Here is a 132,932-nt window from a genome sequence, read left to right as displayed (position 1 = left end):
TAGTCCTTTTTAAAAAATGAAAATTAGTGTTTATTGAATATAGGCCCTGTGCATTTTACATACTTTCTTTCATTTAGTCTTACAACAACCCTATGAAACAGGTGCTTTTTAAAAAAACTGAAATAAAATTCACATACCATAAAATTCACTATTTTAAAGTGTATAATTAAGTGGTTTTTAGTGTATTCACAAGGTTATGAAACCATTAATACTATCTAATTCTGGAACATTTTCATCGCCCTAAAAAGAAATCTCATATTTATTAGCAGTCACTCTCCATTTATTCTTCTGTCAGCTCTTAAAAAAATCACTCGTCTGCCTCTAGAGATTTGTCTATTCTAGACATTTGATATAAAAGGAATCATACAATATATGCCCTTTTAGATTAGCTTTTTTCATTTAGCACAATGTTTTCAAGGTTCATCCATGTTGTAGCATGTATTAATATTTCACTCCTCTTTATGGCTGAAAAACATATCATTGTGTCGACATCTCACATTTTGTCTATCCATTCACCAGTTCATTGACGATAGGGTTGTTTCCACTTTTTGGCTATTTTAAATAATGCTATTATCAGCATTCATGTACAAGTTTTTGTGTGAACATACGTTTTCATTTCTCTTGGATATATGTCTAGGAGTAAAATTTCTGGGTCATATGGTAATTCTATGTTTAACATTTTGAGGAACTGCCAAACTTGTTTTCCAAGTGGCTGCACCATTTTATATTCCCACCAGCAATGTCTGAGGGTTCCAACTTCTTTACATCCCTGCCAAGTCTTGTTACTGTTATTCTTTTTTATTATAGCCATCTTAGTATATATGAAGTGATATTTCATTGTGGTTTTGATTTTCATTTCCATAATGACTAACGATGTTGAGCATCTTTTCATATGTTTATTGGTCATTTCTATCTCTTCTTGGGAGAGAGGTCCATTCAAATCCTATGTCCATTTTTAAAACTTAGATTATTTTATTGTCATGTTTTAGGAGTTTTGTAAATATTCTGACTGCTAGACTCTTATCAGATATATGATTTGCAAATATTCTCTTTGATTCTGTGGGTGTTTTTGCACTTTCTTGATAGTGTCCTTTGATGCACAAAGTTTTTAATTTTGATGAAGTTCAATTAGTCTATTTTTTTCTTAAGCTGCTTGTGTTTTTGGTGTCATTTCTAAGAAACCATTGCCAAATCTGAAGTCATACAGATTTGCCCCTATATTTTCTTCTAGGAGTTTTATAGTTTTAGTTATTATATTTAGGTATTCGTCCACTTTTTGTTAATTTTTATACATTATGTGAGGAAAGGGTCCAACTTCATTCTCTCGCATCTGATAGTGAGGTGTTGAAAAGACTATTCTTTCTCCCGTTTAATTGTGTTGGCACCCTCCTGTCAGTATTAATCATTGTCATCTTCTTTTTAAACAGACTTTCATGGGCTTTCTCATACCACTTCCAAGTCTTCTCTTGTTTTTTGACATTTCTGAAATCTCATTGCTTGCACAAAACAATTCTTATACCAAGTAAGCAAGTTAGGAAATATCACCATACTCATATCCCCTTATAACAATCAATTTTCCTTTCAGATTTGTGTCAGCTTGTCAAAGAGTTAAAGGCAAACTTCTAGAAAATGATGTAATAGGTATAAATAAAAAATTTAAAAGATACCTATATTTTGTGGAGCATTTACATAATATTATTTAAATTGTATATGAGTATAGGGAAAATGGCCACATCAAAGATGTGTTCTGTTGAGGTTTCCTCTCTGTATAAAGATGCTCAACCTCAAAGGCAGATAAAGTTTGAATACTGCTCATTACACAAACATTTATTGAGTACCTGCCACATAGTCTAGGCATTGCAGTAGCATCACTGGTGCTAGAAGAACTAGCAGAGCTCCTCTCCTCAAGGGGCTTATTGAAGAATGGAGAAAGATCAGTAAACGTGATTACATTCACACTCTATAGTAGAGGCGTAAGTGTTATAGGAGAACAGGGAACAACTAATTTTGCTTTAGGGAGTTACTTGGAAGGTCACATTTAAATATGTCTTGAAAAGAAAATAAATAAAACTCTTCTAAGAAGACAAGAGGGAAGGGCAAGTGATTGTCCAGCCTACAGGATGACCTATATAAGTCAGAGAAGCGTAAGAGAAGAGCATGATGTAGGAGGAAAGTATCAGCTGTGACTAGACGCTAGAATGGAGATGCGGAATATGCTGGCCACTAAAGACTGAGAGGCAGGTTGAGGCCAAATTACACACTGGGCTAAAGAGTATGGACTCAATCCTCTAGGCCACAGGAAATCATAGAGCATTTTGAAGTAGGAGACGATGCTGTGCTTATCATAATTTATAAGTATTGCAATGACTTGCTCTCAGCTCTGAACTGCTATTATACTATGAAAGACAGTATAACACAATAGTCAAAAACTTAGACGCTAGAGACACAAATGCTAGTTCAAATTCAGTCGTCCCGATTATATAGTTACATAATTTTAAGTAGGTTATATAATCTCTGTGGGGCTCTGTTTCCTCACTTGGAAACCTCACAGATTCGTTGTGAGAATTAAATGAGATAAAATAGGTAATATCTTTAGCACCTATTAATTCCTGGTATATATTACATGCTCAGTAAATGATAGTCAAATAAAATATCTCTGAAGCTGTCTTGTCTTCCCACTGTGTCAAATATAGTGAGTTGTTCTTCAATCAATATTTTGGAATGACAGAGATGGGTTTAAGGGGTCAGTCCAGTAGCATTTGAAAATACAGGTCTACAGCTTAAGAGTGAGTTTGGGCATTGTAGCTATTGGCTATGAATCAGGATATCACACAAATATAAATAGGAAATGAAGCTCTGACAGTTGTAGAGCTTCAATAGAGAGAGCAGAAAATAGAGAATATTGCTCAGAAAGAATATTAATAGGAAAGCAACTTTTAATGGAGCAGTTTTTCATAGTTTAGGAGCACATAATCTTTGTAAAAATTATGAAAACTCTGCACCCTTTTCCAAGGAGAATATGCATATATATAGAATGTCTTCTATGTGGTGTTAGGGGTTTATGAACACCATAAGCTCATCCCAAAACACCTGATTTAAGAAGTGAGGAAATAACAAAGAATAAAAAGTATTTTGAGACTTGGAAGGAGAACGTAAGGGAAAAAATCCATACTGGAATACGTAGAAGCTTAGATTGTATCTGTGGTGACTGTTTAAGAACCTAGGATCTTTGCTGGTGATATGGAAGGAAATCAAGAACAATAATTGCTCAGGGTTTGGATGGAGACCCTTATTTATCCATGTAACCAAGTTCAAACCAAATATCTGGCAACTTAAACCGGGCAAGGAAAAGCCTCTTGCAGTGTTGACAACTTTATGGTCAAACATGTCATGCATTTCCTCCAAGTACACTAGTCAAATATGGAGAGTAGACGTCAGGCAAAGTATATTGTATCCATATCATTTTTCAAATGCATGTTTCTCGTCACCATTAAAATGGCAATCCCATAGAATACCCAGAGAATGATGTTTTCTAATTCTCAAGTTTATGGGAAAATCCTATTTAGACATAATGGTTTATGCAGATACAGTGGTAGAAAACTTTTCTGAAACTTGGTATGTTTCTTTCTTTCTTTCTAATTAAAAAAAAATGTTTTCCATGTTTATAGGCTCAATCTCTTTACCTCCTTTTAGAATAAATGGAAAGAAAGGTTAAAATGTCCTTAGAGTTATACTTGTAAGTAGGTCCTATTGATGGAGTGAGGGTATTCTTATTGACTGATTGGATTCTGCTCATCTCCTTGGGCCAGAATGCTTTGGTAATTAACCAGTTTAATCCACACATTATCTTTTCAAAAATAAATACATTAAGAAAATAAAGTTAATTGAGAAATAAACTAATAAAAATAAAATAAAACTTTATTATAATTAATCTCCGCTATTGTTTGCTCACTGGAAACTCCGTACCTATATCATATCACTCCAACCCCACTTGGAATTGTTTTACAGGACCACATTTTAATGTTACACCATGAACTTTTACTGAGGAACAGTTTTAGAAATAAACATGTTACTGCAGATGCCTCTGTATTTTTCTGAAAAACTGATATTTTTTTTTATTCCATAGCTTAAAAATTATTCCCAGAACTCCAAACTAGGAAGAAAAGAAGATTTCTCTCTCCTTTTGAATTACATGATTCCTCAAATTACATGAGTCATTTTTCAAATTAATACAAAAACAGTCATACAGACTGTGGTCAGTCTAAAGCCTGTGCCTTATCCCAACATGGAAAACAGGTGAAGGCAGAGCTGCTCTGGTTGACTCAGGGCTAAGAGGCCCACCCAGGTCCTGGCTACCTGTCTTTAACCTTCCTTAGGGTGTGCCAATCTGAGAGTAATTGTTCGAACAATGAATGTGAAGTAAATCGTGTTTCTCTTTTTCCTTTTTGATGTAGGAGGCTCAGAAGTAAGGTTTTTGTCTTTTCTTATGCATTTCCTTGTGTAGGGTCTCCTAATATAGCATTCCCTTCTCCTCTTTGTTTTCTGTAATAATTTCAAGTTAGCGTATCTGTACTTCAAGTGGAAGCAGCCTCAAATCCATTAAGTTGATTGTATAAACACTAATCAGTCAGGCAATCATTTGTTCTCTCAATTTGATGGAAATAGACTCTCTGTTACAGTTTCCGCAACAGTTCAAGCTTCCCCATCTACCACAGCAGCATTCCATAAAGCACATGCTCAGAGGCAATGAGGGAATGACATAGGGCCAAGAGACCTCTGTTCATTTCCAATAGTCTTGGTTGAACTCTGGGATCAAAAATGAAAATATAAAACTGTGATGGATTATATAGTTAGAATAAAAAATTGTGAATTCTGAATTTGTGGAACAAAAATGAATCGGTAATTGTATGTCTTTAAAAAATATACACCTTGAGAAAAACATTTGCCCACACCAGTTACTACACCCAAAACCAACAGATGACACATATATCCTGAAGCTAATAAAACTGATGACAGATATATCTATTTAAGACTATGGATTGTGACTCCCAGACAGCTGGAGAATGATTTACTGGAACAGTTGCTAAATACAGTAGCTGCCTTTTCCATATCAACATTATAACACTTGGCAATAGCTGTGTCCATAGTGAAGCATGAGCTCAGGAAACTGGCAATGTCAGTTTCCAAAGCTAGATTTGTAAAGGTGCCTAAGTGATGTGAGATTGAACAAATGCCAACCTGAAAATTCATCTGTGTGACAACTAACTCTGGAACTTTCCAATGCTCTTTAAACACATCTGTAAATTTGCAATAGTATTGATTTGAAGGGAGAAAAAATAAAATATAAAAAAAATAAATCTCTTCAGCCTTAACAAATGTTCAATTCAACAATTTTTTTGTTGAGAACCCAACGTTTGCTAGACACCATATTAAGCGGTTCAAGGTTTACAAGCAGGACATTCAGATAATGTGTAGACCTTCCATGGGAAGAATAAGAAAGAAGAATAAGGAGAAAAAGTAAGCAAGAAGGCCAGAATGTAGGCATTTATTTTAGCCTTGTTCCTCATTCTGTACCTACTGTGTTGCTACTGCCCTTGGCACACATCTAAGGACCGTACCAGTGGTCCTTCTCTCACCTTCAACCCTCCTCTCTTAAAGCTAGCTTATCTAAGCACCTGTTAGAGCAGAGGTACTAAATTCTGACCTTTTTGCCTATTTTAGGAAGTAGTAGAATTAGTAGGCAACGTGCTTAAGACTTAAAAGGCAGATCGCCCTTGTAAATAGTATAGGTGTGTCTGAGGAACCATTCATTATTCCCTGGCTTCCTGCTTGTGGGATGTGGCAAACAGGAAAGCACTCTTAACCAATTAAAATTCAAGAACTAAAATTCAAGACCCTCAGGTCCCTCAAATTAGATTTATCGCGATCCTTGACGCAACATCACTTTCATCATTGGCCCATGCAATTAGCTAGCGGAACACAGTATTATCATGCCTACGTCAGATCAACGGTGTCACACGTGAATTTAGACTTTGTGTAACCAACTGTCTTTGTTCGCTTGGGACTGTCCCATTAGCACTGAAAGTCCTGTGTCCGGTGAAATAGTCTCTGGCAAACCAGGAAGGCTGGTCACCCAAAATCTTCCCCGAAATTGCCTCAAATAGTTCATTTTTCTTTGTTTAAGCTTAGGCAGAGCCTGCAGCTAACATTTAATCACTAGTATTACCAGGTTCTCAGTATGTGCCAATTCTATTCTAACTATTTGAGGAAGATACTGTTATTAACCACATTTTACTAATGAAGAAACTGGGCACCGAGAATTGAAGTACCCAGCCCACATCTCACAACTAAGATAGATTCCAGTGTCCACCTCCTTAAGCACTTTGCACTAGGGCCGGGAAACAAATTAAATAATGCATCAGTGTATTCCTTCACGTGCCTACTCTTCTTCGCTGGCAAAACAAATGAACATGTGTGCTATGGATTGCGTTGTTAGACTGAACTCTAACAGTGCATTTTCAATGCTAACACAGAGTGATTCGCAAAAGTAACATTCTAAAGAATATGACCATATTCAAACTGCCATTATTTGTATAATATAGCCCTTTTCAAAATTATAATAAATAGTATTTTTGTCAGCTACTTCACAGAGCAAGGAAGTACAAAGTTATTGGCAACACAATATTCTGGGTTTTAAGGTTAATCTTTACTCTGCTTGTTTTAGGAGCTGGGGCTATAGAAGGAATCAGAACATTTCCGTGATATTGGGACTAGTTTGTTTCAGATTCTTAGCTTGAATCTCCTTTGCCTTTGCTCTGAGGAAAGACTATTAGACAATTATCGTTTTAACTCTAAATGTATTTATGCACATGCAGAGATGGTTGGTCATCGTACTTCTTCATGGGATGATTCAGTTAATGCCCATCTCTCTGAGGAGACTGGGAGCTCCCTCAGGGCAAGGATCCTATTTGTTGTGCTCAGTACTTTATTATCAGTGTCTGACACATGGTCTGGTTTAGAGTGGGCACCCAATAAATATTTGTTGAATAAAAGAATGCCTGAGGAATTTAATAAAGGGACAAACATTTAGGAGCTTTATAGCACTGAGTCAGAAGTGAAAAATACGGCTGCTGAGAATTAAGAAAAAGAGGGATTTTAAGTTGTAGAAATGAAAATGAACACAGTCAAATGGTGTTGTAACATAAAATTAATGTTATTTTATTATTGCAGTTAATGTTTATTGAGTGCTTACCATGTGCCAAATACTGTACTATGTTCTTTTAAAAAATTTAATCCTCATAACAAATCTATGAAGCAAGTATTATTATTGGCCACAATTTTACATATGAGGAAATGAGCCTTTGAGAAGTTAAGCAATGTTATTATGGTCTCACTGCCAACAGGTAGTGGAACTGAGATGGTAATATTAATACCATGTGCTTCCACAGAACTCTGTACTTCCCTTATCATAACACTCCTCAAACTTCTTTGTATTTGCTTGTTTAGTATCTGTCTTCCCCAGTCTATGAAGGCAGACTCTGTCTCTATCATATTTAACATTTTATTCTCAGAACCAAAGTACCTGGCATCCAGCAGTAGTTGCTCCACAATATTTGTCAAATGATTGAATGCCTAAGTTGAAGAATCAGTAAACTTATGAAACAACAGGACTTAAAAATTATAGAGAAAAATAATAGATTACTAACATTCTTCAAGGGTTACAATACAGATGCCTGTTCCCTGAGATGATTGCCTACACTTGGCTTTTAAAAAAGATGGCAGCTATAAAGTCCATAGAATGAGACGTGTATTTGGCACAGAAGCTAGCCTCTCTCGGTAGAGCAGCCAAGTGCTATGTTGTTGGAAGCTGTGCTGTGTCAAAGGAAGTGTGACTCTTAGGCAAAACCTAGAAATGACAACTGGAGATTATGAATTAATAGTTGTTATGAGTGAGGATAACCTTGGCATCACGACCTCGTTAGATAAACTGTCATTGCAAGGAGATGTTGTTCTCCACCCTCTTTGTTCCTGGGGGAGTTGCTCCCAACCCAAATAAGAACAAACAAAGGATAGGCTGGTTTCAGCTGTAGTGACACCACTCTTTTGTAACAGAGAAGCTGGGAGGATGGTGTTTAATTTAGAATGAAGTCAGGCTAAAGGCAGGTGAGGACTAGCAGTTCCATCAAGTGGAACTACTTAATATACTCAAGAACAGTTAATATGCTTAATCAAGTGAAAACTGGCACTGAGGTTTTCTTGCACAGACCATTTATCAGTAGGTTTGTCTGGAATAAGATTAAGCAGGGGATGATGGTAGATGGATGGATGGATGGATGGGTGGATGGATTCAAGTGATGAAAGCAGGCATAAAAGTGAATGCATTCACTAAGAGAACACAGAATAAATAATCAAAACTGGGGGCCAACCCCATGGCCGAGTGGTTAAATTCACACGCTCTGCTTTAGTGGCCTAGGGTTTGCTAGTTTGGATCCCAGGCGTGGATCTATGCACCACTCATCAAGCCATACTCTGGTGGCATCCCACATGGAGGAACCAGAATGACTTGCAACCAGAATACACAACTATGTCCTGGAGCTTTGGGGAGAAGAAAAAAAAAAGAGGAAGATTGGCAACAGATGTTAGCTCAGGGCCAATCTTCCTTGCCAAGTAAAGGAATGAGCTATGAGCATGAAGAAAGTCAGTAGGGGAGCTGCCCCCACAAGCAAAAAAAAAAAATCAAAACAATTTCATAATTTTTCAAATATACTTTTAAAGCAGGAGCAAAAATGACTATGTTTGAAGTGTAAAAACTCAGAAATTTGTAGCTTTATTTTTAAAAAATGATGTATTGGAAAGGGGCACAGTTTAGTCAGTGGAATGATGAGTTTGGTCTTAGATATGTTAAGTCAGAATATGGCAAGAGATCTAAGAGAATAGCTGGAATTACAAGATAAGAATGCTCATTAGATATCAAGACTGGAGCCCAAGATTTGGGGATCATCAACATGGACATGGTCATTAAGGACATCAACATAGAGAAATTTGTCAAGAGAGAAGAGTGACAAAACCAGTGAGTCTTAGGAATGCCCACAGAAAAGGGACAAGAGGATGAAGTGTACTCAGAGAGGTGGTCAGGAAATTTGCTGTTTAGTATTGTAAAATTCAAATATTAAAAGAATTTCAAGAAGGGCAACAGTCAAACTTGTTTAATATGACAAAGAAATCAAGGAGAAGATGAAGAAAAGGCACTTGAATTTGTCTAGAAGGAAAGTTCCTGATACACAGAATATCGGTTTATGGAAAGCAGCCAAAAAGCAAATTAAGAGGTGAGAGGTAAAGTAAAGGGAGGTGGTAAGCATGCACTAGTCATTTATGGACTTTGGGCATAAAAGGAAGGAAAGAAGTATAATGGCGGGAAATGTTAGGGGCATTAGGCTAACAAAATAAAAAGGCACTGATATAATAAAGAAGAATCTAATCTTCCTGAATTCTAAGCTACTCCCTCATAGTAAATTAGTAGCCTTGGGAGGCTCATTAACTCCGCGGGGGCACTAGGGTATTGTTCCACGCATTGTAGTTGCAGCGCCTGACAAAGCATAGAGGCTATTATTCATAGCTTTAGGAAAAGCACTTCCTGTCACACTGGAGAGACTCCCGAGGAAATAAAGATACCATTATCAGAAACAGAAGCAGCAGTGTCAGCTTTTCTAGAAGGAAGATATATTTGAAGGTAACTGTCAAATCCTTTAGCAAAAAGTTAATTTGCCATTATCAGATTTTAAACCACTGAGCCACTCCTGTATCATCTTTATGTCTTAGTTTCTTTTACAAAAGGAGCTTAGAGTTGATGATTTATAAGAAAACTTCTAGCTTTCAAAATTTATGTTCTCTGATTCTTTTCCTTCTCAGACACCATCACCTGTAAAGAAAGGTAGGGAGTCCATAAGATAAAATGCAATGATGTAATTAAGAATGAAGAGAGGAAACTTCACTCTTTGTTTTCTCTTTCTCTTTCTCTCCATTTTCCTTCATTTTGCCCACTTTGCTTTAAAAACTGCATCTTGAAAACTTCATGTATTATAGTATCTAATCAACGCTAAAAAGTATGAAAGTTTCTACAAAGCAGTCGTTGACTTTTCATATATTTTATCTATCACGTAGTTCCTAGGATTCTTGTAAATAGTATTATTATCAGCCACAATATCAGAAGAATAGTAATAATGAAACTTACCATCACAATGTTAATTTCTTTGACCTAATTACATTTTGAAATCGGAATGTATATTATTGAAATAGATTTTCTCATCTGTAGGCTTCTGACTTTCAGATTTACTTGGAAGAGTGTGAGAATTCTACTGCCTTCCATATCCTATATTGTACAAACTTTTAATGGTGCGTATTGTAAATGTTAGAGGCTAAAATATGGAAGGTTTCAATTCAATTCAGCAAACATTGTTGAAGGCCTATTATTGTGAGATTTTGGAGACAGAGTGGAGTCAGGGTAGCTACCTAATAATATCTAATATATTACATCTATATAATATCTATATATCTACATAAATATCTAATGTGGGAGGGAAATGATCACATTTGTAATAAATATCATCCAAAGGCTAATTTACAACTTAAAATGTGCTTTCACTATCATCCTCATTTGACCTTGACAGCTACCCTGTAAGGTAGGTATACATACATCTTAGTTTCCTATTTTACAGATGATGAAATCAAGGAAAAGAGAGGGAAAGTGACCTAGGCTAAGTTGAAGTTAGTGAATGAGGGACTGAAACCTGAGTCTTTTCATTCAAAATATCAAGCCCTTTCCACCACCCTATATGGTAGCAGCAGGATGCAGGAAATGTTTGGACACTTGTAGTTAGAGTAGGTATAGTGGGTGTGAAGTTGGGGGTTGGGGGCATTATTGCAGGAGACAATACTAGAAAGCAAGGTAGAACCACTTATTAGAGAAGTTTAAATCTCAACCATAGGAGGTTAAGTGTTATTACTTATAGATCAGGAGCTAATGCAGGATTTTGAGTTGGGGAAAGACAAGGTCAGATCTGTGTTTTAAGAGAAGAGCCTGACAGCTGGAGGTAGGCTGGTGAGAGGAATAAGAGAATGGAACCCAGGGTATAGCTCTTACTACTTGTTCTGGGAGGGGGACTAGGAGAGCTGTGACCAGTATAGAGGCAGTGGGATTGGAAGGCAGGGGGATGACTTTAGACATAGTTTCTCTGTCAGGAGGCAAGTCCAGCTTTGGGTATATAGGGATGCTGTCAGGCCTAGATTCAGGCCACATGTCATAATACTCACTCTCCAGTCTCTAAAAGAAACATTTAATCTTTCAAAAAATTTACTCTGCAAGGTAGGGGACTTAAAGATCACTTTATATTCATAGAATCTACCTGATAATGTCAAGTAGTCAACTCATTCAACAAGCTTTAGTGAGACTGCATTCCTAATTTTTTCTTCCTGACAATTTTCCAAAACTCTCCCTATACCAGGTCAGGATATGAAATTAGCCTGTTTGTTTGATTTCTTTAATTTCAATTTCATCCAGTTTACTGGTTCCTTCAAAGAAGTGATATTTGAGAGTCCACATCCATTTGATGCCCTCTATCTATGTCAGTACATCTCAAATACCACTTAGTTCCATTCAAGAGTTTGTAATAAGAATGTACATTGCACTACACATAATAACCCCATTGTGTCTCCCACACTATAACCAATATCCATAGCTGACTAGATTGTGAACCACCAAATATAGATTTTCCTTAAATACCTGAATTAGAATTACTTAAATCTCCATTGGCTGAATGAAAGAAATTAGCACCCCCACCCGGATACCCTACTCATAATTAGCCCTCCCACTCCTAAGGGTGCATTTGTATGTACTAAAAAAGAGATCCTTGAGCCAGCCCTGATGGCCTAGCAGTTAAAGTTCAGTGCTCTCTGCCTTAGTGGCCCAGGTTCAGTTCCTGGGCAGGAAACTATGCCACTCATCTGTAAGTAGCCATGCTGTGGCAGCAGCTCACATGGAAGAATTGGAAGGACCTAAAACTAGAATATACAACTATGTACTGCGCTTGGGGGAGGAAAAAAAAAAAGAGGAAGATTGACAACAGATGTTAGCTCAGGGCGAATCTTTCCTGAAAAAAAAAAAGAGAGAGATCCTTCATCTTCTCTCACCTTGGCCTCTTTGACAGTGAAATTATACTTTACTGGTCACAGCTGTTCTCAGCTAGTGTCTGTCACTAGCTGATTAATAATTTTGAATGGTATTCTTTTGGCTCTCTGTCAAGATGGCCAGACAGGCCTTTTCCTGATTCTCTATACCTGAGCCTGGACTGTAATGTTGAACAAGAAGGCTCAGAAATAATGGGAGAGAAAAATGTATAATTTATACTGTTGCTTCTAAACATAGCCATGCTCAGATATCCGTCAGGTTCAGACTCCCCCGCAGAGACAGCTCACCCGGCCTTCTCAGGAAGGCCTCAGATGAGTTTCACTAGCCATGGGGCAAATTCAAACTGCCACATGTTAAGAATGGGAACTGGGGCAGAAAGTGTAAATTTCTCTTTCTTTCGAGAAGTTTGGCTTTCACCCTATGACTTATAGAGTCATATTTGTTTGTCGTGTGCTGAAGCGTGCCTCACCCTGACAGTTTTCTCAGTCACTTCAGAAAACTTTGTAAGCGAAAACCCAGACTGAGACCAACGAACAAGCAAAAGTTTCTCAAACTGAAAGGGAATTGAGGGGGAGAATTTTCTCCTTTCTTGACTCTAGAGAAGGTGGCCCCAGAGAGCTGTGTCATTAAGTATCATAAACTCCTTTTGTTTAGTTTTGTTCTTTGGGGAAGTGTCGGTGTACTCGTTTTCTATTGCTGCTGTAGCCAATTGCCACAACCTTAATGGTTTAGACAACGCAAATTTCTTATAGTTCTCCAGGTTGGAAGTCCAACACAAGTTTCCTGGGCTAAAAATCAAGGTGTCAGCAGGGCTGCATTCCTTTCTGGAGGGTTTAGGGGAGGACTTATTTCCTTGCCTTTTCCGGCTTCTAGAGGATGCTCACATTCTTTGGTTTCCACCCCCTTCCTCCATCATTAAAACCAGCAACGGTGAGTCAAATCCTTTATAAATTGTGTCTTTCTGGATCTTCTTCATCACCACATCTCTCTTTCTGACCACAGCCAGGAAAGGTTCTCTGCTAAGGACTGGAATTAGACTGGGCCTACCTAAGTGATCCAAAGTAATCTACTTTGAAGTCAGCTGAGAACAGACCTTAATTCCATCTGCAACCTTAATTCCCATCTGCCATGTAACATAACATGTTCATAGGTTCCAAGAACTAGAAAAAGGACATCCTTTGGAGGCTCTTGTTCTGTGTACTATGGTTGGTTAAGGATACGGAGCCAAGAATCAGGAAGACATAGGTTATAAGACATAAGTTATAGTGAAAAACTGGACCGAAAAAAAAAAAAAGGCAACAGTTTCTTGAGACTCTAAGTCAAGAGGAAAGTTGATAAATGTTAAAGAAAAGAGAAGAGGGCAAAATATTTTCTCCCAAATGAGAGCATGTTTGTTTATTTTTCAGTATTTTTTAAAACTACGGTTCGAGAAGGAAAAATGTGCCTTAATTGTCCACAGCTTGCTGGTGCTTTTGTGTGTGAGATAGGGCAGTCCAGACTGGCTTGTTCCTGTCTCCATGCCTGTCTGCTAAAGAGATGCTCTGTTGGGTGAGTAAAGGCTGGCCTTGGCAAGTTGTGGGCCAGGTTATCAGCATTACTTGTTCTTGGGTGGGGCACGTTGCTCTCCAACATTATGTGTGGTGGAATGTTTCCCAAAGTCACTTCCACCATTTAGGTTGAAGATCTTTCCACTCCCTGTTGTTCACGGGTGTGAAGTCTAGATCTGAAGCTGTGGGGATTTGTATGTGGTAGACCAATGCCATGGACACAGGCGCTGCCTTCTGGGGACAGCTCCAAAACATGATGGCAGTTATGTCTGAGTAACTGGGCAGCAGGAGAAGACCCTTGTGGAGCACTAGAGTTGTGAGGGCTGAAGCTGTACCTCAGACTTGGACCTTGGTGTGGTGGTCGGGGCTGGGTCCTCTGTTCTGCCTGTTATCTTGAGTGCTGGCCTGAACACCTATTCGAGTTTGCCATGAAGGGGATTCCACCTCGTCATGCTTGGCAGGCCTGAACTCAAAATGTCCCATCTGAGGTGATACTATATGCGCCCAGATGAATCAAAACTGAAGCTAGCCCTAGCACTGGAGAAGGATCCTGGAAGCCCCTGGGCCTCCACCAGTAGGTGGCTTGATTGTGAAGAGATTACTGCTTCCAGGAAAAGGAACAAGACAATCAAAGCAGGAAGCAGCTATATACCAATCAGTAACGAAATATTTATAATCTAACAACTGATATGGGCATATCAGCTGAATAGCAGCCCTGATTTTGTCATAAACAAAGCAGTGGGCAGGTTTTTCTTTTCAATTCTCAAAACCCAAAAGGTACTTTCATACTCCTCCCCTAGGCAAATAGCAGCTTCTCAGTCTATATTTACCCTTCTAAAGGATTCTACTCTTGTGTTTCTAAAAGAATTTTCTGTTCTTATCTCATGAAGAATTAGCCCTTTTCTCAGTAAAGAGAAAAAACATACACAATTTTCAGCAGGTTATGCCTTTGGTTTACCTCCTTCTATATCATGTTCATCAAAATATTTCATGAGAGGGGTATCGAACTCATGATGTATTTACCTGTTGATTCCAAGCTTTTTAAATCTTCTAAAGATTGTAGCTTGAAGCAGTAGCATGGGGTAAAATTAATATCAAATTTTCCCAACTTCTATTTTAATTTCTATGACCATCTCCAGCAGATTTATTCATGCTAAACTGACTGATATTCCCAAAGAGACTCCCTCAAGGTTAAATAATATCTTGCAACTAAGCTTGATCTTCTTACAAAACAAAAAATCTGATAACAGTAACATTTATATGTTCATTAATAGCTATCATCATATCTGCTGGTTGATAAAATAGGATAACATTGTGAGAATCAGTGACAAATTCCTAGAAGCTGTAAGAAACACTTAGGGAAAAGATTGAGGAAAAGAAGAGCAGGCTAAAAGTATTGAAGCACAAATAAGATGACTTTCCTGTAGTCCCTGGAAGTCAGTATTCATTCAATAGATTTTTACTGAAGCTGCTGAGGCAGGTATCACAGTATATACTGGAAACACAAATAGGACAGGCAGAGATTCTTATAAAGATATGAGGTTTACTGATGAGCAATTGCTGATATAGTAATAAAAAATGGCAGGAATGGAAAGGTTTAGCAGAGGAAATGACTAGTCAAGATTTTGTGGGTTTAAGTATATAATATTTGTATTTGCACAGAACCATTTTATACCTACATCCTCTTCCTAACGATACATAATCTTATGCAAAGGCTGGTGTATCAGTCATTAAGATTGAAATGTCTAGACTAGACTGAAATTCTCAAGGTTTTTGGCAGAATGACTCACTTGGGTATGAAACCACATACACACAAAACAATCACACTCTGGAGTCCAAGGTGATAGTCTGGCATTTCTCGACATTTACAACCTTAGAAGTGAGTAACCACAGAATGGCAAGTTGCTATACATGGTAATCTGATAAAACAGTCAAGGAAGATGCACAGAAATTAAAGTGAGATTATGTCTATACCTTCTAGTTCAAACATCCTTTCCCACTGATATGACTTGCACTTGTAGTCAAAACAGTGGCTACCACTTTTTAAATGATTAAATCACACAGTTGAAGTTTTGGTTCACTTACTCTGAAGCTTGCAGGGTATAACCTCAAATTTAAATTTTTTCCTTTGCCAAAAATGTATCTATAGTTCAAGAGTTTAAAAACAACTAGAGTAGAACCACCAAGTCTCCTAAAAGGAGTTCAGAAAAACTGAAACATTCATTGCTATAAATCTTCACGGAGCTAGTCTCACACTCAAAAACTCAATAGGTAAATATAATCAAACACCATCAGGAAAATGAAAGGCATCCTCCTTAAGTCTGCAGACAACAGGAAGCAGTGTTCTGCGAAGAGGTAGGGTATCAATTGCAAATGGTGGAACGAGTACCTTGAAAGGCAAATATTTGGGTTAAAATCACTATTGTGAACTGAAGTGCCATAAAGAAAATAAACACAATGCATCTTAAAGGGACATTTAAATCTAGTACATTTGGTTTGAAACTTCCACAAACTCAATTAGGTTTTATGTTTAAGATGTAGAAATTAATATGAACAACTTAAGTAAAAGTAAACACTGTTTTTAAGACCATCAGAAAACCGTGGAATGTATCATTATTTACCCAGAAAGAAAAATATAGAAACATGGAAAAAATAATGAAAACAAAGAGCATTTTAGGACAGTGGAAATATTCTGATATTATAGTGATGGTTTATGTCATTATACTTCTGTCCAAACCCATAGAATGTACAACCCCAAAAGTAAACCCTGAGATAAACTTTGGACTTTGGGTGATTATGATATGTCAACGTAGGTTTATCCTTGGTAAGAACTGTAACATTCTGGTGGGTGATGTTGATAAAGGGGGAAGCTATGCATGTGTGGGGTCAGGGTTATACGGGAAATCTCTGTACCTCTTTGCAATTTTTTTGTAAACCTGAAACTGCTCTAAAAATATAAAGTCTTTAAAAAAATAGGGCATTAGAAGTTTGGAAATCAAACAAACTTCAATTTTCTCTTAAGGAGAGTTTCACAGAGCACAGAAGTATAACCTGTTAGAGAAAGACTAGCGTCATATGAGACTAAATATAATGGATATACTACTTTGAGAAATGTAATGAGCTTATGTTTTTGCATTTCCTTGTGAATGGTCATTTCCTTAGACAAATTGTGGAATTTGGGGGAGATTCAGAGAGTCGCAGTAGAAAGGCAAAGAAAAAGACATTCTCAAAGGCAATATGCAGACAGACAATAGTCTTGAAAGCCGGACTTTGCGAGGATTTTCTAAATTCCTTTATTTCTCCCTTTAAAACTTCTAGAAGCTGGCCTAGCAAGATTGATCATACAGTTTTTTGAAAAAAGTTTCTAGTCAGAAAGAAAGAGGAAGAAGGAAAATCTTACCCTTTGGTCTCAAGGGTTGCTGAAAAGAGAAAGGGAGGGGCAGGTAGAGGAAGACAGAGACACACTTATTCCAGATCTCCCCTTTCCAGGCTGCAGGCCCAATGGGGAAAGATGTGTGACATGAGATGAGGTGCCCTCAAAGGCTCTCATGTCAATCTGGGCCCGACATAGCAGATTAAATTGGTGGTGGAGACTGATTAGGCAGAGAGAAGACCTGAGTTTGGTTTCCTCCTCCATCTGCTTCCTGTGTGTCACAGATAGGACCTACAAGTGCCTGTGTGACCTGAGGGGGATGTGTGGAAGTCAGCTGAAAGTTAGGCTGGGGGCTGCTTCAGGGAGCTCAGAAAGCAAGGCTCAGTAGCTGTGTAGTCAAGTGCCTGTGGAGCTTATGATGGGGCTGAGTCAGCAGGAAGATGACTGTGCTCTAATCAAGTCCAGGGTGTCCAGACCCCCTTCCACCAGCTCATGCTTCCACAGCAGATGCCTGAACACTACTCAGATGCTCCAGGAGTCCTTCCATTGCCACTTGGCTCCGGCAGCAGACCAGGCCAGCCACTTCACAACAGAGGCCAGAGAGGCTCCAGAGGCAACCCCTTCCCACAGCCTGTACAATGTCAAAAAAGTGGCACACTTCAAATTGGCAAAAACTATTTTGGAAAAGGGTGAAGAAGATACAGCTCATTTTACCAGAGATTAATATTATAGTGGATTTGGTTTTCGATGGGACCAAATTTTCAATTTTTCTTTTTTTTCCTCCCTTGTAGGTGCATATCATGTAGATGATCTGATTATTACAGAGAAATAAAGAAGTTACATTTTCTTTTCCAGTCTGAGTGAGGATGTGAGTAAATTTGCAACTCCATTATGTACATCTTGTCATTATTTACTTTTTCAGAGATTTCGAATCTTTTCCTGGAGACCCAGGTTATCTTTGCCCATTTTCCAAATAAGAGTCTCTCTCTTTCCTTATCTCCCATGATACTTACCTCTTTTGTCTTATCCTATCTATCTAGGACGTCTCTTTATCCACAGATATTTAAACTTAGCTACTTCTCAAGGCTTAATTTTGGCACCACATATTGATTCATTCTGCCTGATGTTTTGATTCATGGGAAATAATTTGATATATAGCATGGAAGAAACTATTTTATAAATAGTTGTATTATGAGTGATTTATTCTGTTGCCCATAATTTTGCATTGGATACTTGTTTTACCATTGTCCTTAAAGGAGTTTACGTGTATAAAATTGATCTATATTGACTATATCTAGCAGCCGTCAGCTGTCAGGACATTGCACAATGCTTTGTATACCATAGGTATTTGTTAGAAAGTTGAACTTCTTTGGTCATGATGAGTAGACCAAGGAGACATATGAGAGAAGTCAAGAAAATATTTTTGTTTTTACAACAAAAAGAAACAAAAGCAAATGGCTAGCAACTAATTTCAAAGTAAAGCCATAAGAAATGCATGTTTCTTTATCCATTCGTCCCTTGATGGGCACCTAGGTTGCTTCCAAGTCTTGGTTATTGTGTATAATGCCACAATGAACATAGGGGTGCAAGTATCTTTATGCCTTTGTGTTTTCAAGTTCTTTGGATAAATACTCAGCAATTGAATAGCTGGATCATATGGTAGATCTATCCTTAATTTTCTGAGGATACTCCAAACTGCTTTCCATAGTGGCTGCACCAGTTTGCACTGCCATCAGCAGTGTACAAGGGTTCCCTTCTCTCCACACCCTCTCCAACATTTGTTGTTTCCTGTCTTGTTAATTATAGCCATTCTGACCGGAGTGAGGTGATACCTCATTGTAGTTTTGATGTGGTATTTATACACGATGGACTACTACTCAGCCATAAGAAATGACGAAATCCAGCCATTTGTGACAACATGGATGGACCTTGAGGGTATTATGCTGAGTGAAATCAGTCAGAGGGAGAAAGTCAAACACCATGTGATCTCACTCATAAGTAGAAGATAAAAACGACAAAAAAAAACAACAAAACACATAGCATTGGAGATTGGACTGGTGGTTACCATTGGGGAAGGGGGGAGGGGGGAGGGCAAAAGAGGTGATTAGGGTCACATGTGAGGGGATGCACTATAATTAGTGTTCGGGTGGTGAACATGATGTAATGTATCCAGAATTTGAAATATGATGTACATCCGAAAAAAATAAAAATTAAAAAATAAATAAATAAGTAAAATAAAAACCAAACCAAAAGAAAACACAATATTAAAACTTGACTCACTCATAAACAAAAACGGTGGCTGAATGTTTTAATTTGCATTTTTTTGTTTCACCTTTTCTATTTTAGAATAAAATTTTAGCAGAAAAGCAAAAAAAAAAAAAAAAATCCAAAAACAGCAACAACAACAACAAAAAGAAATGCATGTTTCTTAAAGAAAGATAATGGACAAATAAAGAAATATCTGTCCAACCACTCCAGTGTTATATGACCTCATGAAGTAGCCAGGTCCAATTTTAAGTTTCTGTGTCTACTTTCTTTCTTCCAAATGGATGTCATATTTGAGAAAAAAATTACAATGAAACAACAGCTTGCAAAGCCCACTGAAAATCAGTTTTAATGAATTCAAATCAATGAGTTTCAACAGAACCAGCATTGACTGGGCACGTACTATATTATTGATAAATACAAAGAGGAAAAAAGCATGAAAGTTCCAGTCCTCAAGGAACTTTCAGTTTAGCAGGGGGAGCTAGGCAGAAACTAAGACTACATAGAGGTACACAAATGGGGAAAATTTTATTTTTAGGCAGCGGGGAAGGCTTCTATAAGAAAATGGCCAGTGAGTTGGACTTTGCAGATGGGCAGACATTGGGAAATATTCCGAGCAGAGAGAATCATATGTGCAAAGGCATTTCTACAGAGTTTATTTCCTGCCTCTTTCCTTTTATGAATAAAAATTAACTGTAATATTAAATTAATCCTTTTAACTGTAATACAAACGTATCAACATTGCTTACCAACATATGTGTGTTTGTAGTAAAATACAATCCCAGCACAAAGTCAAAGAAAATTTCCATCGTTATAGCATTTTTCTTCATTGAGGTAAAATTTAACATATAATTTAACGTTTAAAATTGTACCATTTGGTGGCACTTAGTGCATTCACAATGTTGTGCAACCATCACCTCTCTTTCTTTTTTCAAAACTATTATAGCATTTTAAAAGATTAAAATTATCTGAATGATCATATACAATTTAAACTCTATCATTCTATCTTTACCAATGATAATTGGCCCGTGGTAGAGAAAGAACAAATTTATTTGTCAGAAACGAAAGTAGTCTGTATTTTAGGACTCCATACCTTCAAATAGTTTCACATAATTCAACAATTCAATTTTCAGTTTTTAATAATGTTTTTAGACAATGTGTCCATTTGGTTAGGTTACAAAGTACACATTCAGAATTCTTATCCCTAGCATACATATATAATAGAATATTATTCAGCCTTAAAAAGGAAGGAAATCCTGCACATACTACAACATGGATGAACCTTGAGGACATTATGCTAAATGAAATAAGCCAATCACAAAAGGACAAATATTGTCTAATTCCACTTATATGAGGTACCTAGAGTAGTTAAATTCATAGAAACAGAGTAGAAGGCTGGGAGGAGAGAAGAAGGGGAGTTTTTGTTTAATGGGTACCAAGTTTCATCTTGGGAAGATGAAAAAGTTCTAGAGATGCATAATGATGATGCTTGTACAATAATATGAATGTATTTAATGCCAATGAATTGCCCACTTTAAGTGTACAATTTCTACCATTTTTAAAGTGGTTGAAATGGCAAATTTTATGTTATGCATATTCTATGATAATTTTTTTAAAAATTAAAAAAAAATCCTATCCAAATCATCAGAGATAAGTTGCCCCACTAAGGTGCACTGAATAAACATTCCCACCATCATGAGAAAACACTAGAGTAAATGTCTTTATTGTGCTGTAAACATATCATCTTCATGGTTATATTTACAGCTCCAGGTCATTCCAAGTGCAGAAAAATCTGTGAAATTGATCTACCAGCAGAAACACAGTATCTTTGTGATGAGGGTTAGCTCACTGGGGAAAGTCAACTTCTGTTAAGAGAGTTAAGCCTTCCATTTACTGGGGCCTCCAGTTTTAAAACCGCGCTCATGAGCAAAATAGATCAGCACCTCCTAACCCACTGTATCTTTGCCAGTGTGAAAACACCTGAATGATAGTCTTTTAAGAAAGAACATTTCTTGCAAAGCCTTTTAACTATAGAAAATGATTCTGAATATGTGCCACTTCTGAGGCGGAAAACAAAACTCTTTTTGCTTTTAAAAACAAAAGCCAAAACAAATATTTATGTGGTAGATATGTTACATATATTATCTTACTGACTACTGTTTCTGTTGGGTTATGGTTATTGGACTACAATTACTCTAAGGAAACATGCTATAAATTTGGGCATTTAAAAATGTAGCTGGGCATCTGGAGAAATAACTAATTTAGAAGATATCTATCAGTAATTCAAGAAACTGAGGACATATAATAAGATAAAATGCTATACAGGCCTTTAAACATTATGTTTATATTAAAACTGTTCCAAGGCAAAATTATTTTTGTGAGTTATTTTTATTTACAACATGAATATTATCAAACATGTGGCATATTACAGGTACACAAATTACCTGAGTCATGAATATTTGTTTTAAACGTGTATATACTTTAAAGTTAATTTTAAATGTCTTTTTAGAACTTTGGGAGGATGGTATCTTGAGCATAAGTCCAATTGAAAACTGTCTCAAAATAAAAAGAAATGTAAGAATAGATGAGAGTTTTGTCATTGGTGGTCATGGCAGTGAAAATTGGGGAAGAAAGTATCAGGAGAAGCTCTGCGGTTGATAAATTTTACTTTGTAGATTTCTGCTTATTCTTGGGCTTCCCAGGGCCCTTGCACGTGGATGCTGTTCTGCATTGTTCTACACTGGCAGAGAGGACCTAAGTGGAATACTTCTGAGCTGGCCCTTAGCCTACCTTTGCCTTTCCAAATTAGGCTTCTACCAAAATTTTCCTTTTCCTATAAGGCCACACCAGTTTCTTAGGAAGAGATTGTGGATTGGTCTTTTACGCCTTCCGTTAGTCTGACTCCTCCTGAATTATTTATAGAAGCTTCATCAAGGGAAACCTGAGTTGTTTCCCTGGACAGAAGGTATTATTGTTTGATCCTGAGGTAGGAACGTGGAATATCATTGTTCCCTTACCTTTGACTCTCTCTAAGGAAATAAGCTTAGGGTTCTCCGTTCTTTTACGAAAAAAAAAAAAATCATCCTCCACCCTGCATTTTGCCCCTTGCAATTATGCCATTTCTTTGTTTTTCTACAAAGTCAGGCTAACTGGAAAGACTGCCTCTGGTTGCTCCTTGCCTAGTCCCAACATGCTGTTGAAATCTACCAGTCCACGTCACCTGTGATCTGTTAATTTCTAAAGTAAATGGAGACTTTGGGAGGCTTATCTTACCTGATGTCTTGGCATCATCTGATGGTCCTGTGGGCAAATCTTTCCTTCTTGAACTCTCTCCTCCCTTGGCTTCTTTGACACCATGCTCTGCTTTTGTCCTTTATTTTCCCTTCCGTTCGTGGAGTTCTCTTCTACCTATCCCATAAATGTTGGTGTACTCAATGTTTCTTTCCTCATCTATCTTTACTCTTCCACGTAGTGAGTTTTTCCTTCTCACTCACATAGCTTCTTCTAGTACCAATGTGCGTTTGACACAAATCTGCATCTTTAGCCCAGGTTTTTCCCCTGTACCACCACGTCCACACATTCAAGTGCTTCCTGGGCATCTCCAGTTGGAAGTCTCACAAGCACCTCACATTCAAACTATTTAAATATGAACTACTCTTCTCTTTTCCCACATCTTCTTTCCTACCTCACACTCTAAGTTGGGAATTAGGAATTACTATAAATGAGCTAAAGTATAAAGTATAAAGTTTTTTATAACTAATATGAAAATTTTTGTCTTGAGCGTGCAGTTTGTACAATTAACAAACCAAAAATGTCCTTAATAAACTCATATTTCTCAGCTATGAATTTCATATGCAGATAAAATAAGACCTTCAAATTTCATTTGACATTCTGCCTGCAAGCTCCAGATTAGGATAATTGATTTATATGTTTTTCTAAGCACTAAGCATTTTGCATTTCAATGAGACTATGATAGGAAATAATTCAATAAATATGGTCTATGCATGAGCTTTGTCTATCTGTGTGTTGACAATAAACTGAAGTCATGGTTGGGTGCTGACACATAGCCATTGGTAGAAATTTTAGATATAAATCAGTCCCAGGAAAAGATTTTTATGCCTGAATTTTAAGTAGCAGAGCTTTATGTTTGGGAAGTATTTTGCTGAACAGGAGTAGTACCAAAGACAGCCAGGAGAAATGGTGATTGTTGACTACTGATGTGACAGTGTTGAACATTTGTCATGACTATTTTGTGTTTTGTATGTTTTTTTTCCATATATTAGGCAATGTTTTCCAGGAAGTGAACAGCATAGCAGTAGATGTTTTGACCTGTGGAAAGCATCACTTAATTCTGTAAAGTGTTAAGTGAAAGTTTTAAACCATGAGTTGACCTTTGGCCTGTGAAGCTGAATAAATTGTTCAAATCTTACCCCTAAATGTCTCATTACACAGCCTGAGCTGGCACTGGAAAGGTAAGATCAGATTTATAAACAACTCAAGACAGATCACTGGCAAATTAATGTGAAAATCTCACATCGTTATATTATCATTTTATTTTGCATTTGTGTTTTGAAAGCTGTCTTTAGGCTCTGAACTTCTGTGGTCTGGTTATAAACAGTGGATATGTTCAGCATGGAATGTTGGAAAAATTCTCACCAAACAAGTGTAGCAGTTTTATTCAGAATTAGCTAAAGGGCATAACACTGTAAAAGAGAAAATGAACCACTAGTGCTGTCATCAAAAATGAGGAAATGGCTCTAGGCAGTAGCTGAAGAGTCCTTTTGAACTTGAGAAATTCACTGATTTGGCAGTGAGGAGAATCTTGTTTGTCCTGCTGGTTCTAAAGAACTATTTATCCTCAAATAATTCCAGTAAGTAAGGCGCAAGGAAAAAATCATCGATCTCATTTTTTCTAAATCTCTCTCCTCACATTATTATATTTTACATCACATCCAAAATATGGCCTTAGTTTTTTATATGGATCTTGATACGTGCTATATCTTTCCATTTTAGAGTACTTCTTTAACAATACTGCAAATGGAACAAGTACATACTATAAAGTTAAAGTTGTTTTGAAAAATAATATATTTTCATTGTCATAAGAAATTAAGCCATGGAAATTTTATCATAGTCTCAATGCTCTTATTTTAATGTGTTCCCATCTGCAGTGTATGGGCTGTTGCACATCCTCACCAGCATGCAATATTGTCAGTAATTTTTAATTTAGCCCTGTTAACAGTGTGTAGTGATAACTCATCGTGCTTTTGATTTGCATTTCCCCAATGGCTAATGATGTTGAACATCTTTTCATGTGTTTGTTTTCTGAATGTCCTCTTTGCTGAAGGGTCTGATAGTTTTTTAATTTTTTTACCTTGTTTTAGTTGAGTTGTTGTCTTTTTGTGGTATTTTGAGAGTTCCTTTTTTATTCCAGTGCAAGTTCCTTGTCAAATATGTGATTTCCAAAACAGTTTCTTTCAGTTGGTAGCTTGTCTTTTCATTCTCTGAGAAAACTGATTTTTGCAAAAGATTCAAAGGCAATGTAGTGGAGAAAGGATAATCTTTTCAAAAAATAGTCTTGGAATAAATGGATATCCACATGCAAAAAAATGAACTTTAATTCACATTTTACCCCCCACACAAAAGTTAACTCAAAATATATCATAGACCTAAATGCTAAATTGAAAACTATAAAATGTCTTGAAGACAACATTGGACAAAGTCTGTGTCATTTTGCATTAGGCAAAGATTTCTTAGATGAAACACCAAAAGCATACTCCATAAAAGAAAAAGATTGGTAAACTGGACTTTATCAAAATTTTAAAAGCCTGCTCTTCTGAAGACAGACACTATTTAGAAAATGGAAATACAAGAAGTTGAAAAGAAGAGGACAAACCATCAAATGAGTCTATAAACAGTGGCTAATGCAATAAGAGAACCCGGGAGAGTGTGGTGTCCTGGAAGCCAAGTAAAGAAATCGAGTCAAGGGGGAAGGAGAGATCCACTGGGTCAAAGGTGCTGATGGGGAGTGATTATTTTATTTTGAATCAAGGAGTTAAGAGGGACAAATGTCCCCAGACTCTACAAGCTCTGGTCACAGTTGTCTTGCTAGTCATGACTCAGCCATTCCACCAAGGTAGGAGTTACAGTAGCAGCATTGGCTCATAATCTGGTGAGATTGTCTTAAACTGGTGCCGTATGCTTCATATTTGGCATACAAGGGATTGAATTCAGGCTACGTGCACTTAAACTTCAGCCACTGTTATATCTGCATTCATTCATTCACTCCTTCAATATTTATTGAGATCCTTTTCTGTGCTCCACACTGAGCACATACTGACACTGGGTATACTAGCGATTTAAAACAGCCCTAGTATCTGATAATATGGAACTTATAGAATGGAGGAGATGACAAGCATAAATCAAATAGTCACACTGGGTGAAACTATGATGTTTCTCTCCAGTGCATAATAACAACGACAAGTTCATTATTGATCCCAGTATTATGAAGCATTATTAATCATAGTATTATGCAGACTATGTTTGGAATCACTCTGTTGCCATCAATGGCATGTTTGCTATCAATTAGCACCTCATACTGTGAATCCAACCCTGGGTGTGGATGGGCCCTGGGTGTTTTAACTCATCTTTATGTTTCTAACTGAGGTTTCTTTATCCTTCTCCAAATTGAAGTTGCCATCTATCTTAACTCCTTTCTTAGTCTCCAAATAGCTCTTCTCTTTTTATTTGATTGCTGTTTGGAATAAACAAGCCAAACGTAAATGTGAGGACTAGAAAAACATTAATGATGATTAACAAGAATGAACCTGAAACATATGTGGAATTCATGCAATACAAATGTTCGCAGGTTTTGCCACTTCTGGGAAATTGCCAATTAAAAAGACTGGCAGCAGAGGTGGAAAATAAAGAAACATTTGAACAAAAATAACATTCTATTTCTGCAAGTATATCTTCATCTAGATAGATTTTTTATTACTAGAAATGGCCTATTTTTACTATGAGCAACTTTTACAGATGAAAGAGAATATAACATAGCGGTTAAGAGCACAGATTCTGGAACTAAACTACTTGGGTTCCCAGTTTGTCTACCTACCACTTGTGCTAACACGAGCAAGTTCACCTCTCTATGCCTGTTTTCTTATCTACACAGAACACATATTTGTGCGTTAAAGGTTATTATGAATATTAAGTGAATTAATACATATGGAGCATTAGAAGAGTTGCTGGCACATAGTAAGTTGATTAGAGACAGAGAAAGAAAGAGAGAAAGAGACAGAGAGAGCAAGGCTCTGGAGTTAGTTTGGAGTTAGACTAAGCGTGGTTTCACTGTTTAGTACTCATACTACCTTGGGTAGTTCAAGTAACCTCTCCATGCCTATTTGCAAAAGAGGAGTCTTAATAATAGTATTTATTCCTCACAGAGTTGCCAGGAAATAGCGCATGTGAAGCAGTTAGTATGTGGAATTAATATTAGCTCCTCTTTTATGACTGGTGGTGGTGTGTTTCTAAAAACATAGATGTAAACCCTTTAAATGGAACACAGTCAGGAGGCCAACCCCATGGCCGAGTGGTTAAGTTTGTGTGCTCAGCTTTGGCAGCCCAGGGTTTCGCTAGTTAAGATCCAGGGTGCAGACCTAGCACTGCTCATCAGGCCATGCTGGGGCAGTGTCCCACACAGCAGAACTAGAAGGATCTACAACTAGAATATACAACTATATACTGGCGGGCTTTGGGAAGAAGCAAAAAAAAAAGATTGGCAACAGATGTTATCTCAGGGCAAATCTTTAAAAGAAAAATAAAATGAAAGACAAATTATTTACAATATACTCAAAAACTAAAATAAGAAAAAAAAATGAGGGAAGAAAAATGCAACATAAATTTGCCTGGATTCTAGCAATTCTAAGCGAGTTTGATAACTCAGAGAATTTCCCACAGATAGTACCTTAAATGCAATAAGAGCATAGAACATAAATGTTAACCAAATGATTTTAATGTTACCAGAGTATGTGAATGGCTTGTCATTAACTGATGGTCTATCCCTTGATTTGCTTGCTATAAATAAGACAGATTTGTCACTGAAAGGATGCTCAAGATTTCACCACTTTTGATGGAGTGGCTATATGCACTAAATGCATACCAACAGGATATCCAGATGGTTGTTTAGTGACCCAAAGAGGAATAGCCATAAGTATGCAGGTAGAAAAAAGATACAGTTTTTTTTGATGCTCTGGGGTGAGCTTGTAAGAGAAATGTCGATAGCTGAGAAACCACTGCAAGCTACATACCAGCTGGCGGACGTCCACAGGAAAAGAGAAAAGACTGAGGCCACTGAGCATTTACAGGACTGGGTTACAAGTAGCTACAGGCCCCATGAACAACAGCCACAACAACAATCAAAGGACAATCTACATGCATAAAGCGTTCAGAAAGGACTGTTATGACCATGTTAGTCTTTCCTGCGACATCTATGCATATAGATGAAAGCCATCATCCACAGTACCACGTTCTCAACTGACACAGCACTACCTTCATGGAGAGACCTAAACATTTTTTAACCAAAATAATTGAACTGCTTCACCTATGTAAACCCAATTTCATTACGTCAGGGGAGGGAATATAGGCTTTTTCACATTTTATTTTTTGTGGTGAGTTTTTAAAATATACTATGAAACTATCAAATTGGGGGGAAGAGTAGATAGGCCAAGATTTTATTTTAATTATAAAGTTGTTTTTTTGAAAAGAAAAACTCTATTGGTAAGTTGACAATAGAAAAATATGAGGAAGTGTTAAAATAAGGAAGTTGAGACTTTTTAATCCACACTTACAAGTTTCCTGAGATACCACAGCAACCTTTCTCCTCAAAACAAGGTTAATTTAACCATGATAAGAGGAGGTGATTGTGCCTAAGATAATTTGCTTTCACACTGAAAATTCCCCCGAAGATAGAGAAGATCATATTCTCTGACTTGGACCAAGTGAGACCAGAAACTGTACTTGGAATGTTTTGTTGTTGGTTTTTTTTGGTGAGGGAGATTGTCTCCAAGCTAACGTCTGTGCCTATTTTCCTCTATTTTGTACCTGGGATGCCGCCACAGCAGGGCTGGACGAGTGGTGTGTAGGTCCACGCCTGGGATCTGAACCCACAAACCCCACGTCGGGCCACCAAAGCGGAGCATGTGAACTTAACCACTATGCCACTCAGCCGGCCCCTGGATTTTGATCTTCAGTCATCGTCTTGACTAAAGTTTAAGTGAGCAAAGAATAAAAATAGATATAAGTATACAATTTTTAATAACAATTCTTACAGATCTCTTTGGATTTCATTGTTAGAGCTTTATTATTTGCCAGCTGATAGCTATTACCTCTCATCCAAAATATACTCTTACAATGAAGAGTAAATTTGTCTTTTGTTTTGTTTTTGTTTTTAATGACCATTAAAGGTTACAAATGAAACCAGATACTTGTGCATAATTCTTACAAGATAGCCCAAAACCATACAGGAAAGGGTTAAGTAGAGAGTTGAGCAATTGTCTCGTTAAAATCAGTAAATATAGTCGCAATCTACTTATTTTGGGGTCACTCAGGACCCCAAAAATTCTTTACAGGCATGGTGAATTACTTGCAAAAATATTCTCTTTCTTCATTTAGGGACAGTGTCACATCAACAATGCCTGTGTTGCATTTACTTTATAAATTTTTTAATGATGTACAATGATTAGTGAGTTCTAAGTGGGAAATAACCAGACCAATGTGGCTTTATAGCTAAGGTTAAAAAAGTGAGTATCTAATTCAAATAAAATATGAAAGTTTCTGGACTTTCACAAACTTTTGAACTCCCTGCAGCTTGCAAAATTTAGTTAAATTTTAATTGAAGTGTAAATATTATTTATCTTAGAATGAAAAGGAGAATTAATCGAAGTCTTTTAAAGCAGGCAGAAAGAATTTTATGTAATGTTTTGTTAGATATATATCAATAGGGAACAAATACTGTTCTGCCTGATAACTTCATATATCCCAAGCTTTCTACTTCCTAATAATGGCATTATTCAGTGGTCTAACAGGTAGTTCTTAAAACTCAGTGGTGAAAAGGTCATGGTGCTAACAAGATTAGATTCATAGCTAATCATCTTCAAAAATGTGTATGAAAAGTAAGAGAAACAGAAAGTCTGTGCACTGCAAAAATAGAGTTTTAGCTCTCTAAAACCCTGGGGGCTGAAAGGTAATAATCGAAACATCAAAAAATAAACTGTCTGCAAAATTGGGTTTTGTGTGAAACACTTACCTTATACATTAGCAGAATTCTGTGTTAAGGTGGTATAAGAGAGGATATGAGTGTGCACAAATATTTTTGTTAGAAACAGCATAACCTCCCAGAGATATGAGTCCCACGGTTGAATTTCACACCATCTAACCAATTTTTCCTTTCCCAGGCACTCAGAAATAGTTCCTATCAGTCCAACAGACGTCTTTACCAATTTAGGGCTGTGTATTTGACCAGGACTACGGGAAGGAAACGTTAATCCTAAAAGAAAAAAAATCACTGAAATGATACTGGACTGTGAAATGGTACTGGACTTTGAGAATAATTAGAAACAGCCTTTTTATTAAGCCTAGACATAAAAATAATAACGACGTGAGCCTGCTTAGTGGCACACATTTGAATTCAATTCTGATCTTGAGTGACTTTTGTACTTCTCTTTCTCAAAGGAGTGTCAAGTCTTTTTGGAAGAATAGAGACCATTAAATGTATAATGCTCGCTTTAGATAGCAGGTTAAGGATCCACATTCATAGGAATGAAATATCAAGCACTATTTAATCTGTAGTCATCTCGTGTGATTGTTCTAGTCTACAAGGTTTTCTATTTCCAGGGAATAAATATTCTCTCTCCCCTGAGTATCCAGGGAATAAAAGGGTAACTAATCTGTGGCTTGTTATATAATTAAAGAAAATGAAAGTTGTAACATTAGCAAAGACTGAAAAAGTACGTTTAGAATTGATTCAAAATAAGAAGATTATATATCAAAACCTGTGCTGTGTAATGAAAGCTCTACTCAAAGGAAAATTTGTCATCTTAAATGTATCTGTTAGAAAACTAGAAAGATTTAAAATAAAAGTAAGCAATCAATCCAACCATGTAATAGGAGAACAAAAATAAATCCAAAAAAGGAATTAAGACAAATTGTTATAATTAATGAATAAAGCAAATTGAAATAGTTGATGAATTGATGATTCAAAAAATAAAAACTAATTCAGTGAAAGAGCATGAAATGGGTCAACCTCTGAAAATTATGATTTAGAAAAAATAAGGCACAGATTAAAAAATAAGGCTATATCTGCAGAAGATTAAAAAATTACTAAAATTGGCAAAAGAAGACCTGGAAAATCTAAAAAACACAAAAACTAGTAACAGACTTTGAAATGGTAATGAAATAATGACTTGCCCTCCAGCCCTCACCAAAGACTCCAAGTCCAGATGATATTCTGAGTAAGGATTAACAAACCCTTGAAACAGGAAATGTCTGTCTTAAACAGACTGATTATGGATACAAAGTAATAAATGGTAACACACTGAATCCAGTAATTTACTGTAAAAATAATACAGCGTGACCAAGTAGGGATTTATCTTGGGAATGTAAAAATGGCGCAACATTAGACATCTTTCAGTGGAATGCACTATATTCATATATTAAAGAAGGAAAAAATATTTGATCATCTCACTTGACTTTGAAAAAGTATTCTAAAAGGGTTCCAAATGTTTATAACAATTTTTAAAAAGTTTTTTGTAAAATAAAAAAATATAAAATAATTTCCTTGACTTTATAAAAGAATTTACCAAGGCATTGTCCTTAATGATGAGATATTAGAAGCAGGTCCACATCGACAAGAAGACAATTGTCCAACCTTTGCCTTAAGGTCCCAGCCATAGTCATAAAACAAGGGAAACAGCTCAAATATTAGAAAGGAAGTTACAAAACTGTTACAGTTTTCAGATAACAAAAGGATTTATCTGAAAACCACAATGGAACAAATTTTAAAACCAGTAAGGGAATTTAATCAAGATGGCCAAATATAAGCTCACCAGATAATAATCTATACCTTTTAGTCTCATCAGGAAGCTAATTAGAAAATAAAAATAGAACAAGAGGTCTATTTGTAACAGAAATAATCACATCAAATACTTAGGATTAATCCTAACAAGACTTCACTGGAGGGCCTAAAAGAAAACCTAAATAATAGGAAAAAAATACTTTGTTCATCAATGAGAAGGTTCAGTATTTTAAAGATGTCTGTTCTCTCCAAAATAATCTGTACATGAAATTTAGTATAATACTAATAAAAAAATAAAACAATGTTTTATGGAAATTTAAAGCCTGTCCTAAAATCCATAAAGAAGAGAGAATCTGTAAAAATAACGAAGATAAATCTATAAAAGAAAACCAAGAAAGAATAGCCTTGCCTACTACATATCAAACATATTATAGATTCATAGTAGTAAAAATAGTGTAGAAGTTAGACAGGAATCGAAACTAGATCAATGGAATAGGAGTGTAAAAATAGATGAAAGCATATATACTTATTTAATATGATAAAAGTGGCATTTTAAACAAAGGGGTAAGGTGTACTTTTTTTTTAATATCTACTTTTCTTTTAGGAAGATTGGCCCTGAGCTATCATCTGTTGCCAATCTTCCTCCTTTTTTTTTTTCTCCCCAAAGCCCAGTGCAGGGTTATGTACCCTAATTGTAGGTCATTCTAGTTCTTGTATGTGGGATGCCACCACAGCATGGCCTGATGAGTGGTGTGTAGGTCCATGCCCAGGATCCAAACCGACGACCCTTGGGCCACCAAAGCAGAGCACGTGAACTTAACCACTCAGTCATGGGGCCGGCTCCTGCATACATTTTTTAATACAAGTTCTTAGGAGAATCATTTACTTATTTAAAAAGATATAGTTTGTTCATATCTCATATTCATCGAGACAAATTTCAGTTGGTTATAATCTAAGCATAAATAGAATACTATAAAAGTATTACACTAAATTATAGTATAATTTCTTTTTGATAATGGGATCAAGAATGTGTTCTTAATAAAAAATTTCCCACAGCAAAGAAGTGAACTCAATGTCTATGTATACAAGGACTCATAATCTGTGGTATAGAATATAATGCAACAGTTTAAAGGAAAGAGGCATTGATAAGGAAAACATCAGGTTTTTGGTATCATGATAGTTATATTATGATATAATTTCTATAAAAGAGAAAGATGAAAACAACACTATATGTTTTCTCTGTAATTATTGATTTTTACAAATGCATAGAAAACAATCTAAAGTACCCAAATTAACCTGATATCTAATGGCAATGGTTGGCTGTGTAGAGGGGGACTAGAATTTAGGGTTATTGTCAAAGGTACATTGGCCTTGTATATAATATTTAAATTTTAAATAAGAAGAATATATAAAAATATATGGGTCTTCCTCACCAAAAAAAAGGAGAAGAAAAAAAAAGTATCAGTACCTATAGTTGTGAAAAAAAGTTTAAAAAACTGGATAAATTATAGGTAGATAGATAGTGAGGTAAATAAACATTGTGGGGAAAACCTGATTAATGTATTTTACAATTGCCACAAAGGAAATGACAAACATGAAAAAGATAAAATGTTATTAGAAATAAAACAGCTGTGTGGTTTGACAACTATGGGAAAGAATGAGCTTGTTTTACCAATTCAATTAAATCCCACAGAATCAAGCAGTTTTAATCTATTCTATGTTTTAGTAAAATGAAATACTATCAAAATATTTCAAAGGATAAGTTATTTCATTTAGAAATAGTTAAATGAAATAAGCATAATTTATACTGCAAATCAAAATATTTAAACCATGCTATTTCTGTGATATCGCCCAAGGCAAACTTTATCCAAATGTTCTTCTTTGAAGCTTAAATGCATAATATTAATCCATGGTTCATTTTAAGTATTTTAGTGCCTAAATAAGTTCTAGGAATTTCTCTGCTCAAAAATAGCCAGTGTTGACCATACAGGATTCAAAAGCAGTATGAACCCAAGGTCACTGAAATGGCCCTAAGAAAATAATCTTCCTGAAAATAAACACATAGACCAATCTTGTGCACATTTTTAGAACTACATGCTCTTTCTCCTTTTCTAACTGGCGGATCATTGGAAGCATATTTTAGCTCTACCAGGAAGCCTATTTTGACCTCTCCACTCCCTAAAAAGATAGAAATAAGGAAAAATAAGTGACTCTGACTCAGACCTTAAATTTTATTAAAATGAATGCCAGTAAAGACTTTTTAAAAGATAGGTAATACTTCTGGGTTTAGTGAGAAGAGTCTTCTTAAACATTGCTATTGGGAGAGCAATTTAACAATGTGGGCCAAGAACCTTGATAAATATTCAAATGATTGATCTTAGTGGATATATGTCTGGGGATTTATCCTAAAAAAATAGCAACTGGAAAAAGATGAAAATATCCTAGGATGTTCATTACAGCATCATTTATCAGAGGCAAACTAAAAGTCCAGCAATAGAGACTGCTGGTTACATAAACTATAATACATCTGTATGACACACTATTATTCATTCAAGAAGATATTTTTGAAGGTGAATTCATTTACATGGGATGATGCTTACGTTTAGTGAAAAAGACAAGATACAGAATTGTAATTACGATAATGAATGCACACACAAGCATATATACATACATATGTATAAATATCTCTGTGTGTCTACTTACCTACTTACTATCTACCTATACTTGAAAGGGAAGAAACAATTGCCAAGGGACTCCTGAGACAAAATAATATACTTTAATTTTTGCTACGTCAATGCCTCAGCCTAATTTGGTTCTTTGACCCTAAGCACGGCAAAAGCAAAAGTCTCTTTATTGTGTAAAGTGAAAAATAAGAGAACAATTAACAATAGCCCAATTGCCTCTCCCTCTAATTTCCCATCTTCAGCTCCCAGGGGGAGATTCTTTAAATCAGTATACTCTTCTTGGAGTAGATATGGATGGGCTGCTCTTGTTCAAAGACTTGGCTGCTACTGGGCCTTTATTTTCCATGTCTTTTCTTATTCTTAGGATTGAAGTGAGGAAGATGTGCGCGCTCTGAACCCCTGAAGCATGAGCCTCACTCCGTCCAACAGAAGGTGGTGCTGAGGTCTGTGAGTTCAGTATTGCCTCAAAAGGCAGGTTGTAACCTGTAAGCTCCTCAGTCTGAGAGTTGGAGAGGGAGGAGAAGGATCAGGAAGAGGAGGAAATTACGATGCTGACAGTTAACGAAAAAGCTGAATCTCAAATGATGAGAATGAGCAAGGTATTCACTGCTGTAGCCTTGTCATCCACTGGGGCTCAGCTGGGGCCAGGGCCAGAAGCATTACCACCAACTCCATTGCCACCACTGTCACCATCCACCCCAGCTTCTGTCCATCAAAACAAGGCTAATTTCTTGATAGTCACTCTCCCTCAAGGTTATTACTTTCAAAGTGGAATAGGACTGTATCTCTTGTGGGCACAATTGATTAGGGAGATAAGATTTGGCAATATTTGAAATCAAACATTTCTCTGGCTGTATTGTTGTAACTACTACAACGTTTGCTTCTAGTCAATTGTAACTTTTAATCCAAAACATGGTTATTACTGTGTAAACTCTGAATATTGGCATGACCTCTGCTTCTGCTTCTCTTTTTTCTAAGCTGAGTTGGCTACTTACTTTGTTTAACCTCATTTCATAAAGGTTAGATAACCACAAACAGAACTTTAAAAACAAAATCTGCTTTAGGCCTTGACCAACATATTAGGAACATTTACATTTAAGTTTTTGGATTGTGAGTAAATTTTATTTCATTTAAAATTTGTATTTTCCAAATTTTTTTGTAATGAGTATTACTTTTATACTGAAAAGAAAGAAAGAGACATGAATCTTGGATAATGTTTGACCTTTGTCCAAGCTATTTTAATGACATTTGAATCAAATCAACTTTACCGATAGGAACAAAAAATATATGTAAGATGAGCAAAGAAAAAAAAAGGACTTTGGTAATTTACCTCTCTATGCTTAATGTTTCTGTATTCTGTTTTTCATAATATAGTGTCATCAAATTCTGTGTCTTCTTCTGGTCTTTCAGGTTTCTACTTAAACCTTCCCAAATGATCCTATCTAATATCATTCCTCCACCTTTCCACGTATCTAGTAGGTCATATCATCCTGTACATTTCTTCCATAACTCTCACCATAAAATCTGTAAAAATTTTATTTGTTTTATTGTTTATTTTCCATCTCCTTACACCTGTAGGTAAGCTCCATGGGGAGGACATGAGCTGTGTGTCCTTTTTCTAGAATATTGCCTGGCATAGGGGAGTACTCAACTGAGATTTATAGACTCACTGATTAAATAAATAATATATCATTTTTACAGCTTTGCTAGGTTTTTTTTTTTCACAACCAGCCATCGGAATAGCTCACTGTATGTTGCCCTGTTTTGGGGGTGATTGATTCATACTCCAGTGATATCAAATAACTATTAGCTTTGCTTTTATTCCACACATGAACCAACAATACTTTTCCTGAAAATGAATAAAAAATAAGTTTGGATCATGTTGTTTTCACATAATTTTAAAATCCGCATGCAACAGTATTTTAGACTCCAGCTAGAATGGAACTGAAAGTACTGAAATTCCATGAGAAAAGCTATTCCTGTAAAATGTCCAATCTGATTTTACAAACTAAGTATGTTCAGAAAGGTTGTGGAGAATGTAAAAGAGATTTTAGATGCTAAGGCCATGAATATCTCAGAACTAGTCTCAAAAATTGATCCCAAAATTCACTATTTCTGCCTTTCTTACTATACAAAATGTATTGCACATTTTATTTTAAAATAAATGATCAAAGTAGTGATGAAAACAAACCATTATACATTGCGCTTACGATGCGCCAGGCACTGTTTAAATGCTTTCTGTATATTAACTCATCTAATCTTCTGCACAACCCTATGAGATAGTGATTATTATCATCTTAATTTACAGATGCAGAAACTGAGGCACCGCGTGAGCACATTAGATAGCAAAAAGCCTCCACAGCAGCTTCTCTGCTTCCTTCATTAAGTGCGCTGCTTCAGTTTACAAAGTAATTGTTTCTCCTCTCCAAAGCGATTGTTGACTGGTCCAGGGTCATGCAGCTTGGCAGAGCCAGGATCTGAGCACAATCTGTCAGCAGAGGTTTTCTTCTAACTCTGTCTGCTCTAATGCTTCTCCAAAATATCTGTAACAGATGAGAAGTCTTAGATGAGCTGTCTGTTATTTACACGCGGCACCTGTGGTGTAGGTGTGAAGGACATTGGAATTGGATTCAGCAGTCTTAGGATAAAAATCTTAGCTCTGTTCCTGAACCTGCTACAAACAGTAGGTTCAGTTTCCTGTAGCTTGTTTCCTTAGCTTTAAAATGGAGATACAAATCCTCCATTGTTGTGTTTTTGTGAGCATTCACTGATTAAATGGGTAACATGTGCTGCATAATTCTGGAAACCTTAAAAAATTTTGTGAGTACTTTCTCCATGCATTGTGGCTGCCTGTTTACAGACCTGTTTATTCCCTCTATAAATAATGAAGCTCATGAAATTATTTAAGGAAATAATGGACATCAAATATTCGGTATTGCTGATCTAAAGCAGGAAATCAAGATTCTTCCCAAGTCTTTTACATTCAAATATTCAATTCAACAAATTTTTCAAGTGTGGTCGGGAACCAAACACTGAACAGCTCTGCAGAGAGTAATGGGAGGAAAAGCTATGGTCATTGTTCTCACAAATCTTGGACCACAAAGGAGATAGGACACCAAAACCAAAGCGGGTCATGATATGCTCTGTGAGAGGAAAAAAAAAAGCTCTGTGAATTCAGAGGAGGAGGAAGCACTTTTGGGTGGGGGAGATTAGGAAAGAAGACTTTCAATACATGGATGTTAGCAGAAAACAGGAGCAAAGTATGCAAAGAAATTAGGTTCTATCTGATTCAGTTGCAGACATTCATTGAACATCTACTCTTTTCAAGTCATTGTGCTAACTGGGGAATCAAGGAGAGGAAGACAGTTCCCGAACTCAGAGCTTAGAGTTTGGGGAAGACGGTGTAAGTTAATTCTCTCTCCACAGTAGCACAATGCCAGAAGAACACACACAAACTAATAACTATACTCCACAGAGATGTAGTAAAAAAGGAAGTAGGTATAATGTCCTACATGAATATTGATGAGGAAGCATTTAATTCTATGAGAGACAGAGAAGGTCCAGGCAGTGCTACAAAATGAAAGGAATAGTTGAGCAGAGCCTCAAATGAAGCTGAAATAGACAGTTTCTAAGTGGATAAGAGGAAAAGAAACAGATAGTTCAAGCAAAACACACATGACCATGGATTTTGGATGTTTCTCTTGTCACGTTTTTAGAAAATCACAAAACTGAGGACGTGGTGGGGTGGAGGGGTAACTCTTAATTCTCCCATTTTTCTTTCAGAATATAGCTCGTCTCTCCTTTTGCTTTCAAAAACATTTTGTAATTACTTGGCTTGACATCAGGATCTTCTACTTGGGCACAGATCTCAGAAAGCTAAACTGTCTCAGTTTCACATGTCAATCTCTGCTCCCTGCTAGAGAATGTCCCAGAAGGTTGTGATGGGGGTGGGTTGGGAGAATGATGTATTTGAGTGAAGTAGGAGCAGGTTTGAAGTGGTTGTAGGTGATAATAGGGGAAAATGATGAATTAAAGTTTTAAAAAGTTTATATTGTGAAAAATTTCAAACCCATAGTGCATAGAACAGCATAACTCCTTCCTTTTGTCCCCCTAAATATTATTTTAAAATAAATTTGAGACTGCATGTCATTCATCCATAAGTATTTTAACATATATCTCTAAAGGCAAAAGGACTCATTATAAAAAAAAATGCAGTTAACATACCTACAAAATTTAGCAATATTAACTAACTTTTGAACATTTTGAGCCTGAGGAGCTTATAAAACATCAAAACATCTAGTTTTGATGCTCTGAGGAGACCTTAGGGCTAGAGATGAAGGAACTTGGTGTCATCAACACGTGGGAAATGTCAAGGATTAGGAAATAGGTGACATCACCCAGGAGTCAAAAAAGAAGGGAAAAAATAGAAGAAGGTGTTAGGGACAAAATTTGAATAAAGGCTATAGACACTATGAATTTGAAGAACTTGAAGATCTGTGAGGGCTGCAGGAATGAAGAAGTCTCTCCTTTTGTGAATAGAATGAGACTTAAGCTAAGCCTTGAAGGAGGACAGTTCTTAAGTGGATGGTGGAAATGGTGGTGGTAATTCATCTGAGGGAAACGGTGTGATTACATGAAGCTTGACTGGTACAGAGGCTCACCTCACAGGAAGGAAGGAAGCGGTAGGAAATGAGGTTGTCTAGGTAGGGGAGACTACAATAAACATGTGCAAGTCCAGAATTTGCATTTCATTCACTGTTTCAATAAGTATTTGTTGAACATGTACAATATACCAGAGACCATATTAGGAGCCAGGACTACAAAGACTTATGAGATTAGACTTCTGCTCTCAAGTAGATTTAGGTCTAGTGCGGGAGGCAGATAAGCAAAACTATCACACTTATTATAAATCATCCAATAAGCATTTATTGAACATATTCTATGGGTCAGTCACCATGATGTGTGCTGCAAACACAATAAGTAAGTCATGGTCCTCAAGAAACCATTGAACCATTAATGAGTTTTGACTGGGAAGCTGACAAAAGAAAAAGCATTTTTAGGGGAGGTTATTTTTCTCTCTGCACCAACAATGGAGTAAAGGATAATCTGAGTCAAGAAGACAGAGTGGTGAATCTTAAAAGAAGGTAGCAGCAAGAAGAATGGAGATAAAGGTATTATACAAGAGATGTACTAGTGGAAAAAAATAGTAGGAGAAACTGAGTAACTGATGTCCAGAAGTCTCAGATGAGGTGGTGGAGGCAGTATATGTGTGTGTTTCAGGTGTGAGCCATATCAGTTCTCTTTTTAGTTGTCTGAAAATTTTCTCTGTGACTAACATTAAACTGTATACAGATGAGCTTTCCCTGAGGCTAAGAAAATTTTAGTTTAAATGTGGTAATGTCCTGAAACATCTTGCTGGGGACATCAAGTTCCTTAGAAGGAGAACTTCCCAGTTCTTTGCTTTGATGTGCCGATCTGGATCTGTTCCCCTCAAATGTGAGTGTTGTCTTAATAAAGAAAACACAGTGCCTTTTGGATATCAATATTAAGGTTCACTTGGAGCATTCAGAATGTTTCTTAAATGATTGACCAAAGTAAACTCTTATGCTCTCTGTGTGTTCACTTGGAGTCAGAAAACATTGCACAGATGAAAAACAATCAGTAAATTATTTCCAAGGATTGGAAACAGAAATCCTCAGATGATTCACTGATGATTCAGATTTCTGTGTATCGCTTCTACTCTACTTGTTGCCAAGGGAACTTGGGGCCTACTTCCTACCACACTATGGCTATAAAAAGTACCAGCAAAAGCCACAGGAGAGTAACTTCTGTACTCTTATTAAAAATGTCTGACAGACTAAATGTCAGTTACACAAAAGAGATTTAAATTTTATCTGTGAAGGTCATATCCATGAGACACTGAGATGCCACGTTGTTATTCTATTTATCTATCAACTGCTTTTGTTCCGCTGCTTTCCTCATACAGAGCATTTTCTACAAAGAACATAAGATGCAAACAGAAGCTGTATTTTTCTCCATAAAATCCACACCATTGGACCAATGCGCTTTTGCAGTAATAGCCATGGCCTGTGAAATCTGTGTTAACTTCAGCCAGGGTTAGAACCCACAGTCATGCTGCCAGCTTCTCTGGGTCATTAAGAAAAGGACATGAGACAAGAAGAGGGAGGTAGGTTGACCACCATGAGTGGTTCCCGCACATCTTCACTCTTGTAGCCACAGTGTGTTGATCTTTCCCTGGCAATCATCTTTATCAAACAACATAAAAATATAACAGAGTCAAATATTCATAAAAGAAAACCAGTCATGGATATATGCTTCCATTACATATATAATCTAAATTTTGTCCTTTAATATGTGCTTTGAGTTAAATTCTTATCTGGAAATAGGGAATGAAGGCTGCCTTTATGGATAGGAAGACATATATAGAACATAAGTTAACAGCACAGAAAGCACACTCTGTGCTTACAGAGGGTGGGATCTCCCATCCACTCAGAAGGCCTGGTAGGACAAGACAATTGAAAGCATTCCAGGACTAATATTTTTTTCATTTGGCTTTGATTCTTTGGGAAAATTTGTAAAGAAAGGAAGTTTCCTCTTTTAAGATGGACACATTTTTCTCTTTACGTTTCCATAAGACAAGAGAGAAGCTACCAGCTATTCTTACATGAGCCCTGTCTAAGAAGTATGAGATGCCTAATAAGTTTTTATGCTTAAAGTTATATAACATTAGAGCCCTTCTGCTCTTTGAAGGGGTATCATGATCGAATGAGGTTATAAATTTAAATTTATTAAGTGAATGTTAAGTATTACTTGTAATAAACAGTGATTCCTATAATAAACAGGAATAAACAGTGAAAATGCAAACCTGATCACATCATCCCTTCCCACCTTAAGATCTATCATGTTTCCTATTCTTACAGAATAAAATCCAACCTCCTTTTCATAGGATTCAAAGTCCTTTAAGGCCTCATCTCACACCCCTTTGTACTTAGGCAATCCAGAGCTCCTTATAGCTCCCAACTCCTATTATTGCTCCACACCTCTGGGACTTGGCACATGGACCTCGCTAGGCCTGGAATGTCTTCATTCTCTTCCTATGTAGTTGATTCCTATTTATTCTCAATACTTACTTCGAATATCACCTACTCTGCTGAGCCTTTCCTGATTCAACTGCCTGTCAAAAGCAATTCTTATGCAGGACCTCTGACTTTGTTTATATTTATAATATTACATTTGCAATACGATATGTTAACTATTTGTTCATGTGTGTGTGTAATTTTTCTTCTATTATACTGCATAATTCTTGGGAGCCAGATCTATATAATTATTTTTTTAATCTTTGTCTTTCCAGCACTTTGCACAGTATCTAGTATACATTAAGCTGTTTGTAACTTTTTGTTGAAATCTTTTCCATTTTGCAAACCTTATGATTACAGTTAGAGGAAAATTTGTTTAAAATAAATGCATCACTAGAAAATGTTAGTGATACATTAAATAGACATTGCATATCTGTGCCTTAGTTCTCTTCTACAAGGCATTCTGTGTCCAAAATTCCTTCTTGGATAAATAAGGGAAGGGTCAAAATGTCACAAGTCAGATGGATGTTAATGAAAGGAGTATTTGTTCAACGAAGAAGAATGACAATAAGGTCTTCCCAATCTCTGATGTTGCTACTAGCTGGTGGAAAAATTAAGACATGGTTTTTCTGATTGTCCCAAGGACTCTCAATGGGACCAACATAAAAGTCTGCTTTAATATCTGATTCAAAGCTATGGAAGCTTTGCAACAGGCCTGTCAACCAAGAAGTGTGAGAGACGAGCTCATTCCATCAAATTCACTGTTTTTTTTTTCTCAGGGTCCTCACATGTCATGGGCCCAAGTATATCAGAAGCCCCCATCCCTGGGAATGAAGGATGAAGGCGAACTGACAGGAGTAGATGTAGGAGAGGAGTTTTATTTTTAAACAAGATTTAACATACTCTACTTCTTCTGTAAGATCCTAGGTATCAGTAGTGCATGGCTTGCTGTAAAGGAAACTAGAACCAATGCTGGGCACTGAGACTTTTCATCAGCAACTGGGACCTTGCCCGGCAAAAGCTGTTGTAGCACTGTGTTGAGGTTAGTGGAGCTAAACCTGGAGTCACATCCACTAAAATGAGAGATGCCAGGACATGCTGAGAAAGCTACTACAGAAATAGCGTAATTGAGCCACATGTTAGAGTAGGGTTAGGAAATGAAGAGAAACCAGGCTGAGATGTAATTAAGGAGTAGAGGAGATCTTTGAACAAGCATCTGGAATATCAACTAGGCTTTGAGTCAAGTATGGACAGGTAATCTTAGTATAAAGTGCTTTTTAAACAGTGGGAAAATACTATCCATTGCCCCTATGGGGGTGAAAATATTCTTCAGAAAGAGGAAAGAGTAGAGAACTTGTTTGTTCCAGGGTATCTAAAACCTCAGGGGAGTTACAATTTGGAATTACTGCCCACTTCCCTCATGGTGGCACTCCTGGTCCAACTCCATGGAGCCTGTGTTTTCCCAAGATAGAGGCTTACAGAAAGTACAAAGTGAGTGTGAGAAATGCAGGGCAGATTTCAAGAAATGTGTCAGGCAATCTGAGTACATGACAATGTCCACTGACCTGTGCGGTGTTTCCCTTGTCTTTGATAAATGGACTTTTGTTTTTCACCAGAGTATATTTCTCTGTTGGATGTTGTCATCTGGATGTTTGTGCATTTGGCAGTCAGGACTCTCAAGAATTCTTACAAGGGATAGTCAAAGACCTTGGCTGACATCCAATTCTGGAACAAGATGGCATACACTCACTTTTCCCTGCTTCTCAGTGGTGTCTTCCTCCAGAAGAACATCCAGTGAAAGTAGGTAGCCCAAGGAAGTACCTTCCACCCCAAAGAGGGCACCAGAAGGGACTGAGCAATAACCCTACCAGAATCAGAAGAATGAAGCCAACCAGAATCACATTGCAAGGGATCAGAAAACTAAACTGTCATTGGAACTAAAGCCAACAAAAGTAGGCCAGAACCTATCAGCTCAACCTAAACATGGCAACTCTGTGAAAACAGAAAATATAAATAGGATCAGGGGTCTCTTGATAACCAAAATGCCCAGGATACAATAGAAAATCATTCATCATACCAAGAACTAGGAAAATCATAACCTGAGTGGGAAAAGACAATCAACTGATGCCAATAATAAGATAAATTAGATGTTGGTGTGTCTGACAGTGATTTTAAAGCAACTGTCATAAAGTGCTTCAAAAATCAATTACAAATCCTCTTGAAACAAATGAAAAAATAGAATACCTAGCAAAAAAGTAGAAATTATGATAAGCTATGACAAGCTATGGATTGCGAAAAAGCCATGGATTTTATGGATTTGCAAACCATCTATCTGATAAGGTGTTAATATCCAAAATACATAAAGAACTCATGCAACTCAATAGCAAAAAAAACCCCAAATAATCAATTAAAAAATGGGCAAAGGACCTGAATAGACGTTTTTCCAAAGAAGATATATGAATGGCCAACAGTTACATGAAAAGGTGCTCAACATAACTAATCAGAAGGGGAATGGAAATAAAAACCACAATGAGATATCACCTCACACCTTTTAGAATGTCTGTTATCAAACAGACAAGAGATAACAAATGTGGGCAAGGATGTGGCAAAAAGAGTACACTTGTGCACTGTTGGTGGGATTATAAATTGGTACAGCCACTGTGGAAAAGAGTATGGAGGGTCTTCAAAAAGTTAAAAATAGAACTATCATATGATCCAGTGATCCCACTCTTGTAATATATCTGAAGGAAGTGAAAACACTATGTCGAACAGATATCCACACCCCCAAATTCATAGCAGCGTTATTTACAATAGCCAAGAGGTGGAAACAACCTAAGTGTCCATGGACAGATGAACGGACAAAGAAGTTGTGGTGTACATATATATATATATATATATATATACACACACACACACACACACACACACACATACATACAGTGGAATATTATTCAACCATAAAAAAGAAGAAGACCCTGCCATTTGTGACAACATGGATGGACTTTGAGGGCATCATGCTAAGTAATATGTCAGACAGAGAAAGACAAATATCATATGATCTCACTTGTATGTGGAATCTAAAAAAGAGAGAGAAAAGAAAAAAACAAACTCAAAGAAAAAGAGATTAGATTTGTGGCTCCCAGAGGTGTGGGGAGGGAGGCATGCAAATTGGATGAAGATGGTCAAAAGTTACAAACCTCGGAAAAAAAGAAAAGTTATGGAAAAGACTTGTGCAAGCTTGTGTAGCACCATTTCCAGGCCAACTTCCATGACTCTTGTGTTTCAACTCATCATAATTATTACACATGGGATTAATAGTTGTGGATTGGAATAGACCCTGGGACAAATAAGGATATGTAGTGGCTCTTAAATTTCTTTAGCTACAGTCAGTGTTTCACACCCCTCTCTATTTTCCCAATTTGCTTCAGTAAATTAAACTCTTTAGGAAAGATAAGATTGTAGTATTCTAAGAAATAAAAATAACATTTATTCATGCCCTGTTCTGCGATTATCCAACTGAATTTGACTTATTGTCAAAATTGTTTCATAAGAAGGTCCTGGTTGAAGTATCTTCGAGCCTATATCTAGTTTCAAGATAGATGGTCTTACTGAGGCCACCTATACTGAATAGAAACTGAAGTCACAGCTAGTGATCAAAATCACCTTTAGAATTCAGAAACCCTACGTTGAATAGCCCTGCCCTCAGCTCCCAATTCAGCGTGCACTAAGTGAAGTGAATTTTATTCTTAGAACATTTTAAAATTCACATCTGTTATACAGCAAGCAGTCAAAACTGTCAGGCAGACACCCAAGAATGGTAGCAGGGTCTCCAAGCACTGGCAAAGGCATCTCGCCCGGAAAGATCCTGGGAATAAGGCATTCAACCAAATGTAGTTGTAACTGACCACGGTGAAAAGGGGAAATAATACTACCTGTATGTTGGTTTGTCAAGTCAAGAAAGCTCAACCAGAGGGCTAAAGCAGCTTGAGACCCAACGGAGTGGTGGGGGAGGGGTCCCAAACAATGGCCATAAACGTTGCTGCTCTCTGAAGCCGATTTGTGGCCTGACTTAAAGGGCCAAAGTGGGAAGACAACTAAGAGGGTAAGACAACAAACAATTATCCCAAACAGGTCTTTGAATCGTAGCCTTGGTAGTGAAGAGCTGAAACGTTCATCTATGGATAACTGAGTTGTAACGATTTTATGTCGTTTCCCATCAGTGGAAGAAATACTTCCATTGCGTTTTCAGGTTGTTGCTGAAATGATGTGTTATGACATAAGATTCAAACTCAAATGTACCAAAGGTCAAACCTGTTCAATCTGCCCAAAGGAAACATCATAATGAAATTCCTAGAGAGGTTTAATATGTCAAATATAATTATCTCAGTCAGTCGTTCAACATTTTTGAGCACATTTCTTTGTACAAAGTTCAGCATAAGTCCTTTAAATCTGTATTTTCCATCAGACTATTTTATTGGTATAAGTTTTATCTTTGAATAAAAGCAGGAGTACAATTCTCAAAGATCACAGTAGTTCTCGTACGAATCATTTTGGTTCATAGATTTCTATGTCAAGTCATAAAATGTCCCTTCATTCTAATCTTATAAACATTTTCTATCTCTTGTCAGAAATATTTTGACATATGACCAAAGATAAATAACCCTGCATCAAGGATAAATATGATTGACCATATAATCAAGGATAAACAAACATAAACTATTTTGTATTATAATTAAATGATTTTCAAATGGAAACATAAATCTAAAGATAAATGAATAAATCTCCAAATTAGTAAAGATAATATGGCATATAGCTATCAAACTTAATTCTTTTTTCACACATTATGAGGAAAATAAAATCTCCAATGATAAACACTGTCTTATATTATTCCAAGATCAACTGCTTTAAAAATATTTAATGTCTGCAGTAGTTAGATGAGTTAACATACTGTCTAATGTTGTTATTTAGACCAAAGACTTAAGCAAATGTCCAGTATGTGAAATGAATAAGGAAATACTTGCTTTAATTTACACATGATATTTTTGAGTGAGACATTTCTTTTTCTTTGAAACAGTGTATGTTTAAAATGGCCAGAGATTGCATTTGAATTCATGTTCCTAATGAAGCTCTTTAAGCTTTTATTTCCTTCGGAATGCTCTACATTAAGCTACTTTGTTTTAAGTTCAATGTGAGGAAACCTCTTATTTGTTCTTTTACCGTAAAAGGACTTTGGTAAACAATTTTGTTTCTTATCCTGGCCTACAATCATACATGTTCACCGGGCAAGATAAAGTCTCTGAGGTTTTCATCTAAAGATGACTTTCAAAGACTGCAAACTGTACTGTGCCTAGTGCGTCACATAACATTGGTAAATGGTAGATGAGCAATTTACTTTGATAGTTTCATTTATAAGCCTTTTTTCCGCTTTTATTCTTTCATGTTTTTACTGTCTTCATTACCCTACTATGCAGCCTATTGGTAGCTGAAGAATACCAATAGCAAATGTTATTTCATTTAGTGGATTTTCCAGTTTCAAAGGAAACTTACATTTTAGCATAATTTGAAAATGACTCTGAGGAGATTCATTTCTGATATTTGAAGACAGCTGTTTGTGAAATTTGAAAACTCAAATATTACTACTTTTTTCTTTTGGTGAGGAAGATTTGCCCTGAGCTAACATCTGTTGCCAATCTTCCTCCACTTTGTATGTGGGATGCCACCACAGCATGGCTTGATAAGCGGTGTGTAGGTCTGTGCCTGGGATCCAAACCTGTGCCGCAAACCCCAGGCTGCCAACATGGAGTGCATGAATCTAACCACTATGCACCAGGCCAGCCCAGAAATCTTAATTTTTCAATCAGTAAATATTCTTTCAGTGATGTCTTACAAGTGGTAAACATTCAATAAAAAACGGTTTAATGAATAAATGAATGGTATAGTCCTAAATACACAAGAATACTAAAGTTCTTAAAATTATTTTTAGTCATACATCCATAATTCTTTACAAATCCATTTCTAGACAATATTATCTTCCTCTTGGATCATTAGTACTGTCTTTAGTGGAAAGAGAGTGAGCCTTGTGATCTTGCAGGACTGAGTTCATATGCCTCTACTGGCTGTGTGACATTGAGCAAGTTGCTTAGCCTCTCTGAATCTGTTTTTTTTTTTTTAAAGAATTGGACACAAAATATATAAATTATATATAAAATATATAAAGAACACATTCAACGTAACTGTTTAATAAACTCTAGCCATTATTGTTATTATTATTATTGTTATTATTAAATTGTTAAAGCTACTTTTTGAAGCTATTTGAAAGAGGGTTTCTTGAGCCACTTTATTTTCATGTATATTTGTATATTCTCATACAATATTATCCAAGTACCATAGAGATATGAAAATGAATGGATGGATGTGAATAACTCATATTGAATAAAAATAACTATGCTAGACAGAGGAAAGTTTATTAGTTTTAAGACCAAAGTGTTCTAATTTTTTCTACTATTTGTTATTGATTTCTAATTTTACTCCATTATAGTCAGAAAATATAGACAAGGTGATATTGTGCTTTTTGGAATGTATTAAAGCTTTCTTTGTAGCTTATTCCAGTTTTTGTGAATGTCTCATGCATGCTACTGTGTGCTACTAGAAAAATATGTCCTTCAGGAACTGTCGTTAAATTCTTTGGAAATTAAAAAATAATATTGAGAGGTGGTGACCTCTTTGGGTTGTAACCTACTAGTTCCTGGAGAAATGGCCCACAGGAAAGAAGGAGAAGTAGAGATATGTGTTAGGCTTCCTCTGTCTGCCTTTCTTGTTTCCGTCAGCTCCTGACTCTCTCTGGCCACAGTACTGATGCTATCTCTTGGACAATAGGTGGCTTTGGAGCATGCTGCTATTTTCTCTCATAGTAAGAGAATATAAAGAATTCAAAATCTCCTCTGCCAGCCCATTTCCCACAGTGGTAGCTGGCTCGCTTGTACTCCAGGCTGCCTGTCACAAAGCCACTTCTGCCCTTTATCCACCCAGAGTTTCTCAGTTTTTGTGTGAGTTCACTGGACCGTCTCTTCTTCCTCTCACTCTTACGCAGCGTCTACAGTGCTGAGTTTGGGGAGGAAACCAGCATCTTCTGTAATTCAGCTATCTTGTCAGGAATGGGAAGTCTCAAAATTCACATGGGGTAACTTTATCCCAGGGCTGTGCTCGTGCATGCAAGGGTCCTATGTGAAAATTGCTCTGGAGAGTTTTGATTTATACATCCTGTCTGATATTGGGGGGATCATTCATCTTTCTGTTAAAATAAAACACCTATTGACTCTCAGGACGCAGAACGTGAATTTTAAAGATGTTTCAAATAATCACTGAAAATTCTTGGAAAAGAAAACACCTATTCTGTTGCTGGATACAAGTCTCTTCCTAGGGTGAGGAAAGATTTTTTAAAAAATCAAGAAACATTCAGTTGAATAATTTGCTGGCACAGTGTCTGTGCCGTATGTATATGGCATATATATATAGTTATTTTTTAAGTGCATGTTAAAACACTTTCTGTGTTAAAACAGGTTTCTGGGGTTAACTTTGACCTGGGAGTGGGGGAAGTGGCAGGCAGGGTTAGGGTAATATGCAGAGGACTAGCTACTTGATGGTAGAACGCATGCCATTAGTTCAATGGATGTGCATCTTTGACCACTCCAACTGTTTTGATGATGCAAGAACATGGTAGCATAAAGTACCTCACCCTCATGCCGAAGAGATCTGCCAGAGGGATAAAAGAAGCACTGACCAAATCTTAATTGTTTTATCTTCTCTGTTTCTTATGTAATCACTTTCCACATTTTCTATGTTATGTGTTCACATATGAGTTCAGCCTTCCTTTTTGGAGAAAGAACAGAGCTGGCTAATTGGTTAGATACAAAGGGGTAAATTTCCTTCTTGTCTTTACCAATGTGAAATAGGCATTCCTAGTAGCATAGGCAACTTCACTCAAAATAAAACCATAAAAGAGATAAAAGGCTTAGAAAATGACCATCCTCTGTCATCCAGTACATATTTTGTCTGATACATGTCCTATAAATCTACATGACATAAAAAAATTACAAGTCTGCAAAACCACAAAGCCTACAGAGGATGACAAGTTAGCAGAGTTACTAGGAAAACAGCCTTGATGACATCTGGATCTCTTTCACATACACTGCAACACATCGGGAGCACAGCAGGCAGACGAAAATTTCCTCTCTGTCTACTTTATTTTAAAATCATTATATTTTATGAGGATTAAAATAAATATAATAAAAAATAATGAACACAATAATAGGTCACATTGAAAATACTCAAAAACTTTTATGTAAACACTCTGATGGCATCTACATTTTCAGAGTCCAAAGACTGAGAGGGAATTTAATACAACTCAGTAGTAATACTAATAGACCATAAAATAACTGCACTAAAGCATTCCCATTTGTCTTCACGGTTTGTGTTCTGATAGCAGTGGTTTCTGAAAAAGGCATTCAGCTGAGAAGTCCACAGATTTGCAAAGCTCATGAGTCTGGAGGAATTATTGGCATTAAATAAGTACAAAAATGATGCTTTGCAAATCAAGTACAAATGTTAAAGCTTAATGCATATATGTACATCCATAGATACAGAATCATTTTTATAGTTTTGTAACCCTATCGAGCACAGTATCTTGACACACATTATTTTCACATAAGACATTATGAATAGTCATCCTTTTAAATCATGAATTTTAAAAACGCAAATCATGGATATGCTTACTTTTATTTATCCAAGCCATCATTATTGGACATTTAAATTGTTTTTTTAAATTTTATGATTATATACAGTCTTTGGTCAATTTTTGATAAACAAAGACTTGGGCATATGTCCCATGATTCCTATTGGTCACATTCCTGGCAGTGGAAATGCTGGGTCAAAGACTGAAGGCTTTTGAAGCATTTTGCCAAAATCTCCTCCAGAATGGTCATATCAACAAATGCTCTCATCAGCAGTGCATAAGTATGCACTTATAAAGTGTCCCTGATAAATGCCTACATGTTTTGTATTATCATCTAGATAATCTCATATATATCTTTATAGAAAGAACTTCTTTGGCTGCTAATCAAAATGCTACTATAATGACATCTGCAGAGGTCAATAATCAAATTAATCATGTAACCTCAAAAACACATGTACTAACTGTGCAGAATGCTATCAAAACTCTAAGAAAGTCTGCAGTTATTATTCTCTTTCTCTCGGAGGATAAACTCTGGATAAAGATTGAAAGCTAGCTGCTTTGTAAAGTTGTTTTCACATCTGATTATCTAAAATATGCAGACGTAACAAGTCATCGTATCAGATTAACACATGCAATAAATTGAATGTCAAGCGAAAGTGAGAATTCAGAGGAAAACAAAAAGTCCCCAGGGCCAAGATATAAGTACTGTCTTGGCAAAACCATATGTCTAGATGTGACAGATGTGATACAGACCTTTTTAAAATCTTAAGTGCAGGTTCCTTCTGGCTCTATGCTGTCAAAATCATAGGAAATCAATTTTTCTCAAGTGATTTGGCTTCAGAGATATTCAGATTCTTTCCTGGTAGAATAATCTAGTACCTTTCAATCTTTGGTATAATAGAAGGAGCCCAAGAAGAGAGGTCAGATAACCTGACTTTTTTATATCCCAGCTCTACTACACAGACTATATGACTTGGGGGAGTGGGGACATTTTTATAACAATAGCTAACTTTCTTTGAGCACTCTCTATTTCAGGCCTTGTGCTAGCATGTGTGTGTGTGTGTGTGTGTGTATGTGTTCTCATTTAATCATATAATAACTGTACTGTGGATCATATTCTGTATCCCACTCTTTTAGAAGTTGATAACACTGAGGCTGAGAGTTCATAGGCTTTGCCCAGCATGACTGAGCGAGTGATAGAGACCCACTGTCTGTTTGCCTCTAGAACCCAAGGGCTTAACTGCCACTCTGTAAGTCGCTCATGTGAAAAACATAGTATTTAGGTAATTAGACTAGATGTTTTCTAAATTCCCCTCTAAACTAAAATTCTCTTTTCTATTACTTCCTACTTTAAATAAAATAAAATAAAATGGCATTATTCCTGTGTTCACAAAATCGATAAGGGCTGAAGGTGTCATTTGAACCCCCCCAATCACAGTCATACTACTTTTAAAAGTTAACAGCATTATTGAGATACATATTATTATATATTCATATAAAGTATACAATGAAGTAGTTTTTAGTATATTCACAGAGTTGTGCAACCAGCACCACAATAGATTTAGAACATTTTTATCACCCCAAGAAACCCATTAGTGGTAACTACCCAATTCCCCTCAAGTCCCTATTTGAAACCCAGCCCTAGGCAACCACTATTTATTTTTTGTCTCCATGGATTTGCCCATTTTGGAAATTTCATATAAGTGGAATCATGCAATGTACGGCCTTTGGTGATTGCCTTCTTTCACTTAGCATAATGTTTTCAAGTTTCATCCATGTTGTAGACTATATCAGTACTCTTTCCTTTTATGGTTGAATAATATTTCATAGTATGGATATACCACATTTTGTTTATCCATTCAGCAGTTGATGGATAATTGGCTTGTTCCTATTTTTTGGCTTTTTTGAATACTGCTAAGAGTATTTGTGTACATGTTTTTATGTGAATATATGTTTTCATTTCTCTTGGCCATATATCTAGAAGTCCTGAGTTTTGGCAGTCTTGTTGTCTTCCTTGATCTTCAATTTTTTCATGTCCACTTATTCACTTTGTTTCCCATAGCACTTATAATCTAATTGTAATTTCTTTGAGTTTAAGGACCATGTGTTATATATATATATGTATATACATGCCCCATCCTCAATATCTGGCAGACTACTGAGCCTGTAGTAGGTACTTAATAAATACTTCATTGATTGGTGGTTGATCAACAGAATTGAAGGCATCAAAGGGGTAAAGGAAATAAGACAGGAGTAATTATAGAGATAAAAGTTGTAAATTTCATCTTACATTGATGTATCTTAACCAATAGTTTTGAAAATGCCTAAGCAATTAATTAATATTTGGAAAACAATTCAAATTGATATTCTATTGTCATTTCTAAATCACTATATTCAAATATATTCCTATGTTTGTAACATTTGCTGTTGTGGGAATTCCTTTATAAAACCTTTAATGTCTAAAATCCTTTCAAGATATAGAGTCAACTTCCTTCATGCACACTCTTGTTTTAGCATAGTGTATACAATTAATTACAATTTTTTCCAATTCTATCCTCTCTTGTGAGTTGGTAATTACATAACCAATGGAATATATTTACTAATTATTCAATATAACAGTAGACCAAACAAACTATCTATATGCATCTGTCCAAATTAAAAGGAACTAATTGTAAAACATTGTGCCTCTTTATTCATTGCAAACACATTGCTCTTCTAGATACTATATTCATGTTCTAATTCAGAGAATTTGAGAAGTAGAAAAAAGAAAAAGCAGGCTTCCGCCTGACCTACAAACAAGAAACCTTAAAAAAAACCTTCTGGTTTTCCTCCATTAAATGAATATTAAGTTAATCTAATCTAAGACTCATTTTTTAGTTAAGGTTTGCAAGCAAGTCTCTAAAAATGCAAATTATATAATAGACTCTTGGAGTTTTCCTGTTCTTTTCCTTCATCTTATTAATCATGCAAGAAACATCATATACGTCTTTCAGAACATTGAATTTTAGTGGACATGTTCCTGAGTAAAGAAAACAAAGCTCCACATAAGCATGAACAAGATCATTATGAAAATAATTTGGAAAGGAGTGTGAGGAATTAAGTCTCCTCTTTTCTTCTTTGAACTGGATGGCTGTCAAATTGAAACATTGACTTTCATTTTTATGTAGTTTTTTAAAAATGTGAAAGTATGCAAAAGTGCAGTTCTGTAAAATTCTCTATCTAAAAGCATACTACAGAAAAATAACACATATATAAATACGTGTACCTATATAGAATGAAGACCTGAAGCCTCAGTCTACTTATTCAGTCACTTCCTTTTTGTACTTATATTTTGCTTTTTAACAATATTCTAGATCTGCAGAAGCCAAATGAGGAAATTATGATGAAATATTTGACCTACATCGGGAAATGTCAATTAAAATAAGGTCAGTGATCTAAATATTTGTTAGGAAACTATTTTTAAGACTTGAATTTGCATGTATCTCACATTTCTTTGGCTATTAATTTAATTACCCTTTCTACTAGCTTAACTGTATCAAGTAACATTGCCATCAGTGCATGGCAAGTAGCTGATGAAGATCTTGTCCAGGGTAACTGAACCTTTAGACAGTAGACATTATAGTGGAATTTAGGGAAGATTAAACTCTTTGTACCCCACCAAAAGCAATAATTAAAATGAGTGGAATCTGCTTATATAAACAGCTATCATTTCTTCTGCAAGAAGGAATTTTGCCCTTTACCAGTATCAAAAAGGCTAAACTAAGAAAGAAGTGAGTTTTTACCACTTCTCTCATATTTTTTCCAGGAAGAACTCCTGAAAGAACAATTCAAAGGAAGTTGTTTTCTGAGAAAGTGTCTAGCAATCACAATACACTCTAGCCATTGCCAAAACCCTGGCAACTTCAGGAAGAACCAGTTCAATACTTTTTCTGGTTTTTGTCTGTTTAAGTATCTAGTCAAGGTTAGGATTCTTATTTATCATCTTCCTTTAGCATTTCTACCCCAAACTTCAGATTTCAGAAGACTAGTAAATCTACTCCAATTTATAAAGGCAAACCTCAATTTTTATCCAAAAACTAAAGAGGCATAGCATTAAAAAGTAAAAGGAACTTTTGGTTGCTGTGTTTTGAAGTAGAAGACTCCCTTACAACTTAAATGATCATCAGTAGAAACTAGTTGTCTGAAAACGTGAACATGTGAAAATCATGAACTATTTCATTCCAGATTTTATGAGGACTATAAGTTGTGGGACATCGACTCTAAATGCTATGAGAGAGAAGAGGAAAGAATATCAAATCAAATCTGAAGTATAGATTATTCAGTGATGAGAAAGAGTACACAATGGGTTATAGATCCCCTGAATTCTGTTCATCAACTGTATTTATTTCATCCTCAGAAACACTTTGGGTGGTAGAAACCAAGGCTCAGAGAAGTTTTATGGTTTCCTTGAGAACCAAGACTGGTTCATTGAAAAGTCATGGTAGTGCCTGAGTCCCCAACTTTTAGGTCAGTGTTTTTTCCTCTTATTTTTCCAAGAATGTATTAAAACATATTAACAGATAAGTCATAGAAAATTATACAAATGGCTCTCAGGCATATGAAGAGACGTTTGATTTCGAACACAGCAAAAGAAATGCGCTGAGTTATCATTTCTCAACCATCAGACTGGCAAAACCAAAAATATAACAACAGACTCTGTGGGTGAGATTGTAGGGAAATAGGTACTCTCTCTCATACATTGTTGCTAGGATTCGAATATGGCACAAATCCTGTGGAGGAGACTTGGGCAAATCTAACCAAAGTACACATCCATTTACACTTTGAACCAGCAATCCCACTTCCAGGAATCTAGCTTATAAACACACCCACACAAGTCCCAATAACATACAAACAAAGTTTTTCATTTTGGTATTATTAGTATAGAAAAATTAGAAATAACTCAAGTATTAACAACATGGAGTTGCCTGGATTAATTATGGTGCTTCATACAAGAGAGTAATATGCAGCAGTAAAAGACAGTGAGGACTATGTTTATGTACTGACGTGGAGAGATCCTTGGGATATAATCTTTAATTAAAAAAAAAACAAGATACAGAATAGTATATATAATATACTATCTTTTATTCAAGAAATGGGGAAATATTTATTTTGTAAAAAAACCATATTGGAAGCATGAACAAAAAGCTAATAGAAATGGTTAATTTGAGAGAGCAGGGATGGGGAGAGAAAAAGGTCAGGAGAGGTATCTAGGTATACATTTTTAAAATATAGTTTTGACTTTCATACCATATAAATGCATTGCCCTTATTTTTTTAAAGGAAGAAAAAAAATAAATCCTTAAAACTGGAAACATACTTAGCAAATATGTATATAACTCTATATAAACTGGTAATAATCACAAAGAAAGGTTTTTTAAAGTAAGTTTAGAACATAGATCTTTGCACATCTTTAGGGATTCATTCTATGGGGAAAAAAAGAATCACAAAGACATTTTAAACTTTCTTTAGTAATTTTATCATTAATAGTGTTTTTTAACTACTTTATTTATACAGTATTATAAAGCTTTATCATCAATGTCCAACCAAGGCAATAGAAATAATCTTTTGTAAATGAAATGTAAGTTAGGGAATAAATTACATAGGTAATGGAAGAATTGAGAAGCCAAGAGGAGGTGATAAAGCAACTCAGATTTTACAGACAGCAGGAAGCCACTCCAACTTTAGACTAGAGGGACAAAAAAGAAGAGATGAAGTTCTAGAGTCCAGAGGACCAGATCACCTGTTGGTAGCTAGAACCAAAGTGGGCCTGTCCTGGGGACCTCAAGCCACAGAGGAGAAGCAGCCACATCCAGAGACATCTCCCAAGATGAGGAGAAAAGGGTAGAAGTACTCAGGCTTGTCCCTTCCCCCCACCCCCAGTCTCCCACCAGTGACTACTACTGTCCAGCATGGGAGCCTACAAAGGTGACGGAGTAGGAGAAACATATGGAACAGATCTGAGGGCAAACAGGCTCAGGACCAGCACAGGAGCTAATATATGTTATTAACTTCATTAGAAATCAAGATTTTCAGTGTTAGGAAAAAAGAAGTACCATTATAAAATCAAAGAAGTTATGTAAAATGGCTCCTTTATTAATATTGAATACAAAATCTGAATATAAACATGATTTTTAAAACACATTTATTTTCTTGCTTTGTCCAATGGCCTACATATAATTTCACTCCAATGTCAATGAACACACTTAGACTAACATTTTGGTTTCTAATATCCTCCCTCAGTAAAAGAAATCAGAGCTCTGAGGAGAAATGGTTGATTCTTGATCTTGGACACAAAAGGTACTGACTGAGCCTGGGATATTTTGAGCTCAAGATATGGAGAAAAAACAGAAACCCTTGTGCACCGTTGGTGGGAATGTAAACTGGTGTAGTCACTATGGGAAACAGCATAGAGAGTCCTCAAAAAATTAAAAATAGAACTATCATATGACCCGGTAAGCTCACTTACGGGTATATATCTGAAGGATATAAAGTCAGTATCTCGAAGAGTTATCTGCATCTCCATGCTCATTGCAGCATTATTCACAATAGTCAAGACATGAAAACAACCTAAATGTCCATAGATGGATGAGTGGATAAAGAAAATGTGGTTATAATATAATACTATTTAGACATAAAAAGGAAGAAAATCCTGCCATTTGTGATAACATTGATGGACCTTGAGGGCATTATGATAAGTGAGATAAGTTAGACAGAGAAATATAAATACTGTATGATCTCTTTTATATGTGGAACCTGAAAATGTTGAACTCACAGAAATGGAGAGTAGACTGATGGTTACCAGAGGCTGGGGGGTGAGGAAAATGAGTAGATATTGGTCAAAGGGGACAAAATTTCAGTCATAACATGAATAAGTTCTGGGGATCTACGTACAGCATGGTGACTATAGTTAACAATACTGTATTGTATACTTGAAATTGAGTAGATCTTATGTGTTCTCACCATGTACACACAAAAGGTAACTATGTGAGGGGGTGGATGTGTTAACTAACCTTACTGTGGTAATCATCTCAAAGTATATACATATATCAAATCATCACATCGTATACCTTAAACTTACAGAATGTTATTTGTCAATTATGTCTCAATAAAATTGGAAAAAATAAAGTTAAATATTTAACAAAAAAAGATAGCTTTCAAAATTGAATGCAGTCATCTTAAAAGCAGACAACAGCTTGAAAGGTTTCCCATTAGCAACGTTTCAACATATTGAACATCAAAAAGAATAATTTTTGTAGTTGATTTAAAAGTGATTTTATAAAAATCCTCCAATGCACAACTAAACTAACAAAAGGGGGGGGGGGGAATCCAGAAGAATGCGTTTGTTATCATTTGTGTTAGATATTAAACCAAATATTAGGAGATAGACTGTCTCCTACTGGGGTGTAATTCGACACACAGGCACAATGCACTCTAGTCCAAAATGGCTAATTTACATCTTATCAATCTTTGATTGAAATTCCAATTCATAAGAAATTTCAGGATTAGAATTAAAATGCTAAGAAGATACCATGAGATAAATCCAGAGATTTGTTCTCTTCAATGAGTGACATAAAAGCACTCTAGATTGTTCTAGACTACATGAGGCTTAAGGGGCATGACAGTCAGATGCAATGCATAGTCCTAGATTGGATTCTGGTTTTGGACAAAGCAGGGAAAAATTGGAGATATTTGATTATGGCTGGGTGTAAAATGAAATTAAGAAATTATTATTAGTTTTGTTATGTATAAAAATGGTTATTTTGGCTATGTAGAAAAATTTTTGTTTTTAAGAGCTGAATACTGAAGTAATGAGGGGTTTATTATGGTGTCTGCATCCTTTTAAAATACATATGTGTAAAAAATATATTTTTAAAGAATGACTTAGCATGTTCCTTCATGATCTGGCTCCACCTTACTTCTCTAATTTCACTCAGCCATATGGTGAAATAATAACGATCACCTATATCTTTACTATTTTAAAAATAGCTCCCTTTGACTCTTTCAGGATAAGTTAACTTATTTTAACATATGACAAAAGTATTGCTTCAGAGAAGAATTTTTTTAACCTGAAATTCTTGAACGGACCTTAGGATGTTTAAGAAGCATGTGTGTGTGTGTGTGTGTGCCTAGGAATATGTATTTATCTAGCATGAGTTTTATGGCTTTCATCAGGTTGTCAAACGGGCATGTGACTCAAAAATATTAAGAATGTCAAGAGATTTGCCAGTTTTACTTGTATAACTCACTATACTGTAGCCTTTAAAAGAACAATGCTTAACTACTCTAAAGATCTTTAAGATAATTGAATCAAATTAAAGTATCGTATGTGAAGCTCGTGGTTTCCTTATTGAACTTTTGGCCTCTGGACAGATATTTCCATTTATATTTTTCCATTGCATGCTGAAGTAAGTAACTCCTGAGGGTGATTCTTTGATGTACATTCACATGTGTTATAAACTGTGTCAAGGTTTTAGACAATGAAGGATGACAGTTGACTAAAGGTCTTGTCTTTGAGGTTTAAGAAAAGAAGGATTATTTAATCCTAAACCATTATCTGCATCATTTATCTGGCATTAAAGCCTGACATTTACTTGGTTTTGGATTAAGGTAAACTTCCACGAACATGCTAAAGGCTGGACCAGCAGAGGTGGCTCCTGTATGGATAGGACTATGTTGAGGGGAAGAAAGAACATATGTGCAGGGCTGGCCCCATAGGCACACAACCTGAGCAGTTGCTCAGGGTTCCATACTTAAAAGGGACTGGTGCTTGGGTTAATGCTTGGCTGTCACTGCCTTGAAATTCTTAACCATTTTTGAACAAGGGGCCCCACATTTTTATTTTACTCTGGGCCCCACATATTATGTAGCCAATCTTGCACATGTGGCTTGGCCCTGGGCTTATCTGTGGAACTGGCTATAGCTCTGTTCGACTTGTTTCTTGCTCAGCTATTGCTACCCCCAGTTTCCTTCCTGCAGATAAGGCGTAGGGTAGGGCTGTTCCACTTACTGCCACAGTACTACGAAAGCCATGAGCAAACATCTATCAGGATTGGAGAATGTGAGGCAGGGTAGGGAGGAAGACCTCAATTGGGCAGAAAAAGTCCATCTAAATGCTAAATCATTATTGTCATGGTAATTTTATTCAATTTCTATAACTTCCATTGACAATGCTCCTTCTTTAAATTTTTAGCAATTCCATCCTTCTATTGACTCTGACATCTCTATGTTAGAAGGCACTTCATCTGTTGATGGAAATAATCTCAGGGCTCCTCTATACCCTAAAACTAAAAATGATGCTAAATGGTGCTGAATCCAGCAATTCTTATATTTTTTCTCTAAAAATTTAAAAGCACTGTTTTTCAAAATTCAGTTGAAGACCAATAGGGGTAACATTTTGATAAGGCAACATTTAAATGCTTGTTTGTACCAACACCGTTATGCATTTTTTGGTCACAAATTTGCAGTTTACCCAACCTGCTTTGTAGAGTCGTGCTGTGCACAGCCTGCTCAAGGGAGCTCAGAGGCACCCAAAGACTCTAGCATGTCTATGGACATTCACTAGCCTCTTATCTGATCCTAGTCTTGTGATAGATTCTAGAGTTTTTAGGAGGGGAAGTGCTCATGTAAGTGGGGTAGACTTTGTTTTTTATTTTTTTTCAAGGTGAACAAACAGTAGCAATAGCAATAATAACAATGATAACATAATTATATATGGCAATAATTATGATATTATTATTACACCCATAATGATTAACTATAATATAGGAGGTACTGTGTTAAACACTTGGTGTGCTCCATTTCATTCAACGCCTCCAGCAACCTGAGAAATAAGTACTGAATTATCCACTATTTATAAAAGAGAAAACAGAAACTTAGCAAAGTAAAGCGAATTGCCCAAGGTTATGGACATAGTAAATGATAGAGCAGAAATTTGAACTCGGGCCAGAGGAATCCAGAGGCCATGCTCTGACGCGCTGTGGCGCCCTTATTCAACAGAGAAACTGTCATTAAGAATAGGGAAGTTCTGGCTATTTCATCTCTGTCTGCTAAGTGGATGACACAAACAAAAACAATCATTCATTGAAAGTGAGTCTACTCTTTTTATGTTCTAACTCTCATTCCTAAACTCAACTATTGCTTTTTATACACAATTTTAGCTTCGGGAATTTCATGGTCAGCAGACAGTCACTCCCCGGGTAGGAATTCAGAGGCTCATAAATTGTGGACCCTTGTTATTGGCTGTCGTGAAAGGGAGAAGAACTGAGGAAGTAGGCAGCAGATAAGGCTAGGAAATCTAGTCTCTTTCTGAGAAAATGATGTGCTGTTTCTTATTTACCTTAAAGCATCATCACACTGTCCTCCACTGTTCGACTATGCATGGAGTTTTAAATGATATTTAAGAACAGTCCAAATACCTATCTTACTATCTTTGTGTTTAATTATCTGGTTGTTTCACTTTTTACAGCTGATTTAAGAAAGCACTAAACACGCCAGAATTGAAAACCACACAAGCACCATCTTCTGTATAAACAATGAAAGATATTAAAGTACTACACAATGAAAAAAAGTTCAATCATTTATTCAGCTGCCATCTGAAATTCTCTAATACAGGATTCTCTTTCTAAGATTTCGGTTCATCCAGATGACAGCAGTAAGAGTAATTTTAAGGAAATTTCCTAGGAAGAAATTCTGATTTTAAAATTTTGCTGTATAATTTCCAGGTACACTTGCCTGATGCATATGGAGACTGAAGTAGCAGTAATTTTCCAGCTTCTCGTTCTACTAGTTACCAACCAGCTCTACGAGCAAAAACATCTGGGAAGCCAGATACCATTGGTAGAACAGGTTTTGTTTCTTTTTATTTCCAGAAGTGCTCTAAAATTCATGCTCCGAAAATCGCCAGAGGAAAAGAATACGGGTTTGTAGGTACGTATTAGCAGAGCGAGCAAACTTTATACCTTTTCATGCTAGCAAGACGCAGATAATTCTCAGACAGCAGAATTAGCTTCTGAAAAGCCAATGAGAAAAAGAAAAATGATGTCAGTTGAATCTCATTTCCCCATAGAAAATATTAACAAAGGCTTTTGTTACTGACAAAATTTTCAAAAATTAATAGCAAACAATATCTCTATACTAATGTATTCTTAAAAATTATGTCTACCAAAGGCAGAACAATATAGTAACCAGTGAATATATCTTATTTATGTTTATGGCGTATTAGCAATGCATTGGTGATTAGAGTTTCATGACAGGCTTCTTGAGACTCCTTTTTGCACACATTTAGAAACATTTCATAATTTTTGAGAAAATTTCTGACGTTTGTCTTGCTGCTTGTTTTCAGTGAAAATCTCTCTTTCACAAGAAAAGGCATTAGAGATAAATTTCTTGATTTTCCCCTGTGTTTGATCTCCATACAACTGACATCCTTGTTTACGTGATGGCTTCAGCAAGGGTAAGTGGCTGCACATATAAGCAGAACTGCTGTAAATAAAAAACCATATGCATAATACCAGGTTGACATTACCAATTTTGATGCTGAAATACTTTTAAATTAGTTACTGCTTAAACGACATTGGATTCAAATTTAGTAACTTTAGGAGAACTTGAAATATTGGTATGATTAGATCCTATAATTGCTATATTCTTCACGCTCTAAATTTGTTAGGACCTGTGATGCACACTGATTCTGTGAGAGCCCTGGAAGTTTATGAGAAGGAGGGGGATGGATGGGGAGTCCCAAGAAGGGAGTCTCCAAAGGCAGCAGGATTATGTATTCCCTCTTGATCCTTATTAATCCTCCCAGTTTAGGAACACCCTTTTTACTGCTCAAGCCGGGAACCCTTTCCTTCACCTTACCTACCACAAACCAATCAATCATAGGGTCCTGGACACCGTTGATTCCTCGATATTTCTCTATCAGCCCTTTCATCTTCATCCAATGACTAACACTCTCTGTTTCTAAGCCTTATGATTTCTTGCCTGAATTATTTCAAACACCCCCCTAACTCTTTCCTGACCTCGAGCTTTTCACTTTATAGTTTATTCTCTATTTCCTTACCAAGATGAACTTTTTAAAGTATACCTTTTATCATACCTCTTTAATAATTCTTCTTTGCTTTCAAATTCCTTAGTAAGGAATCTAGTAACCCCTATAAATGTGTTGCACCACAAACAGCCGTAAGAAATCCATGCTCTCAATGTAACGTTTACAGTTTTCTTAGCATGCCAGATTCCCTCTCATGTCATGCCAAGAAATAGAATGTCCTTGTATCCCACTGTCATCTTATCATTTCTTGTCTCCACACTTCCACTCTCCTCAGGCTCAGCTCAGGCATCACCTCCTCTATAATATCTGTCCCTGAGTTAGGTGTTCCTTCATGTCTGTCCTCATGTTGCTTCCTGCTCTATTATCGCTTATTTTCCTATCTGTACAGACTTCTAGAAGTGAAGAAACTAGAATTTTCTTGACTATGTCTTGTTTACTTTGTTGTATACCAGAACCTAGCACAAATACCTGGAGCATACAAAAAGTCCAACACATATTTGCTGAATAAAGACATGAATTCATGACTTCAGCTGTTGGTCCCTACTTCTGGTTCCTAAGCTCTATGGAAAGGAGGAGGTACAGCAGGAGCGGTGGGGGCAAAGAGAAGGAATCCATTGTGTGGCAGGCACTTGTAGGTGCTATTCATATATTCTCCCTAGGCCTCACAACACTATGTGAGGTAGGTATTATGATTCTGAGTACAGGAGGAAGAAACTCAAGTCCAGAGACATTAAGCTACCTGACCAAGGTCACAGAGCTGGGATTCAAATTTGATTTATATGTCTCAAAAGCCCACATCCTTTCCACAACTTATGCTGCCTTAACAATTTGTTTTCCCCAATAGACAGAAAAATATGTTTCACAATTAAAGCTGAAACTATCCTGAACCAGCATTTTTTCCCTAAGTAGTGTGTAACAAAGCTTTGCCAGATTGTTTGAATGATGGTTGCCATGAGAGAGCCAGAGAAGCATAGGAAATAATGTAATCAATCTGACATTTGTAGTTAGACTGAGTTAGATTAGATCAGCCAGTAAGTGCCTTTGAAATGCTGTTTTATAGTTTTTAATGACTTATTACATGTAATTAACAGGTAAGAGATAGTTTACAGAGTTTTTTTCTAATTTGTTAGATATAAAGGTAATTTGCATTTTCCATCAATGGTCAGTTTTTCCTTTGTTAGTTATCATATAGCATTGATGTAAGAACTTGGTCATTTCAAAGGAAGCTGTGTATTTGGATAAGACCTTAAGAACATAGATCAAGTTGAATAAAGAAAGGAAATTTTGTCTTACCTTTTATTACTGTATGTTTATATTGTAGTAAGTAGATAAAAAGAGTAGAGTATTTCGCTATTGCATTAGACCAATGATTGATTCAGACCAGAATTCTGATGCCAAGAGAATTTCTACTTGATGGGCTGTGGCACATAGAGAGAGGGGCATTACTGCCCACACTGAAAAATATTTTAATGATTACCTGGACCTCAGAGCTACTCAGGCTCTAGCCATTGGTAAATTGCCAAAATCCTTTAAAATATAACATACATCATTCAATTTTTTGTGTTAGTCATAAAAAGATGGAAAACAGAAAAGCACAAATAAGAACATCAAAGTTACGTAATTGCATCACTTAGAGCAAACATCTTTTATGATTTGTGTTCCTCCGGGTTTTTTCTTTCCATATACTTTTCCAAAATATGTCTTTTCTAAAAAAACCATAATGCCCTATCTAGGTCAGTTAATTTTCATTTGGCAATAGACCATGGTTATTACCATAGCTTTCAATATCCTCCTACAACACTATTTTAACGAATAGTATTTCATCATATGAATTTGTCATTATTTACTTAACCAGTTCAGAATTATTGAGCATTTGGATTCTTTCAATTATTTTGTATTTTTTTAATGCTAAAAAAATTCCCTAGGATGCATCTTTGAGCATATCTGTCAACATTTTCTTAGCTTACTATCTAGAACTTTTGTGGACTGTTCATTATTTCTGGCTTACAATGAATCTTGTGCTAAGCTTCCTAAGTACACACTATCAGAGTTACACATTATTTGATGTGTGTATTTAATAGCATGTCTTTTCTTCTTAGTATTTTAGAGATCTAGTCCCTAGAATAGTTAGTTATGAGTTAGAGATTTCAGCCACATGTACTTTTGCTTTGATAGTTTCAAGTTCTAAGGTAGCATAATTAGAACAATACCTGGACATGGTAGACCCCCAATAAATATTTGTTGATGTATTAATTAGAGTAAAAGAAAGTGGCAACTAACAATAAAATAAACTCTTTCAAGGATGTCATGGTCATCACAGGTCCATTCATTAATTCTTTTGTTTACCACATATTTTGTGAGAATCTGTACTGTCACCAATTCTTTGATTAAAATTATGTAGTTTAGTGGGGGGCAAATAAGCTGGTACGGTATGATATGATAATTTTTACAATTGGAGTATAAAAGATGCTATCAGAGAAATTTGCCATCAGGGAAACACAAATTCAAACAATAATGAGATATCACTACACACGGAAAAGAATATCTAAAATAAAAGGAGGGACTATATTGGAGAGGATTATAACAAATGGAGCTCTTCTACACCATTGGTGGGAATGTAAACTGGTTTTTAAACATTTGAAAATTTGTTTGCCAGTATCTACTAAAGCTGAATGTTTGCATAACCTTTGAACTGGCAGTTCTCCTGGAAATACAGCCAATAGAAATTTATACACGTGACCAAACAACATGCACAAGAATGTTCTCATGAGCACTAGTCATGACAGCTAAAAGTGGAAACAATGCTAATGTCCTTCAAGAGCACAAAGAAACATAAAATGTGTATATTTCACAATGGAATATCAGATGACAATAAAAAGGAATAAACTACTGCTATGTGCAAAACTATGGATGGCTCTTAAAAATAGAGTTGCTAGATAAAATACAGTCAAATATTGCTTAACTATAGAAACATTGTTAAATGAAAAATACGATTAGATAGACCAGTTAAATATTCCTTGGGACACACTTATACAAAAGAATTATCAGTAATGTGAACTTAACTGGGTGTCATGTATTTTTATTTCCTATATCTGGCAACTCTACCTCTAAAAAGCACTGAATAAAAGGAGGAAGACACAAAAGAGCTCATACCAAATAATAACACTTACAGACAATTCAAAACCAGGCAAAAACAGTTTCGTGATGCTGTGAGTCTGGTTAGTGGTAATTTTTGGAGAGAGGGAGTGATTGGGAAGGGGCGTTGGGTGATATGGGAATGGGTAATGTTCTATTTCTTGATCTGGATGGTGAGTACTTGTATTTACTTTGTAAAAAATTGAGCTTCACTTTTGGGTTTGTTTATTTTGTTTGCTTTTTGGAATGTATATTATACTCAACTTCGTTTGTTTTTAAGTGTCATGATGATATTTGTGTGCCACATGATATTACTCTGGAGGCTAAGTTGAGAGTGAATTAGAAAGGAGCCAGGCTTCTGTTAAGAGGCTGATGTACTGATCTAGGATAAGGCTTTGAAATGGGGCCATGGTTCTGATCACGCAGAAGAAGGGGCATAGTGTACGTTTGTTTAGATGGTAATATGGGAAGACATTCTTACTGACTGCATATTTAGAAGTCACGAAGAAGTCTAGGAATACTCCCAGGTATCTGGTATAGAATACCAGGTGAGTGGTGGCCAGGTCACCATTTAAGCTGAAGAGTTCGGCACTGCTCAACCCTAAAGAGCTACATTCAAATTTCAGGCATCACAGATTTGTACATTTACTAAGAAAAATTTCTGGTAAATAATAGTAAAGTGTCTTATTTTAACAAAATCTGACTATTAAGTCATCTTTTTTCTGAGAGATAAAAGTAAAGTAGAAGGGCCATATTCTTCTATTTCCCACAAATGTTCCATCTGGGCTGGTGGTAGCCCTGATGAGGTACTTAGCACCCAGAATGAGAAGAGAAGAAGAATGCACTTACTTAGGGAGGGACGGAGGAAAAAAGAACAAGGAGTTCACTTTTCAGCTATATACCTGAAGTTCATGGAATATTCAGTTAGAAACGTGCAACAGGAAGCTGAATATATGAGTATGAGTTGCACAAATCTTGTCTGGGCTAGCAATATAAATTTGGAAGTCATCAGTGCATAGGAGTTAATTGACACTGAACAAAGATCACCTTGCAAGAATTGGGAGTAAGAAGCAAATGGGACCAAGGGCTAAACACTGAACATCTCTGTCATTTAAAGAGTGAGAAGAAGTGTGAAGGAGTCTAAAGATGATGCAACCAGACAGGTATGGGATGAAATCTATGAAGGAACGGTGAATGAAAACAGTAGACTATGGATTGAAAAATGCCATTTGGCCTTGGCAAACAGGAACAACTTGTCAAGGACAACCTCAGCGACACGATGTGGGTAGGAGTCCATTGAGCAGGTTGAAAATGGCTACAAGTTGGGAAAGTGAAATATCAGTTTTATTTTTTAGAAGTTTGATTATGATTGGAAAGAGAAAAATTCAGTGATAGCTGGAAGGCTCAGAACAAATGGAATGGTGCTTTCTGTTTGTTGAGTTTGTTTTACGATGAGAGAAACTTAAGCATGCGTAGGTATTGCAGAGAACCAGTCAATGAAGAGCTTGAAAAAAAAGAGTTTGAGGGCTGGATCAAGATCTTGGAAAAAATGGGAACATTTTAGACCCAAAATATAAGTGAAAAAATGGTTTTAATTATGAAATGAGACACTTCATATTCTGAAACTGGATCTAATGCAGACTCATTTGATAATATATGTGGTATCAAAGGGTAAAATCAAGAGAATTCATTTGTAAAGCTTCTATTTTGTCTATAAAATTGTGTGGAAGGTCATGTGCTAAAAGTGAGAATGAGAACATAAAATGCCTAGGTAGTAAGTTTAAAAAGAGTGGTGAAAGTTCAGAATAGCTATGGAAGTGAGTGGGAGACTGAACTAATCATGGCAAAATAATAACAGAATTCTTGAGGGTTATTACCAAACATCTGAGCTTGGAGGCCACCCACTTTCATTAACACCAAACTCCACAGTGGTGTAGCTGTTTCCAGAAATGCTTAGCAACTCTGAAGATGAGATAGTATACTGGGATCCTTAGTGGAGGATACAGTGTATGGAGGACAAAAGAACTTTGGAGGGAAGGCATTTTCAAGAAAGTGGTTGAAATGATGCCCCTGGGGTGCAGACGGAAATGAAATCAATAAGAATCTCTTGGGCTTGTAGGAAGGGAGGTTGTAGAAAGGGACTGGAGATCAAGATGTGATCAGACAGAAGAAGCATCATGAGAGTAAGCTGTGTGAAAGCACAAGAAGCAAAGAATGCTGTGGTTAAATTGTCAGTTCTTGTAGTCAGAGATTTTGGAGATGGAGCTGTTCCAGTTAATTATATGTTTCAACAAGTGGCCCTGAGAGTTACTGCTGAGGTGGAGGAAATTCTCTGTGCAACAGATCACACCAAGAAACTATGAGGTTACAGAGAGAAAATGTCCTAAGGGATGTTTAGGCCTCCCCACAATGATGGCTGCAGCTATGGTAGAGGGGAGGATTGTGATCCAGGTGTCAGAATCCGTGATAAATGTTCAGAATGATGAGGAGGCAGCAGGGGCCGGTGAAGACTCTGATTCACAATAGTTGAATAGTGTATCAAGCAGGTGGGCGATTGAAAGGGCAGAGGCTGGAGTCAGTGCTTCCAAGCTAGAGGAATGTGGTTCTTGGGGCATTTTAGAAGAGTAGCTGCATCTCAAGAGAGCTACAAAGCAAGCATACCCTCTGGAAAGAATCAGACTTCAGAGAAGGCAATTAGCTGGTTGGAACACTCTGCAGAGAGGTGCAGAGTACAGAGAAGTTGATTTCCAATGGAAGAAGGGCCTAAAATAGCACAGAATGGAAGGATGTGGGCAAGGTGAAAATAAGTCTGGGGGGGGAGTGTGGAACAGTATGACAGAGCCTAAGAGAAGAGAGATTGCAGAAGGCACCTTCTTCCAAGTGCCTGGCAGCTTTTGATCATCATATGCAACTGAGTCCTGGTGTCATTGTAGGGGTGAGGAGATATGGGCAGTATTGAAGCAGGTCCCTAGGATCTGGAGTACCCTAATGGACAGCTGTGGTTGGTAACCCACGTTAGAAGGATCAGAAATGAAGCAGTATGTTCTCAGTGGTTCTCTAATACCTTCTACCTTCTATACCTATAACTGTGAAAAATTAGGATGAATATTTGAATGATTACTCTAAATCTAGAGAAAATTCTCAGTGGTCAAAGAGAGATTCAATAACATGCTTCTAACAACCAGCATTAATAGATCAAGAGTTGTTCCTTATACTGTATTTGCTAAACTAGGAAAGTAGACAAATACTGTGTTTAAAATTAGTTTCAAAACTAAGGCTCAAAATAAAATATCTGGGACTTACCCATTTGAAACCCAGAAAATTCAGTTATTAAAAAGACCATTTAAGAAATTTCAAATATGGATGATATTTCATCTTGGTAAACTAAAAATAGGTGAAAGCCTGAATGAAACTTTTTTTGGATATGCCAACAAAGTGAGTCACCTCTGTTACAATTGCTATTGAACAGTTATGACAGACAGAATTTGTTGTGACACCACCACGAAGGGCTGATGAATATTTACATGAGCACATGAGAATCAGAGGTTGGAAGACAGGTCCCTGCTAGTTTAGAAGACTAGGGAAATTTCTTATAGCTACTCTCATACTCTTAGGAAAGAGCGCTTTGAAAATCTTCCATCTGCATGGTAGAATATACCTGCCACAGAGTGAAACTGGAGCCCACGGGTACCTCCACAAAGGGAGTGATGCCTTCCCCTTGTACAAACACACATACTCACACATATTCAGACTGAAAAATTACTTCTTTAATCATCCTTGATTAGTAACAACTAAACCATATGATACATAATTGGGAAGCTTGTTTGGGAAAATAGTTGTATAAAGGCCAACGTTATAGCTACAAATCAACATTGACATGAGTAGCTGGAAGTCCAGGAGGGGAGTTGTGATGGAATTTACCAACTTGGTTTAAGTTCATTTAAGGTCAACATAATGTTTGCCTTTAATTCTGAAGAGAATTGTTCCCACTGGTGCATACCTCCAAATTCAGCTTGCTTAGCTTTTGTATGCATTTGTACAACCAATGCATAAAACAATCTTAAAATATTAGTGTTAGGAGGAAATTTGGAAACATCCATTCCCTTTTGCTTCCTCCTCCCCCCACAACAGATCAAGGTAGTGAAGGTTAGGAAAGTTAAATAGCTTGCTAAGGTCATGACATGAGTTGTCATTGCCTTGGTATAGGGGAAAATTTTAATGGAAAAATATGTATTACTTTGGCGCTAATCAACATAAAAGTCATTACTTATGGCACCTTGAAAAGGAGAGGATAAAAGAAAACTGGCTATTTGGACTTGAAATGTCTTATGTATTTTATTTATGCCACAAACTATCAATTGGAATACTTTGACATTAGAGTGTTTTTGTTAATTGTTTCACCAAAAACACCTTTTGCATCAATCTTCATGATGAAAAGATTTTCTTCCAGAGGCTAGGTTACTTTCTGGCCTTCAAAAGATGACTATGTTGTATCTAAACAAATCATTTCCTTATGTCTGAAGCTGGAAACTTTTTTTTTTGTGCCCTGCCATATCCTTTTAATGTTCTTCCTCATTTTGTTTAATGTGACTTCTCGTCTCAGGACCTCAACACACAGATGATACCCAGGATTCCCTATCCAGATGTAACTTTGCCACGTGAGCCCCTGCTCCATCAATGGTTCCCAAATCTAGCTGCTGCCCATTAAAATCAAGTGGGAGCTTACTAAAAACTCAACATCTAGGCATGGGAATCCATGTGTAAAATACAAGCCCATGCACGTTTTGTGCAGTCAAGTCTTGTACTCAGCATTTAGAACACAACTTTAGATCAATCTCTCCCTCTTTACTCCAGTGAAAATACAATATTTTCATTGGGTGGTTTTTTAATTAATTTAATTTTGTTTTATTTTATTTTCAAAGTATCAAGTGGAGAGAAACTCAATAAAACTAATCAATGCTAAGGTTCTAATAGTAATTAAATTCTTCACTATTTACCCATTCCAGGATAACGTGTAACTTAGCAGTTAATCTGTGAAAGGCAAACTTTTAATTCTAAGAAATAAATCTCACAATTAGAACTTGAGGCACGAAAGCAGCCAGAAGGGGTGATACTTGGAAAAAGGAAGAACTGTAAACCACAGCCTATGCTTTAGGCCGGTTCTGATTTCAGGGATCCTCGGAATGATCATTCTGAGTGGTTGTTAATATTCATAACAGTTTTATGGACTAATTTATTCCCATCCTTATCACAGAAGGGATTTAAGTCCACTTTTAAGAATACATAAAATATATTTCAGAATATTTAATTTAGAAGTGAGGAAGAAAAAGGACATAAACTGGAGCCAAGAGTAAGAATGAAACAAAAGGCAAAAATGCCAAGTGCTATGATTTAATATCATTCATTCATTCACAAATAGCAAGTATCCACCAGTGCTCTGGCACCCAGCTGGGTGGCTATACAGTGACAGATTCCTACTGGTTGTTTACTTCAGATGTCTATTCTGATTGGTGAGTGTCTATGCCTTCTGTTAATATTTTGAATATTACTCCCTAGTGCTGGGACTGTGACAGAGAGAAAAAACAATATGGACTCTCCCCTCACAAGCTTCTAGCCTTTCAGACAGACATGTATACAAGCAACTACAACAGAGTGTGGCAAAATCAAAGAAACAGAGAATAAAAACACAAAAATAAGGGGCCAGCCTAGTGGTGTAATGGTTAAGTTCACACACTCTGCTTTGGCTGCACGGGGTTCACAGGTTCGGGTCCCTAGTGTGGACCTACGCACCGTTCATCAAGCCATGCTGTGGTGGAATGCCACATACAAAATAGGGGAAGATTGGCACAGATGTTAGCTCAGGGACAATCTTCCTCACACACACATACAAAAACACAAAAATAAAACAATAGCAAAGGATACAAAGCAACAGCATGAGTTAGAGAGAGAGGCAGAGCCCACACCAGGAAGGGATTTAGTGCATTCACAAGGAAGTTTGGACTTGACTCTTACTGCGTTTTATGCAGGAAAAGAAGATAAGTAGAGCTGCATGTTAGAAAGAGCACTCATTGGACATCTCCTGCTGCCCCCACCTGGTCAAATCCCACCAGTCAAGACCTTGCTCGGGATTCCTCTGTACACTGAGACCAGTTCTGAAAACCAGTGATCAATACCATGATCTCTGGAGCTAGAATGCCTGGGTTCAAATCCTGACTTAGAATGAGCAGCTATCTTACTGTGGGGAAGAATCTTAAACTTCCCTTTGCGTCAACTTTTTTATCTGTAAAATGGGCTTGAGTCTCTAACATCTAGGTGGCTGTGAGGAATAAAAGATAGTAGAAGTAAATAACACAACTACAATCCTTAGCATCTTGTCTAGCATATATTAACACTCACTGGGTGTGTTACATACAACTTTTCTCACCCTTATGACTACGCTTTAAGGGGCAGATCATTATTGCCATTTTGCCACATGCATAATCTCTCATTATGCCTTTCACAAAACCAGCTTTTAGATTTAGTTAATTTTTTTGCAATTCCTCTCTATTCCTTCCTGTTCTCATTGTATTTGGTAATGAACAATAATTCTGACTTTTGTCTTCCCTTTTTTTCCATCAGCATGAATTTCAGAGTTTCAGTCACTCATGTGTGGTTTATGTTAACTTCCTAGACTGAGTCTCAATATGTCATCTCCGAAGAGACGGGGCCTCTCCCTTTAGGTAGAAAATTTAAGTGATATCAGCCCCTCCTACGTGTCTAAGGCAAAGGGGAGAAGAAGAGCTCTGTGCAGTCTGCCACGGAGCATTTCAGGTCACAAAAGTAGAAGGAAGTGCTGCCGAGATCCCCCAGCACGTTGGCCTTCTCTGACGTGACGTTTTATGCAAGTTTTGCAGAAGGGAAGGAAAAGCATGACCTGGTTGAGCTGAGACCTGCCAAACTCAGAGTGACATTGAAATAAATATTTCAGCAGACAAAATATGGAGGTCATTTATCTATGAAACTTGGAAAATATCTATGGGAAAGGGACTAGTGGAGCTCCCATATTTTCCTGTGTTTGTTCAGCGTGAAAACAGAGCTGTGCGTAGGTGTCAGATACTTTGTAAAAGGATTCATTGGAACCAGTGTGCTTTATGTCACTGTGGCCGCACATAAAGAATTTGTAAAGACATCTTATTAGGAATTTTAGGAAACCAAAAATGTAATTTCCATGACCTACTTTTTCTCCGCAAGAAAGCAGCACATACACAGTCCTTCAATACTTAGAGGAAGGGCACCTCATATGAGGTGTCGCCTTGGAGTAGCCCAAACCCACTGCTGCCCGACAGTTTGCTGCCCACTAAGGATAAAATCATAGCACCTGAGAAATCTCTCCAAACTTTGCCTCCAATAAAACACCAAAGCCTTCTCATGCTGTTTGTTTTCTGTGGTTTCAGGTCTACTGTACCCTATAAGTCTTCACTTCTCTGACCAGCCCTTTGAAGATTCTCTTACCTATTTTTTTCTACTCCACCTTCGTCTTAGATTTTGTTCACTTTTTCTTTTTCTTCTTTTTCTGGGAGGAGGGCTGGAGGAGGGGACCTTAACTCAGAACTAAAGATTCAAAGCCTCATTTCTACTCTATTGTCCAGCGCAGGGTCACAGAATTATAGTCCAATTTAGCACATGAGACCCAGATTTAGGATAGGAGAAAACCTGAACTCAATTTTGGGTGCCAAGTCATTACTCTTTAACAGCCTTTGAAGCCCCTGGAAACCAAGTCTTGGTTCCTGCTGCAGCAACTGTGGAGGCCATCTCAGTTTCTACATCCTCTTTTCCCAAATCCACAATAAATGTTCCCCTGCAGTGACTGTTTGCCTAACTGTTCCACTGTATCAGGGATGAGTGCCTTTCCCTGATATGATTCACACAGCAAAACCCCAGTTATGCAGGGGATTCAGTCCCGTGCTCTTTACCTTCTCCAGTGTCCCCTGAGGCTCCCAAATGGAAGGCAGTGTGTTCAGTTGTTTGGGTTCTGGAGATAGAAAGATCTGCATTCTATTTTGGCTCTTCCACTGAGACCTTGAACTAGTTATTTTTAAGATTATCAGTAGAGTTTGTCAAAATTAAACATTCACTGAAGAGTAATATACCTAGAAGGCATACAAAGCTTGACGAAATTTCACAGAGTGAACACCTCTGTGTAACCAACACCCAGATCAAAATAGAAGACACAACCAGCCCCCAGCAGGTCTCCATGCACCACTCCCTCCAGTCACTGCTCTGAACGGTAACCACTATCCCAGTATCAAACCCTGGAGATTCCTCGACCCTGTACTTAACCATCCTAAGCTTCAGTTTATTGATTTGTAAAATGGGGAAAATGTGAGTGCCAATTTCAAAGAAAGTAAGGATTAAATGAGGTAATATGAAGCACTCTGCACAGGACTGGATATTTAATAGGCTCTTAGTTGCTCTTACAATTTATTTCGATTATTATTTTCCTATTTGTTTTAGATTGGTCTCTCACCTCTCTGTCTGATGCGTGGAGCACACTCCATTTCTTTCCAAGGATCAAAGCTCTGTTTTGCAACCTTGCGGATTTTGTATCTGCCCAGGGGAGTTATAGTTGTGGCAACTCATGGAGAAGAGAAAAAAGGAAGTGAACACAAACACACACGTGAACAAACTGGGGGGCCGTCTTGCAGAAACATTGGAAACTGGCAAAACAAAGTTGATTGGCAAAACAAAGAAGAGGAATGGAGTGGGAATGAAGGGGGTTTTCGAGTAGGAGGTGAGGAGAGATGGTCAGATATCACGTTTCCCAAACCAGAGACATTAAATTCAAGTTGATCAGCCATGAGAACCATAGCCACAAAAAGTTCTGACACTGCTGGAGCACTGATGGAAGTCAAAGCTCAGAAACTCTGATGGGACCTTGGTATATCAGTTGATGTTTTAGAAACAAGTATTTTCAGCATAGAACTTCTATTGAGGGCTTAGCTCTATGCTTCCTTGAAAATAATATCAATTTAGAGTCATGGATTAGAATCTAATAAGACTCTGCCTTGACCTCTGATCTTCCAGAAATTTCTTCACTTTATCTCTTTATCTTCTGGACGTTGCCTTGTTTCACTTTATTCCAGTTTACATGCCTCCCTCCCCCTCCTCAGTTGTTCATCATTCGTGGCCTCATGGAACAGAGGGAGAAGTTTTCTGGCCTAAAAGAAGTTTGCTGTGCAAAGATCCTGAGCCCCAGACTTTCATAAAGTCATCCAACAATGAACTACAAGTATCATATCAACTTTTGCACAAACGTCAATTATTTCTTTGGGGAACCTAGGGCTATTTTAGGGAAACCACACATGGTAGACCCTTTTCTCCTAAGTCCTTTCTCAGGTTAGAAAATTAGTTTGATTAAAAATTGAGAAGCACCACAAATTAAGGGAAAGTATACAATCCTGCAATTAACATGTTCTCAATAAAGGTTCATTTCCTCAACTTTCCCTTCTGTCCGACTCTAAATTGCAGCATAGAAAAGTATGCAAAAAGTTCTGATGTAGGAGTCCAACGTACCTGTGTTCCAAATCTGGCTGTGCAATGACTAGCTGTGTGATCTTGAGAAGTTTTACAATGTCCCTGGGTCTTAATCGCCTCTTTTATAAAATAGGATTAATAGTACTCATACACAGTATCACTGTGGAGGTAAATGAAAATGCTCACCTAGAGCATCTTGCTCAGTATCTAGCACAGAGTAGAAAATAAATAACAGTTCTTCTTAATAATAATAATTGTAACAAATTTGGTCTGTATTCTGACCTGATTGTATTGTTCTTAAAGTTCCATTAAATAGAATTAATAATAATAACAACAGCAAATATTTATTGAGCCCTTACAACGTGTTGGACACTGTTCAAAGCCTTATCTTATTTAAAGTTCACAATTAATTCTCTGAGTTTGGTATTACTATTTTCTCTAGTTTCACGGGTGATAAAACAGATGAAGTAACTTGCCCAAAGTCCTACAGGAATAAGGGGTGGAACGAGCTTTGAACTCAAAGTTTGACTCCAGAGCCCATGATCTTAAGCACACATCTACCCACCATGTTGCTCTCCACTTGTTCTGTTTACAGAATCAATTTTAGAGCTTGTCCAGTACATCGGTAGCTGTTTTTTAATAAACCATATACATATGCTTTTGCAATGTGCTTGAGTTCAAGGTTTTGAGTCCAGCACATTTGCCAAACATGTGAATTGGATGTGTGAGGAGGGTACTTCGGGTTAAATGGCTCACATTTAATTTCATTTATATTTTCCTAAAACTTCATGCTCGTTCTTTTGAATTATAGATAGCAACTGACATTTTAAACGTCTGCCTAATGCCATTCTTTCATGACATAAGCATCGCTTTTCAATAAGTTCAGTTTTAAGGATTGTCTTCCATAATAGCCATGCTATAGGATCCAATTCACAATATTAGAGAAAATGATTCAATTTCATGGCAGTCAGTTCAGGTCAATCAAAACTGTGGCTCACAATCTTCACATGTCAATATTCAAAACAATGCTAATGGGTGTTTTCACATAAGGGTTAGAGCCCAGAGAGAGAAAATGTCATCATACAACATACATTTGTTATTAGATATTCAGATATTAGACTTGTTACTAATAATAAAGCAATTCTTACTATGCAGATGTTCTATGATTAACCAAAATGACTGTTATGTCTTCCACTTGCTTCTCATATATGTAGTCTCTTCTCTCTTAATTCCCCTACATCTGAGGTTAGCAGTATTTTTTTCCACATAATACAACTCTCCACATGATTTCCTATGTCTCTAGATTATTCCTTCATATCTTGCACTACACACCAGCATCTCCTTAATCGTCACCTCTGTTGGCTTCTATAACATTCAACTTCTGATTCAACTCCTGCTTGTTGAAATACTAATGAGTGCCAGGTACTCTGTGAGCTCTATGAAACAAAGAATACTAAGGCTTGGATCCTTCCCTCAAGGTTCACACAGTCTAATCAGGATGTATATATAAAAATGTGTGGTACAGTGAAATCAAAGGAGCATGCATAAAGTCAAAGTATAGCTCAGAGGAGGGATGGGTAGCTCTGTGGAAGGGAATTGCAGCCAGGGCTTCACAGAAGAGTTGGCCTTGGAGCTGTTCACTAATGGATGCACAGGACCTTGCCACATGTACCTAATGGAGAAGAACACCTGAGGCAGAAGGAATAGCATGAACACATTCATAGATGCATGAAACAATGTACTGTATTTAGGGACATAGAAGTAATTTCCCATTTCTAAGGGATAAAGCAAGATGGAGAGAGCTCCAGAAGCTCAGGCTACAGAGGTACTTACAATTTAGATCAAGAATGAACTTTGGAGCCTGCCCTGATGGCTTAGTGGTTAGAGTTTGGTGCACTCCACTTCAGCGGCCTGGGTTCAGTTGCTGGGTGCAGACCCACACCACTTGTGTGTCAGTAGCCATGCTATGGCAATAGCTCACATAGAAGAACCAGAAGGACTTACACCTAGAATATACAACAATGTACTGGGGCTTTGGGGAGAAGAAAAAGAGAGAGAGGAAGATTGACAGCAGCTGTTAGCTCAGGGCAAATCTTTACCAGCAAAAAATAAAACAAAAAACCTCAACTGTTAAAAATTAAAAAAAGAGTGAACCTTGATGCCTATGAAAAATTGTCAAATTATTCACTCATTTGTTCATGCATGCATTCATTCACACAAAAGGTATTCTCAAACACTTAGTATGTGTCAGTCTCTGTGGTTGGTCCTATGGAAATAATCTAAGTGAGATAGTGTACAATCTAATAGAGGAGACAGATTATTAAGCAACAAGTTATAATAATATGATGAAACAAGAGCCCCAACCTAGGCTAAGGAGTCAAGGTAGGCTGCCTGGAGTAATGATGTTCAATATGAGGGGGGTGAGTAGGAGTCGGACAAGTGGAGACTACAGGAGATGAGGAGAGAGAGAATATTGAAGTCAGAGGAAACTACCTTCAAAGGCATAGAGGGAACATGGAGCTTGGCACATCTGAATAACAGAAAAAATCTCGGTATGACTGCAATCAGGGCATAAGGATAAGAATAAGGCTTAGGGTTTAGCGGCAGGAGGGTGGGAGCTGCCTGAAATGAAAGGCCTACTAAGCATGTTTAGGAGTTTACACTTTGAGGGCAAAGGGGAGCCTTTAGAAGGTTTGAGGCAGGGCATTTTAGAAAGATTACTCTGGCAGCATTATAGAAGGTGGATTAGAAGGGAGCAAACCTAGGGGCTGTTAGACTAGTTGGAAGGCTAATGGGTTATAGTAGTAGTAGTAGTAATAATAATGATCACAATAAACATCCTTACTGGTGCTTAATGTAGATTTACTATGAGCCAGTCACTGTTCCAAGGGCTTTGCATTTATTAACACATTTAACCCTCAGAAGAAAACTATGAGGTAGGTACTAGCCCCCCTTCATAGATGAGTAAACTGAGGTGTGGTGATACATTCAAGGTCAGATAGCTAGTAGGTGATCAAGCCAGAATTAAAATCCAAGCCATCTGGCTTTGACACGGTCTCTGTTGTCCTGCTTAGATGTGATATTGGCATGAACTAGAGTAGAGCAATGAGAATTGAGAAAAGTGAATAGAATTGAGAGGAATTCTGGAGGGAGAATCAATAGAATTAAATAAGGCAGTAAGAAATAGAGATGAAAATTACTTTAGCTGTTGCCCTAGGAAGCAGCTTTAAGTAGGAAGCAATTTTCTTTAAATACTGTGTTTATATTACAATTCACCAGATAAAATGGTTCCCTATTGCTCAAAATATCATATTTAAAGTCATGCTGGCATTTAAAATCCTCTGCTAAATAAAACTTTCCCTCACTGCTCATTAATTAAACGAACAAATATTTAATGACCTGCTCTACCCCAAGTTCTGTGCAAAGTCACAGAAATTATACAATATACATAGTGCTTGACTTGGATCTCTCAGAGGATGTGTTCCAGGTTTGGTTGTGGGTTTTCTACGTTAGTGTTAAATACTCAAGGGCAAGGACTGAATCATATTTTCTGAATCTAATGCACATATTACAGTGCTTTCTTTAGATATTAATTTTAAAATATACACTGATGAAGAAAGGTATTTAAATCAAATATTCCAAATTTCAGCAATTTAAAATAATCCTTTTAAAACATATATTCAGATCTATAGATTGTTGATGTTGTATATATCTAAAAATGGAAAGAAAAATTGTATATAATGTACCTATCCTCCCGCCTTTTTTTTTTTTTGCTAAGGAAGATTGGCCCTGAACAAATATCTGTGCCAATCTTCCTCTATTTTGTATGTGGGATGCCACCACAGCATGGCTGCTGACAAGTGGTGTAGGTCCGCACCCAGGAACCGCACCCAGGAAGCAAACCCAGGCTGCCAAAGCAGAGTGTGGCAAACTTAACCACTAGGCCACAGCCAGCCCCATACCTATCCTTTTTAATGTCCATATAATGAAAGTGCAATTCAAGATTTAAAATGTCTTCTATATTATGTCTTATTATCATTTACATTATCTATCAAATTCTAATTGGATTGAGTTTAAATTAACTCTTGGGGATTGTTGCCTAAATGACAAGATGTTGACAATCACTGAGTGATAAATTTTGCATCTAGATTACCCTACTGACCATAGAACAGCAGTAATTCAGTCAGAGCTTTAGAATTCATCTACCTAATTAGAAAAGTAGTTTCTTAAATTTTTAGAACTTTAAAATAAAGATGACACTGATCACATACATTGGTTAAAATGTTATAGTGTCTTAAGGAATTAGAAAATTTCAACTGTATATTGACATTCTACTTTGAAATAAAGGTTTTTCTTTAAAAAAACTGTAAAGGCTAGAACACTTATTAAGTTTCCAAGGGATTTAAATTTGGGAAGACAGACCTAATTTCAAATTTGACATGGACTAATTGTAGGAAAAAGGATGTAGGAAAAGCATGTCCTGTGTTTGCCCTTTTCATCTCCTAGTGAAGATAAAGAGTATCAATTGCTAAATTATTTTATCCAGTAGTGTTTGCACAAGTACTGCTTACCTTCACAATCAGTTTCTTTGCATCAATTTGAGATTCACCAGTTTATCAAGAACCAATGCTTCATTAAAACAGATTTTATTTTCCCAATAAGGAATATAATCTCCCATCAAAAAAAACGAGGACTTTTCTCATGAAAAAGTTTGATGAAACTTATTTATTATAGACATTGAACTAGAAACAAGAAATTTGGATACAGTCGTTCCCAAAATTCCATTCTATTATTTTCCTGTTTCTTCTTGCCCTAAATATTAAAGATTAGTACTAAAAAAGACAATTTTTTTAATGATGAAATTTGGAAACATAAATTCAGATAGAAATCAGCTGGATTACAAATCAACGAAATTGTTGCTTTTTTTTTAACTTTTTCAATGGAATTTTTTACTTAACATTTTAATTTGTATCCTAGCCTCTCTGTATTAACAAACGTAAGTTTTCTTGGATAACTGATCAGTAGTAACTTAGCTAATAAAAAAGAGACCCCAGTATAATGTAGTTCCTCATTCTATGACTAAAGTTATTTTACTGGAAGAGCCTAATCGTTGGTCTTCATATTTGAAATTTTTTAAACATATAAATATGCATTCAAGTTACCAAACCTTAGGGTTTTGTTTATCAGACATTCACTTACACAAGGAAATTGATGTGAATATCTTCCAAGTTTTGATTCATTGTAATTTTGACTTATTGTAATCAAGAATCTATGAGTTTATTTAACTTTGGGAGTTTGTTGTGAAGATGTGAAAATCCCCAGCTTTGTTTCATGCTAAGATGAATTAATATTCTCATTCAGATGACTCTCCAATCCAAACTCATACTTGTAGAAGAATGTATGAGCCATTGAGAGCCATAATTTATTTTCTGACAAATAATCATTGACAAATTCCCTTAGTATCATGAATTAACTTTTCCTAACAATTGTTTAAAAATATGCCCCCTACACGCATACAAAACACCCTTTTTGCAGTCCATGGATTTTTGCTTCTCTTTCTTTTTCCGCTGACTCTGCGCCTAGATCTTCACCGAGACAAGTGTTTACAACTTGTGCAGTATTTGGCTCCGCTCCCCTCTCCCTCTTCACATCATTGCAAGCAGGCTGCTCCTAATAAGACCTTATGATTTATCTAGTAAGAGCCAATCAGACAGCTTTTATTTGCTGACAATGTGAGTAAATGCTGTAATAAATGATAGTTTCCTTTTCTCCTGACAGAAAACATGGCTGAAGCCAATGACCTAGAGCTAAACTGAAAACATATTAAACATATATAAACCTGTTGCACCCAAGCTCTGCAAAATGATACTATCGAATCATTTAAGACTTGACTTTTCTATCATCTTTGTCAAAGACTTTTGATTTACTGACTTAGGGCCAACTATAGTATGTGTATAAAATAGTAGAAGTTTAACAATCAACTATAAGCAAACCCATTGGCTTACATTTTTCCCTGAATAAGATAGGGTGTCAAAATTTCCCAAATGATAACAGTGTGGTCCTGGCCAGACCCCTGAATCTGATGGAAATTAGAAGACGGAGGAAGAAAGAAGCAGCTAAGTAGAGGGATCCATGGAGCCAGAGTCCAGAAAGCAAATACAAGATTGGGAGATTCTTGCAATGAGAGCTGAGTCTCAGAATATCAAGTCATTCGTGGTTGGAACATGAGATAAAAGAGAGTCTAAATGAGTAGGCACCAGTGTCAGGAGACAAGCCAGCAGTTTTCAGGGAACTGCTGCGGAACTGTGAAAGTCAGGGGACAGGTACATGGGTAAGAACTAGACAATGACAAAAGCTAGACTCAAAAGAGGGTTCTAGGCCTGGGACTTCAGAGTCAACAGGACCAGAGCTAGACTCACAGGAAGAAGGCTGGAAGGCCATGTGTGAGAACCATTGAATGCACTCCCACTATTCCCTCCAGCCCCCAGTAACCAGGTCCACCGGAGGCAGAACACGTAGGCGAGGGCTGAGCAGACACACGAGGGCTTAGTAGGGATGACTTGTGAATTTCGAAGATTAGGATGTAAAGATACAGGCAGGCCAAGTATAGACTGACAACCTTGACTATCACATCGGACAAATGGGGTCCCTTTGTTCAGATCCTACCTTCCTCTAAAAGTATAAATCCTTTGAAAAGAGTATTTTTTGTCAGATTTTGCAGCTTCAAGGCAGAAGTGTACCATTAACCTTTTCTATTTTTCTCCCTGGGATTAGAAGCCCAGCAGAGCCAATTCAGGGTGGAGTTGTGAAGTCTAGAAAGTTTGTCTTCTGTCTTGGTCTCCCATTTATGCAGTGGTTTCTCCTCTCTGGTCCAGTTATTTAAAATTTCCTTTTTGCCTCATTCTCCCCTAAAAGAGGGTGAGATTTGAAGGCCTGCTATTCATACTTTTCATTGAATAACTGATTACAATCTAACGTTTAGTTTTAATGTTACCTCAAACGAGCAGCTTCATTTTAAATAGGACATTTGTTTCTAATTGCTCAGTGATATGAATTTCACCCTTGAGAAGGGGAAGTGGGAAGCCCCACGTGAGTGAGCAGCAGTGGAAGATGGTTTGAGGTGGGGGAGGGGGCAGCGGCTTTAAATTGGTACATTAAAATTCCAGTAGCTTTGCTCTGAATGTGAATCTGGTGGTTGTCTTTTTAAGGAGGCCGGGAAGTTATGTGAGAGAATGTCGGAAGATATTCTTTTTCAAAGATAGCCCACAAGAGTCCAGGGAGACTGCATAAGGTACCAGACATACACTCCTGAAAACTGAAGGCATGGAGAAAGCCATGATCTACGGAAGTTGAAAGCTTTTTTTTTTTTTTAAATCAAAGTACTAAAGAACTCCAAAAAAATATGGTAATGTTCAAATTATCATATATCTATACTCAGGAAGCATGAACATAATACAAATAATCTAGTCCAGAGGACATCATTACTCTGTTATAAGTGGTGTATTCTTTTTATAAATAAATGGTCAGTTCCTGCAACATTAGACAACTGTAGTTTAAAAGTGAGTAATCTAATTTATTGGTCATGGCAGAGAATCAGTTCTTTGAAAAGTATAGTCATTTTTAACCTTCTCATTGTTTATTGTTACACATCTGACAATGGGATTGAATTTTTAGATATTTAGGCCTTTTCCTCATGTGTTAGTACCCTAAAGGTAGTCATTTCCGATGGTATTTGGAATTCCGAATCTGAATGCTTTTTCCAGCACAATGGAAATAAACAATCCATTTTGGACCTTTCCCTGTTTCCTTCCTAAATAAAGCCTTTTCACTTATGCAAGCCCATGCTTTCCCTGTGAGTTCAGGTTTCATTCCCACTAGCTGTCTTTCTCATTTTAAACATGCCTGAAAGTGGCACAAAGGAAGTTTTCAATGATTGATAGCTGTATTACTCTAGAAAGGAAAGAAGGTTTAATTTGTTGCTTTAAATTCACTCCCCCTCATACACATGCATACACACACAATTCTGATTGGGTAGCTTGAGGCTTTGAAGATCTTAAACTAAAAATTAGTTTCAAAATAAGCATTATTTAAAAAAAAAATATTTGTTGCTTTGTTTTGGTGAGGAAGAGTGGCCCTGAGCTAACATCTGTTGCCAATCTCCCTCTTTTTTTTTTCTTTTTTCTGTTTTTTCCTCCCCCAAAGTCCCAGTACATAGTTGTGTGTCCTAATTGTAAGTCATTCTAGTTCTTCTATGTGGGATGACACCACAGCATGGCTGGATGAGTAGTGTGTAGGTCTGCACCCAGGATCCGAACCCGTGAACCCCAGGCCACCAAAGTGGAGTGCACGAACTTAACCATTCAGCCACAGGGCCAGCCCCAAAATAAGCATTATTTTACTACTCAGAATATTTGAAAATAAGCTGCCACTATGAGACTTCCAAATGTCACCTTCTATTTGAGTCAATGTCTACATAAAAGTATTTACCAAACCATTGAGTCCGTATCTCCATGAGGACAACATGCCATTTCTGATGTGAGCTCGAGAGCCTTAAACAGAGAAACTTAGTTCCAAGCTCTCTATAGGGCACCAACTAAGTACAGCTGTTTATTACTTCTGTCTATGGAGACATCTTAAATGATTTCAGACTGTTAGAAATCTCTATCATTTAGAAAAATAGATTTCAGGTGTCTCTTTTTGTCTTGTATGATTTTTATTCCCCAAATAATTGTCAAATATATATTAGAACTTGTGTAAAATGCACGAAATTATATCTTTAAACTGGCTTTAGGTTAACTTTTAAACTGAATCTAGGAAGGAATAAATTTTCAAAAGTAATTTTAATGTTTCATATGAAAATTTAACTTCTGAGTTCACTTTTTAAAAGTCACTAGTGTTTGCTTGATATTCTGTCTTCAGAGGCTTTTTAATGACAAATTACATTAAATCAACAAGAGTATATTCTTTTTTTAGTATCAGGGATTTCCTCTTTAACACTTTTTTATTAACTTATAATTGATCCTGTCATCAAGACATTTATTAAACAAAACTGCAAGAACTCACGGCTTCAATTTCTTTCTGAGTGGGACATGTCTATCCATGCCATTTTGACCTGCTTTCTTGTTCTCAAGAATTATTTTTTGCCCGGCTTTGCTTAGAGTATTGTATTTTATCACTAGCCAACTTAGATTGTCATACTGAAGGAATATTTTAAACGCTACATTTAAACTGACGAAGTTGGCAAGTCCAGAAAGAAACGACAGCGCTAAGAGCAAACAGATGTCTGCTCTGGGTGAGAGCTTTTCCCTCTAGAGACAAATAAAATAGATAACGACCCCGAGCTGCCAGAGTTTGACATGGTGGGCCAAGACCTATCAGGAGAGAATGAAGTAAATTTATAGAAGTCAGAAAGTGAACTTCCAACGTGTGACGTACACTTTGGTTCTAACTTGAAGTGTTCCTTTTAAATGCCTGTCCGATTGTGTTCAGATCATGTCTGGCACTTTCTCTAGGTAGAAAGTTGTTCCAACTTATCAGACTGTTAGCAATTAGGTTAATTCACTCATTTTTGGTGAGCTGCTTGTGTTCATCTAGTTTGTCACATGCAGTTTGTTTGTGATTTACTGAGCTTTTTTCTAAGAACTTTATAGCTTTTAAGAGGCAATGTGTCATCTCAAAAGAATCATACTTCACGCACACTAGCGCAAGCTCCCCGGGTTATGAGCTTTTGGTCTATCACCAAACTGGACCGTGGCTGTATTTTCTCACTAGCAAAACTAAATACCTCATTTCTCCATGAAGCTTCCTTTTCTGAGCTTTCCTAACATCTACAGTCATTCCCTCCTATGGGATATATATGGGAGATGCATACATATGGCAGATAGAGAAGCATTACTTAAGGCAGTTAAATATTGTAAATATGGTTCCTACTCTTTAGTAGCAGGTATCCTGAAACAGAAAAGAAACATATAACTTCACAGACATAGAAAGGCAGTGCTAAAGGATACACATTAGTAAGTAAGGTACATATAGCATTCTATGTGATTGTATATTTGAGATATTTTGTCTAAAAATTTTTTTCTCAATGAAAGCTAGTCAAATAAGGAATAACCAAACTTACACTTAGGAAAATCTTACAAGAATTCCCTTATTCACTTTCTTGTTTCAGAGGATGCTATGCATTCCACCCCTCCTCTGGTCCAAATGACTTTTGGAATTTGCAGGAAGTGATCTATTATGCTAGCCCTGTTTCAGTTAATTAAATCTTCAGATGACTCATCTCTGTCTACTTGATCATTATACATAGATATTTTATCTTCGTTCTCCCCGTCATAAAAATTTTTCACCTTTGAATTCGTTCATTCATTTTTTTCATTTATGCGCATACTCTTGTAAATGATACAAAGAAATACTAGAGTGGTATGGATCATGAAAAGATCAAGTTGGACAGAAAAGATATAAATGCACAAAAAATTAAAGGTAAAATAATAACTAAGGAAAGCCAATAAATGACGCAGACAAAAACCACCTTGAGAAGAGAGAGGAGGGAGACCTATTCAAGAAGTACATGAATGCCCCGGGAGCCAGAGAGCCAACTGGGTGGATCGTCAAAGACAAAAGTATGAGCAGGCAGGAAAAGGAAAACGCTCCGGGAGGGACCATCTGAGGTCAGTGGAGGAAAAGAGTATGCACACATCTACCGTGGTATATCGATCACACTTGGCACTCGGGTTATCTTTCATCCACTGGTTATGTTAACAGAACATGTAATTCTATTACAGTACTGTGTCAGACATTGCGATATAAAGCTGAAGAGATGTGATCTACGCCATCATAGAACTGTCTAGTGGTGGATATAGGTTTGCTGAGTTCGGGACATGTCCTTAAATCAAATTTCCAACAGAAAGTTCTATCCATTCCTTTTGTTCATCTATTCAACAAATATTTCCTAAATGTCTACTTCGTGTCTGACATTCACATGGACAGTAGAGTGAAAAACAGACAATCTGCTACTCTTAAGGACCTTATATTCTGATGAGACTCAGGGGAGACAGTAAACAAACTGAATAAATACCTTGTCAGGTTAGATGAATCCTACAGAGAAAACTAAAGGAGGATAAAGGTGTGAGGAGAGTGGGGAAACTGTTTTACGTGGGAAAGTGCCTCATTAATGAGATGCCCGAGCAGGTCCCTGAGGAAAGTGAGGGAAAAGCCATGTGGCTCTCTGAGGGAACGGCATCTTAGGCAGAAGGAATAAGATCGAGTTGGGAAAAGCCAAGTTGGGAAAATGCTTGTTCAGAAACAGCAATGAGGCCGGCCTAGTTAGAGAAGAGCTACCTAGGAGGAAAGTGGTAGGGGACGGCTCAGAGAGATGGGGTGAGAAGGAGCCAAGACACCAAATCCCATTAGGCAGCATAGCATGGGGGAGCCAGACAGCCTGGGTGAAATCCTGGTGCCTTGCTTCCCAGTTGGGTATCTTGGACAAGTTGCTTAAATTCTTTGAACCTCTGTTCCCTTACCTGCATACAGTAGGGGTAATAATAAGAGCTTCCTATTGGTTATTGTAAGAATTAAATGAAATAATACATCTTGCTCTGAAACATTTAAAATTGCTCTCAGAGTAAATACTGAATAAGTAAATGCTAGTAATTGTTACTATTGCAAGAACTGTTTGGTCACAAATTTCCATCATTGTCCCCATTTATATACCCCTATCATCCCTCATGCTGCATTACGTAAAACAGCTTTCTCCCCAGTTCATTTTCCACTGAGTCATCAGCTCTCTTTTGCTTAAACACTGCTGTCACCACCATATCATTTATGGCTTCTCGTAATTTGGTCCAAAGATACAGTGCCCAAAGCATCTCTCATGACTTTGCAGCTGGGATCATCTGCTTCAGTCTAGCTGGTCTGTCCGCTTACTCAGCCTCCAATAAGTCTGTGTTTGGACAACTCATCAGAGCCCAAGTTTTGGTCATCACACACTTGAACCTGTCCTTTACCACATCTGCTTAGATCCAACCAACGTTTCTAGGCCTGCTCCTTTCTCAGGGAACCATTCAAAATCTGCTCATCATCTCCTCTGCTTTTAAATCAATCCCCTACTGTTGGATATTCTGTCATTTGTATGTTTTGTTGTTAATTTACTTAATGCTATTGCAACAAGTGTAAATTTGAATACATTACAATGCTTAAATGGGAACTTTTCAGACTGAAAAGAAGATTTCTTTTGCCATGGAGCAGATTAGCAGTCCTGGTCAGTAAAAATATTTAGGCCTACAATATTTCACTGGTACCAAAAACTTTTGGGATGGTATGTTTTTAGTAGATTCAACATGATAATGAATCAACTGTCAAATAGGAATCAGTGAGTTAGCTTGTCCCAGGCAGAGGTCATATAATACAAAACATACCATCTTTAATTAAAAGAAAGAGCAAATATGTAACAATTATTCCCATAGCTTTTTTGTTGTTTTGTCATGTTGATATTACTCCAATGTTGTTATAGTAATAGTTTTCATTTTGGGATCCCTGGAATCTTTAAAGCAGAAATTCTTTTCAAAGTAATCCAGAAAATTAAAACAAAATTTCAAACAGAAATGTTGAATTTTTGCCTCAGTAAATGCAATTCTCAGACTTTTAGCATCTTGTGCTATTTATGGTGCATATAAGATACACACATATATACTTAAATAATTTTCAAAATATCCTTATTTCCAATTTGAAAAATGTCCTTTAAGCGTGTGTGTGGGAGTGTGCATGTGAACTTCCAGTTAACCTGCTTGCAAGCTCTCATGGAAGGACGTCATTGGCTGGGCTTAAATCTGTTGTCCTCTGTGGGAACCCTTGCCAAGGAGGTATAGTCAGGTAAAAACCCTCAACTCCTGTGGACACATGTGGTTGAAGGGAGGGAAGAGAAATTCCCAAAGAAAGATGATATTTCTAAAAGAAAAGATGGTGCTAGGAAGATAATATATGACATGCTAAATGCATTTCTGCCAAACCCTACTGCTTTTATTATTTATCTACCAAAACCAGAAGGAAAGGCATAAGCATGGCATGAACATTCTTAATACTATGACCTCATACCGTACGGGCTGGCCACAACCTTAATTTTTTTCCAATTGGCCTATTGGGAGATTTTCTCCTGAGTAACATATAATGTAAGAAAAAAAGAAAATAGGGTTTATCCTAAGATAAACTTCCGAAAAAAAATATACATTTTAAAATAATTACTTATTTAACTGTAAAAAGTAATTCAAGGACATAGAGAAAGTTTCCGACAATACAAATAACAATAAATACAATAGAAAGTGTGTCATTTTGTCATTCCAGGCTTCAGTTTCTCTTCCCAGGAGAAACAGCTTAGCAGTTTCTTATGCATCCTTCCAGAAATACTTCATGGATATATTGAATAGAAAACTATATAAATGACTTCAGGTGAATGCGAATGTACATATGCATGTATGTAGATGGGTGTGTATATAAATATATATCTCTGTATATATTCCTATTTCTACCCAAGTGGTAGCATGGCATTCACACTCATATAATTGTACTGCTAGGTAGATAAATCTCAGTAATTTCACTAGTCCCATATTGGTTAAATATTTAGGTCACTTTTTCTGTTACAATAATATTGCAATGAACACTCATATCTTCATGTCTTTGCAAACACACTTGTGTGATAAAATTCCGAGAAGTAGAATTGCTGGCTCAAAACTATTTTTCATAGCTTTCTTATCAAACTGTCTTCCCTAACGTGTGTCACCACTTACGTTTCCACCGACCAAGTATAAGAAGACTAATTTCCACACAGACTCATCAACACAGTGTAGTACCAAGTTTTCTTTATCTTTGGTAAGCAGTGGAATATATTTTATAATTGTATGGCTCTATTTATTCATCTTTGTAATCACCATAATCAGCGGTATCATCTCAAGGGTGCAATCACTACTTCTGCAGCACAGAGACCTGCCCTCTTACGAATATTAACTTTTCCTTACATCTGAAATTTGTCACATTCTCCTCAGTTATGACGAACAGAGGAAAAGAACTTGGCACCGACGTTAGATATGGCATAAATCAATAACTCCTGGTAACACTTCCCAACACCCTAATCAAAACAGGAAAATGGTTCTTAAATGAACACTTTGCCTTTTAGAATTAACTAGTCTTCCTGAGTGGGGTATGAAATTCAAAGTGGCAAGTCTGCAACGTGTCACATTAAAGAAACTTATAGTGAGCTTTGTCCTTTAAATGTGGCTTGGGAAAAAAAATTTAATTTCCTGATTTCAAATGGGAAACTCTGCTATTACATACTTTGTAATTTCAAAGAGCATCTGTCATCATACAAAGACAAATATATTTCTCAAAATAAGCCATCTGGTGTGTTTTAAACAAGCCTCTGGCCAGCTCTGCGTAATGAATGCAAAATGTGCTATAGAGAGTTATTTCATGTTGCTTTTCATTTAATCAGTGAGTGTGGAATGTTTGCATTAAATTAAGCATCTTAAAAAATCAGCTCTCTTCACGGCCTTTGAGGAGCTGAGAGTCTTTGTTTCCTTGGAGTATATATTTCTCTGTGTAGTAACAAATAACTCTGAAATAAATTTAGGTAATGTTAGTCCTTTGAGGAACAAATTATTTTTTGGGATAACATTGGTTAGGAGTGGCAGGGTTTAATGCTTGGTGACTTATATTTTCCGTCTGTGGTGGTTTGTGTTAAATGACTAAAATTTCCATGAGAAATTTCCTAATCCGACAGCTATCAGTATTGACTCAGATAAGGCTATAACAGTTTTTGTCATCTACCGCACATTTTAAAAATCAAATAACATGTGGATAATTCACAGAAATATGTTAATTTAGAAGAATATCTTTTACAACTCAAGTTACAGGTCAGGAGCCAGCATTTCTGCTGTTGTTCTCCTAAGACTCTGCAAGTCCTTTGTGGGGTGATGAGGGGTTGGATGTACAATCTTGAAGCCGTCATCACACAATCCTAGCTCACTCAGTATTGATGGATGGAAGCATATCATACTGGCTGGCATCTGAGATAAGAGACATTGCTAATCAATAGCGAAATGTATCCTATTTCGAAAATTGAAAATTGGGGTGATGCCACCACTTTATTAGATGCTTAATGTCAGTTAACCTCAGAGAAAAGAGGTTAAAGAAATAGCAGTCAGTGCCAGGCCTTGCAGTGTCAAATTCAAAGTGCAAAGTGCAAAGTTCAAACTGGTCTGTTTAGCATCATTTGTACAATGTTGTAAAGACATCCTGATAGTGAAATATGATCCTGTGTATGAAATTATTTCACACGATTTCTTTTTTGTGAGACACCCTAACAGACAGCAATACATACATTGAGTAAATATATTCACTGAAGTTAGAAATCATTAGAAATAACAGTAGTGAGCCTCAATGAGAGCTAGGAAAGGGAGCTTCTAGCTTCCCCAGAAGAGTTATCAGGATTTCTTGGTGTGGAAGTCGTGAAGCTTGGTACCTGAGGGCTACTGTAGATAGTCAATAAGAACATGATTGCCTTTCAACCTTGTTCCCAACACAGACATAGATGAATCTTGTCAATTTGCTGTTTTCTTGTTTAACTTGAGGGGTGACTCAGGAGTCCTGAGGATTTTGACCCCTTTGATTCGCTGAAGCTTCTCCTGCCAAGGCCCTTAGCTCTGTAACTGCCCTCCCCTCAATGCTTTCTGCTCTTGTTAAGGCAGATTTGAGAGAACCTATGCTCCCACCGTCTTGTTTTGGCCAGTTCAAATAAAGCTTCGTCCATCTCCAGGTACCGATGTCTCAGTGTTTGACTTACTGCGCAGTGGGCTCACAAATTTGAGATTAAGAGGTATGCTATCAGTGGCAGGTTAGACTCTAATTGTTCAAAAAGATCTCTTTATGAGACTCTGAATGCTCCCAATCACCCCATCCCTATCCCAGCTAAGATTTTCTGCACCGTGTCCTTTTCCCCTTGGAAGATATGTTTGCTGATCTGTGGCTTATGTGTTATGATGTACAAATGCTGCTTTCAAAGTCATCTAAAGCCCTTCCTAATTATTACAACACTGTATCCCTCCTTTTGTTCCTACTATTTAGTTTTGGGAACCCAGAATTTATCTGTCTATCTGATTTCCCACTTCTTATGCATGAAAGCACTGGCTGCAGCTCCTGTGTGAGCAGAGGTACTGAGCTGGGGAAGAAGAGGTTGGGTATCCAGCTCCAGCAATTCTCTGCGTGAGTCTAGAATAGGCCAGACTTGAGAAGCTTCCTTCTGGAATTCTCCTTGTGAGTAAGGTAGAAAGATTCTCTGTTGCCTTCCCTACTTTTAGGGGCTGGGAAGACAGCACTAGGAGAACCGACTTGCCCACAGAGATCCACACTGTCGCTCCTCCAGTAGGTACTGGCTTCCCTTGTGAATTGGAGCTGAACAGCTGTCTCAGTGACTTCCTCATAGGATGACACTCCCACTCAAATTTCTCCAACTTAGGAGATGTTTTCTTCACCGCTCTGCATCCATCACCACAGTGCACTGTTCCTGTTCCAACTGTAGACGGCAATAGAAACACCTTCAAAGACATCAAATATCCTGTTTTCTCTCTAGAATTCTTCCAGAGTTAACTACATTTATTCTCTTTTGCTTTCTGACTTTATTAAAGTGTCCTAGGGTGTGCCCTAAAGTGTTGCCACTTATTTTATTTTCCCTCCTTAGTGTTTCTTCAATTTTATAGCACAGTATGCATTTGGGAAACTTCCTATGAAGGGCACTAAGGTCTCATTTTTCCACTGCTTCAGGCCCAAGCAGACACCTGTTTTGCGTTCAAAGTTACATTACACTTTAGGTCTTCAGGGCATAAGCTAGAAAGTAGCCTTAATCTAAAAAGCAACACAAATACCTTGGAACTCAATTGCTAACTAAAATTCACCTCCAGCTAAGAGCCAGCTACTTTAGTAAGGAATCATGAAGCCACTCAGTATTAAACCCTGATGACAATACAGAACTAAATTTAAAGATATAGGTGCAACTCTGGCTCAAATTATAAGATGTTGGTATTTCCGTGCAGTCTTTTTTCCACATGTAATTGTATAGAACTTAGTTTCTTTGAAGGGATTAGGAAAAAAACTTTGTTGTGCTTAAAAATGACATTATCCTTTATAATATCTAGGGTTGGCCCAAGATGTAAAGGAAAGTTGGCAGCTACCTATGTGCTATGAGCTGACAAGTGCTGAAAGATCCATCTGACCAAAATATAGTCCCTTGGGACTTCTATGCAGGGCTTGAAACACTTAGTCTTCTGTCTAAAGAATCAGCTGGGGCCCAGGCCAAACCCTGGTATTCACTGCAATTCAGTTATAGATAACAAACACTTTTAAAGCAATTACCACTTGTTGAGCACTGCCCTAAGGGGAAAGGAGCCTCAGGAGCTAAGAGGTAGCTGGAGGAAAACAGCAGAACAATTAACAGTATTTTTAAATACTTAAAATGTAAAAAAAACAATATTAGAATCATCAGAGTGTTAAGGAGCCTCTAAAGGTTGGGAGGGAGGAGAATGAAGGTCTCACCACAGAGATGATGCTTCAGTGGACCTTGAAGGGTCAGTAGAATTTCTTCTGGGAAAGGAAAAAGGAAGAGCACTTAAGGAAGAAAGTAGAGAATAATGAAAATAGACTGGAAAGATATGATAAGTTTTAGAAAAAAATTAAATATCCTTTTCCATGAAAAAATATGGAAAAACTGGACCTTTAGATACATGTGGAAGCAAAGCTAAAAATGCAGCTAGATAAGTAGGCTGCGAGCAGCATATGAAGGGCCTTCCATACCATGCCAAGGAGTTTGGGCTTTCTCCTAAGGATCACGGGGGGCCTGAGAGGTATCAAGCAGTGAAGTGACATCATAAGGCCTACATTTCAGAAAGTTACTCGGAGCATGGAAGATGAGGAAGCAGAAAAAGACTAGAGTTTAGAGACAGGTAGACAGTTAATTCTGCTTTAATGAGGAGAAGTACTCTAGGTTTTCAGAGGAGAGAATAAAGGATTTGGTGTTGAGAATATGGACATAGACTACTGAGTTTTGAACTTAGAAGGAAATGGCAGCTTAAAAGAGATCTTAAGCAAAGGGTGAAGCTTGAGAGATGCCACAGTAAACTAGAAGCATCTAGTAAGTTGACTAAAAGACAACTTGGGCAGGAGAAGTCAGTAGAGTTTAAATTTTACTACTTAGATTTCTTAAGCTCAGAGAAATGAAATCTGGCCATTACATTTGAACCTAGCCCTAGTTCTAAATTAAGGAAGGAGAAGAGAGAACACTTGTCACTGAAATAGGAAATACACAAGTATTGTTTTACAACAGAAATTCTGATATGAGTGGTAATGTAGCTTGTATTAGATTAATCTTCATGCTGAGAATAATATAATAAACTGGATAAACTACAAATACCAGCTCTTTGAAGCTATCAGAGACCAATTATGGCAGCCAGAATGTGAGAGACCAAGATCAAGGAGCAAAGAGAACCACAGAGAAGTGAACCTGCCATCTTGTGCCACTGTTTCCTTCAAAGCATTTGCTGATTCTTAAATTATAATATCACCTCATGGAATCCACAAATAAGGGGCCACATAGCTGAACACTTAGAAAAGCTGGGGGAAGAAGCTCAGGAAAGACTGACGAAATATTCTGCTTTTGAGGTCACGTAGTCTTATGAATAGAATGATCAGAAACGGTAAGTGTTTATTTATAAGGTAAACCAACTTTCCAGGAAAACCAGATCATTATTGGGCCCTGAACAAACTGCAAACATGAACTAGAATTGTCAGATAAATTCTGAGCTACTCTGTAATCCACTGTGCACCCTTAGCCTTTTAAGTCATTCCTCGCTGCTAATAAATGTGAATATTTGGAAAAGAGCACTCTTTGAAGTTTAAGCCAATACATTGATCTTCTCTCAGAAATTTATCTGCTACACAAACAGCTTTCTCAACTCCAAGGAAACCCCCAATAAAGCAAACATTTTACCTGGTTAAAAGAATTTTAAAAGTACTGATAATTAACGTCTCTTCATATTTATCTGAGATACTTTTTACAGCAAATCTGTTATTTATCTTCTGTAAGTTTAAATTCAGGTTCAGATGTAGTTCAGGCAAATCAAATTATGTAAACAACTTACAAAATAATTTAATTTCCTCATGTCATCTCCATGATGTAAACTTATCAAAATGAGACTAGCCCAAGGTTGAAGAGAGTAAACTAATCAAATTAAATTAGAAAAGACTTTCTACATATATTTAAAATAAACTATGGAATAAATACTGAAACTTGATCTTTGATAAAGTAGGTGCAGAGTGGATTCAATCCCATATATGTTTATTTATATTTGTGTTGTCACAAGAAGGATTTAAGTTTCAAGAACCAAATAAAACAATATAGCACAAAATAGAAATAGGTGTAAAGGCAAACGCAAAAAGACTCAGGAAGAAAACCAAAAAAAAATCAAAACAAGGGTAGGGATGTAAATAGAGCCAGAACTAAAGATAACAGAATGATTCATTGCGCAATGCCGCCCTCTGCACTAATAAATATATAGGCCAAACATTTGCTCTTAGCTTTCCACTAACCAGTTGGAAAAGGGAAAACTGATGGATTACAGAATTCACAGTGTTTCTGAGATAGAACCAAGTCGTTTAGAATAAAACACAATATATTCCGATATAAAAACAAGAAAGACATGTTTTCCTTATTGTCTTCATGAAGTGGATACCTCGTGACACAGTAAATGACAGCGTCACTTATGTAACACCCATAATGAAGAATTTTGAGTACGCATCACAAGCTAACAGGCCAAGTAACCAACTGGACTTTACTTTTTTGCAAATTGAGCAGTCATTTTGGCATAATATATGCAAAATAGGATTGTGTGTAGTGGGAAAACAACGCTGGAGGTGGAATAAGGCAAACACAGATTCCAGCTTTGGCTCAGCCACTAACTAAAGCTGTTATCCTGAAAAGTCGCTGAAATTTTCTAGGTTACGGTTTCCAAATCTGTAAAATAACAGGACTGATTTCTAAGGTTGTTTCCAGTTCAATTTCTATGTTTCTAAGAAAGAAACCACGTGATTTACTGGAAATTTGAGAGTCAATAATAAGAATAAATCAGCTTCCACTCTCACTGTCTGCAGAGTCATTTTGAAACAAAATGAGAAAAAGTGTTTTCTCTAGAATAAAGCAGAAAATGTCCCTGTATCTTGCTTGGTAAAACATGGATATGTTTTTGAGGCTCTTCTATACCTATGATTTATAAATAGTGCACCCACATCAACAATGATGTCTGAATCTTCACCGGCATCAACACACAAGTACCCAGCAACTTTTCAGTGAAAAGTGGGTTTTCCACTCTCAAAGACAGATTGAACTTGAGCTCAACAAAGTTTGGGAAAGAACCTGAAATGAAACCTGTATAAAAAAACTTATTTTTATAAGCACAAATTATGTAAAATACATTATTCTGGGTATTGTGGAAAATATCAATGAAAACGTATGAAGCAATCGTGGGAGCTTCAAAGCCTCTTTCAGTATTACTTCTCCACTTGTCACTGGTAGGATATTTTTAAAAATTATTTATTAGATTCTTCATTTAATATAGTGCTCTACTTTGTAACCTTCAGGGAATGGCAAACATCTCAAAAATCAAGATTAGTGCCAAACAAAAATCCAATAATTTCATTTGCATTTTTTACTGAAAAAGATAAAATAAAAGGAAATCCTTTTGGATTTAAGTAGTATTCCTTTGAGTCCTTTGGATTTTTAATCCCATAGACTACATTGTAACTGTTGGAGAAACCAGTGTTGGTTTGTCAGGCTAAATGTTTGAAATGGGAGAAGCACTTTACCTTGCATATAAAAACTCTATCTTGTTTTATCTCAAATATGGAAATGAGGGAAAACTTGGAATTTTTCATAGCTAGTATTCTTATAGTGGATGTAGTCCATGGGCAAAGATTCTAGAGAGAAACAAGCTGGGCTACAGGCACCCAATAGGAGACCCTGTTTGTCCTACAGATGTGGCCAAAGAACACATATTCCAAACATACAGACACTTCTGGTAGTCCTGCTCCCTCTCACACTTCACCTAGCTCAGAGCACTTGCCCTTTGGTTCTTGGAATTTAAAGACATAAAGGCAGGAAGCATTTGGCTACAAGTGAGATTAAAATCTTTCCATTTATTCTATACAGTAGGTTTATTCCAGTACAGTGTTGATCAATATTCAGCCTCTTGGTCTAGCTTTAAATCCCCTGTTTCCTGTATCCTAGTCTTCTTTTACACGAGAATGTACATTTTTGTCTTTTTGGACATCAGTCTTCCTCAACTTTGTCCTTTGGATTGGTTTTCCTACCTCTTACCAAAGTGGACAAAGTTTTTCCTAATCTTACACCTCTGGACCACCTACTATAAAAGTAAGAAACTGGAATTCCCCCAGAAAACAGGGCAATTGTCTATTTTTACGTGCATCTGGTCATAATCATCCCCAAAAAGGAAATCTGCAAAAGTTCAAAGTTGTCCAATAGCTGAGTTGACTGAAACGAAGGTAGGGATCTAGACTAGAAATAAAGAATGAACAGAAGAAAAATATAGCCTGTTATTTATATATCCCATGAATCCTATGAAAAAGGTACAATTAAAATTTGCTTTCACCAGAGAAGGAGTGTTTCCACCATTCAAAGACATTCACGTAGCTGTGAGGCGTTACGGTGTAGGTGGTTACAAACACGGATTCTTGGTGTCTGCTCTTGCTCCACGACTTCCTATCAGTGAAATATTAGGTCAAGTTCCTTAACTGGTCTGGGCCTCATTTTTCTCATTTTTAAAGTGTAAAATATAATTGTATCTTTTTCATAGGATTCATGGGATATATAAATAAAATACATTTAAAGCACGAAGACTGGCTAAATGTTATTTACCTCATTTGTTAAGACATACCCATTTTTCTAAGAAAGCTAAGCTCTCTCCTTTTTGTCCTTCAAGTTTTGTACTCCTTTCACATACCATCCCTTAATAAAAATGAGATCATCTCCACATTACAAGTACTATCATCTTATTGTTCACATGATATTGGTAAGGTGAGCTTTCATTTTCTTCTGGACTAAAACTGCTACACTTTATATTGACTGGTATAGTGTTAATTTCTTTTTTATTTTTTTCAATGATTCAAGGTTTATATAAAGAGAAATAAGGAAGGAAGGAAAGAATTTTATATGAATTGTTCTTAGAGTAGGATTACATACATTTACCCATGTTCAAAATTCATTGTCTACTTTCAAGTGAGTAGTCAGGCATCTAGTGGAGAAACAATTTCCCAGTTCTAAAGTGTACTTGGTACAGGACACCACCAGACAAATCAGAGTCCGAACATGAACTCTATCACTTACTAGAATTTAGGAAAATCACTTAGCTTTTCTGAGTATCTGTTTCCACACATGCAAATAAAGATAATAATTATTCTCATGAGGTTGGCCTGAGGATTAAAAATAGAACACCTGGTACACACCAGGCACTTGGTAAATCCTAGTTCCCTTTCCACAATATGTGAATTATGAAAATAAACTGTAAAGCGAAAGAACAGCCCAACTGAGATCCTCCACCAGATAGAAATGTACCTTAAACATAACTTCTCTCTGTTTTGATTATTATCTATTCTGTACAAATCAGTAAGACATGCAGCTTTATGATCCTGTTTCTTTGAACTGTGTTGGGACTCGCTTTACAGCCTAGCGTCTCCTGATATTTTTGTCTGCTTAATCTATCAGTTACTGGGAGTCTGTTAGAACCTCCATCATGATGGTGGTTTGTCAATTTCTTCTAGTAATTCTGTCCACTTTTGCTTTACATATCTGGAGGCTTTGTCATTAGGTTTATACAAACTTAGAATTATTACATTTTCCTGTAAAATTAAGATTATTATGTATTGATCTACTTTATCTCTAATAATTCTTCTCTTAAAGACTATTTTTCTTCCTGATGTCATTATAATAGTGATATCTTTCTCTGCTTAATATATACCAGTTTATCTTTTGCTGTCTTAACCTTTCTGTGTCTTTAGGCTTTAGGTAGCTCGAGTACATAGCATAGCTAGATTTTTAAAATCCAGTTTGGCAATATTTCTTCATTAATGAATTTAGTCCAAATACTTCCACTGTAACAAGTAGTATTTTATATCTGTTCTGCTATCCTATTTTGTACATTTAATTTCCTAGTTTTCCTCTATTTTTATTTTCTTTTGATTTCTGTTGCATTGACTGAAGCTTTTATCCCGTCTACTAGTTTGGAAGTTAGTCATTATTATTATTTTTTTTTTTTTAGTGCTTACTCTATTTTTTTAAATAACAGCTTTCTTGAGATAAATTCACATGCCATAAAAATCACCCACTTAAAGTGTGCAATTCAGTGACTTTTAGTATAATCAAAGAGTTGTACAACCATCAAAACAATCTAAGTTTGGTATATTTTTATCACCTCAAAAAGAACTTCTGTATCCATTAGCATTCACATCCTATCTCTTGCACCCACTAGTACTTGTCAACCACTAAGCTGTGTTCTGTCTTTTTAAATTTGCCTAATCTTGACATTTCATATAAATAAATCATGCAATATATTGTCTTTTGTGACTGGTTTCTTTTGCTTAGAGTAATATTTTCACTCAGCACAGTGAACAAAGTTCATCTATATTGTAGCATGTATCAGTACTTCATTCCTTTTTATGCCCAAATAATATTCCACTGAGTGGATATAACATACTTAGCCATTCATCAGTTGATGGACATTTAGATTGTTTCCACTTTTTGGCTGTTATGAATAAGGCTGCTATGAACATTTATGCACAAGTTTTTGTGTGGACATATGTCTTTATTTCTCTTGGCATATACCTACAAGTGTAATTTTTGGGTCATATGGAAATACTATATTTAACATTTTAAGGATCTGAAAAATTGTTTTCCAAAGGGGCTATACCATTTTACAATCTCACAGCAACGTATGAAAGGTCTTATTTCTCCACGATCTTGCCAACACTAATTATTGTCATTATGATTATGACAATCCATGTGGACTGAAGTCATAGCAGTTTTTATTTTCATCACTCTAATGGTTAATAAAGTTGAGTATCTTTTCATGTGCTTATTGGCTATGCATATATTTTTGTTAGAGAGATGTCTATTCAGATGCTTTGCCCATTTTTAATTGGATAGCCTTTAATTGTTGAGCTGTAAAAGATTACATATTCTGGACACAAGTCCCTTATCAGACACGCAATTTTTGCTATCTTAATGGTGTTGTTTGAAGCACAGAAGTTTTACTTTTGATGATGTTCAATTTACCTATTTTTTTATTTTGTCACATGCATTTGTTGGCATAATTCAGAAACCATTGCCTAACCCCAAATCATGAAGATTGACTCCTAAATCTTCTAAGAGTTTTATAGTTTTAGCTCTTACATTTAGGTTTGTGATTCATTTTTGTGCTTGTTGTCAGGTAGGGGTCCAACTTTATTCTTTACATGTGGATATCCAGTTGTTCCCACATCATTTGTTGAAAGATTCTTATTTCCCCATTGAATTGTTGTGGCACCCTTGTTGAAAAATTCAACTACAAATGTGTGGATTTATTTCTAGACTCTTAATTCTATTCCATTCATCTATATGTCTATCTTTATGCCAGTATCACACTGTTTTGATTACTATAACTTCATAGTAAGGTTTGAAATTGGGGAGCATGAATCTTGCAACTTTATTCTATTTTAAGATTGTTTTGGCTATTCAAAGTCTCTTGTTTTCTATATGAAGTTTAGGGGGATTATTTCTCTCTATAGAACCATTTGGGGAGTGTTGTAAATGAATATTGACCCCTGAAGAATACGTCCACATTCTAACCCCAGAATCTGTGAATAAGACCTTACTTGAAAAAGGATCTTTGCAGATGTAATTAAGGATCTTGAGGTAAGATCATCCTGGATTATCCAAGTGAGCCTTCAATACAATCACAAGCATTCCTGCAAGAGGTGAGAAAGGAGAAGACACAGGCAAGCGGAAGGAAAAGACATATGAGGATGAAGACAGACATTGAAGTTATGCAGCCATAAGCCAAGGATTTCCTGGAGCAACCAGAAGCTGAAAGAAGCAAGAACGGATTGTCCTCTACAGACTTCAGAGCGGGTGCTGTCCTATGAACACCTTGAGTTTGGACTGCTGGCCTCCAAAATTGTGAGAGAATGAATTTCTGTAGTTTTAAGCCACCAAACATGGTAATTTGTTATGTCAGCCGTAGGAAACTAAGCCAGAGAGTATGATCATCTTAACAGTACTATGTTTTCCTATTTGTGAATATGTAATGTCTTTCCACTTATTTATCTATCTTCTTTAATTTCCTTCAACAATGTTTTGTAGTAGATTTTATTTTACAAGTCTTGCATTTCTTTTGTTAAATTTAATCATAGGTGTATTATTCTTCTAGATGCTACTGTATATTGTTTTCTTAATTTCATTTTCAAATTGTTTGTTAGTTGTATATATAAATACAACCAATTTTTGTATATGGATCCTGTATTCTGCCACCTTGCTGAAACTAGTGCCTACAGTTTTCATTTTTTTGATTCCTTAGGATTGCCAGTATACATTATCATGTCATCTGTTCACAAAGATAATTTTATTTTTCCTCTCCCTATCTAGATGCCTTCTATTGTTTTTCTTGCCTAATTGCCTTTGATAAAACATCCAGTATGGTGTTGGACAGAAGTGGAGAGTGGACATCCTTGTCTTGTTCCTGATCTTAGGACAGCTTTCTGTGTTTCACCATTAAGTAGAATGTTAGCTGTGGGTTTTTCATAGATACCTTTTATAAATTTAAGGAGGTTGCCTTCTCCTAGTTTGTTGTGTGCTTGTAGCATGAAATGGTGTTTGGTTTATCGTACACTTTTTCTGTACCTATTGAGATGATCATGTGATTTTTGTCCTATATTCTATTGATAAAGTCTTTATTAAAATTTATTTTGGGGAGTTAAAGCAACCATGAATTCCTAAAATAAATTCCATTTGGCCTTGATGTATAATCGGTGTTATTGTTATTATTCTTTTTATACATTAGATTCAGTTTGGTAGCATTTTGTTGAGAATCTTGCATCTCTATAGGAAATATTGATCTGTTGTCTCCTTTTCTCATGACGTCTTGTCTGGTTTTGGTATTCGGTTAATACTGGCCTCACAAAGTTGGGAAATATTCCTTCCTCTACTTTTTAGACGAGTTTGTGAGGAATTGGTATTAATTCTTTAAATATTTGGTAGAATTTACCTGTAAAGCCATTTAGGCCTAGGCTTTTCTTGGTGTATAGGCTTTAAATTACTAATTCAATCTCTTTACTTACTATAGGTATGTTCAGATTTTCCAATACTTGAGTCAGTTTCAGTAATTTGTGGTTTTCTAAGAATTTGTACATTTCATCTCCCTCATTTGTTGCTGTACAATTGTTCATTGTATTCCCTTATAATTTTTTTTTTCTGTAAGGTGGTAGTGATGCCCCCTCTTTTCTTCCTAATTTTAGTAATTTGCTTTTTCTCTTTTCTTTTTTTTTCTTCATTAAGTTAAGGAAGCTAATGATTTGTCAATTTTGTTGATTTTTTTCAAGGAACCAACTTTTGGTTTCATTGATTTTCTCTATTGATTTTCTCTTTTCTGTTTTATTTAGTTTTACTCTAGTCTTTATTTTTTCTTTCCTTCTGGTTTTTGTGGGCATAGTTTGCTCCTTTTTCCCCCAGTTTCTTCATGTGGCAAGTTATTTGATACCTTTCTTTATTCTAAATAAAGCATTTATAAATTTTCCTGTAAGCACTTTTTTAGTCGCACGTGTGCCCTAGAACAATTTTCAGATACTTTAAATGGTTGTTTTTTATAATTTTCACCAATTAGGATTGTTTCACCAGGGAGTGGGTCTAGAGCCCTTCAAACTACCATTTCTGAAGTGCTTCATTATTTTTATAAGCCAGGAAATTATAAGCCAGGAAATATGGTTATTTTTAAGTTATCATGATTGCTACTAACAAATCAAGTATAAGGAAAGGAATATGGCAATTATATGTTACTAAAGTTGCATCTTGACTAACCTCATTTTGTCTAAGGGAGCATAAGCTCGTTTACCCGAACTATGCTTCCTAGTCAGCATCAGACACTTATTCAAATCACTTTTACTCTTAAAGCCTGGACATGCCACTTTGGGTTTAGCTGTGTAAAAGAATTCACATAGTAAAAGCTGAAGATTGTAATTCCATATTTTTTCATCTCCAAACTATATTTTATCTAAGTATCTCTAAAAACAGATGATATTGCTTGAGTACTGTCTTTGCCATATAATTAAATCTGCATTAGGTTGTAGCTGAAAAAACAAAAAACAGAAATGAAAGAGTGACTAATTGCTTTATTTTACTTCCTTCTTGTGTATTTAAATTTCAGGATAGAAGAGACCCTAGTTAGCAGCTTGAGAAGATGGAAAAAGAAAAGTGGGACAGAATGAAGATAAAAGAGTGGCTAATTATTGAAGTAAGGTTCTAGAGGAGGCAATTCAGGATGGAATCACGGCATCAGTAAAAGCATTAACCTTAGAAAGAACTCAGACAAGATTTTCACATGGGGATGAGCCCATTTTGAAGGTTCTTGGACTAATACATCAGTAAATTTAATAATCTACAAGAAGTAAGACGATAAACTAGAATTTGGAGCAAATATAAAGTTTCAGTAGTTGGTGGTAAAAATGTTATAGAGAGTCCATTTGACATGAAGAAAAGGATTAAAGGACAGCAGTGAAGATATGGCTAAGTTTAAAATAGTATGAGTTTGCTTGACCTTCATTTATATGCTTTTGTCACATCATCTGGTATTACTCCTGGCAATCCAGAGTAGAAACGGATAAAGAAGATAAGTGTTGGAGATTTTCCTGATTGGTAGGCTAGAGTTCCAAGCAAAATCAACCCTGGATTGACTGGTTGTGGATAATAAAGCAAAGAACAACAAAAGCGAGCTAATGTGTAGTGAGATCACAGAAGGACCAAAGGCTAGAGATCAGGGGCAGGGTTAGGAGCATATTAACTGGAAGTGAGAGAGCAAGCATTTGGAAGGTTGTGACCAATGATAGTTAGAGAACTTGAAGGAATTAAGTAAGATTCAAAAGGTGTTTTTTTCTGAGGATGGCTAGAAGTTGAGCAAAGCTGATGATAACTGGAGTTGGGGGTTTTGTACACCTCCTCAGATTCTCCCAATGGCCTATTTCTAAGGAATCCACCCTCCCTGTAGACCACCAGTGACTTTGTTGGTGTCTTGCCTAGTTCTCAGAGGAGGCTCGAGTCAGATTTAAAAATACTGGGCCGAAGTTGTCCTCATTTCTCACATGCTGAGCCCATCTTTGCCAACTCATTTCTGGATTTCAATAAAATGCCACACTACCTGCTTCCTGCACAGCCAGACAAGGCAACAGAAGAGTGCAGGGAAGTCAACTGTCTAGGGGGAAACTTTGACCAGTGGGAAGTGTGAGTCAAAAGGTGCCAGGCAGATACATTTCCCTTTCTTTGTCTTTTTGGAAAATATTTTGAATTACAGCCTTTGCTTGCAATCTTCACGAAAAATTCCTGCATGCCAGAAGAACATATCTACTGAGTACCCTACTACGTCTTTCTACAGCTGGTTGAGAAGAGTTGCTAGTGCAATAACCCACTGTGTTTCATTGTTTTGCATCTCTCCTTGCCTTACTATCATTTTTCCATATTATCATTGCCCTAAGCTTGTACTTCTTCAATAAAGGTGAACATTATGATCATTGCCTAAGGCTCTGCTTTCTAAAAAACATACATTAAAACATGACATTTTGGTGGGGGAAGTATCATTATAAATGTGGGTAGGGTCAAAATGTAAGAGAATTCTATTAATCAAATAAAAATTCTATGAATCGAATTCAGAGGACGGTAGAAACAATAGACTTAGAAGAATAAGATGACTTATAGATGGTCATAAAGAGTCAGCAACTCTGAAAACAAACAATGTGACATGGAAATATGATAATGAGTGTTTAGAAGAAAGGCTGAAAAAGCAGTGGTCTCAGAGACACTGAGTTGAAGTGTTCTTACTTAAGAACGTGCAATCATCATTTGAAGACATTTACAATAATCCCAGTATTATGGGACAAGGAAAATATCCAAAAGAACATACATGCATACATACACGTTCACACATACAAATGTCTTAAAGAAAAGTTTTAGATGAAAAAGTTTATCATTGCATTTTTATTGAATAATTTAAAATCAATTTCATTAATTTTTTTATTCATTCATATAAATCAAACATCTGCTTACATCTATGATGGGCCAGGCACTCTTCTAATGTGCTCAGGATAAATGGGTAAATAAAACATCCTCCAAACCCTGCCCTACAGAGTTTATATTCTAAGAGCAGAAACAGGAAATAGACAAAATAATTCAATAAATTCTAAATGTTAAAGGTAGTAAGTGCTATGGGAAAAATAGAGAAGATAAGGGATATCAAGACTTTTGGAGGGGTTGGAGGGATGGAAGTTTATAATTGTAAATAAGAAAATATTTCAAAAGGTGAAGGAGTGGGCCATGTGGATATAAAAGGGATGAAAATTACAGACAGAAAACATAGCTAGTGCAAAGGCCTGAAGCAGTAGTGTTTTGGGGAAATAGCAAGGATGCTAAAGTGGCTGGATTAGAGCGAGTGATGGGACAGAGGTGAGGGACAGTCAGGCAGCAATGGAGGAGAGACTGATCACATCAGGTTTTGTGAGCCATTACAAGCACTTTGGCTGTTACTGTAAGGAAAACTGGGAGCCTCTGTAGAGTTTCGAGAAGAGAAGGGCCATAGAGTGATTCCATTTCATCAAGGTTACCCTGGATGTGTGTCGAAAAGACATAAAGAGATTGTAAAGGCTGTAAACAAAAGCAAGCAGACCAGGCAGCAACAGCAGTAGTGTAGTTGAAACATGGGCCAATTCAGGCCACAGCATTAGCAATGGAGGTGCTTGAGAAGAGACTGAATTCTGGATACGTGTTGAAAACAGAGCCTATAGGATGATCTAATTGGAAGTAGGGGTGTGACAGAAACCAAGAAGTGAAGAAATGACTCCAAAACTTTGGGCTTGAACAACTGGAAAGATGGAGTTGGCATCAGTCGGGATGGGTAAGACTCTGGTTGGAGCAGGTTTTAGACAAAAGATGAGTTTGGTTTCGAACTTTTTCAGTCTGATGTCTTTTGGACATCTAAGTGGAGACAAAAGGAGGAGTTAGGTATATGAGTCTTGAGCAAGGGTCAGCAAACTTTTTTTGTAAACGGCTAGATAGTAAATATTTTATTAGACTTTGTGGGCCAGACCTTCTCTGTCACAACTACTCTGCCATTGGACAGCCACAGACAATATGCAAAAGAATTGGCAAGACTATGTTCCAATAAAACTTTATCTACACAAACAAGTTGTAGCCAAATTTGGCCTGAGGGTATCTTGTTTGCTAATTCACAATCTGGAGTTTGGGAGAGAGATCTGAATTAGAGAAATATACTTGGGAGTTATAATATAAATATTTCTAAGGCCATGCTAGTTTGATGTAATAATATCATTCTGCATTTGATATTTGTGCTTTTCCCTTTGCTGTAAATGATAATTGCTTTTTCTAAACTATACATCTATTTTCTTTGAAAGAAGCCTGCAAACAACTATGAAAAAGTCAATCGGTTCAATAAAAAAGAAAAACCTCAATGAAAACAAACTTTATAAAAAGAATACTCATCACTAAATACGAGTGTGCCAAGCATGCATCAATATTTAGCCTGCTTGCAACTGGCATATGAAATTGAGCATGAGGAAGGCTGTGCTATTCTTAGCCAATCTACAGGCACATTAATTTAATACATAGAAATAACAGGGACTAAAATGTATTGTCATACATCATATTCACAATAATTGGAAAATACCATAGATACTGTGAAAAAAATATGATTTGAACAAAAAATAACTGCCAGCTGTGAACTAATTCTTCAAGGCAGTCCTGCTTTCATAGCCAGAGTTGCTTTAGAAATAAACAAATAAAAAAACTTTAGGACAAAAGAACGATGTAATATTAATGATAAAGAAGGATTTGGTTGAGTCAACAGGATGTTTAACAACCAAACATAATATACATTCTTTCCTAATGACTTAACAAAGAGAAAAGTACTACCAAAAACATTCTTGTAGGTACGGAAAAATTATCAAATCTCAGTAACGGATATTAAAACGACGACATGGAAACACAATATTAGGAAAACTGAGAAAGGCCAAAATGTTTATGTCTGGTTTAGATTTGGAGTTATAACAATGCGAGAGAGCCTGAGAGCTGGGGAAAGGACCATTTCTACATGAGTAATAGAAGAGAATAGCCATGTTTCTCAACCTTTTTATTATTATCGTCTCCCCTATGGAGAGTTTTTAGAATTTTTCTTCCTAATTGCAGCCCCCTAAGAAATTTTACTACCTCAAATACCCTGTATACATGTTTATGTACTGGGACATAAGACATAAACTGTGTGGAGAGCCACAAGGCATTTTAGTATCTAAGATTTTGCCCCCTGAAGAATTAATGCTCCCCCCAACCTATCAGGGGTGATATTGCCCCCTTGAGAATGACTGCTTTAAAGGATGGACTATCCTTACATCAAATTTACATGATTCAAAGCTTTTTCTGAAATGCTTTGGCTGGTGAGGGCAGCTGGTGAAGCCATGATAGGGCGCTGGATTGCAGGAGTGCAGCCAAAGAAATACTTTTCTTTGCTTTTGCTATACTTATTTCCCACCAGTCATTATTCTGCTGAAACCTAATTTGACTGTGGGGCATGGAAATGTATAAAAAAGAAATAACAAAGAAAAAGAGGGAAAAACCCCACTCTTACCTAAGTATCTCAATTTTAGGGAAATATGGATAGGGAAAAATGAGTACCAAATATAAAGTGAAAATTTCAGAAGAAATATTCTCATAACATAATGGATACAATTAATATCACAACTAAAGATCAAGTTAAATGTTACTTCCACTTCACAAAGCTGCTTCATCTACCAAGATCCTTTGGTAGCTAAGATCAGCATGAGTTATAGAATTAGTCTCAGTCTGGTTTCGTGAGATAGTCTGTGTCAGTATCTCGGTTTCCAGGTCTCAAGCAAATCTTGAATTGGGATTTTAAGACATAAAAACCACTACAGGAAACTACTGGAAAAACGGTCTTTGGTATCTCTATCTGAATTATGATTATCTTGAATTCTTGAAATGCACTGTCTTTGCAGAAAAGATAGTGGGTTTGAAAGTGTCAAATTAATAAACAGAAACGTCATTAAATTGGAGTCAGGAGGCCAAAAGGGAAAGGACTCACACCCTACACCTTACATCCTACTGGATAACAGAGCCCTACAAGAAAAAGAAAGACTTCCTCTTCTTGACCATCAAGCTCAGCCAATGAGAGACTGCCACAATTCAGGCAACAAAAAGCCACTACACCTCAAACTCTTCGCTTACAATACCCCTCCTAACTTCCTCTTCCCCTCTCTATAAGAGTTTCTCCTCCTTTGCTGCTGGGGGACTCACTTGTGGCTTGCCATGGTTGCAGACCCCAAATTGCGATTCTTTGCTGATCCTGAATAAACCCCATTTTTGCTGGAGAAATAACTGGCTGTCTCTTTGTTTAAGGGCAATGAAAGCAATAATTTGAAGGCAACTTCACAGCTTCTTAACAGAGGCCCTTGTCCATCTTTCCACATTGCGGGCTGGGGGCTGGGGGAGGAGAGACAGATGGGGGAGGGCTATTTCCCAGGGCTGAAAATGGTAGCATGACTCATAGGATCTAAGCAAACCCTGTGAGTGAATTCTATGAAAAATAAATGAGTAATACTCTGATTTTGTTTCTATAAAAGTCAGTTGCTGCAATCACTATGATAAATTCTGATTATTTAATTCTATGCCCCATTTACATCCTGTGGTCAACTCAAATTGTACGTGTGCTCTATAATGTTTAGTGTTATGTGACCAAACTGGTTTATATGGAAAAGTTTGTTTTAATGAAAATGAAAAATGTGTTTGGCACTCAGATTTTTATTCCAATAACTCCTTGAACTCCTGAGGACTTTCCTCAGAAAGTCAACATACAAACATAATGCTGCATGTCTTCTTTTTTGTCCAGAAAGAGAGAGGTTGCAAAATGATAACAATATGTTAATTGGACATAAGGAAGCCGGAAAAAAATTCATGAGGATAGTAATGAAGAGGGAGAGTTTTCCCATTACCCATCAGCTGTGCGTCTGGAATGTGACTTCTTTGGAACTCTTATGCAACATTGTCGTACATCCAAATGATGTTCATTGTTTTTAAAAAGTGAACAAGTTATAACAATTGTGAACTATAGCTTTGAACTAAGCTCCTTTATTGCAAGGTTAATGTTTAACTAGTTTTAAATTTCCCGGGAGAGGCAGTTATTGAAAGCTACATTTCTATAAGAAAGTTTCAGTCGATCAGTTCATTCAGCCCAGCACCCATCCAAGCCCTATTCCTCCTTTAATCCTTCTCAACAACATTTCCCCATTCCCTATAAGAGAAAATCCAAGCCACTCCTCGGCTTGAAAGAGGAGACACTTCCCAATCTAAACCCCATTTAACCTTAAAAGGGAATCTCCATTGAATGCTAAGCTGTGCCCAGTGCCAACTTGTCTGCACATGTGGGAAACCCTGGCAGGACAGTCTTCTGGGAATCAATTCACTAGTTTCATCCAGGTGCCCCAGAGGGATCTCCCTCCAAGGAAAGGGTATTTTAGGCAGAGAAATTACCCCAATAACAGAATCTCATTTGTGAGTGCATCCTAGTATCTGTTAACCTTGTTCACAGCGTGGACTCACTTCTGAATATTAGGAGAGATGAGACTGAAAGTAAAAATGGAAGAATTGTGTTCACTAATAACTCTGTGAAACTTTGATGCACAAGGAAACGCTCTGTTGATTTCCATTAGGTCAAAGATTCTCTTTGAATATCCTGGGTTTAGCACATATTAAGTATTTAATAAGTATAGAAATAAATGATGAATCAATGATGAAATGAATGAGTAAATGAATTCTAGAAAATACACTCATAAAATCTATGATATGAATGTGTCCTCAGATGCTAGTGTCTTTTTAAAATTTCTCCCGTAAAACTTAGCATTTTGATATTTCATAAACAAGTATCAATATAAGCTAAAAACTATTCACTCACGTTTTAAAAAACAAATGGCTTTTCTCTTTCTTCTTAAGACACTAATATTTTGATTAGATTCATGTACAGTACTGTGGTGCATCCCCATGTAGTTAGTCTGAAACTTTCATTCAGCAGAAGTAGCTTAAAGAATCCTCTTTCTCTTAGAATTCTCAGTTTGCATTGTGTAAATGTGAAGTGCCATAAATTTAACCTTCTCACAGTCCTTCCAGGCATTTACTTGAAGTATTATCTAGAATATGAAGGGCAAAATGTTTCCAAGCCACTAAATGACAAAAAACTCAACTGAAGTTAGAAAATTCCTGGCAAACCAAATATTTAAATGTCAAATATAAGTTGCTACCCAACATAAATTCAATGTTTGAAGAGAGTTTTAAATTTCTTGTTTAAATGTTATCCCTGTTCCCTCAATACACACTTTTTTTCTGGGGTGGGGGTGGGGGTGGTGGTGTTCTTCTTAGCTTTAGTTACAGGTCTGGGGCCTGCAGTTAGATCCTGTGCTTAGTCAATTTTATGCCTATATTTATTTCATCTGTCTTCCAAAGTTCCAGTGAATCATGAGGGTATTTCTAAACAAATCCAACAAATATATTTATATTCTATTCTTGTTAAGTATTTATTGCACATACCCAATGATTTACTGTATGCTTGGATGACAAACATTTGGTAAATATGGTTATCTCACAAAAAATCATTGATACTTTTTCATTTTCTAGATAGACTGTATCTTTATTATAATTTGCAAGAGTATAATTTGTAACATATTTGGGAGGAAAAACAGCTCAATATAAAATATTTTTGCATCTAAAATTACTCTTAAATGGAATTAACAATAATTGAATGTTATTAAAATGGTGTATGATGAATAATTTCAGAAGCCGCTTAATTTTATAAGGAAGGTCATATAATACATAGTTTCTGCTCTGCTATCTAATTATTACAGAAGGTAAATTTGACAATGCCAGTCAACTTGGAATTTAAGTTTTGTTTTTGATCATCATCAATTATATATTTCTGTATATTGGAGTTAGATGCTAGGATTTCTAAAATGCCAGATGGTTATGATTGACATTAGGAAGTACATTTACTATGACATGAGAATGACTCAGGGGCCCTCAGACAATAGCTACTTTGTCTGTGTCAGTGGCCTCATTGTTTCCATTAAATAGCCGTTTACAGTGTGCGATGAAATGTATGATGAAATGTATGCCATGATACATTGTGGCTAGAAATGCCTTTGTTCTCTGTTAGAGTAGGCAAATCTCTTCTACAGTAGAGTACTGTCATTTTTATAATCCTAGTAAAGTCAAATGAAAAATAGAATCTACTTCAAGTCATCAAAGAGTGATGTTAATATTCTGCAGTGACAAAAAAGGGAATTATATTATTTTGCCCATAAATCAAACAGCTGCTAGATTCCTATCTGAATTTTTCATTTTAAAAACACTATATCATATATAATATTTTGGAAGCTGAAACACTAGTTAGTTAAATTCATATGGGACCTATTCATCTTCCAGCTGACAGAGCTCAAGAGTCAGAGCTCAAGAGTCAAACAGGTTAGAAATAATACTATATGGATTATCAATTCAAAGTAATGCTATATTCTTTATTACTGACCTCTAGTGTTTGTCACTTCAGTAGCTATTAAACTAAAGGCATTCTAACTGCTATAAAGATGCTCCATGATTATTAATTATAATTAATCATTACAACTTTAGTTTTAATTATGTTAATAATTTCAAGTAGTTATAGTCTAGTAAATGGCCTAGAAAATAATTGTTTTCCAGAATTTAAAACTGTTCAACCAGACATTTTCTTATCATCACTCAAGACTTTTTTCTATTAAGTAGAGGAATATTTATAAATACTGTTCATGCAGAGTTTATTCACAAATACATTTTTTAGGAACAAACAAAGTTTGCTCTATAGCACCAATCTTTTCCTTAAGGCTCTATTCTGAGTTTTGTGTTATCCTGTGCTAAATTTTCCAAGGATAAGGAGGAGAATCTGGTACCCGAAATATATGTTGCTCCAAACAGACACTCAAATAGGTCTTCCCTCAGGAATGCCCTCATCTGAAATTTCCCCTCTGCTGCTGCCCATTAGAGTAGAAAAGCCCAGCAGAAGTGTTTCTGGGAATAGGAAGTAAATGCCTCCCAAGAAAGACTAAGAGGTCTTTGCTTTGGGCTTACCTTTGTTCCCAGTTGTGGTAGAAAGTCATAGAGACTTCCTGAAACAATATTTTGTAATCTTTAAAAAATCTTTCCTCTTAGGACACGTTGACATTATTTTTCCTGATGCTGTTTGAACTACTGTCCTAGAAACCTCCCTCAAAAGTCAATTATGTTTCCTCTCTATTCATTCACTCACTCATTCATTTGTCCTGCAAACATGGAGTCTGCTAAGACAAATGGATGAGTTAATATCTCTGACCTGGAAGAACTCAGTCTCATCTCCTTTTTTCCATAGTCTCTCTCAGCAGCCCCACCACGCTTTTAAGAAATTAGGAGAATAAGAAGTAGTGATGACACTCTAAGTCTCTCAATTTAGTCCCAACTTGTTAGATCCAACCACAAACCATGTATGTTAAGGTAGTGCTCAGTTTTCGTCACCTTCAGGAAACAATTCTGAGAATTAGCACCGTATTGCTTAAGAAACATTGTTTTTGATGCTTCGTTAGTGAACCTCAGAACTGAAACTGAGTCATCGATAAAGATTCAGGGTTTGCAGCCAGGGTCCCACATCTGTCTCATCTCTACCTTATTAGCCATTTCTTCTGCCACGCTCAAGGTCAGGTTCTCACCTGTCACTTAGACACTCAGACTTCAATACACATAGAACCACCTGGGGGACTTGTTAGCAACAAAGATTCCTGAGCCCCACCACCTATCAACTGAATCATAGTCTCAGGAGTTGGGCCCCGTCACTGGCTTTTGAGTTAGCTCCACATATCGTTCTCATGCACACTCATGTTTGAAATCCAGACCTAAAGAGACAACTGCAATGAGCAATGATTTCTTAATTCTCAACTGCGTTTTTAACTATTTCATCTAATTTGCCTTAAGTATCTTTGCTAAAATAGTCTTCTCAAAAATCTTTAATGGCTCCTTGTTGTCTAATGTATTAAGTAAAATGTTCGTTCAATTTTTAGGGATTTCCAGAAGTATAAACATAGCTAAATTTTTAATCTATTGTTCACTCCTAACCTGCCCAAAACCTATGTAGGATTGCTTTGTGTTTCTTAAATATTCACTATCCTTTTCCACTTCTAGCTTTGCTCACTCTGTTTCCTCCTGTTAAATTCTGATCAGTCCTTCAAGTCCATCCTAAATGTTCTCTCCTCCTTAAAGCTTAACTTGGTTCCCCTAATCAGACACAACCTTTCTCCTTCTTTTGAATTCCTCAAATCCTCTACATTTATGTTATGATAATCATCACATTTTGCCTTATATTAATATTTACATTAAAATACTGTAAATTAGTTACGCTTGTACCTGTCATTCTCCCTCTAGCTTATAAAATCCTCAAGGTAAAACATTGTGCCTTATCACTGTTGATACTTGATATGCATTCACCTAAAATGCAGAACAGTTCATAATCTTTTAGTTCTTGATGTTAGCATAAATCTTCTCTATGTTCTGCTGAAATCAAGGACTAAATGTGTATCAATTGTTCTGCATCTCAGGTAAACATATGCTGAGTATAAATTGTGCTTAGCAATTTATTTCTCTTTTTTTTACTCCACCAATCATATCATAATCAGGTATGTTGCTATGTATGGGATGCTTACATTCCTACTTTTCTCTGATAAACTTAAATATTGGTATTTATACTCTATTAGATTTCTAAGTGTTTTCATACATGATGCTGTGAAATCTTGCTATTAAAGAGACTTGTGAAAGCAGAAGAAGGAAAAAATCATGCTGATAAATTCTTAGACACTTTGTTTATAGTATGCTTCTCATTACAGGTTGAAAACCCATACTCTTATTTAAAATTATATAATTAGCTTTCCTAGTGAATTGGAATTAAAAAAAATACCCCTTTCGTGTAAATGTTGAGTGCAAGTTCTTCAGGAGTGGCTTTTTAATGTGGAAGAAAATAAATAAAGGTGCAAGAATGAGTTTATGGCCCAATGTGGAAAGGAACCAGAAACTACAGACAATAAAGGAGAGGAAATGTATTTGAAGAGAAGTGTAAAGTAGTAAAAAATAAATGTTTAGAGGAACAGATTGGTGTAAACCAAAGAATTTTTTTGTTCTGCATTGTTAACTGAAATATTAGCCATAAGACTATTTCTCAAAATAACTAAGCTTTCAAGCCTTGAATTTTCTGCATTTTTTGTACAATCTTAATGAATCTAAAATATCAACCAGGAGATGTACGATGAAGAACAGAAAGCTTCAAGGGGGAGGTTTTATAAAAATGAGTATGTGGAGAAACAGTTAAAAACAAGATATTGAAAAATAAAACAAGCAAAGTGTACATTTAGCTTACTACATAAACATACTTTTAGATAAAATTGAGCTTCAAAATAGATTTATGAAATCGATATTTATTAACATTTCCTTACACCAAGGGTGGAAAGCGCAGGAGTTTAGGGGATAACATCCCACATTGGCATTGCTAAAAGGAGTTTTCTTAAGGAGTGAGAGAAGTAATATAATAATTTCCCTCCTACTCATGAATAGGTTTCCAAGTCATTGTGATACTCTGGCAGTCCACCTCTGAAAAAGATGTAATTGAATGTGGACCAGAGAATAGACGTGCCAAAATGTCTCTGTTCCTCATAACATAAACACCGCATACGTGTGCTAGTTTTCTATTGCTTCTGTAACAAATTCCCACAAATGTACTGGTTTAAAACAAATTTATTGTCTCACAGTTCTATAGATCAGAAGTTCAGTGCAGTGCAGGTCTCTCTCAACTAAAATCAAGATGTATTGACAATACCAATTTCTGGCAAGGATGTGGAGAAGTAGGAACTCTCAATCACTGCTGGTGGGAATATAGAATGGTGCAACCATCTTGAAAGAAAGTTTGGCAGTTTCTTATGAAGCTGAACATAGTCTTACTGTACAATCTATGTATGTAGAATCATGCTCGTAAGTATTTATCTAACCTTGTTTTCTGTACGTCGTGTCCACTGCTTTTATTTTTCATTTTTAACAGCTTTATTTGGGTATAATTGATATACAAATAGCTACACTTTAGATATGTATAATTTGTTGAGTTTGGGCATATACAAACATCTGTGATACCATCACCACAATCAATGTAATAGATATATCCAACACCTCGTCGAGTTTTCTCATGTCCTTTTGTAAGGTTTGTGTGAGTGTGTGTGTGTAGCAACAACATTTAACAGATATTTACCCTCTTAACAAACTTTGAAGTGCACGATACCATATTGTTAACTATAGGCACTATGTTGTTCAGCAGATCTCTGGAACAGATCCATCTACCATAACTGAAACTTTATACTGATTGAATAACAACTCCCCATTTCATCCACCCTCAGCCCTTGGCAAATGCTACTGTATTACTTGTTCTATGATTTTTGACTACTCTAGTTACCTAATATAAGTGGACTCATACAGTATTTGTCCTTCTGTGATGGGTTTATTTCACTTAGAAAAGGTTTTCCAGGTTCATCCATGTTGTCACAAATGGCAGAATTTATTTTAAAAGGCTGAATAATACTCCATTGTATGTATGTACCACATTTTCTTTACCATTTATCTGTCAATGGACACTGGTTGTTTCCATATCTTGGCTATTGTGAATAGAACCACAATGAACATGGGAGTGAAAATCTCTCTTCGAGATCCTGATATCAATTCATGTGGGTAAATATTCAGAAATGGGATTGGTGGATCATACAGTAATTTTATTTTTAATTTCCCGAGGAACATCCATACTTTTTTCATAGCTGTTGCATCATTTTACATTTCTACCAACAGTGCACAAGAGTTCCAATTTTTCCACAAACTCATCAATATTTATTAGCTTTTGTTTTTTTTTTTTAAATAAGAATGCTAACAGATGTGAGGTGATATCTAACTATATTTTTGATTTGACTTTCCCTGATAATTAATGATGTCCAACATCTTTTCATACACCTGTTGGCCATTCACCTGTTGAAGGACATTTTGGTTGCTTCCTCTTCGGCAATAATGAATAAAGCTGCTATAATGATTCACATGGAGGTGTTTGTACGTACGTAAGTTTTCAATTAAGTTAGATAAATGACTGTTCAAGTCCTTTGCCTATTTTTTAAATTGGATTTTTTTTTTTTTTTGGCTGTTGAGCTATAGGAGTTCCTTACATGTTTTTGAAATTAATCCCTTATCAGTTATATAGTTTGGAAATATTTTCTCCCATTCCACAGGTTGCCTTTTCATCCCGTTGATTGATTAACACCAATCCTTCTCAAACTCTTCCTAAAAATTTAAGAAGATGAAAAGTTTCCAAACTCATAAGACCAGCATTACCCTGATTCTAAAACCAGAGAAAGATACTATAAGAAAATAAAATTACAGCCCTATATCCCTGACGAAAATAGATGTAACAATCCTCAACAAAATACTAGCAAACCAAACTCAACAGCCCGTTAAAAGGATCATACACTATGACAAAGTGGGATTTACCCCTAGGATGCAAGGATAGTTCAACATATTCAAATCAAGGTGATACACATTAACAGAATGAAGAATAAAAATAATATGATCATATCAATAGATGTAGAAAAAGTATTTGACAAATTCAATACAATATAAAACACCAAACCAACTAGAAATAAAAAGAATGTACCTTGACATAATAAAGGGCATATATGACAGGCCCACAGCGAACATCATACTCAGTGGTGAAAAGTTGAAAGCTTTTCCTCTAAGATCAGGAGCAAGACAAGGTGCTCACTCTTACCACTTCTATTCAGCATAGTCCTAGAAGTCCTAGCCAGAGCAATTAGGCAAGAAATAAAAGGCATCCAAATCAGAAAGGACCAGATAAAATTATCTCTGTTGGCAGATGACATGATTCTTTATGTAGAAAACCATAAGACTCCACCAAAAAACTATTAGAACTAGTAAATGAATTCAGTAAAGTCACAGGATACAAAATGAACATACAAAAATTAGCTGCATTTCTACACACTAACAATGAAGCATTCACAAAGTAAATTAAGAAAACAACCCTATTTACAATAGCATCAAAAAGAATAAAATATTTAGGATTAAACTTAACTGAGAAGGTGAAAGACTTGTAGACTGAAAACTACAAAACACTGACGAAAGAAATTAAAAGACGCACAATAAATGGAAAGACAGCCTATTTTCACAGATTGGAAAACTTAATATTGTTAAAATGTCCATACTCTCCACAGCAATCTACAGATTCAATACTATCCCCATTAAAATCCCAATGGCATTTTTTATAGAAATAGAAAAAACAATCCTCAAATTTGTACGGAATCACAAAAGCCCCAGAATAGTCAAAGTAATCTTGAAAAAGAGAACAAAGCTGGAGGCATCACACTTGTTAATTTCAAAATATACACTACAGTACATATACAATACAGCTCAGTAATTAAAGCAGTATTGCACTGGCAGAACGACAGATATGTAGACCAACGAAACATCATAGAAAGCCCAGAAATAACCTCATGCATATACAGTCAATTGATCTTTGACAAGGGTGCCAAGAACACACAATGGGGAAAGGATAGGCTTTTCAACAAATGGTACTGGGAAAACTAGATATCCATAAGCACAGAAACGAAACTGGACCTCTCATTACACCATACACAGAAATCAACTCAAAATGGATTAAAGATTTAAACACAAGACCTGAAGCTATAGAACTCCTAGAATAACACACAGGTGAAAAGCTTCTTGACATTGGTCTTGGCAATGATTTCTCAGATATGACACTAAAAGCAGAGACAACAAAAGCAAAAATAAAGTGTGAATACAAACTAAAAATCTTCTGCACAGCAAAGGAAACAATCACAGCATGAAAAGGCAACCTACAGAATGGGAGAAAATATTTGCAAACTATATATATGATAAGAAGTTTATTTCCAATATAGATAAGAAACTCATAACTCAATAGTTTAAAAAAAAACCACAAACAATCTGATTTTAAAAATGGGAAAAGATTTTACCTAAATTATTTGAAAATGTATGTCTGCACAAACACTGGCACATGAATCATTATAGCAGCTTTATTCCTAATCGTCAAAACTGGGAAGTAACTAAAACATCCTTCAATAGTTACATGAAGGAAAAAAGTTGCACAACCATTCAACGGAATACAATTTAGTGATAAGAAGCAATGAGCTGTCAAGTCACGCAGATACATGGATGAATCTGAAATGCATATTGATAAGTGAAAAAAGCCAGTTTGCAAAGGCTACATGTTATAGGGTTTCCTTTTTTTTAAAGATTTTTTTATATTTTTTTTCCTTTTTTTCCCCAAAGCCCCCCTGGTACATAGTTGTATATTCCTCATTGTGGGTCCTTCTAGTTGTGGCATGTGGGACACTGCCTCAGTGTGGTTTGATGAGCAGTGCCATGTCCGCGCCCAGGATTCGAACCAACGAAACACTGGACCGCCTGCAGCGGGGTGCATGAACTTAACCACTCGGCCACGGGGCCAGCCCCAGTTATAGGAATTCATTTATATGACATTCTAGAGAAGATAAAACTATAAAGAGAATGAACAGATCAGCGGTTTTTAGAGGTTGGGGCGTTGTTAAATAGGTGTAATACAGAAGGTTTTATGGTGATTAAACCAGTACATATGGAAATGTAATGGCGGAGACATGGCATTGTGCATTTGTCAAAACCCATAGAGCTTTACTGCACAAAGAATGAACCTTTAAATATGCACATCTAAAAAATATCATTTAAGAAGCCATGGATCTCAAGAGCAAATACAGAATATGACAAAAGAATCTAACAGTATTACAAATGTGTGAAACAACCTCACAGAAGAGAGTGGAGGGAAAAGGTGCTAACCTAAGTAATTTGGAAAATAAAGATCTCTAAGACTAAAGTCAAAAGGAGCTGTACATAGGCTCTATATGCTACTTGATAAAGTTGTTTCTCAGGGCAATATGTGTTAACTTTGAAGCCACTGTACACTTATACTGGAATTGAACAATTAGTCAAATTGATGTGGATGGTGGAAGTCACACTGTTGGAGTAGGAGGTTACAGATAAACAAGGGGAAGAAGTTAGAATAATCCATGTGGTAATGGATTAGACTTGGAGACAACCAAATTAACTCATTTTCAACTTAGTATCAACCAATATAGTTTCATATAAAAATATTTATAGGTATGTATATATACACAGGTTAGTATATACGTATGTATTTTCTTACTCCGCCAGCTGAGGGGGTCTAGAAGCAATGACTCCCTGGTAGCAGTGAGCTCACCTAACATTCAGATCTTGTTTTATAACACAATTCACCAGTAAAAGTAACAAGGTTTCCTGGGGAAAAAAAACTGCTTGTAGGACTGGAAAAGGAAACATACAGGTGAATCTGGAGCATCTTCTAGTGCCAGAAAGTAAAGAAGCACTCAAAAGAAAAACAAAGACAAAAATTAAAAAAAAAAAAAGTAATGTGAGTACATCAAGGGGACATAGGAGTGAACTGAAAGAACTCTCATTGGCCAAAGCTAGAACAATTTTAGCGACAAAATAATGTAGTACCAGATTACAAACAAAGTATAAACACTCATGAGTCCAGACTGCCATAAATTATTCAATAAGCAAATGGAGAATAGACAAATCTGTACAGAAGAATTACAAATAACTTAGGTAGATGTGCCACATGCAAAGGGAGAGAACATAACTCCCCACTCTTTATGTATGAGTTGTATGTAGTGGCTTCCTTTCAAAGACTCAGTACGGAAAGAGGGAAAAGGAGTGACTTTACAGTGGAGAAAACTGACAAACCCTGCCTCAGCCAGCTGATCAAGGGTAACATCAGGAGTGACAAGACATGCTGATAATATGTACTCTCCATAATATGTAATGAAACGGTGTTCTGCCCAAAATCCCATAACCTCAGTCTAATAATGAGAAAAATATTAGGTCACTTCACTGGACAGTGCTGTTCTCAGCTGCTGAGCATCAGAGCTACCAGTACTGGTCTTTCAATTTGGCTCTCTGTCAAGACGGCAAGACAGGCCCTTTTCTGATTCTCCTCTAAGACTAGACTATACCGTTGAACAAGAAGGATCAGAGATGATGGGAGAGACAAATGTACAAATTACACTGTTGCTTCTAAATATAGCCATGCTCAGATATCTGTCAGGTCCAGACTGCCCGACAGACACCCGCCCAAGCTTCTCAGGAAGGCCTCACAGGAGTTTCATTAGCGATGGAGTAAATCCAAGCTGATAGATGTTGAGAATGGGAACTGGGGCAGAAAGTGTGGATTTTTCTTTCAAGAAGTTTGGCTTTGACTCTGTGACTGGCAGAGAGTGGTCTTGTATTTTCTGTTGTGTGCCACAGTACGCCTCACCCGGACAGTTTCCTCAGCAGCTTCAAAAGCATTTGTCAGTAAAAATCCAGATCAGAAAACAACTGAGCAAATGTCTCTCAAAATGAAAGAGAATTGAGGGGGGGAATTTTATCTTTTCTTGGCTCCAGAGAATGTGGCCCGAGAGAGATGTATCATTAAGTATCATAAACTTCTTTTGCTTTGTTTACGGGAAGAAGATGGTTAGTATATTTGTTTCATATTGTTGTAAAAATTATCACAAACTTGGTGGTTTAAACATTAATTTATTATCTTACAGCTTCGGAGGTCAGAAGTCCAAAATCAGTTTCACTAGGCTACAGCCAAGGGGTTGGTAGGCCCGAGTTCCTCCTAGAGGCTCTATGACAGAATCCGTTTCCTTGCCTTTTCTGGCTTCTAGAGGCTACCTGCATTCCTCGATTCATGTCTCCCTTGCTCCATCATCAAAGCCAGCAACAGTGGGTTGACTTCTACTCATGCTGCCTTCTCTCTGATTCTCTGCAGCTGGGGAAATCTCTTTGCTTGCGATAATGCATATGATTACACTGGGCCCACCAGGACAATCCAGGCTACCCTCATCATTTTAAGATTCTTAACTACAATCACATGTGCAAAGTCCCTTTTGCAACTTAACATTCATGGATTCATGGGTTCTGAGAATGAGAACATGGGCTTCTTTGGAGGCCATTATTCTGTTTATCACACCTAAGACCTGTAGATTCATATACATCTGTAGTTATTCACTGGTTATCATCTCCCATAAACATCTCAAACACAGGATCTCTACAACTAAATTAATCTTCCCCCAAATGTGTTTCTTTCTTGATGGAGATACCTCCATCCAACAACCTAAACTTAAAGCTGAAGAACGTTTTTCTGTAATCCCTCATCAGATTGGTAAATCTGCTTGTTTTAATTCCCAAATATTTCTCAATCTATTCCTGCCCTATACTTCTCTTCCCACTAAGTACATTTGTGCACTTTTTGTTTCCCTGAAAAGAAAGTACTTCTTGATTAATGGTGTCTGGCATTTTGCTAGCTGATGGAGCTACTCATGTGGATGTTACCCATGTTGTCTGTCTCAATGGAATTTACAGTCTAGCTTGGGAAAACACACATTAAACAAATAAAGATGTATGATAAATGTCCTGGAAAAGGACATTCCTGATCTTTCTGATCACCCACCCCTGGTTCAGTTTTCAAAACTGAGGTTAAAAATTTATGGATTTTTTTGAGAGAGGCCATCAAGCCAGCTAACTTAAATGCAGTAAACAGTAAGTGTTTGTGTGCGTGTGTGTGTGTGTGTGTGTGTGTGTGTGTGACTTTTCCCTGATTCTGGAATAAAAATAGGGAAAATAAGACTGCTAAATTAGATGATAAATATGGCAACTTACTTTTAATAAAATCAAGCTAGAATGGCTTTTAGGGCTCATCGTGATCAATTATTGTCTAAATGGAGTTAAATTTCAGATTTTAGGGCCAGAAACTAGATGTAATGAACCAGAATGCCTGAGGTTGGGTCTGGAGATCTACATTTTAAACAAGTAGCCCATGAGTTTGTTGTACACAGGAACATTAGGCAATTATTGAGCCAATTTCAACTCACCAATCTCTGTTCCATACCCAGCTTCTATAGTCTGTCCACATTCCTTGGCTCATGGCCTCTTTCTATCTTCAAAGCCAGGAATGACAGGAGGAATCCTCAATGTGCATCTCTCTGACTCTTCCGTGGACACATCTCACTCTGACCACAGTCAGGAAAGTTGCTCTGCTTTTGAGGACTCAAGTGATTAGATTCGTCCCACCTGGATAATCCAGGTTAATCTCCTCATTTCAAGATCCTTAAATTTAGCCATGTCTCCAAAGTCCCTTTAGCCATGTAAAGTAACATATTCAAAGGGTCAGGAAGTGGATATCTTGAAGAGGAGGGGGACATTATTCTTCCTACACAATACATTGTGTGCTGAGGGCCCTTTCTTAGCTGCTACACATTAACCACTGTATTGATCAGTAGCACATTCCTTTTACCAAGATGAAAACAAGAGAGAAACCTTTCAGGAGACATACTGAAAAGACTTTTCATCAGTCAGCATTTGATCCAAATAGAGCCTTAAACTCAAAGGGAGAACTTATGACTTCCAATATTCTATAGGACTCTACAGATCTCTATTAGACTTCAATATTAATATGCATTTAATTTGATATAAAAGTGAAATGGTCAATAGCTTAATAGTTGGTTCTTATGGATGCTTCATATGGTTATAAGAATTTAGAATATTATTTTACTAAGTTATTATATTAGGATTCTCCAGAGAAATAGAACCAATAGGATATATAGAGATACACAGAAAGAGATTTAGTGCGAGTGATTGGCTCACACAATTATGGAAGTTGAGAGGTTCCACAATCTTCCGTCAGCAAGCTGGAGGCCCAGGACAACCAGTGGTATAGTTCCAGTCCAAACCCAAAGGCCTAAGAACCAGGGGAGCCTATGGTATAACTCAGAATTTGAAGGCCCAAGAACCTAAAGCATCAGTGTCTGAAGGCAAGAGAAGATGGACATCCCAGCTCAAGCAGAGAGCAAATTCACCCTTTCTCCACCGTTTTGTTCTATTCAGGCCTCAATGGATTGGATGATGTCCACCCACACTGGTGAAAAGGGATGTTCTTTATTAAGCCTACCAATTCAAATGCTAACCTCTTCTGGAAACACACTCACAGACATACCTAGAAATAACGTTTTACCAGCTATCTGAGCATCCCTTAGCCCAGTCAAGTTGACACATAAAAGTAACCATCACCATTATCAGGTGTGTGTCGAGTGTCATGTAGAGATTGCAATTTGGATTAGAGAACAGGAGATGGGCGCTCTAACTCAGATTCCCACCTTTATTTATATCATGCTACCATCAACACAAAATAAGACAGGAAGAATTTTATGCCTAGTCCACAATCTTTATTTTAACATAATCTCCTAATGTAGGTTGCCATACGCTTTTAAAACTTGGAGGCTTACTTGCTTGTATTCTGTTTGTGATATATATTTTTGTAGTTTTGTGGCAAGTTTAGGAACTCACTAAAGACTTAAGGATTGAAGCACAGGATATGTTGAGCTTGAGATGTTGAAATTTTCCATGAGATGATGGTTAGGAGCACAGAGCACAGATAAAAGAAATAAAAGGCATCCAAATTAAGATCTGCTTTATTTTCAAACTAATCACAGTTTTTTTAGGCAAGAAGTAACTCCCGACACTTTAGAATGGAAGATGCCGTAATCAAAGCTATATAAATCACAACGCAACAAGGTAAAAGTTTCCAACAGTACAGTGCACTCCTTGTTCTATACAAAGAGTCACAGCCCTCCCCTGAGGAAACCCCACAATGACATACTGTTTTCATCACACATAGGCCTACTCAGAGACAAACAAATCCAGTACAGATACACATTCGTGGAAAGATGCTTATACTTCCCATTTGAACTTCTCTGCTCAGTGTTAAGAAAGTTAATGAAAGCTGTGTTGACTATTTCTATTGAAAGTTTCGTGAGGCAAGCACAAAGGAGTGTGTAACTAGACTTACTATAACCCTTGAGCACCAAAGAAAATTAAATTTGTATCAGGAAGCATTAAAACCAAGATATTTTTCTAAATGATGAGGTGCTCTGAAATACAAGATCATGCTCCAAAAATGATTGTGCTGAGCCCATAATCTGATATTTTACTACAGAAAGATCTCCACTGAGAGACATAAAAGAATGGGTTAAGGAATTCTACTGTCATCCCTTTCCCATTTTGTTCTAAATCTCTCTAAACATACTCAATGTCATCTAAAGCACGTTGAAAACAGAAACACACTACCCTTGTCTATTAAACAAGATATCAGAAAATTTCCCCGTCATACATCACATGATTAAAGCTCAGATGTCTTTCCCGGAGCTGACTATATCAGCAGAGAATGCTTTTAGTGGGTTTTCACATCGTTCATAAAGGATGTTGAGCCAGCTGTGACAAAACAGTAGCAACAGAGGATGTCAAACATCAGGCACAATTTAACAAGGAGACATAGCTCATGTTACCAAATTGCTTCTGTGTGCACCATAGTTCATCAGGGAGTCTGTCATCCAAGCACCTCAGCAGGCATCCCTTTCGCCCTGTAATGTTTCTGATTCTTAGAGGCGCAGCAAAAACAATCAGAAACTTCTTCCTTTTCTCTCTTCCTGACCCCAACCCCTCGTGTTGCACACAGCCAAAAAAGTATTACATAGTGTATTAGAAAGGAAAAAAATTAAAATCTCAAAAAATGAAATTGATTGGGTAGGGCTGGGTAGAGGTCAGAAAATGAGAGAGAAAGATCACAGTGAACTTACCAACTACAAACCTTCAACAGAATGCGGATGACCATTAAATGGGCATCTCCACTCCTAACTCTTAACATGTTCCAAATCTATTCTTCTATACGCTCTTAATTGTCTACAGTTAAATATCCTATAACAGCCATTTGTCTGCAAACTGAAATAATTATTTTTTTCCCATTAACTTTTTCTATATATCCTGTTTCTGTCATTTTACCATCATTCTTCCCGGGCTAGACACCCTGGAACCATCTTTTACTTTAAAGCAAAATGTTTACCAGACTCTCAATTTCTTCTGGCTGTTGTTCAAATACTCACAGTTTAGGCCCATTCCAGAAGCTTAATAACTTATTGAACTTGAGGAAATGAGCCAAACTGGGAGAGACATACTTTTGAAAGCAAACATTAAAAACCTTAAAATAAAGTTTAAAAATAACTGGACTACTTAGATGTGGTGGGAAAGTGACATAAAATCATCAGCATCAACTATAATGAAGGTGTTTTATAATGTCAATATTCTTCACACATGCAACTGACTTTTATTTAAATTATACCCCTTCAACAATTTTTTTAGTGATCTACATTCCTCTGAAGATTTAACAAAAATCTTTAATGTAATTGCTATAATGAAGTTGTCTATATTCTTTACTCACATAAATCTCTGTTTTTTAAATCATCTCCACCCTTCTAAGGGATGCCTTGCTGCCCAAGAAAACAGAAGAAAGGAAGGAAACAACTGTATCATTCCTTCCTAGCCACCATCCTCAGTCACATTTCTAACATTTTCCTCTTCTCTGAGATCTGCGCCCGTTAAGACGACTTGGCTTTTATTCAAAGAAGGGTGAACATGCTGCTGCACTGCCCTTGAGAACAAAGCACGTGAAAATAGCCTAAACTTTGACATAACCATGTGGAAAACGGTGTGGTTTAAGTATACCTGAAGGCAAAGAGGTGGACAAATTGCTTTCTCAATATTCTTTTCTCTCTACCGATTATATGAAATTATTGATGTTATCAGAGATGTTTACTATCAAATGACATTATGAAACTTAAGGCAGAAAATTAGAAGTATTAGTTTACCAAGAGTCAATTCAATAATTTGGTCTACTTTTGGCAAATGAGCACAGTTGCCCCACTTTGGAGCAGCCCACCATGTAGACGAACGTATATTATCTTGGGGTGGGAGTGGGGATGCAGCATAAGCCTATGGGGAAGCAAAAGGCTGACTCTGAAAGGAAGCATCTCTTTCACTTCACAGGGGAACAAAATAAGAAAAGAGAGAGTGAAAATGGAGTGTGTCTTAGATTTGCAATTTAATATCCAGTTTTGTCTATTTTCCATACTATGTCCTTGTTCTAATGATTTCTTCTCAGAGCATAACGAAAATGCCGTACCCAATAAGGCACAACAGCTAACAATGCCCTTCACACTTTCCAAGACATGGTAATGTTGGCTTTTTCTAGATGACTTAGATTCACTGTGTGAGAAAGAAAGGACATTACTTTAATTCTCTTCAATCAGGCAGAAAGATACATTGAGGCAAAATGGTTCCTAGGTGTTCCATAGAAGACAGTCAAAAAGTTTCCTGGAATTTTTTGCCTTTTTATACATCCTCTTTCAGCTCTTATATCATTAGAGGCCTTATACACTACAAAAATCAATTAACGAGCCACATAAAATCGCATCAGGATGATAGATTCTAGGATGCTAGCAGATAGGAACTATACTCCTTGATGTCACTGCCATACTACAACCATATCCAAGCCCAGACATATCTCATTATCCCAGGGAGATCCAAATCCATCATTGTCACTGCTGATATTGGCATTAATGCCAGGATTGCGACTATAGCAAGTGTATGGAAAATCTACCATGTAAGCAGCCACTACCATATAACTCTCTGATGCAGAAACTGAAAAACTGAAGCCTAAAAGGATTGAAATGAGCATCAGTGGGACACACATAGTTTAATTCAATTGAATTCAAGTTTCAGCTCCTTTTGCTCTAGTCTTCTGGGTTTTGTATTTCCTGAAGATTACTGACCTTTCTGCACTTGGCCATGAACTATGAGTGAACTTCCACCCGCTCGAATTACTTGTCTTCTTCTCCTTTGATGAATGGTCTAACTTCTGGTGCCCAATAAATGATTCCTCCCTTCCTCTTTGGTATCACCAACTTCTGCTTGTGCTTAGTACCTCATGAAACACTACTGATGAATCAGATTTGGAGTCTGTTGAATCTGTTGAAATTAAGCAATAAGTGAGGCTGCTATCAATGGAGCAAATGATCATAAAATACTGTATGACTACCATTTGTTTAGGACCATGTTAGAACTAGTGAAGCTGTAATGACTGATTTCTGTGCTCAAGGAGTTTGGAATCTAGTTGGAAAGTCTAGACTAAGAAACAAATAAGAGTAAAGCAAGACAGCATAGTCATGAGCCAATCGGTGCAGCCCAGAATTGTCTTGCTATTAAGGTTCCAAGGAAGAGCATCAAGGAAGTCTACAAGTACTAGAAAGGGTACAGCACAGTGGATCAGGCTAAGCTAGAAAATAAGGAGAGAAGAGGAATTGGATAGGTAAGAGGGAAGAGAATGAACATTCCAAGCAACACAAATACTATGTGTAAAGGCAAAGAGGTGGGAATGATGATGATTGGTTCTCATAGCGCTAAGAAGATGTGTATGTATCTTACCGTGTGGCCAAAGCAGAGGGTATCTGCATGATGGTTTAAGCGAGCTTCAAAGTATAAGGAGAACCTTGACTATTGATAAAGTTTTGGTTTGGAGGAAACAGGTTATTTCAGGCTATTGAACAGATGTATTAGAGTAACAGGAGCCTGAGTTACAGATAAACCCCATAATCTCAGTGGCTTAACATAATAGATATTTCTTTCTTACTTATGCGAAGTCTAAATCAGTCCAACTTGCCTCTGATTGGGAGACAAGTTTGTGTTTGGGTTGATTCAATAAATGACATCATAGCTCATATATAGCTTTCTGCTAACGTACATTTTATTATAAACTCAGCGAACATCTTTTAAGCACCTATTACATATTAGGCACTATGCTTGACTGACACTGGACATACTGACTGAGGCACAAGGTGTGGTCCGTGCCCTTGAGGAGCTCCCAGCTGGCGAGGAAGCCAGACAAGAAAAGAAATGAGCATTAGATCGTCTGCTACAGAACACAAAGGAAGGAAGTATTTCACAGTTTGAGGAAGCAGAGAGCTCAGCTCAGAACCTTCTGGTGAGAATTATTTGACTGTCTAATGACAGCAGTTGTTCTAGTGAGCGCTTGACAGAAACATTGTAAATCCCAAATTCAGCGGAAAAACACTTGATTTTTAATCTATTATTCCTATCAGCTACAAAGATACCTGCCATGCCACTTCTTTCCAAATTTGGATGTTTATTTTTCTACGGCTTCTGTGGCATTATAAGTATATCCTATTTTTGGTGGCCACTCCCAAACAAAACTTCTTCAGTTTTGCCCAGTATGTCAGAACTGGGAATAGGAGAAAGAAATTCTTCTCTTGACTCTGCCAGTGACTGGGTGTGTTTGTGTCAGAGAATTATCAGGGCTTTAGTTTTCTCCTTGTACAAAAATATATTGTTTCATCCAGTTCTAGTTTGAAATTATATACCTATAATATTCTGACTGAAGTTCTATTTCTCCTCAGGACATTTCTCTTCAATAGTGGATTTGCCGCCATCGTGCTATTTACATAGTTATGTACACGGAAACAGTAGAGTGTGCTGGTTATGGGTGTGGGATTTGAAGCTGGTGTGACTAGGTCCAAATCCTGCATAATACTCTTTTTAGCTGTATGAGCAAGGTAGTAAACTTCTTTGTGTCTTTAGTTTCCGTAAAATGGAGATAAGATTAGGACTTACCTCCTTTGGGTGATATGAAGATTAAGTGAGCTAATTCTGAGGGGCCCAAACTTCTTTGCTCACAGAGTGCAAAGTGCCACAGTAATTCTTTTCACTGTGTCCCCAGACCAAACGAAATACCTAATAGTTCCATATCTTAAGTAACTATTCCAAACAACTTAAGTATTTATGTCCTAACAACTTACAGGAGCAGCCACTGGAAAATAGAGTACACATAAATTAAAAGAAAAGATAATATTGCAAAGATATAACATTGTTGCAAGGAATGTTATGTGATCTAAGGTTGAAACTGTGACATAGCTTGAGCTAGAAGTTCAAGCCCAACAGACATCCAGGACCACAATAATTCCCCTAAACACCTCAGATATTCCTCAGAGCTCCTGTGAGTTGGCTGCAATGCTCCACCAGCACACAGTTTGGGACCCACAGGGCTACTTCAAGTAAAGCACTTAGAACGGTGCGTGCCGCCTACCAGTGTTCAATACAGCGTTAGCTGTTTGTCTATCTTATCTCTGATTCAAACAACAACCCACAGTGGTAAAGTTTATTCTAACTATCTTCAGATTAGGAAACTGAGCTTCCAGAAGGTCACATACTTAGCCCACCAATACTAGGAAGTGGAGAAAATAGGATTTTCATTCAGGTTTATCTGAATCCAAAGCTTGTATAAGCTCTCTCCAATATATCAGACTGCCTTCTTTTAGTTCAAGACCTGGCTGTCCTGAGAAATTTTAAACTTTAAGTTTTTATCCATGTATGCAGCATATTGGTAAGAGAGATATCCCCCAGAGCCGAAGAACAGCCCCTGTGTTATAATCTCTCAATAGATTTCCTTTATATTTAAAATTATGAAACATCTCAAACTGAAAAGGACGGAAGATAATGTGTAATTGCCACCCAAATCATACAGGTGTTAATATTTCATCATATTTTTTTCAAATTTTTTTAAGAAATAAAACATACACAAAGCTATGCTCTAACTTATCGCCTCCACCTGTCCCTTCTGCACTCCTCCCGCCCCAGGAGGAACCACACTCCTGAAGTTGGTAACATTGCTGTGCATGTTCTTGTTCTTTCAGTCCGCACATATACACATGGTGTCTACAAACCATGCAAACTCTGGAAGGCCAAGATCTATATGTTTATCTTTAGATTTTCTTTTCAATATTGTAGCCCCAGTACCTAGAACAGAGCCTGGCACCTGACAGACACTCTACAATTTTCTGAATGATTAGACATAGAGATGTTATTCATATTTTTAAATGCATATAAATATCGTCATACTATGTATTCTCTTGCAATTTTCTTTTTTCAAACACTATGTTTCTAAGATTAATCATATTTGATATGTGTAGATCTACTTCATTCATCTTAACTGCTGTATAGTGTTCCCTTACACGAGTAAACAGCATATTATCTATCCATTTCCCTAATGATATTTAGATTTTACTGTATTAAAGCATGTTGCATTAAACATTGTTGTACAAATTACATAATAGTGAGATATTTTCTCATATTTGTCAGATTGATAAAGTTTACTATTATGATAAATCTAAGTGTTGGTGGTAACACATAGATTGCTGATGGGAACTTGTCAACAATTAGTAAAATTTGATACTCAGATGCTATGAGCCAGCAATACCACTGCCATGAATAGATCAGCAAGGACCTGAGTACAAGAGTGTTTAATCTCAATGCTTTTAACAATGAAAGTTACTTGCCATGTTCTCTTATTTTTGTCATTCATTGATGCATAACAAATTTACCCCAAAACTTAGTGGCTAAAAATTACAATTACAAATTTAGTACAATCATTTTGTGAATCAGTGACTTAGAAAAGGAACAGCATAGACAGCTGTCTTTGCTCCACAATGTCTGAGGCCTTGGCTAGACGGACTTGAAGCCTGGAAGTGGAAATCATCTGGAAGCATCTTTATTCACACATCTGATCATTGATGCTGGTTGTTGGCAGGAACCTTAGCTGGAGCTGTTAGATAGTCTACATGTGGCATCTTCATGTGACTTGGGCTTCGTCACAGCATGGTGGCCTCAAACATCTTTTCCGGCAGCTCAGAACCCCACAGCAGAGTGTCCTGAGAGAACCAGGTAGAAACCCTATCATTTTTTATGATCTAATCTCAGAAGTCACATGGCATTCCTTTCACCACAGTCACTGGTCTACCCAAATTAAAGCATTTCCACTGTGGGCACAGGCCTGTCTGGATTAAAGTGGGAGAAACATAGACCTCCATCTGTCAATGGAAGAAGCTTCAAAGAACATATGGAACGAGAAACTTTATTGCAGTCATTTTTGGAAAGATAACATCTGTTCCATCTCTCCTGCCTTCCTCCTCATTCCCCCTCTCTTTTTTCCATCTTTGTTACGTTCCCTGAAGTTATTAGTCATTAGGGCCTCTGTATAAATTCTATGTGTCATAATAATAAAAGATAGTGTAAGGCTTAGAAAGTTTATGAATGCATGTATACATATTACGCGCATTCATAACTTTCTCTCTGAATCACACTTTTATTGCTATTATTTCCATGCATAAAATAGTCTTTCTATTAGCCTTTGCCACCACATAATATTCGATCAAACATATTCCCCTACATGGCTTTGTTCTTAAATGGTAAACAAGTGAAACAAGCATGCACTTGCACTGTTCCAGCAGGCCTTTACCTGTCGTGCTATACTTGGTTATCTTTCATGCTTTGGCCTCCTTACTTCTCCAGTAGGTTCTCTTGTTAGAAAGAGCTAGATAAAACACAGTGTTTATTCCATTATTATTTTGCTATTCTTTGGGTGAAAACACATCTCATGACTGATGTTTCACACTTTTCCCACTTGTAGTAAATGTATGCATGACTTCCTGAATTGCTTTATACGTTCTGGACAATCTTAGAATTTTCTTTTGTACTCTATTTTAGTTAGACATTGTATATCAGCACATAGCTTTCTGAAGTAAATTGTGAGACTCTCAATCTAAAAATTACATTAGCATCTTTAAACATCAGCTCAGAAAACCCTGGTTCTTCTAAAGTAAATTTACTTTTCTTTAGGGGTTTCCCCATGGGTTGTGGTATGTTCAAATGCCCTAGATAACCTTAGGGATTTTCCAACCTTGTGAGCAGGCTTGATACTCAGAAATTAGAATTTTAAATTATGTGTGTAACTCAATATCTTCTTTCTTTTCCCAGATCATCTAGGATGTCTGGGGCTTTATTTGACATGTAATTTTAGAAATGACTTTTGGCTTTGCTAATGGAACAATATCTCTTTTCTCTTTCTTCTTACCTTGTCAAGTCTTCAAATCTATTATATGGTATTTGCTCATGTACTCTCAACTCAGTGACCATGTTCTATATTTTTTTAAAATATAAGCACTGTAAACATTTTGTGGAAATAGTAAGCATGTAAAGAGTAAAGAAGAAAGGCAATGAAAACAAGAGGAAAGGAAATGGTAAAAGTGTTTAAATCAAAGATTAATTAAATTATCTTAGCTCTGTCAGTTGGGCAACAAGAGCTTCTCTTTCTTCTCCCCACACAGTCCATTCCAGCGGTGCCAGCCCCTCAGTCTCCCCCAGTGCACCCAGCCCGTCAGGCCTGTCTGTCTCTGGACGTGCAGGTGACGAGGTCTGGAATGACCTTCCCCTTTCTTCTGATGAAAGCTTTCTCTTGGCTCAAATGCTATTTTCTCTGTGTCAAATCACAGTTCCTGTTTCGAGTATATAGTTCTTTTCATGTCATCCCGAATAGCTATTTACATGTCTATCTCTCCCACAAAGTTCCTCAGGGACTGGGCCCTGTTTTATTCATTTCTGTAACCTTAGTACCAGACACATATTTGTTCAACTCGTGTATAATGAATGACGATACTTATGACCTTGAATAAGTGACTTAGCCTACCTGTGCGTTTTACTTTGTAAAATGAAAAAAATAATAGTACCTAACTTAAAGGATTGTTTTGAAGATTAAATGAAATAATCCATGTAGAACATAATGCCTGACGCATAATTCTTGTTCAGTAAATTTTTAGCTGTTGTTAAGTATATATATATTTTTAATTGTATTTAATCACCAAAATCCTATAATTATAAATAACGGACATGCAATTGGATGTTTTATTTTCTAAGTTTTCTTTTTATAAAAGACCATTTGACAGATAGTTTAAATGCCAATGTTAGAAATAGACTCGTTTACCACCACAATGACATATCTTTCTGTAGAAAGACTGTATGAAGGGTCTTCTCTTTCTGTAACAGAAAAGCTGATTTGCAATATGGCATCATAAAGTGCCTACAGGGAGAAATATCCAGATCAACTGCTAACACCCCTGGCCATCAAAGTAAGCTCTGTTTGACTCTGGGGTCTCACATGTCTTTCTCAGCAGCTCTTTTATCAGCTCTCTTTCATCATGTAAACCATCAGATAAATTTTGTGGTTTAAATTATTCGTATTAAAAATTCAGAATAGGTTAATTTATCTATAGTAGCTGTTTTTGCTACAGACAACTTTTACGAAAAAATAAAGCTTATAAGATACAGGCCATGAACTGTTGTTGCTGATTCTAAAAGCAGAACATGCTTTGATGAGAATATTTCCTAAAAATAACACAGGAGGGGCTGGCCCGGTGGTGTAGTGGTTGACTTGTGTGCTCTGCTTCGGCGGTCCAGGGTTCGGCAGTTAGGATCCCAGGCGTGGGCCTATGCACGACTCATCAGCCATGCTGTGGCATCATCCCACATATAAAATAAAGGAAGATGGGCATGGATGTTAGCTCAGGGCCAACCTTCCTCAGCAAAAAGAGGAGGACTGGTGGTGGATGTTAGCTCAGGGCTAATCTTCCTCAAGAAAAATAAACTAAAATAACACAGGAATTAGAGATTCTGAAAAATAGGCCTCCAGCTTTGTTCGCTAAACTGTTAAAAAGTGGAGCAGTGGGGAGCATCATACACACATAAAACAGATGCCAATTTTAACCATTGGATTTGACAGAAGTAAATTTTACCATTTTACTATCAGTTGAGTTTTATGTTAAATATTTTCTAAATAAGAGATATGTTCAGATATGTTTTAAAGGCTGTATCTCACATATCATACATTCATGATGTTTTATATTAAAATATTCAATATCTTGGCAGTAGCAATAT

At 36.7% G+C, this 132,932-nt stretch overlaps 2 long non-coding RNA genes across 3 annotated transcripts; both read left to right on the top strand.

Moving 5' to 3' along the window:
* Positions 1-17,893: 17,893 nt before the first annotated feature.
* On the top strand, positions 17,894-28,842 carry LOC139045268 (uncharacterized). The gene is made up of 3 exons (XR_011503305.1): positions 17,894-17,972; positions 23,653-23,841; positions 28,486-28,842. It is a non-coding gene; the product is annotated as an uncharacterized lncRNA (long non-coding RNA).
* Positions 28,843-29,817: 975 nt separating this feature from the next.
* Positions 29,818-102,314, top strand: LOC123283902 (uncharacterized). 2 transcript variants are annotated; one of them, XR_006524671.2, is made up of 6 exons: positions 29,818-29,953; positions 34,485-34,563; positions 53,302-53,373; positions 60,855-60,912; positions 61,328-61,438; positions 102,178-102,314. It is a non-coding gene; the product is annotated as an uncharacterized lncRNA (long non-coding RNA). The 2 variants fall into 2 exon arrangements; XR_011503303.1 differs by lacking the exon at positions 102,178-102,314 and adding an exon at positions 99,548-100,780 and having other exon boundaries at positions 60,708-60,912.
* The last annotated feature ends 30,618 nt before the right edge of the window (positions 102,315-132,932 follow it).

Source organism: Equus asinus, chromosome 1 (genome assembly GCF_041296235.1).
Source record: "Equus asinus isolate D_3611 breed Donkey chromosome 1, EquAss-T2T_v2, whole genome shotgun sequence".
NCBI classification, from domain to species: domain Eukaryota; kingdom Metazoa; phylum Chordata; class Mammalia; order Perissodactyla; family Equidae; genus Equus; species Equus asinus.
This window is presented reverse-complemented; position numbering and strand designations above follow the sequence as displayed.